We start from the raw sequence: 136,546 nt of genomic DNA, 5'->3' as shown, positions 1-136,546 counted from the left end.
CTTTTAAATAACTTACTGAAACTAATAATTGTATACTGAAAACATAATATACCTTATTCAAAACAATATAGGACAACAACTTAATTTATCGAGATTATTAAATCTTATGCTATCCTTCTCGTTTCCATACACATTGTTGAGACAGAACTATAAGCAATATATAGAATTTCGGACATATGCCAAATATGTTGAAAAAAACCTGCCTTATTATAAGTACAAAATATTACAACGATGTTTTCCCTATTGGAAATACAAAACTGCCTTTATAATTGGAAAATTATGTTTACGGTACTTTTCCACTCATATTTATGAATTGACAAAATAATATGTATGATAACAGAAAATATAGACTAAATATTTCACGATTTTTTAATCGATATTTATGATTTCTTTTTGTGCTTTAGTTAACAAAGCTCTTGGTTCCTTATGACGTGAATGATTCAAATGTTTTTCGAAGTAAATTTGAAGAAATTGTAATTATAACTAACACTTGGGGTTAATTGTGCTTTCGATATTTCATTTTACTTTATATTTAATGGCATGGATGAATTTAAATGCGTATTAATGAAAATTGAACTCTTTTTTGATTAGTTCAACTTAATTTATAAAAGGATTCATTTACTACAATATGGCATGTCTAAAGATTTTACACTCTGTAAAAGTAGTTGTGTTATTTTAAAAAATACGCAGATCTTTCTTGAGTGACATCGAAAATACAGAGTTTAGAAAGTTTAGACATTCCCAAAAATACTACTTATGGAATTTTTTTTTCTTTTTTCATTAATACGCATTGTCTCCAAACTTCAAATAGTATACGGAATAAAGGCCCTATAAGTGAAATTATCTTAGGTAATTTTTCGTATGGAAGGTGATTGTAGTTTTAAGACATGGCTGCCTCTCAGCAAGTGTAAATAGATATGAATTAAATATTTATTAGTTTAATTGTTTCACTTCATTATTTTTCTTACTTTGTTAATGCTTCGTGGGGCGTGGAAGTACGCGTACTTTTTCATTTAGTTATTAGTTTATTGCATTAAACATTTTTAGTTCATCAATCGCTTTTTATTTTTACCTGGATTACCCTTTTTTGTGTTCTAATTAATGTGTGTGATAGATATTTTACTTGATAAACTTTTTATATAGGTGTAAAATAGCTTGAAAGTGAAAGATGTAGACATCAGAGTAAATCTATACTAAGCTGAAGAGTTTGTTTGTTTGTTGGTTTGAACGCGCTAATCTCAGGAACTTCTGGTTCAATTTGAAAAATTCTTTTTAAAAGTGAACTGATTCAATAATTCAATAGTTATTTCCTAAAAATATGTGTAAGTATAATTACTGCAAAATTTAATTTGGTAATCACAATATACCTATATACTAGTAAATCTATATTATACCTATTATAGAGAAGTATTAGTGTAATGATAATATTAAAACTGTCTTGATATTAATGATTAATTTCTGTTGATATAAATTATAATGTATTTTAAAAAATTATTCTTGTAGTAAGTACTTAAGCAGGAACAGTAAATAAAAGAGTTTTCGTTTCGTACAATATATTTTATTCATCACTTTCAGGTTTAACATGATCATAGGAAAATAGTAGTAAAATTTAACTTGACAATCAAAAGATATATTTTGTGAGATACTGGAAAAACATTTTTGTCGATCAGGTTTCTTAAAATTAGTACATATTGATATATTGTGTCTTCATATTCTTTTCTTCGTGTTCTTTGGTATGAAGTGTGGTTGGCACCTGGGAAGAAATAAAATTTTAATTAAAAACAGTGAGAAATATAAAAATACAGGTAAGTACCTAATGAAAATATTAGTAAACATGGAAACAATATTAATCACAATATCAACAGTACATATGCAGGTCACATAGCCCAAGATTCCACTGCTTGATACTGCCTGTATCTGTTTTTATGATAAAATTAATTTTTCATAAATGTTGAGGGAGGATGTATTGAATAAACGATAGGTTTCTTGAAAAAAATTGTCAGCAAGTACTTGCTGCCAATTTTTCTACAAAATGGTCATTGATTACAGAAACCTATCGCTATCCTGAACCTATCCTACAACATTCATTTCAAAACAATTTCATCAAAAAAACAGATACACGAAAAATCGAGCAGTTGGATATAGGCTAATAACATTTGTATCTATTAGGGAAATTCTTTCAGGACCATGACGCATCAATCTTCATTATGAGTCTTCCAACGGCGCATCTTCAATTGATGAATATCTCCTTGTCAGCTACGTGTATTCTCAAGCAATAACATCTCACAATGTGTGTTAATTCCCCAAGAATACGCGTGACCTTCAAGTCTGATTTATTTTCTTCCAATTCCTCTCCAACCGCTTACCTACCTAAGTTCTTAAAGCTACTATAAATAACAGCTATTAATCTGGTGATCTAAGAAAACTTTGCTGAAATACACACCATGTTTAACACTATGTAGGTAGACTATTTACAAAAATATTTGGAACTACATATTATTTCAAATATCATAATGAATATCTACACTCCATTAAAAACAACATAGTAGTACGTGTTGATTACCAACAGTAGGTACACCATGGAGACAGTCGAATAATAGCCTAAATGTCGTGGCACAAATCAATATTTGTTTCTACTTATCCATAAATTCCCATCCGAGCATGACCCGGTGTGATCGACGCAAGCAGGGCAGCGGGGCTAATCGCTCCGGCGCGTGCCGCGTCACGAACCGACCCATCGGCACAACCGGCCGGCCGGTAATCCGGTCCACAGTCCGCACATCCGTGTGTATCCGCCTTCAGCTCGGTATTGCACTGCCCAGATTTAACTGTGAAAGAAACAGACACGGCTGATTGTCGAGATTAAGCGGTAAGTCTACGGTGTTTTAGCGGGCTTTGTCATTGTTTGGCGCACTTTACTCGCCTCTAGTTTTGTTTTATCTGTGGGATTAGCGAGTGTACGCTTCTTCAAGTCGTACTTTAGATGGATTTTTATGTATTACAAAATTAAAATTTATTAATGGAAATTATAATAGAACACTACATGAAATGGAACCTATAATTTCACTGTAATACTGTGATAATTTTCTGATGTTATTTTTAGCACGATACCAAGTAGCATAAATAGAATTACTTAATATTTAAGTAGCAAAGATTCCACGAAAGATACGCTTTTAGCGATTTGTTAAAACGTACCATCTTCAATCTATTTGTGGGGCTCGATCCCGCTAATAATCGGATATCAAACGCTCTCGGAGGTTTTATTCAAGGCGGTTTATCTGCATCGTTTGATGTTCGCCGCAAGCTTTGAAGTCGCTGCCTCGCTTTGTGACGTCGGATCCCAGCAACCTGTACAGATTAAGATACTGTTAGGGTACTTTTAACTGCCAAATAGTTAACATGAGCTACAGCTATAATCCTGAGGGTGTAGAAAATTAACAATGATAAATATAAGTATATATATACAATTATAGCTAAGGATACACCAAGATACAATTTACATAAATATTAATTAAGAATTATAAGTATCCAATAAAATTTATTGTGTTTTATTTAAAATTAGTAAATTTTTCTATTATAATGTTGATTCTCACTTAGGGATATGTACCTAGCATTAATGCTTTCTGCTTATCTCATCTCATATTTTATAGTAACAGTTACCTACGCGTCCATACATACGATTATCTACTTATTATATGCAATCATTAAAAAGTAATACCTATTTCAAGTCTTTTATTGTGTCAGGTATACCGCTATGTCTACTATTTACCGCCAAACCCATCAAACAGATTTGCCAAGGATTTCCTAATCCATACAAGATGTGTAGGTAAGTACGTTAACATTAAAATTAAAATCATATTCTCCAAGGAGCAAGCATATTGTATTCTGTACATCGGTTGTACCTATTCGCTCAGTATTCACAATCAGCTTTGTGTGACCTGTGGGACACCTTAAATCCCAACTGTACGATATGTGACTACGCGTATCGCATGCAATGATTTCTACTGAAACGCTTATATACCTACTAACTTACCTAGGTCTGTAGTATAAGCACTGGATTTATAAGAGAACAGTTTCATAAACAAATCTGCAGTCAAAGTAAGAAGTTCTGCAGTAGGTAGGTATAGCCTAAATGTTTTGTAGTTAAAACTCAAAATATAATAATTAGGAAATAAATTCACTATATTATCAAATTATCTTGCTACCTTAGATGTTCATTGTAGGAATTTTAGTAACTAATTAAGTGCTTTTATTTCAAAACCATACCCTGTTGAAAAACCAAAGAGACAATGAAAGTAAATATAAAGTTACACCTCAAAATATATCGTTGTAACCACTATTGTTCAAACTTCAAATCTGCAAAAGTTTCATTGAGTAGCTTCATTCATACTTATTACTTATTGGAAATAAGGAAAATAAATGAATTTATTGAAAAGGACTTAGTGAAACATTTTTATGTAAGTAGATAAAAAAATTTAACTTTCTGAAAAAAATAATTTCCAATACAATTTGATCATCTATTTCACTAAAATCATAACTCAATTCTGACATCTAGTAACAAAGATGTAAAACACTGGAATTGACAATTTTATAACACTATTGTGTGTCGCACGTGTAGATAATTGTATAAAACCGAAATTACACCCACCTGCTGTATATTTCACAGCTAGACTTTTTGGTATTAATTGTAGTTTGATTTTCGGAATAGTCCCTTTAGGTATATAAAAAATCTGTCCTAGTTTAGTTCAGCGCAGCGCAACTCGTAGCGTCTATATCACAGAACAGTAAAAACACTATATAGAGTCAAAAATAACGCATGCATTGAATAATTATAATTATTTAAGATATCATATTCTGTAAAACAAACCCGGTTAAAATACCACTGGATATTTAGAAACTGAAGGAACATTTGGTTCTAATAACTAAAAGCTTTTGTCATTCTTCCGCTAACAATTCGTCCTGGCATGCGGTCGGACAAAGCAAAATTAATTTCAAAATACACGGAAAGAAATTACCTTTCATCCCGCAAATGGGGGAAAGGTGAAAGTTTCAAACAAGGGAACACTCGGAAAGACTTAAAAATAATAAAGAGGACGTAAATGTTGGTCGCGTCGGGGACAATCCCTCGCTTCGTATAAATCTAAATGTTTTGCCGGAGCATGAAACTGGCATTGCTTTTATAAACCGCACGATTCTCATTTTTTTTCTTTTACACTCGAGACTACTATTTGCAACTGTTAAGAAATAGGTACCTACTATATATTAATTTGATACTAAAACTCAAATAATTTAACATTTAAATTACTTTTATTAAAATATTGTTTGTTTACCGAGTCTTTGTTTCCAACAATGAATCCGGTAATATCTCAAAAGTAAATCTCAATTATTAAAAGTTCGCTATCTGCTAGACAATATCCTAAATCGTGGAAACAAACTTAATTAAGTTTGAATGTAGTAATAAGCGATCATTTTTCTTGGGCGCTAAGCAGACTCGTATTTCTGACATTTTAATTTTCCAAGACGCTCCGCCTCCCCACGGAGCGCTTAAGTAGTCTGCGACATTACAGACTAATTTTTATATGCCTTTTTACAAGATCCACGGATAATCGAACTGCCAATCTGGATATTGAACAAAAGAGCTTCTTTGAAACGAGGTAGAACTAATAGAAAACTTTCATATAGCGTTCTACCGAAGCTGCTTGTGATGTAAAACGAACAAACCTTCCGGGGTTGGGGTAATTTTAAATATTATCTAAAGCAAGGGTTTCTTACTATATAAAATACGAAAATATTGTTTTAAGAACACACTTGTGCTCCTACTTTGTTTAACTTGAACTTCAGTTTGTATGAATTTATTTGATCCTATGAAATGCTTTTGTGTGTTCTATTGACTGATATGTTTCATAGAATTCATACTTCACCTGTATAAGAGAAGAAGAGATGCAGTTATTTATCATAATATTAGGTACTCCTACTCCTTGGAATGCTTTAATGATAGTTATATTTATTCATAAATAGTGCATTTAGGTATTTGCCTTCCAAGATATAAAATAACGTATGCACTATTTTCAAAGACACACAAAAGCTTTTAAATTTTCCTATCGTACGCTAAACGTTCCGTTGTCTCGCGGTTGATTAGCATTTTAATTAGCTGTCGCAAGCCAGCCCCGACCACCTGCAGCCCTTTGCCCGGTCTTTGTCAATAATATGCATATTTCTTCATAAAATAATGTCTCCTTAGCACCGCAGTCTTTTGTAAAGTTAGTGATAGATTTATGAGCTTGAAGATTGATGAATGTATTAGGTTTTTTTTTAGAAAAGATAATTGTTGGAAGATTTATTTTCTGTTAGTAAAGATAATTGTATAATGGGATGGAATTCAGAGAGACAATTATGTGTTATAATATGCAACTTTAACATCACTTAATATTTTACTCTACCATTGAAAAATAGAATCTAACATTCATAAAACAAAGACGAATTCCTGCTAGATTACCGAAACACTCTTACGGATCATTAATCCGACTAAACTCGATTTAAATTAGTCCACCGTGTGGGGAAACTCGAGTCATCCGTCGCCGTCACCGCAACATCAAAGGGTGCCGACAGGCTCGCCCGAAATGATCCCACGACAACCATAAATGAATTCGTTAATTACACTAGTGTTGATTTTCTAAGGAACACCCCAGGGAACGCCTCTCAATTACTTATCAACAAATTAAACTTGCTACGGCATCGTATCGACTTACCTTCTGTCGTGTTAAAATCATTATTTGTTCGCAATGAAGCCCATAAGTGATTAAGCGATTCCCTAGATATGATATTAACCTAATTCGGGATTGTTTAGCTATTAGAGTTTAATTTACGTAATGTCGGTTAGATTTGCTATTAATTCTTAATCGTGACCTTACGTTGGTAATTAGGGTTTAGATTTATGTTTTGGTTAATTATTAATCATATCGATCGAATGGTGAATTGATAACATATTATAAAGCTTATCAAAAAATATAAAACAGGTAGACATAAAACAAGGTCTGTTTAGAATAGAACAATGAAAGAACTGTGTAAGAGTTTATCGGTCTGTCTGTCGTGTATTTATTTACTCAGATATTTTGGTGTATAGCCATTTAGATATAGGTATTGTAATAATTTATATCAAACTATGTGAGTTATCTCCAGTCCGCAGACGCTCACACCGAAGCGTCAAGCCTGTCCCAGCTTATTGTATGTTGATTCTACTCGATAACTAACTTCAAATATAATTATCTCCCTCGATTTACCCTAAAATTGGCGATTCCCTCGGCGGGCTTCCCCGATATAACTCCGGCAAATTTCTTGTGCCAACATGACTATCGATATTATGAGGGGTCATTGTTTGCTCATCTCATTATGTCCAGATTGATTCCATCGACGTTCGTTAAGACGAACGATACGAATATTGAAGAATTTCATAAGGAAATAATATCGATAAAATGTGATAATAATGTTGATTATTAACGCTTTGGATATTAATCGCTCTTTTATTGGGTATGTTTAAGGGGCGGAACAGACTGTCTTTTTTCATTTGAGTTCCTTCTTCATTTAATTTTCGGAATACAAAATGAGGATATTGTAAATTAGATAAAGGTAACTATCCTCATATTAATGATTAAACAGAAAATATAGCATGAAAACTAAACACCTCATTCGAATTCGTGAAGACATCCATATGATTATCATATAATCCACCATTCCATTCGCGCTAACATGGATGCATATTAAAGGCAAATGCAATTGAACGTCAACGTTAACGGTAATAAATATAAAATATGCCCGTCGCAGAGCCCACACCAGCTGAATACAAAGTGGGCAGACTTAACTACAAATGATTTTTAAAACTGCGCCCCTTCCCCGCTCTAAGTACGTAAAATAATGGGTACTATGAACTTTCATGGTTATGATTATTATGTTACAATGATTCTTTACAATCTTTATTTATTTCTATGATAAAGACAGGTAAAGACGAAATTAAATAAATATAGAGGGATAATTGCTAGATTCATTTATAACATACATTATACACATACTCTGCTATAAGCTTAAACATTGTTTTATGTTTATTTTATCCCAGTTCATTTGACTTTATGACATACTTTGTAATCAAACTGCTGAGTCCAATCTCGGCAACAAATTACATGTTTAGTTTGACGTGAAGTTATATGAACAAATAATTTATTTTGTTAATGCCAAAGTTCAGGAAGAATGATCGCAATAACATACAAGTAATTTCTTTTATAATACGTAATTTAATTAAACACAATAGAAGTTAGCTAATAAATGTTCTACATCAACGTCAGTACGTTTGATATGATTTAAATTAGTTTTATGTTGACGGTAAAAATGACACAGCGTAATTTCGAGAGGCGTAAGATGAAATTAGACAACAGAATGGCGAAATTCGTAATCCATCAGCCGTCACTCGAGAGATCAGCCGGCAAATTTTAATTCGGAATGAAGCTCTTAAGGGCGCGGTTTATTGGTGGGGCAAAGTTAATGTATCGCGTGACTCGACTACCGAGATATGATTTTAATTTTAGCCCCTTCAACAAGGAGGTGTCTCAGCGCCTTTCGTTTGACGAAAAAGAATTTCCCTGTAAACAGAGCCGGTTAATGGAAAACTGCTTTTTGTCAGTGGATTTAAATTAGAGGGTTGATAATCTACACAATACGTTGATGTTTTCTTATTAATAACAAGTTTAGGCAGTTTATTTGCATAAAAATAACGCAGCTATCGTTAGATATAATTTATATAGAACTGCAAAACATTGTAGTGTTTTGTAAATAAAATAAGTAAGTGTATTACAACAATTTTAATTTATATTAAATAATTTTAAGTTCATTTAGATACATAATGCCTTAATATGAATCCTAAATTACCCAAAATAAACGCGGTGAGCGTGTAAGCGTACTAGTGCCTTATTAAATTTAGTCAGTGAAACTTCAGGACAAGTTTGTATGCAGGTGCGCGTAATCTTAACTTATCCCATGTATAACTGCTGCGGTGATCTCTGGCGAACACATAATTCCTTGTCTCGACTCAATCTAGTAATTAGCGAAGGAGAAACATGTTTTTGTATATTAATTAAATTGATTAGAGTTAAAATTAATACAATCGAGCTTTATGCTTTCGTAACAACGTGAGGGCAATCTCGGTATAGATATTATAATATGCAAGTTATTCCATTTTAATTTGCTTTATAATATTTAATAGTGTTATTAAATATCTCCTAATAAACACAAGACTTCTCATAAATGCAAAACTAATTTCTTACAGCATTAAGAAACGGAATTTACAGAAAATATATGTAGATTTAAAAGGACATCTGTATCCTTGCGTCGAATGGTTGTCGATAAAGTGATGAGTTCAGTGGAAACAGCCATTACGGCGGCACACAGGGAATGCTCAGTATTTCTAGTTTTAGTGGTTAGATTGCGATCACCTACTTGCCGGTTTGCCGCGTGCTAAGTGGATTGGAGTGGGACCTCATCTGTTCGCAGTCAGGGGGCGGGCGGTTGCCTCCCGGCAGAATTGCGTTAAATAAAGTCAAATTGAGCAATAAAAGCTGGCTTCCCGCTGTAATGCAATAGAATCGCGGACACTGGAACTATAGCCAGTCATTTGCACTAGCCTTCACTTTAAACCGCAATTAGATCACGTGGTCCAGCTTTGAGGTGCCTTTTGTGAAGTTTGACGATTATGATTATTAATTTTAAAAATTTATAATTTAGGTTTTTCTTACTTCTTAGCACTTATATGATAATGCATGAATATATATTTAAATCTTTAGAGTATTTAAATCCTATATTGTATTGTATATTGTAGATACATATTTTTGTAACTCATCTTGAATTGTTTTCCAATTGAATTATTCTCTTACTTATTCGAATCTTGTCTACGAAAACTTCAAAGTTTCGTAATGCATATTTCACATCTTAATTAATTTGCAGGCAAATTATAATTATAGTAAGATAAAAGAAGCTGTAAATAATATTTAGAGAGTTTAGTACAAACAAATTTAACTCGAAGTGACGAGGGTAGCTGAAAGTTGGTTGTTATGAAACGGTCGCTTTAAGCCAAGAAATCATCGCTCCTATTACTCCGCCAGGGCTGCCACCGATGAGAACTGCGATAAATATAACAATTAAAATGTATACAGTTGGAATAAGCACTACCAGGAGTGAGCATAAGTTCAAGTGTGTTTTAGTTTCAAAAGTACTTTCGAAAGAAGGTTTAAATCATTAATGGTCGTTTTATTCATATTTTAAATTAAAATTTACTAATTTATCAAAATACTGTAATTCCCTAAATCTCATGTTAATTTAATTTATAACCAATTATATTAATTATACCACTAGTATTAGAATTCAAGCTTTATTATTTTAATTATCTGTATGTATGAATTTACTTTTATCATTTCAAATTCTTCCAAAGTAACCATTTCACTTATAAAATAACTAGCTTTCCGCCCGCGGCTTCGCCCGCGTTTTCAAAGAAAAACCTGTTCCCATAGGATTTCCGGGATAAAACCTATCCTATATCCTTTCTCGGGTATCAAAGTGTCTCTATGCCAAGTTTCATGCAAATTGGTTCAGTAGTTGAGGCGTGATTGAGTAACAGACAGACAGACAGAGTTACTTTCGCATTTATAATATTAGTATGGATTGAAAGTAAATATCCACATACATTGTCTCATATTGCACTATAACTTGTACCATAAAAGAAAACTCGTAAATCACAGCCCTACAGACAAATAACCCTTCCACAGTTTTCCGGTACATCTTGTATTCACTCGGGCCGCACAGACCGCGAGGCGGTAGGCGGTTGGCTTCAAAATTCAATTTATATCAATTTGTGTGTAATAAGCGAGAGGGGACTTAACACAAAAATACGTAAGCCGCGCATATTACTGCATTTATGATGCTGGAAATGGTAATGAGACTTCACGATTGATGCTAAGCGGTAATGGAGCTATGTTATAAATTCTTATTCGAAAGCATATAACTACATAATAAACGAAGATAATGTAAGTGAGTTTTTTTAACCTGTAGAATAGTGAATAACCCTACTCAAATAATATTATGTACAATGTACATATTAACTTCTACATTGCTAAATACCTATATTTTACTTTAATGCCTTAATTCCAAATGAAAAATCTCTGTTTCACAAGTTAGTTATTATGTTTCTACTCAAAATGTCTATCCATTATAATTATATTACAGTTCCATGCAATCGTCTGGTGAACGCAAACTGAAGTTCAGCATTAATATTAGTCACAATCCGAGCTTATTGTGATTAATACGAAACGCGAATTCGACTGGAGCCGCTCACACCGTCGCCTGTCACAATAAAAATTCAAATAACTTGCACTCCCGCTCTTTGTTGTCTTTTTAAAAAGGTTTTTAATATTCCCCGACCGTCTTTGCCCGCTCTATGGCAATTTCGCCTTGTTTTAAAGCGGACAAATTGAGCTTTTTTGTTTATACAAGTTGAGAACAGTTGGAGCGTAGGTAATCTCTTTTACGTTTGTTGGATTTGAGACTCCTCAGTGTTCCTTTTCACTTGTTCCATCATCGCCTCTTGTTTGTTCTCGCTGTCCTATCGCTTTGGAGACGCGAACTCTTCACGAATGAGCAAGCGTTCACTATGCGTGTAAATTTTTAAGCTTAGTAATGTTTCTTGCATCTTTTTACTTATTGCGTCTGCTTTCTTCATTCGGGATCGTTTGTAGCTGTCAGTTCGGATTCGTATTCTTGTTATTCCTTACGACGCAACTGCGCGTTGAATTCTTGCGATTTACGAGCGGAAAACTATGAACTTGCGTTTACAAAGCTCTGTAGTTATGTATTTATGAAATGTTAGCGATGCGATGTAAACTGTTGTGTTATCTAGAAACTCTATACCCTTTGATATGATGCATTCTGAATATGAAATACTAAAAAAATAGTTTACAAAGAATATATCTATAATACTCCTTAATGAAAGGACATGACTACAAGTCTTCGCGTTTAACGAGCAATTTATCAACGTTATAATATTTTATTACAGCCGTTAAAACATGTTTACTTTAATGATAGTAGCGTCTAATATTGTCTGTTAATCCTTGGTGTTTTAAGCTTACTTTGTATCATTGCATCAAATTATGTTTAACTGCGCTCATGCAAATGTAAACTTTTCTTTAAAAATTAAATAAAAAATACACAAATGGATTCCAGATATTTAATTTAGCCTTATTATATGCTACAAAGTCAGTACAAACGTTGCGAGAAATGATTTCACTAAAGAGTTTGTTTGAGCACAAAATTTTCAACTACCGCCCGCAAGAGTTCGCTCAGAGCGTCCATTTAAATTTACCGGTGATAAAAACAAGTGAAAATAATTCTTAAAAGTGAATGAAATAAAAGTTCACAATAGCAAAGACAAACGCGGGCCCCGGGCGAACTGAAAAATTATCTTTTTTCAGCGTCTTCGCTCTTTAAGAATTCTCTCAAATTGTGTTTAGGTTTTGCTCTTTTTGGTGCGCGTGTCTTTTATAATATTATGCATAATAAAACGGGTTCAAGGATTCTATCTATTGTTTGCACAATGAATTAATATGATGTGGATGTAGTCTTGTCAAGTAATTTAAAACGAAATTATTTAAGATAAAATAATTTCGTGTCGTTTCGTGTCTTGCTATTTTTATTGGTATAAAACATGAATAAATGTGTAATTTTAGTTGATAATTTAAACTAAATATGTATATGAATCATCCTTCGAATACAATATTTGTTTGAAGTTTTATCATTTACTTCACTATTTGTTTCAGTGTATTTTTAGCTTATTTTATTATAATCATCAGAAAGTGGCAGGCTGAGACAGCACCCATTTCATTCCCAAGAGAGCATTTTGTCTTATCAAGCGCTAACACTCGCTTTCCACCCATTGCCTTTGTATCAAGTATCCTTTTATTTTAACACTTATCAAAGCTATAGATTTTCTGACAAACCGTTATCGTAAATAAATAATGTTATTGCTAGTTATTTTAACGTTTGTTTTGCGAAAAATAAATTAAAGATATAAAGTAAATCATGTATTGCATCTTGTCATAGTAATAAATAATGTATTGCATTTTGTCTGAACTTTCTGCAACCGTTTTTATAATAACTAGAAACATCTCTGAATCACAAAATCATCCATTTACTTCAATATTAAAAGGGCTTTATCACCAGTGACATACGCATGTAGTACATAAATTTGCATATCCATAAAAACTTCATTAGGAAGTAATAGAAAAATTTTAGCACCATTTTTGTGACATCCAACGTAGAAGCTAGATCGTAACAGCCTACACATTCTCCTTGAGCCCGTAAAAAAGTAATAAAAACCAAATAAATACCTTCACTACACTCCCCATGTCGCTTCTATTATTATGAACCAAAATATTACTGAGTTTCCCAACCGCATGTGCTCCTCCATGTGCAAAACTAATTTAAGATAGTCTCCCTCCTATCATCTTAAAAGTATTAGATACGAAAGCATATTGTCTGTGCTTTCACATTATGTCTACTAATTTTTGTATTTGTGCTATGAAAGTTTCAGAAAAAATATGATTGTTTTTGAATATTGTAAAAACAAAGCTTATATTTCTTTCATGTTCAAAAATATTTTTTTATGAACATGAAAGAAATTTCGAATTTAAGTATAACTTCTACTCTTCCATAATGTTAAATAAACCATTATAATTTAAAATAATATTAGAACATTCTTTCAGCGCCCTGCAATAAAAAACAAGTGATTAGAAAAGCAATACGAGCTTACGCGTATGTAGTTTCCCCTGCGACAAGATTTCAGTAACTATTTTAATTTGTTCATAAATAGATAATAAAGAGTATCTAATGGAGTTTAGTAGCGGCTTCCTAAACTGTTTTATTTCATAAAGATTGCGGAGATGCCGCGACGGGAAAGTTTACAACCACCAATAAACTACTATATCCTAAAAGACCTAAGCCAGAACACGTACAATACAATTTAGTGTTTATTCCCAAAACGTAGAGACCCTTTTTAGTAAGCAGTTTAGGATATTTGAATCTCGTTGTAATAATATTTCAAATATTTGTTCGGCATTCCAAGGACAACTGACTGGAATAATATTTTTCTATCGTAACTATTCGGTTTTATCAAGAGAGCTCGGAATAAAATATTATATTTCGCTACGTTGTTGTCGCATTATTAAAATAATCAACATGAGAAAAGAATTTCAAAGTAGTACCTTTGTATGTTATATTGTAATACTCCGCTGGACATTTTGGTATACGTACAACAAACAATAATAATATTCTGGAACTCATAACCAAGAATAAACCAATATACATGATTTATTTATAAAAATATTATTGAATGATAGTTAATAATCTCTCAACCGATTTTAATCTTCTAAAGAAGTTTCAATAATAACTATTTCACGTAAGTATCCATCGACCGCAGCATTGTTCGCAAGCCTCAAGGTACAATTTTATTTTCCGCTTTTTGGGTAATCAATAGGGGAAATCCAGTCCCTTTAACAACCGAACGAGATTTCAAAAGGAATGGAGAGGCATTTAAATGTATTGTATATGTTATTCATTTTAATATTACCTACACGCGCTTTTACATTATCTATTTATATTACGATGTATTCATTTTTATAGGACTTGTGTATGATATTGATAAATTTCCATGAATAATAGATACAATAATCTAATTCAGTCTAAAACTTATTAAATTTAAAGTAATTATTTATATTTTGCTGATCGGTATTTTATCATCTACAAAGATTGTAAAATAATATGTGCAGCTTTATGAATGCAAATATTTACGAAAAATTTCACCCGGAAAGAAAAACAAAAATAAAGTCTGAATCGGCTCCAAAGTTTTTCCTATTCAGATAGTAAAATCTAATATTCATTCCAATGATAGGTATTTATATTGAACAGCTTTTCAAGGGATTCGCCGAGAAATCTGGTATCATGTGTTTTTGTCTTATTTTTCCGATCTTTGGTTTTTAAAAGTTTGTTTTTAATAATTTCTATTGATGTTGAATCCTTTTATATACCTTTATCGAGAGATTAGTTCATAATTAAAGCATCATTGCTTTTATATGAAGTTTTTTACATGTAAGTAATTACTGGATATCTTAACTTATTGAGTCCAGCGAAAAGTAGCGAAAGCTCATGTGCAATAATTTTTAATATGGAGTAACTAGTTTGTATCTCCCAATGAACACTAACTATAAACAGATAAAAAACAACAAAAAGCATCGACGATTCATTTTAATAGTGGGCAGTATTTTTCGCTGTGTTTCCCTTTAATCCCACATAGTTTGTGTGAATGAATCCACGGGGATAGCTCTGTTAAACCTGCGCTCGTTTCAAAGTTACGGCTGAGCATTTAGCGCTTTGCCTTGTTGGAAGATGTAACTGTTATAATTGATAATCTAAAGTCTGGTAAATTGAATGAACTTACATAATGAAATAATGCTTTTAAACAAATACACACACTATGGAATATGTCTAAACTTTTAAAACAAGACGAGTATGTAATACGCAATGTAGAAACTAAAACACACAAGAAAATTCAACATATATAACTTCAAACTATATTGCCTCCAAATCCACAAATACCAGTTCAAATTTCGAACCCAAAAAAAGCTGCAAGGAGATCACAGAGCAAACAGAATCGAAGCAGAAATCGTGCTTGGAGGCCAGTCGTTGACAGCGTAAGCCTCCACAAATATAAGGTGAAGTTGCAGCGGGGACCTATTTTCCGACTCAATCATCCACTCGAGACGGTTGTCTGCGTTTTCATCGGATTGTAATCGACGTAGCCGCAAGTCTATGAGGCAGGCAACCATAAATCTTCGATGGAAATTATTTATCAGCTGTGGCTTTAATGTCTGTGGAACACGCATTTCGTTGTTTAATCAAGAATGGGCTGTATTCAAATTTGAGGACGAAATTATACGTTTGTATTACATGATTGGTGATAAATATTCACTACACCCGAAAAATGTGAACACGTCAATAAAATTGCGCATAAAACATACCTACATTCTTGTGTGCATTAAATCGAAACATGTTAATTTAGATAACATTAACGAACCCTAACATGATACTAGAATAAACGAACACGTAATGCCAGACTGTTTGATATAAAACGCGGAAAACACGGCGGGGAACTTCAATAAAAGTAATGAGCAATCAAGTAATTAGAACAAAGAGAGCTATAGTGTATTGTCAGTGTTCTTGTTCACCCATTAACACATTAGTGAAGTGACGTGTCCGTTAGCTGGCATTGTTACGGCAATACGAGTTCATAGCGAGGCCAATAGGGTGCAGATTACAGGTGGCTAATGTATCAAATGGTTGTGGTATGATAAATGGGGTGCGGTCGGTAGTGGATTAGGTGTACTAGAACTGTTTAGTTGAACTAATTACTGTATGAATGAAATATTGAGTTATGTTAGGATGTTATTGAATATGTGAGAGTCAACTTTAGCACTAATTTAATAATTACCATCCAAATAACGTTTAATTGAATTCGAAAAGCAGTACATTACGTATATATCCGTAATTATCATATAACTTATAAACGTGCAACGATTACGAGTATGTCCCATTAATCCAATATGTCACCAATAACTATAAAGGCTCTAGGTACCTTTAAAAGGAACTTCCACCTCATCACGTAAAACTGCATATCTTCATAACATACACATGTATTTAAGCATCAACACCAGAACACATGACCCATAAAGAACGTTAAAACATATATTAGTTTATTAAAAGCCCGCAACATTCCGGCAATTAATTTACGGTTACGTTTAAAGTGCTAATTCAATTAATGACTACGTTTGCCTGCATATCGTGTGTCGTACCCACCGCCGCACCGCGCCTAACCGCCGACAATATTTTTCACTTACGTAGGTATATACCCAACAAATTGGTTACGTTATTACTGAGCTCAACCTGCCATATCTAACAATATACGCAAGAATTTGCAAGCTCAACACTATTATGGCGTGATATATAAAGAAATTCAAAGTAACTATCTTGTTTAAGAAATTTTAAGATACAAGGAAAATATAAAAATATACTTAAAACATCTTTTTGTATTCTTAGTATGAATGTGTATAACTTACAACAATTTGAGCGCCCCATTTTTCATCAGGCATAAATAAAATGTACTCAAAAGTAATGGAAGTCGCTTTTACCTGCACCTCAAAACAACTTTATCAATTTAACTTTATTTGTGTCGAGCCAATATTTGGGACTTAAATAACTTTTTTAAGTACTTAAAGGGTCCTTAGATATTGTGCGGGAAATGAAAAAACAAGTTAACTGATTACGTAAGGATGTTATCGGATTCATCTTGAGAGGTGCCGCGAGGGGGGCGACGTAAAGCGAACTGCCTCGGGACAGGATTATTGAATTATCAACAAAACATCGTACGCTTGAGAGCCTACCCGCTCTAATTACTTTTCAATCCGCCCGGTAGTATCACTTCCAAATCTGTTCAGACTTGATGAGTTTTAATTGATCCGGCTGCATGAAAAATAAAGGTATAACGGAGCTCTAATAAACCGGTGATAGCTACGAACGTTACTACAAAACTTAACCCATCAAAGCATCACGAGACAGCACTTCTCGAATGTCGACTTTCCTATCTTACGAAGTCCCAAACTCCCGCTAAATTTACACACGCCATAAAAGCGGTAATACGAGCATGCCTTAAATAGAAGTTTGGCAGACGGGGATTTTCCGGGAAGTGTTTTTAAGCGATCTGCGACCGAGCGCACGATCCGATATACGTTGGGCAAATTAAAAGCAGGCCATGCGTGCGGGCATTGTGAGGAGGACCCGCGTTTTATTGTTACCGATTTGTCTGCCTGGGGAAACACAAATGGCGCGGAGCCGGGTTAAGCTCTTTGTTAATCGAACACGCCGATGTAAATGATATCTCAGCGGTCTCCGGACACATCAGCATGCTTGTTGGCTAATTGAGAAAATTGATCAATTAATTAAAGTGCATAATGGCAAGCATTTCCTTTTGAATTTTGTGAAATTATGTACAATACTGAATGTAATTTTAGTTCGTAAAAGCTATTAAAGAATTATACCTAGTATGGTCTCGTTTTAATAATAGATCATTTACTTTGAAAAAGGAAATCACTTTTATCCACGTGTTTACGTAATAATTACGTAAACACGCAAAGATTATTACCACTTATATGTTTTACGCTTTAAGAAGCGTAGAAATCATTCGTGGACATAATACAGGAAAATTTTGGGAACAATTTTACAATTCAAAGAACAACACAATATACTTAAGACGCTATTAGAGAGATATGTGACATAGCATTAGCTAACAAGGTAACACGTTTTTACTTTCTAAGCGATGAAATATTAAAACGTAACCATTTTTGCGAGGTAGGCGTTCGTGTGAGGAATGGCTCCGAATATCTGGCGACTATCCAAGGGATTTCTGCCCCTATTTCGCCGGGATCGCGTCGCAATGACAACAGATTTAGGGAAAGCGTGAAGCGAGGTGTGAAATGTATCCGAGCGTTCTACGCCTTATATGACATTCTTTTGCACCTACTATAATGTAAGCGATGAGGCGATTTCGTAATCTGTCTTTTATTAAAAACACGCTGCTTCATACGGGATTTCATGCTCGATACATTTATTTTCGAATAGGATTAGGTATGTATGGAAGAATTTATAACAAAGATAAACTGACTTTAGATATTATTATCACACTTAGAATTAGTGAACAAGATGGTAAGTATGCATACCTAACTATCAAAAATCTATCTGTAGATACACATTATACAATCTAACCAGGGCCGGGTTAGACTCAATACAAAAATTCACAAACAAGGAGCACATTTACCAAAAAGAATTCAAATATTGTCGTGTGTACTAAAAAGAATTCAAAAAATCTGTAAGCAGGGCCGAAAGGGCTCTTATATTGGTATTGTAAAGTTATTCATTGTGAACGAGGTTGGAGCGATTTGCATTCAATTCCACTTGTTCCGCTCGAAAGCTTGACATTTGTTTGAATATGTGATTTCTTCTTCCGCTCTTTGATTTAATTCTTTTTACATTAATCGTTTACGGTTTCGAGTTAAATCGAATGAGTGAGTTTTATATAATATTTGGTGCTTTAAAAATAGATTTACAATTACATACATTTTTACTATAAACAATATACATATACCGACAGATATTTTATTATCACGTAATATTTTGCAACCGTCTCCTCGTCAAAAGACATAACCAAAAAATTAAAAATTAGATAATTCGTACTTCAAAAGTGAATCCCCCAAACTTATTCAAAAGTTATCAGCGTAGAAGTCGAACGTAACAAACACGGAGGGGTACGACGCGACGACACCAGTAATTAGCTTTGTAATCCGAAGTGCTCCCAACTTCGGTTATACAAAACCCTAATTAAAAATTTGCGGCTCCAAAGTTACCGCGATACGCCTTAATAAAGACCTGTTAATTTTATAATAACCCTAAAAGCTCCAATTTCGTTAGTATTATTTCAAGCGTCCAATCTTTGGTTACAGAAATATTTTATTGATGAAACGTTATATTTATATTTTATACATAAGTTCTATATTTAATTTTATTTTATTTATGTATCGTAATTCAGTAAATATTCATTTACCAAACTCTTATTAGTATTCATAAGAAAACTATATTATTAAATATATTTTAAATAATCTGTGCTTAATGCTCGTATCATTCTAAGATAAATATATGAGTTTAGATTAACTAAATACTTGCAGATTATTGGAAACATAATATGTAATCGTAACTATTGTTAATGTACTATTATAGCATGTTGCTGATATTTATTAAATAAAAGATTTTTTTTAATTTATGTGTGTCGATGGGACCCCTGGCCCCTATGCCTGGCCCATAGGTGAATGGCTACAATCAGGCATCGACCCTCATTTAAATATGAAAACAGCCTCTTTATGGACCGTTTCACTCAGTCTATCTCCCACCGAGCCCGCAACATAACACAAACAAATTAATTCAAATAATATACCCTAATAAATAGGGATCTGTTTACCCCGCAAAGAATAAACGTTATAATAATTGGGCCAATCTACAATTTACAGCTCGAGTTTTGAAAGGGTGAATTAATTTTGAATTTCAAGAACAACGTAGCAATAACAATACAGTGAAATACTTCTGGTTACCTTTACGAAGCTAAAGATATGAATATGCATAATTTATTCAATTATGAACGGAGCCGATGCCTTTTCGAATTTTCAGTTAATATTGTAGAAATAAGGTAGAATAACACGTAAATTGCTTTAAAAAGATAAAATCCTGAAACCCCAGTTTTTGTTTTAATATTTTAAACTTAAGATCTCATTAGATTATTCAGAAAATTAATTAATTTTTGTCATAAAATTAATAATAAATTGTGAAAGTTCCCCGTATCATCGATTAAGCGGAAAGCACAGATAAGACGCGCCGCATGAAAAATAGTTAAAAGTTGTTCACAAACTGTAAAACTGTATAGTATTTTTCAATTAAAAGTTTCAATGGCGTCCGTGCTAATTATAGCTTGGCCTACGGAGGACATCTATTAGTATAAAATAAAGTGGTTACCGCGGCGTAGACAGGCAAGCCAGCCGACGCGCGGCCCCTCTCCTAAGTGAATTCCGTTAATTAAACCATAAAAACTTCGATAAATTAAGATCCAGCCAATTCCCCCTCTAATATAGTCCTGCTTGGAAAGATTTCAGATGCAAACGACATCGATACAGGCGACCGGTGGAGCTCGCCGATATAAATTGTTTCCTTGCCCCTCTTTACGTTTGTGGCCGTAAATTTACTTATTGTTGTAATAGATGCAATCATTCTGTTACTTCATAAAGATTCAGCGATAATTCCTGTAATGAAATCGTTTTGTTCGCGGTCCCTCATTTTGAAATATGTTTTATAAATTAGCCCGTCATAAAACTGGGGTGGATTTACTGCGGCTACATGGTATTGCGTTTTTCCAGGAATTCAATATCAAGAATTGTGTAATTGGATACAAAGTGTAAGAACTGGATAAAGTGAAGTAAATAACGTGTTAAATAAATATGTTTCAGAGCGATAAACTTCTGAGCTTGCACCAATAAAGTTCCCGCAAAGCATACATTGGAAGCTAGTAAATTAGAGCGAGGTGAGGTCGAACACGGGAACACCATACGTTAATTACAAACGGACAAAAGCAATAAGCCACAGATAGGCGATAAGGCGCGCCCTTATGGTGTACTTGTATGGAAATTTTCATTAGTGAAATTCGAGGTTAAATGTTTGTATACCCGGTAATTGGTCCGTGCGTCGCGCACGCCAGCCCCGGCTCACTCGCCGTACTTTTTGTTTGAATTTTAGCATTAGATATGATCGTAATTTAATTACTTTGCAATATTTTGAGAGTGTGGTATATATAAGTATATATTTGTGACGTTTATTACGGTATGATGAATTGAAGATAATGACACATTTTAATGAAAACAACATTAAATAAAATAATAATTTTCGTTGAGATGATAATGAATATAATAAGGATTTTGAAACAATACATTGCTTTAAAATGTTATAAATGTTATGTTAATTTGTTTGTTTGACATATTTTATTAAATTTATTTTACATGATACGTTTTTTTTATTTACCCTCCATTAACTTATAAAAAATACTAAATATTTTTTTTTACTTTCAATGAAGTTTTTGGGATAAGATTTAAGGGTAATTTTGTTTGTGTATGTTAATAAAAATGATTTTCAGTAAAAAAGCGATTAAACCAAGTAAATTGTCAACCTAGTAAATTGTCCAAAAATATCAAAATATGATATTTCATTCATAGAATCATTCACAGATTCATTATGGAATAAACTGCAAAGTACGTAAAGATAAAAAGGAATAAATTGCCCAAATAGAAATATCCTACAAGTCAAATACGCCACAAAACAGGTGTTGCCAACATTTTCTCTCAATAAAATCTTTTAACGTTATTCGCTTTGAAAGAGTCAACAGGTGGTTCTTTTTATCAGTTTCAGAGAGATCGTTTTACTGTGATTCGAATGTGTCTATTGATACAGTTAAATGTTTTGGCAAAACATTTATTCGTAATGTTTTAGAACCTGGTATTTACGCTTCCATGAAGATTCATAACATCAGTTTTTTGTAGAGAAATGAATATAATAGAGTTGTAATAATTACAAAATGAAAAACAAACGAATTTTTTTTTTAAAACTTGATTTAGTGTATAATATGTCGTCATAGAATGTGATAATAAGAAGTTTAAAACTATTTTAAAGTGCTTCATTAGAAGGCCCTCTTAAAATATTACCTAAGATTTAAACAATTTAACTATTGTTGAAACTGTGGCCCAGTAACCCTGCAGGTACATATTCCCTTTGAAGCAGTATAGTAAGTCCACTTAGACTGTAACAAGCGCCGTCACAAGCGACAAACGGTGCGCTAAACCTGTGTCAATCAACATGAAAGCTCACCGTTTATCTCCGAAAGGTGACAGGATACTGTTTGACCCACTACCAGAATAAATGAACATGCGAACTGATGTGTATAAAACAGTCAGTAGGTACCTAGGTTTTTTGTAGACACATTCATTTTGTTTATTTTTTACTATTACCTATATATTATCTTTAAATTTTACCTGTTTTCACATTATCTAAAGAACTAGCTGTGCCCCGCGGTTTTACACGCATTGTTCCACGTACTCCTGTTGGTCATGATATATTAGCCTTAGCCTTCTTCAATAAATGGGCTATCTAAAACCGAAAGAATATTTCAAATCGGACCAGTGATTCCTGAGCTTAGCGCGTTCAAACAAACAAACTTTTTAGCTTTATATAATATTAGTATACCTACATTAAAAATAAATGTTCAGTGCAGTAGGTAACCAAGGAAGATACCACGACACTTTTAGTCACAGTTATTTAAAGTTCCTAGCCAATTCCGAACCTCCATTAAAGAAACGCAGGTGAACAATGCATCAAAGTCTATAAATCTATACCGTAGCATAACGTCTGTAAACCTTAAATCCAGTTGAGCGACAAAGTTGATTCAAGAGTCCAGTTCCAAGATTTAAGTGGTTGCCGTCGAAAATCCGTAGGTACTGTTTGGTTTGCCGCTAACTCGGTATCCCGCGTTCACTTGCTCAACTTTAATGTCACGTTCCAGAATCTTATTCTCGAGAGAAACATTTATTAGTTTTCTCTCAAGTGCAACAAGTTGCTCTTTTGTTTTCGGTTGGCTGGAAAGTTGACTGGATTTCGTTGTTCATTGTTCTCAGTTAGATATGAGTTGAGCAAAAATGGATTTATTCGTTTTGTTCTATTTTAATTAAACATAAGTTAGAGTTGTGTTGAAATAGACATCTAAATTATAACAACGTAGCTATATATTTAGGGCTGAAGTAAATAATAATGTGTATTAACTAAACATATGGGAGCAGCGCTAAACAATTCCATTCAGGATCTATTTAAGAGCCTTGAAGACATTAACTATACACTCAAGAATAGCACCCGCCGTATTTACACGGTCATTAAGTATAAAGCGAACGTCTCTATTAAAGCAGAATTGATGAGTGTAAAGCGATCCCGTTTAAATGGCGGACGGGAGGATTCAATCTGGTACACGACATAAAAAGGCATTAAACTGGGCTTCAGACTGCTGCGCCTTCAATGTGCGCTACGGGTACACCACCGCGTTCATTGCTCATATGGATTTAGTGCGAATAAAATTGGGTATTTGATATTAGAAATCAAATCGATGTTAGTGATTTTCCAGTCTTTGCTACATGATGAAACATATGTAGAGCTTTTTATATGCCTATTTCTATGCATGCATGATAGTCGCTAAATAATTTGAATTGATATTAATATTTCTAAATTTATAGTTGAATCAATAAAATAAAATTGTGACTAACTAGTAGCTACTCGTTAACGCACAAAAGATAACAAGATAAGAACTACAATCAATTTCATAATAAAATTTAAACTTTAATAAGTTTACGTAGCTCCATAACAAAACGGTTATGAAGCAATAATAATACAATCTGATGCGAGCTACAGTTTGCATAATGCCGTCATAAAAGCGAACAATCCGCCGCAAATATTTAAAAGCTGTAAAGTGAACGTGCAAGGTGTAATGAGCTTACTCAAACTTCGGCTCAACTATGTCCTAAATATGAGCGCAAAATACTTCGACGTATTGTGAACTAGTTGTGGTGTCGCTCCGTGAAATTTTCACAGATTATGTTGTTATTTTGTGTTTTAATTTTCGTGTTTATATTGTTTAAAAATTTTGTTGGATTATAAATGTTGAACGGAATTGATGTCTTTTTTATTGGTAATTTTTTTTTCAAGGCTTTAATTTCCCTAATATTAGTATTAGTTAATGTCCTATCAGTGCTTATTGTAAATAATATGTATGCTAATCATTGTATATTATAAAACTAATGATGCTAATGGTTCGTACATGTCAGTTAAAAACAATTTCAAGCCTTATTGTCCATAAAAGTTCATCGAAATAAAAATTAATCTAATTGATATTGAATCTGGTTCAGTGTTATTTTTAATCGCCAATCTTTTTTACCGGTTTTTGAAATTTATATCTAATATTTAGTATAGTTTACTTATTCAGTATACATACTATTTATTTATTATTTATTGTACATAATATAACAAATAAAAATAAGCTATACTATAATTAAATACAATGAAAACACACGGCATACGTACTAAAAGGCGGCCTTATTACTCAAAAGCAATCTCTTCTCTTCTTCTCTAGAAGGCGACTATTGTATTATTAAAGCGGACCTGGATAATTTCAGGTTTCCACTTTCACTGCAATGGAATATTTCATTTTAAAACAACACAAATTACAAAATTATATTTAAAAACGAACAATACTATTGTTTTTATACACGAGTAGAGGATATCGAATATTTTAAACTCAATATTTTAAACTAGTATTTTGATTTCATAAATTGAATTATTTAATATTAAATATTTCAATTTAATAATAAATAATTATTAAATTGAACTATAACTATATATCTATCGTACTTATAGGTACGATGTTTAAAAATATCGAAGTATGAAAGTACATTATAACAGACAGTTGACAGTTAATAAATCGTGCCTGGTCTTAGTGAGCAAAGTTTACAATGGCCATGTCGGTCTCTGCCAGACAAATATTTTTCCATTTCCAACCCCTCCTGGCTCCCTCTAGGATTAAGCGTATTGTTTCCGTGCACTAAAATGTTTATGTGACACATTGAGATAATATTACTACGTATGGAGGAGACACCACGAACAAAATCTGTGCGCCATTTTTTTGCTCTAACTAAGTTTTAAAAATTATTATCTAGTTAGGTACTTAACGATGAAAGTTATTCCTTTGCACTTTTCCGTATTATTTGTATTATTTGTGCAATATCGTAACACACACGAAGGCATGTTTGATGCGTTTCACTTTAAAACTATTAAAAAATACCGCTCAACATACGTCACATGACGTATGTTGAGTGGAACATAAGTGATGTAGGCGGTGTCGTCTCCATATTAATATTATCTCAATGATGTGACAGTGTTTTTGAAAACCAATAGTAACTTCACTATTTTGAGGCTTTACGGCTAATTTTTATAGCCGGGAATACCTTTCTTTATGACAGACCTGTTTATAATCGTTGAAAATGATATCTTATATATAAAAATGAATCGCAAAATGTGTTGGTAAGCGCATAACTCGAGAACGGCTGAACCGATTTCGATAATTCTTTTTTATTATATTCCTTGAAGTACCAGGATGGTTTTTATGCAGAGAAAACGTAAATATGTACCACGGGCGAAGCCGGGGCGGACCGCTAGTTGTTTATAAAAACTGACACTTATTTTTATTTTTCTATTAACTTTTTCTTTAAAAGCATACCACAGTCTAATAAATGCAGGAAAATTTTAACATATTATGTATTAAAATCTATCCTCGTACTTTACTGAAAGTATCTAAGTATATTTAATACTAGCTGTGCTCCACGGTTTCACCCGCATTGCTCCGCTCCTGTTGGTCTTAGCGTGATGATAATATATAGCCTTCCTCGATAAATGGGCTATCTAACACCGAAAGAATTTTTCAAATCGGACCAGTAGTTCCTGAGATTAGCGCGTTCAAACAAACATACAAAGATTTATTTACAAAAAGCATGAAATTTTAAATTATTAAAAATATATACAAATTCTCTACATAGAGTTTATTACAAACAAACCCACCATAACAAATCCGTTAAAGTACGTAAAAAAACCGTATTTGTATAAAAATATAGTGTTACTATATTCCACATTTCCCTACATCTTGAATCCTGAAGTGGTTTGAAGAGTTTCACGAGTGGCTTCGTTTCATCGCAGTGCATTAGCGCGTGAGACTGCCACAATGCGAAAGATATCGATCTACACAGTCCCGGAAGCATAGGGTTGGCGATTTGAACAAATATTCCTGGATATTATTATATATTGCTATTTGAAAACTACATATTTAAGTAGGATTTAGATTGAAGTTTATCTTTGAAAGAAATTGGTAAAGACTGATTTTCATTAGTCGTTAAATTGTTTTTAATTTACAAGGATACTTTTAACAATTCTTTTCTGTTTTAAGTTGACTGTAATTATAAATTAGGGGCAGCCCTACGTAGAGGCCAGGTGTCCCCCGCGCAAACACGGCCCACTCCCGCGCCGCCCCGGGCCCTACATCAAACTGACGGAAATCCCATATTGCCCACATCGAAGACGGAAGCACAATTTTATAAGTTAAGGGATTTGTGTCAATATTTTACTAGGATAGCTCGCAATCCCACGTAACGTTTTGTCGACCATCACGGGAGGACATTGTATTGCCAAAGCCGAGACGCGACGGCGGAACTTTATTAATTTCCGACTCTGAAAGCTAACAGCGGTACATTTGTTAATCGTTTTCAAGTTCTCCGACAAATTGTTAAGTAAGTATTTTTGTTAGGCCTCGTTGAAAATTCACAAGTATATCGAGATTTATGGAATACATTTTAACGCTTCACGTCACAACCAAGAAAAATACAAAAATATGATCGCGAAGAAGGATAAAGTTTCACAGGGGAAGTTTGGATAGCTTTGTGATACGTAGCGACTCGAGTATTGTTATGTTATATAGTAAAGTCAAACATGTGTAATGTGTTCTTTGTAAACGAAGCATGTTTTTATTACTCGTATAACTTTTTGGTTTTTGTGAAATTAAGAACACACTTTAACCGACGTTACTTTGCTTTACATAATAAATTAATTATGAGAATTATATAATCTTATGGTAACTTTTTTTTATATAGTGTAAGAACATGCCTTAAAAAAGGTATAATAGCAACCCGACGAAGGGATGGCTGAATATATTTTGGTATCGTGATAATTACCATTTATAAAAACCGATAAAGACACCCCCAACGACACGTCAATCTTGTTTACACCCGAACACATAATTACACGTAAAAACATATGATAATTAAAATGTTCGCGGCTAATATAAATTAACAACGCCGTTGCGTCTATAAATTAAAGAGCAGTGCCGAGTGCGGCAATCTTTGATCGTCCGCTGCCTCCCTGCGGAGACGGGAAACAAAGTTAACTCCGTAACCGCGGCGGGCTTACTTCTTAAATTATTCTCCAAAAGATTTTCTAATTTGCTCCTCTCGCACTCCTTTACGAGCGGCGCAAGCACGAACGAGACCCTTCACGTAAGGACCTATTATAGGCCTAACGTCATTCCCCGAGAGTGCTTTATGGATCGTCTGTTACATGCTCATCTTTCGGCGACACCTTAACGGGCGAAAATGAACTTTAACACTCATTTATATGATTCAAAACGCGTAAACGTAAGTTGACACATGTTTATGCTTCCTGTATTCGCCCCGCGTGCGTCCTTTGGGTAATGTTACGTAATAGGCAGAGAGAAGCTGTGATTTTGTCAAAGGTAAGAAAATTGGTTACGTTACTGAGTAATTTCGGGTACCGACAGATATGTGAATTATGTTCGTGCGAATTACACGTCGTTTCGCTTTACTTTATGTTTGGCACTCACTGCATAGTTGCTTTATTAAAACATTATTGCTAAACAGTTGATAGTTCGATCACTAGAGTTCCATTAATAACTAGCAAATATTGTTCATAATCCTATAAAATATCAATATAGTTGCAAAACAATCATAGCATTTTTGCAGATGAAGTTTTTTTATAGCAACATCAAGAACCCTCAAAAGTCGCACTCCGGTGCGTGACCTAATTTAAGGGGACCTTATTTTGCTCACTTAATTTGCCGTATCCTTGTTTACATTGTGAATGAGGAACGTTTGTGGGGAAATTTTTATTTTTCTTACGCGAAACTTAATTGAGTCGGAGGAGCGACGTCGCGATTCAGCGATAGCTACCTCAATAAACGTTTAATGTCGCTCTACGTCTTAGTAACTTTTCAGAGTTTTATGTCCGAAAAATTTACGCGAAGAACATTGTTCTGCGGCCTTTATTGCGGAGGAAGAATGCGCCCGCAGACTCCCGTAATTGAATGTAATTTCGTTAGCTTCTTTCGTTTACCGCTGTAAAATAAAATTTTACGTCTTATTTATTGTCACGAGCAACAATACCTGCGACCGGGCTCGCACGCACGCCGCTCAAAGCCGTCGTAAAACGACACGAACTGAAATAATACGTAATAAATTAATTGTAATTTCGTATACGTCTATAGGCATAATGCGAAAGAGTGATGGTTATGTGGAGTATTTTCCCGTAAATTTTATCAGCTATAAAAACAGAACGATCCTCGTATACCCTGAAGTAGCTCGCACTTAAAAGTTTAATTAATTTGATCGAAGCGTATGACAGTGCACAAACTCAATTCAATTAGTAGGGCCGAAAGAGTAAATAGAGTTTTATTGATTTCAGCGTTATCGAAAAATAATAATAAACATTACTGAATTCCATTTAAATATTTATTGCATCGCATTTGCATGGAAGCGTTAAATCATTTTGGATAACTTTGAATAATATTTATCTGAGACTGGCTCTACGAAAATAATAATAAAGGTAATTTATGCTTTAATATTGTGTAAGTACACCTTTTTTCAATACAGTTCTAGATACTTTTTATTATATGTCCATCATTAAGTTGCTGCTAAACGATATAGGAGTGAGCTTTCTTAAATAAAGAACCTAGCATATAACATATGACATAATTAAGTTTTTGTCAGATCACCAATAGTGGAAATGGCTTATTATCATCAGCAGGATGACGTGACACTCGCACTCGTTTATCACAAGTCATGGCGTGTTGTAAATAAGGCTTTTAAAATGCATTCGTTATGAAAATATAAATGGATGCCGGATATTTAAATTTAATCCAGAAAGCTGATCGGCTCGTCGTTCTTGGGAACTCACGAAATATAGCTCTACATCGTAATTGAGTAATAACTACAGGTAATGTAATTTTCATATGAACGTGTATTATAGGGATTATACTTATATAAGCAAGGGCAAACCAAAGCCTTGTTTGACGGACGGACAATAAACCTTCACGAATCACGACTATTATGAATTTGTCAGGACGTATTGCTCACATGGTAAGTATTGATTAGGATTTGAAATAGAGGAGACTTCTAATTTAGAAAAAGATATTTTAGTCACTTAACTTTCCTGAGGATTGTTTTAAAAGTCTGTTGTGGATATAATTGTATTTCAGTAAAAACGCTCTTTTAAAAATTTATAACAGCTCTAAACCCTCGGGCATAGCATGATAACATAATGAATACCATATACCTCGGTGGCGAAACACGCTGAGTAATTTCTTTAAAACATAATATAAGTAATTTAAAACTAACCCGAGTGTAGGTAACTAGAAATTGTATTTTAACGAATATTGTATTACTAGGTTTCCGCCCGCGGCTTTGCCCGCGCAGTCAAAGAAAAATCCGCATAGTTCCCGTTCCCGTGGGATTTCCAGGATTGCGTCATTTTCCTGGGATAAAAAGTAGCCTATGATGTCCTTTCTCGGGTATCAAAATATCTCCATACCAAATTTCATGCAAATTGATTCAGTAGTTTAGGCGTGATTGAGTAACAGACAGACAGACAGAGTTACTTTCGCGTTTATAATATTAGTATGGATTATAATCACATTGAATTACAATTCTGTTCGATTGCATAACCTAAACGAGCTAATCTAACTCTGAAATGTACAAATGAACATGAAATAAGGAATGTTTAGAATTAATTTCCATCGATAAAAGCAATTGCTTTAATAGCTCTCACATTTAGCTAATTATTGCATACCATTCTAACGCATACATATGTACTCCACTATTCAATTGTGGATAAACACAACATATGTACACGCAGCAGATTGCAGGGCACTAATACTCAGTTTAATTTCCGTAGTACATACACAGTTATACATTTGTGTTGAACAGGAATGCGTGGCAGTCGCAACGCTATGCGAACGCTTAACAAAATTACATCTGCGTACATGACCGGAATTATTTGATATTATTTAGGACTAATTGTAATTAGGTATTGATATTTGATCCTAAATCGCTGTTATGATTCCACACTGACTCTCCCTACATTTATCAGGATGACTTTGTTTTTCAATATCGTTGTATGCCTACCAGATATCGTATTTAGAATTTCCCTCAGGGATGATACCATATAATGAGCCGGGAAAGAAACATTTTTCTCTAACAAATATCATTTGAATTCAGAAAAAACGTAGCATATTTTATTAAAAATAAGCCGCAAATAGAAGCTAAATTTAAATGTTATAAAATTGTAATAATTTGAAGATACAAGGATTCAGAAAAATTTGTTGGGAAGTTTACTTTGTGAATTGTTTATTAAAGAAACGAAATCTTCAGAACGTGTGAGAGGCTCTGTAAATTTTCCAACTTAAAAAGGGATGTGAGAAGTCCTATTGTATGACAGTCACATTCGGCTGCCATATTTCATGCCGTCATTATTTCGCCTCACGCTTTGACTCTGGGGCTCTGAGCCGTTGTCATAGAAACAAGCGGATTTGGGGAAAATACGACAGACGTACAGATTATATCGCATAACACTGTATTAATAGTTTGTTTATTTTTATAATAACATCGAAACAATTTTTATTGTTTAGTTAGAAAAAATACAATTATTGGAGTTTTAGGAAATCATTAAAAAAGTCAAAGAGAGCTTTTATTCATTTTTAATGTTTTAATACCTAATTTCAATTATATGTAATGGTAATCTTGGCAGAACTGCATCTTAAAAGCATTAACTAATTAGAAAAATCCCATTTCCATTTTTGTAGAGTCGAGTTGTAGAGTAACGTTTTTACAACCTATTCCTTATAAAAGCATTACTCTTATTATTGTTTAATATAAAAAGCTCAAGTAAAACTTCAATTCTACAGATACTTTCAAATAAAACAGAGAACAAATCCACCTCATCACATTACAAACCAATTCCATTCGGAGCACTAAATAAATTAACACGCTATCCACTAAAACATTTAACCTGTGGCTAGAAAAAAAGCAATTAATTCAGGTGAAGTCAGTACAGTTGCAATATGTGTAGTCATTAATTTAATTCAAGGTACGTGCGGGTCTGAGACGAGGTTGTGCCTTAATTGAGATTTAAGAAGCCTGAGGGTGGGTTTTTGTTTGGGTGCAGCCCGCGGCGGGATCCTTAGCCTGTAAATGTACAAAGATTACCTTCGTCTTGTTCGCCTATACATGTTCTTATATTTCGTATTACGGGCAAACAGTTGTAACTTGTGTTCCCGGAGCCTGAACAAACGTTAATTGTGATGAGAAGTTAATTATTAATATATCATTGGTTCTAACATAACCTTAAATACATATTTCAATATTGTAAGTTAAATTTTTAGGCTAAATTATACTCGTATATTCACAAAAAATATATTATACTATATTTCACTCTACATCAAACCTCACATTCCAAATTTAAAGCATAAAATATCTCTCAAACGATTTGCGAACATTCATCGTTAAATAATAAACACAAGTTAAAACATTATCTTCTATCGCATTAAGATCATAATGCTCACTTAAGAGGTTTTTGTAAAACAAACCTAATATTTCATTCTCAAAGCGAACGGTATGACTTCATACAAAATTCGTTGTATCTAATTCGTAGCTTATCCTGCCATCTATAATCTCCCTCGCTTACCATCGAGATACCTTGGATACCTCCCTCCCCTCGGAGCCTCTTGCAGCCCTTGGGTGTAAGCTTGACTTCATAATACCCTATTTGGTTTCTTTAGAAATACGTGCTCGTAATTTTATGCATAATAATTAAGTTATTGATATATTTTCGATCAAGTAACATACATGTTTATAAATATTTATTTATACATGTCTACAAATATTTGTCGAATGTGAGAATGTCAAAAAGTTAATATAGGCAGAATATAGGTAAGGTCTAAGAATTAAAGCTCTATTTTTTATAAACTACACCAGACCGAACAAATTCATTTATTGAAACAAACCCAATACTAGAACTTATTAATCTAAAATAACAAATAGACAAATAAGTTATACATATAACGCTCTGATATAATACCCAATAACCGTAGAATTGGTTTTTGATATAAGTGTTGATCAGGTTATAATGTAGACGACTTGTTAATTACATCTAGATAAGTTTGAGCAAACACTTGGAGGTGGATATAATTACGATCGACTCCCCCGAGACGGTGTCGAATTCACTGGAGCGAGTAATAAATCTGTTGACAACCTTTAATTTGTTCCTCGAAAAATGCGTTAAAATATTGTGTTTCTTGCATGAATGGGATGTAGGAATGTCGGTTTATTGGATAAGTCGAAAACGGTTGCTAATTTGAATTATCAAATCATATTTTATTTTTGTAATGGTATATTTAAACGAACTTTTTAACCTGAAAAAGAATATGGATGCTACAAGAAACAAGATACGATGTTTCGATTTAAAGTTTCAATATAGTGCTCTTTATTCCAAAAATAATTTCTGTATTCTTCTAGGTGTTTATTTTTGCATCATACATCAGATCATACGAGTCGGGCAGGAGATAAAAATCGTTGAAATGTAAAGGAAATAAAGTGGGCATGTACAGAAGAGCCACCGTTTAATACAGCCTGCAGTAAAATACACGTGCATAGCGACCGGCGTCCGGTGCAAATTGTAGCCCTCCCTACGACATTAGGGTTGCCATGTCATACCCATTGAAGTACAGATTCCTAATTAGCATACCGTGTCTAGAGTGATATTTTTAAAATAAAAACTATTAATTGCACTTAATGAGCGATATCTAAAATTTTATTTGGGCTTTTTTTAGAAACCTATGGATGTACTTTCAATTTACAATTAGATATATAAATCCCGTATTACATACAAACTTAAATCGGATATTAAAATTAGATTTCATACTTCATAGCTAAATAAAAGATCACACAAAGATCATAGCACGTCAAATTATTACCCACAAAGTGACAGCCCTGTCGTCGAGACAGTGACCCCAAATTGTATATGGGACGATGTAATTTGTGCCCCACTGCCGGGACTGAGAGGAATTGCTTTTATTAACCCATTTACACCGTTATGTGTGGATCTACCAACAATGTTAAAGAATAAAGACTATTTTATGTGTTCCGTTTTTCATTCCTTAGACATACACTTTGGTATTGACTCTGTGTCTAATGCGGGAACTTATGCTACGGGATGTGTAGAGAAACTTTTAAGATTGATATATATCATCTACTTATACAATTGTACCAATCTTGGAAGTAATTTCTAAGTCTTTGTCTAGATTTGGCACAATGAAAGCTCGTGAAAATCTTATTTTTTTACTTACTTTAACTATTTATCAAAATAGCAATACCTTTATTATTATCAATAGTAAAACAACAATTTACCAATTCAAGCATATAAGCCGATTGTAACTCACAAATGGAAAGCATCCAACAGTTTCAAACACCCAACTACTTACTTATATTAATATATTATCCGTAGTAATTGACCTAATTGCGGGTACACTAATTAAATGAATCGCTTTGCACGTCAGCTGACTAATATACAGCTTCATTAAGCGGTCGTATTCCAGTGAAAACGATATCTAAGCTCAAAAGCGGACCATTAGCTTGGATTTCGTGGATTTAGCTCTCAAAGGTCGAATGAACAACTTATTTGACTAGCCATTAAAATATGACCAGTTATATCGCTTGCTATTAGTAATTTCTTGGAAGGTCTTATAAACTGTACCGTTAGAATGTTAAATGATAACTGCATAAACGGGAAAGATAGTATCCATATTATAACGAATGCATTCACACATGAGATAGGTAGGTATACCTATAAAATAAAAAGTTTAATTGAACCGTATTGATTTAACTTTTCAAAGATAAATATGATGATGATATTGATTGTTTTCTTCCATAACTCACTGGAAATAAAGTTCTTATAGGTAGCTACACCTAGATTAAAAATAGTTACTAGATTAAAAAATATATCATATATCTATTTTTTAATATAAATGCTAAAAACGAAATTCAATTCATATCTCAAGAGGGGCTGGTGGAAACTAAATAATGTCTTAAAATGTGAAAGTTTCTTACAGAAGGCTGAATTCCCAGAAGATTTAATGGTTGGACCCTTGTATAAAGTTATTTTAAGCTATGACATGTCATACTACTTATTATATTTGGAACTGTGGTATTATTTGTTTTAGTTTTTTTGCGCTTGAGTGAAAAATTTAAGCTTTTGTACAGGTTTTATATTTTTTAAATAGTTGCTATCATTATGTTCCTGTAAAAAAAATTAATGAAAACGCAGACCTTCATCAAAAATCGAAAAAAATAGAGTTATGAATTCATGCATTTTGTTGTAAAATGTAAAAATTATAGTATAAGGTATTTTAGGTTTCATACATTGCATTTTTCATACAAACAATGTAAGACATATTTTTTTTTGCTATCAGATAAATATTTATTGCTATAGCTAAATATATTGCTCTCCCGATCTGAAGGAATTACAAAAAAAATTTACCTAAATGTAATATGGACAATTGGCAAACTGAATGTAAAATTCAAAACACTCACGAATTTTCATATGTTGATATATTTATTATTTATTTGGGAATACGGCATCAGGCATCTCACACAGAGTAGTAGAAAAATAACTCATCTCCGTCGACATATTGACTTTGCACGGGAAATGGACGAATCCTTTGGGGAATTGCACCAATAAATGTTCAACGGTGGATATTTTTTGACGTGTGTATGGAGGAAACTTTCTAAATTAATTTTGGTTAGAAGATGTTTTTTAATATGTAGGAATATTATATTGAAAAATTGAAGTTCATTCGGAAACCGAATATTTTTGAAAATTATTCTTGGAATATACGTCGCTCTACATATGAAAATTAATAATTTTTGTTAGAATGTTGTAATATTAACAACATTTTTTACTTTTCGCATTAAGTTATATTTTAAATTTAAAACCTTTATTAAAATGAAAATGAAATATGTACATGAACAATAACGACATCTAAGCTATAAATAGGATTTTCCTCCTAAATTTAACGTGAACCCCATCTAAATATGATATTCGTAAGGCTCCGTTATCGCAATGCATTGTTTCGGTGGAAATCATCATAAAAGCAATCAGAGTAGCAACAATGGCTCGATACAAGCCCGTTTATTGTGGCTCGTTCACAAGAAATACTACTTTAACCGAAACGCAGATTTCAATAACAGTAGGGTTCATTGAATAGAGTTACCTCATAACATTTTTATTGAACAATAAGAGTTTTTCCGACAGGGGAGCGTAAACGGCTCGATATTGCCTATACTGAACGTTTATTTCATCTCTGATATACGATTAACTCGAATATTTTTGAATATTTAGATTTAGAAGGTTTTAGCTCATACTCGTACTTTAATAAAATTTCAAAATGAATAAGTTAGATGATATACTTATGTAGAGTCGAGACATTTTATAAAGATCGTATTTAATAACATAGTTAGTTATTTTTCTTATTTCGTTAAATGTTTATATAGCCTTCCTACATTTAGGTACAATGCAAACAAACCAGCAAGGTTTGAACATGTAAAAGAATACACAAACACTTTGCAAAACGATTTCGTCTCGCCCCAGCTCGTTCATGTTAAGTCACTTAGAAACTACGATTATTGAGTTTCCATAAACTCATATCTTATTCGATTGTATCAGTATTGTGTTATTGCGAAATATTATTGTGAACATTTTTATTCCATTGATAATGTTAATGTATTTAAATATTCGTAATGTAACCTAATCATAGACGATTTTAACTTTAAAAGTTAAGACACAAAGAAAACCTCCGTTTGAACGGGGATATTTAATTGGGAATTTGCCCAACCTCTTGCAAACAGATCGTAAGACGTTCAAAAACATCTAAAAACTTTTTAATCGCATCGCTCGCAAACAACCATTTAGGGTTTAATTCAGTTTACAAAGTGTTAACCGTAAAACCTTCTAAAAATGACGTATAAACTTTTATTCGTCTGATTAGGAGTGTCGCGCTATCGCTGCAGGGGGGAGATAAGTCAGTCGGCTTGTAAACTATTTCTATGTCAGCAGAAGTGCGCCGGCAAGTTTATGGTACGCCAGCCATAAAGCTGCTTCAGGTGATAAACCTCGTCTCGCGGTTTGTAAATTCAAGCTGCATTTTAACGAGTACTCTTTTGAATTATTTCACGGCTTTTAAACTTGCATTGCGAGCACCAGATTGCCGGTTGCTTTTACGACTTGCGAGCTCTTAATAAAATTGTGATGTTGCTTAGAATTTTTAAGTTACAACGTGATGAAGTGCTTCTGTTTTAATTCTTTAAAACTTTGTTCGTTTGTAAATGAAGTGGATACCAATCTGCTATATAAAATTTTCCAATAAATAAACTAGAGTTGCATCAATACACTCGTCAACCCCACAGACCGCCTTCACGACTGTATTACGAAATAGATTTTTATGCTTGTTGACTTTGTTTTCGAGTAGTTCATATTTCATTGTGAGCGGAGTACGGAAGGGTCCACGAAAATATAAGTAGTAAGTTTTGTCCTACTTCGCGGAGAAAAAATGAATTGTTCAGCTATAAGGGCATCTTATTGAGACGATGGATATTCTCAGCATTTTATTAAAAGGATTTAGTTAAGGGATGGCATTTTCATTATTTACGTAATGTAATTGGGTAGGCCTGTGGCGTAGTGGATGGACACTTCAGTCTATTTGATGAAAAGTATAGAGCCAATTTTAAAAAATATAGGCATTATTACATCCTATGAAAGTGTACTCTTTACATTGTTTCCTTTTGAGGTTGAAAATTTCCAAACTTAAATCGTAATCATTCCCTCTACACTATAACCTTACAATTCAGTTGAATTATCACTTGAAAATGAAACGCAACCGCACGATTGTTGTCACACGAAACCAAATGACTAAGTAATTTATTGCTCTCATCGCGCTCAGGAAACATATCATGTCACAACTCAAATAAACACTCGACATAAGTGAATAAATGGGTAATTCGACACGACTTCCAATATACATCTTACCCTACTTCATTCCACTTGGAGAAAGTGGGGTAACTTCGGGATCCGATCAATCATTGACGATCTGAGCGATCGCGAACTCTTTCTTACATTTATTTAATGAGTTAGCAATAACTGATTGGCTTGATAAATTAATATAGATGAAATGAAATTGTACAACGATCACTTTTTCAAGTTTCTACTCTCTGTTCAGCAATATTTGTGCTGCATAATTAGGTCCAGTAATATTACAATAATTATATTTGAAAATTTGAAATAAAAGTAACTACAATATAATCGCCAAACTGAATAAATCAAAATTGATTTATTATAAAAAAAACCTAGAGTCCTGGAGTAAAAAACAAGTAAATGATATTAAAAAAATAAGAGATAAAAATTTAGAACGCCTACTCTCTGCGTAAAAACTTATTTTGATAATTTCTTGTAGGAGCTTCTATTTTGTAAACAATATTTTCTAAATATTTAAGTTTACACTTATCCACATAATTAATTACGAAAACATTTATCTAACAATGTTATTTTTTAGTTGCCTCTTCGTGATTTTGTAACCTATCTTTCCGAGGACTCATTATAAACGAGTCAGAGTTAATTAGTTCTTATGTATAAATAATAAATGTGAAATTAAATTAAAGCTAAGTATTCTTAAAAATCTATGTGAATATAATATTTAATCTGAAGAAGAAATACCTGCTCCTCAATTTTTTACATAGTACCTATATCTACAAGCGAACATATACAGATAAATTATTACAGTTTTTACGCTGTTAACTGACCATAATTACTTTAATATTTTTACAACATACAACATACAACCTTTACATTCAATTTGCACTAGGTATTGGCTATACCATACCACCAATAAATAAATTTTAAACAATTTTTGTATTTTTGATTCCATTACGTATCAAAATAATATAACAATAAACAATTGTATTTTTTAAATAATCGATATTTAATCGTTAATAACACAAGTCCAAAACAATAAACAAAATTTATAAATTTGGGATCTCTAAATGCACACAATAAGCTTTCAGTCAGACTTAATGTTCCAAGCTTAACCAGACCTGAAATGCGTTGGCCTTAATCCACTTAGAATAACAACAGGGCTAATGTCTACCGCGGAATCTCCCGTTTCTTATTGTCTCGTGCCCCGAGGATTTGTTACCAATTTATTGTTCTGGCTTGTAGCGACTAGAGACTCAAAAATATTTTATTGTACCGTCTGAACGTCTTGGAAATATTGTGGCTGAAATTAATCCAGTGTCTCTGAGCTTACGTGCAAAAATTCTGATTTAAATTGAGCTTTAAAGTACCTACCTACTTTGTTAGACTTATATGCATTGTTAATAGTTAATACCAATTTTACCGTCACTACATACTGTGAAGTAATGAGAATAATACAATATAATCTACATAATGTGTGATATTAAAATGAATTTTATCCTCCATACAAACTTTCTCATTAGCTTCTTAAATCGGTATGCGGAGGAACTTAGATAACGTTAATTTTGTAAAACAAAGCGTTCGGCATTTTGCGGCATTCCTCACAAAAAGTCCAGTGTGAGCGATCGCTACATCCGACCAACTTCGCCGACTGGTGTTCATTAGAACTTAGACTTGTATGAATTTTCATCAACTTTCCGACGTAATGAACACTAAAAGGAGGCAAGTTTGAGCGCTTCAAATTTTAATACCGGGGCGCCTCTTGCCGCGGACACGCTTACAAATTGGACGCGTGGAATCCGTAACAGAACCGAAAGTTAGAAATTCAATATCCGCTCCGGAGTTCGTTTTAAGCGAACTTTGTATACTGTTTGTCTGGCTTTTGAACTGTCTTCATAATTATCGCCCTCGGATAGCATCGATATTAACTCCATATGACAAACTAATGTTCTGCCGAAGTTTGCAGATAAACACACGCAGATATACGAATGAATAAACGATTTTCCAGAAACGAATGTTAATCTAGAAGCTTGGATAGAGAACACGAAACGATTTGGAAAATTGAGAGTGAATATTATAATTCGTTTTTTAATTGTTATCATCGTAACCAAAATTGTAAAAAAATTGAACTTGAATAAAGTCTTTAAATAAAGCTATTTTTATCTTAAAATTTCATTTTCTTCTTCTGACTGACTTCGAAGGCACGAAAAATCAAAAGTGTAAATCTTAAAGGCCACTTTTGATTTTTCATTGTGTAGTATTTTTGTAATAAGTATTAGGTATCTGTTTTTCTCTAATCCTCACTTTGAAAGGAATCAATCAAAAGTTCCGTCTTATAGTTTTCGTTTTTCAGCATATATATATATGTATATATATGCTGAAAATTTTTGTGAATAAATTTATACGGACCTCACATTTTAAACTCTCATGGTTTCAGGAATAACTTGGCATAAACTCTACTGTTGAAATGTATGAATGTATGAATTGAAACAATTAATATAATTTAACATATTTTGTTTGATTTTTCGACACACAAATATTTCATTAAGTTAAACAAACATGTCGAGACTTTTGTGATATCAAGTATATGAAATGAAACGACACCCACCCATCGCAATAAGCAACACCTACGCCCGCAAACTTTTTATTTAAATGTGGCATTTATTAATATTTGCGTCGACGTAGTTTAGAGTAAGTTTATATAACTTACTAGATTTCCGCCCGCGGCTTCGCCCGCGTTTTCAAAGGAAAACCCGCATAGTTCCCGTTCCCGTGGGATTTCCGGGATAAAACCTATCCTATGTGTTAATCCAAGTTACCCTCTATATGTGTGCTAAATTTCATTGTAATCGGTTCAGTAGTTTTTACGTGAAAGAGTAACAAACATCCATACATCCATACATCCATACATCCTTACAAACTTTCGCCTTTATAATAGTATTAACATTAAGATTAAGATTAAAATCATTAATGAAGTAACCAATTAGCCCATATTGTTTCTTTTTTCATACTTTAACTAGGAAGTTTAAAATTACTATTTAAGACTATTCTCTGCTCTACTCCATTGTTATAGTGAATATTCCCATGTCGTTAACGTTCAATATTCCAAATATCATTATATTAACTCCTAACAGCTATTCAATCAGAAATTTATCAGATAGTTGGTTCTATTTCAAACAAAGGGAGACTTCCGTTTGTTTTAAAAAAATCACCTTTCGCCACCAAATATCGGTCTTCTAGCCAAGCATAGCCCTACTACTCTACTCTACTCTCCTACATCAAAAATTGGGATATGCTCATATTCTTTGAAATGACGTTAAATACATTTCTATGGCGTTAATATTATTTCACCGTATACATAGCATGTGGGACAGTGTATAGCAAGTACCCGCATCGCCTTATCAGCGCGTGAGCCGACTCTCTAATGCGATCGATTCTCTTATCACCACTCAAAACTTTATGAAACTGCTGCCCCCTCTGATTATCTACCGGTGTAACGATTAATATATACAATGTACTCGATTCTTGTAGTTTTGTTTCATTTAAGTCGGGTCATTTTATTTTGCTTTTATGTGAGATTGTTTTGTAGATGAATATGTTGAGGACAAATATATCTCTACTATTTTAATTTATGGATTTTTCTTTGTTTGTTTTTAATATGTAAATAATACTTAATGAAAAAAGAAATAGCCCGGTTCAAATATTATATGTATTCAAATTTCAATAAATTTAAGCCTTAATCATCCGAATCTTATTTTGAACTAAGTACTCCTATAATTTGAAATCGTCATAGGTACCGAAGATTCAATAAAAATATGTATATTTAAAGATACACAAGGAAATAGAAACATTTGATAATTTAATTTGTACTACCTATATAAGTTTCGTTATAATTGTTAATTTCAAATTTTATATGTACCTATCCTTACTCTACATTAAAATTTTATACACAATTTTATAAAGAACCTAAATAATTTATTTCAGATCGCTAAGATAAGTAGTATAACAGTTTTAAACTTTCAGAATTTTCCTACTAACATTGTTTCGCCAAAATTATTCGCTATTAATAACCATTTAAAATAAGTTATAAATGACTTCCCCTATACAAAGAGTGTCAATTTGTAGCGCATTTTTACACTTATAATAACCGGTATTGCTTTAGCCGTATTTCTATACTTCTTTCTATTAAATTAAAAAATATGGTTTGTAATGTATAAGTCATAGTTAGTACAAATTTAAAACGAATTAAAAACCTGATTTAATGTTGTTTAAATAGCTTGAGACGTGAAGGCCATATAAATTAAGAACAGAGAAACAACATTATTTACCCTACGCTATATATTATATTATATTAAATTTGCCGATTTTTGGTCAAATTTTTGCAGCGTACCTAATATCTTTTTATAAAACAGATAAAACCTAACCAAAAACCTACAACTCATTCAATAAAAATTCTATTAAGTTCCTACCACAAAAGATAAATTAGAATAATTTAAACCTTCTTTTTCCTCAATAAAATGAAATTTTCAGCGAGGAAAGCGAGAAAATTAATACAATAAGTCTCTCTAGGGTAATTAGTACAGAACGTTGGTATCAGCAGTATTTATTAACTCTTAATAAAATTGTGGAGAGAAGCAGGCGGCGACTGTACCCGACGCCCGTAAAGCCTTGCAACCTGTTGCCGTCGGCACCGCCTTCCGCCCATTCCTACAAGTACTTACCGGTTTCGACGAATTTCCCACTTTTCCGCCTCACTCCGCTGAACTCTGCTGAAACTTACTAATAATTCTTACCTCGGAACCGGGAAGCTCGCATCTTTGACAGCAACTTTTTTAACACAAAAAATAATTACAGCAAAACAATGATAAAATTATTTTATTCTTCAATCTGATTATTTAGTAAAATAAACTCAAAATACAAAATCACACAAAATAAACGCTACGAAAAAACCAAATGCGAATGGAAAGAAACGAACGAAGAGTAAATGTATTTTAGCGCGTGCGGCGGCAGAGTTATCGCGGGTAGAGTGTTACTGTTGGGAGAGGGAAGTCGGGGAAGCCGGCTGCCGCCGCCGCGGCTGACTACAGAATGGTAGCGGGCTGAACGGCCACGGGCCCCACCCCTAACGCAGGCGCGCTCGGCACCCACCACCGCGCATGACCGACATCCTACCCGGAGTGGAAAAGTGACTCCTACATCGTAGATATACTAATATGTACTAAATAAATATTGCATTATATAACAATCGCTCATAATTTTTACACCGTTAGTTATTGTACCTCCTTTTTATGCCGTTCGTTACTAGACTCCTAACATTTTCTCTTCGTACACTCGTTTCTATTCATATTCTGCTGAAGTTACGCAATGCGAAATCACTATTTTATTAGATTGCGCCGCGTTGTTTTTCGCTAACCACTGTGTTATAGAGCTCTCTGATTCCAGTAAAATAGCCGTTACGTAAAGAGGCGTCGTACCCTTTCGGTAGTGATTGAAACTTGGACATTATGGTATTATCGGATTCCGGGAAAACTCGCATCTCAAAAGAGTAGGCAATCCCGTGTTTATTGTATGCGTAATCAACGCTGTGGCCACACCACGGTTTCCCATTCATCTCGTAAATACTCATATTGGAAAACCATTGAAGACTGCCAGACCTTTGATTAACTTTTGCAGCAATTTCACCCGCTTTAGTTTGAACATGACTTGCGGGTGAGCTGCTTATACTTGCAAATGGGTACAATATTGAATGGCCATCGCGCCTAATTGACAAATAGGCTTTTAAATTTGGTTTGTACTTTGCGATGATACTGCTAATGAACATTGTTTCATTTTCTGATGCTGGTCCAGGGCCAGGATATTCAGAAGAAAATATATTGTCGGTGGACCGGCAACTGCTCCAAGAGTCGACAAAATTTCTACTGATATCCACCCCGAAAGTGAGGGCTTCTTGTAATGGAAACATATTCTTATTCCAAGGTTCTCGTTTCTGAAAGATAATAGATATGAGACTTAATTTTTTATTACTGTGTGTTATATAAAGTACAGGTAAATAAATGATCCAAAAATTTATGAAAAATTATTGCAATAATACTTGATTGTCACAGAAAAAGATAGCACATGAAAAATTTGTCTTAATAACATACACATCTAACGTATTCCTGTCCATCTGGATTAGTACTGGGCAGGATGACCCAGGTCACCTTCTCCAACATATCCTCGTATTCTTCACAAGCAACTAGCTGTTCTATGACGTATAGAGCCAACATAACAGACTGGGAACCGGCTCTTTGTCCTGCGTCTATCATTATTATGGGCTTTGTTTCTGGCGAATCTACCTCGTTTGTACTATTCAATACAACCTATGGAGGATTATTTTATATTATATTGATAATCCTATAAAACTTACTACAAATTTACTTAGAGCATACCTATTATTATAGTTTACTTTTTTAATTTTAAAGGAAGTGAGGAAAATATTCTTACCTCATAAAGTATTCTACTTTCATACGTTAAAGCGTCACCGCGTACATCAATAACATCACCACAAAACTGTTTAAGAGCTTTTAAGAAAATAGTCACCTAAAGAAAGAAAGTTAAGTTTATAATAGCGCACAATTTACTCAAAATTAAGTAGCACACATCCTTTGCTATAGACACTAAAGAGTACATATTAAATCTATACAAATCTTTACTGCCTCGGCACTGAAGAAAAAAATTGAAATTCGAGCCTTCCAACCACTATAAAACTACTTATTATAAAAAAAGAACTTTGCACCAAGATTCTCACCGTACTTGGTCCTATAGCTACGTTTTCAACACATGCATCTTCTTCTACATCAAGCAATTTGTCCAGCATTTCCGCATAGCATGAGCGTAATGACTTGCACCTAATATAATTCAAGTATTTTTTCATTTTTCTTTCTTTTTTAATTTGCTAGTATTTGTCTCTAACTTTTTTGAATGTGTACTTACCCGCACTGAGCTGCTTTTATTAGATAAATTTTTCCTACAATAGAGAAACAATTATTAAAATGCGGATAAAACAATTCCATTAAGCTTAAGATAATAGAAGTAGACCTGTCAAGATAATAATTACTAAAACATTTTTCATGCTATTTGCTTTTATTCTCATTTCAGTAAATGTAAGTGTAACTTTTACTGCCTGTAGAATATTATTGCGAATTGAATAAACGACCAGTAATAAAATACATGTGGAATATCAATAAAACAACAATAAAGTTTTTCGATTTTTCTTTTTATTTAGTTTAGCATATAGAGTCAATGGGCTGGGCCGGTTATTCTCTTTTTATGCCTGGTTGGCGCGAATTCATTCTTTATTTGTGTGGCGAAGACCTTGAAACCTTCATAATACTGAGGGAAAACTGTATGCAGGAGTCGTTCTGGGAATAAGAATTCATAACCATCTGTTAGTTCCATGGTATATGAATATGGGACACCGATAGCTCCAAACGCGAAGTCATCACTACCACCCGCAGCAGGATACCATTTACCAGCGCTCATGACCCTAAAAGGTTGTCCACCAGCATTTTCCACAGCATTCGAGACCATTCGTGCTAAAGAATCTAACTTCTGCCATTCCTTAGGCAGGAAATCTCCGGTGTATCCCCAAGGATACACAAGATATTGTCCATAGCTGTGTAAGGACACGTATAGCTTTATCCTTTTCCCGTATTCCATCATAACGTTACGGACCATTTGTGTCTCTGGCTCGGAAAAGGGTTTGGGTCCGGCGTATGTTTCCTGGTCGCAAGGGTTCTTAGAGACCCCGCTGACCGCCCACTTGTAACCATAGTTGCGGTTGCCATCGACACCGAAACAGCCGTATACCGTGTTTTTGGAACGCGTTTTTCTCCAGAGACGATTCTGGAAAAAATATTTCTGTTATGTAACCATTTTGTATAGATACGAGATTTTATCCTTATACCTTATTTTTTCAACTTCAATGCGGCAGTAGAATGGCCATATATTTTATCCAAATAATCTCCTATTCTTTAATTTCTATACTAGTTGGCTGTATGTCGCAGCCAACTACTCTTATCATACATTGAATCAAAAGCCTGAATATCATGCAGGGAGTTCATTAAGCACCACTGCTTAATAACAAGCCTAGGCACTTAATGAAATAGCTATTTTACTATCATCCCAACACATAGACCACTTTCCCGAACTTACCACTTTATTAGCGCGCGTATACTCATAGCCATCAGGGTTGACCACGGGCAGTATGTACCAGTCGACGCCCGCGAGGTCCCGCCGCGCGTCCGGGTCGTTGACCAGCCGGTGCACGAGGTACATCGCCATCGCGGGCGCCACCCACTCGCGGGCGTGGATACCTGAAGTATTTGTAGGGAACATCAAGAATTTATAGCAAATTTAACGGATTCTAAACAAGTTTTTTTATGTATGTAGAGTGCCTTAAATCATTTTTTTAAACTTAAAAAAAGAGACTATTATTTCTGACCCTAGAATTCATAGATCGCGCTTCTTTCTTGAAATTACAAGTAATATCTTAGTGTTATAACAATTAGGTAACTGACTTCATTTTTTACAAGCAAGTTTAATTTTTTAGTTATTATAATAATTGAATATAATATGTCTAAATAAATAAGATTAATTCATAGCAGAATGTCTTAATAAAATAGTGTTATGTTAGAAGTTATTAGAAATATAATAAAGTATGAAATTACCAGCATCAATAAAAATAATGGGATTTCCTGCTTTCGGATTTGAGGAAATTTTGACGAGTCTCACTCTCCGCCTTTGGTAGCTCTCTCCCAGTGTTTGCATGCTTATTAATTCTGGGTGTCGTTTTGTTAACATATCTAAATGTTCTTGCATCTGAGAAAAAATGAATAAAATTAATTAACTATTTGAACCGGTGAAGGTATATGGAAAAAGAAGGGCCTATGCCTTAGATAATAAGGAACTATACTATAGTAAGGACTTACAAACCCTAATCACTATTCGACGTTATACCTAGGTATATTTTACGAGCTAAGTAATAAATAGAGGCATTTTTATAATAACCGTGCATAGAGTACAAGTATGATCATAGAATTTCTATGTGCATAGTTTCAAATGACCTAGCTTACTTGGTCTATGATACATATTACTTCCAGTACTTAGGTATATTTTAAATACATAATATTTTTATTTTATCAACAGACATATCTACTAACTACAATGATTTAGGCGTACTCGTGTACGTAATGAATTTTTTGCCATTATCACAAAGGAGTAATTTTAAAATTGGATAAGCGTGACAACAAATTCAATAGGCTTATTGAATTCATTTATAAATGAAGACCGTTACTGAGAAGTATAATAATAACTTACAGCGGCATATGAGTGATATTCAAATACATCGAAGCCTCGCAAGATTCTTCTCCTTGGAGTTCTTTCTGCTGGGTCGAATGTCCTTAAATATAAGTTTCATTAACACTTATAATATAAAACTAATTAAAATATAATATATATATAATTAACTCATGTAAAAATATTTCGATATTCAGTGAATTAGGAAGTATTTAAAAATGGTTTTATGTAATAATAATTTGTGTGTATTAATTTTCTATCAAGAAGACCAAAGATATTATGCAAATCCATAGTCATCACATTCTTTCTTTGTATTCATCTCTACCTCTATTTATAATGTTTAAAATATATATACCTGCCATAATTTTCCTTCACGTCAAATGTTATACCATTTTCATGGGCTATATCTCGTATAAATGCCAACTGATTTGGAGGCACCAAAATATCGGTGGTATCATTGAAGCTCCTACTTTTTTTGAGAATTTCTATGCCCTCTATACTCTTCTCTAAGTTATTTAATATGTCAATTTCTTTACTGGCTGTAGGGTATAGTCGTAAGAGTAAGTAACTGTAAGGAAAAATGATTATTATTGCATACGTGTATATTATGTAGTAGGTACCTAAATATATTTTTACACATATTAGAAATTATGATAATTATGTTTCTAAAATGTTGTATAATTTTCCACTAACGAGAGAACAGTTACATTAATAGGACAATCATAAAAGCAAAAAAACTTAAAACTTACTCGTCGTATTTGTTATTTTCATTGCCGTCGGCTTGCCAGCATAATAAATAAATACCTAAAACAAATAACACACATTTTCATTTCACACATATTACGAGCTATCATTGATATTTTTTTGTTGGACCACATTATACATTTCGATCACTTTTCGCTTTTTAAATTCTCATAGTATTAAATAATCGATGGCGGAATTAAATGCGGATGGTCTATACAGTACCTAGACAGCTTTTAAAAAACGTCTCCCGAACCAATTGTGAGCGGGGAAAATTACTTAGAAATTGTCTATTTAAATAGAAAGAGCCACGCAACCATTAAGAAAGGCTACAGAATGCTTGACTTAAACTCCTCCTCCAAGGGCAGATTATTTCCGTGGAACAATTCTTTAATTTGTGGTGACATTTATCGTGTTTCCTTGGCATCGAGTAATTGATCTCGGCTCACAACGGCCAGATTTCCTATCTGGCTTCATGTACCAATTTTGTAGCAATTGATATCATTAGAGTCGCTCTTTGATCGCAACTTGAATGCTCGATAATTTGATTTTAATAAAGTTGGAATTTTTCGATTGAAATTAGCTGCAGCAGGCGAGGAAGCCCAGCCGGTTATGCTTTGATGAGATATTACGATGTTGGCTTATTTGATTGCGTTCGGAATTGTATTTACAGCAATAAATTTATATTAGAGTCTTAATTATCTGTAGCATTTGAGCTTCTTCTAATTCTCTGTAATTAAATCGTGAACTTAAGTGTATAAATGAGTACAAATTTGTTTCTATATCTTTGTTCATTTGACTGGCTAAAACTTTGATTTTTTTTTCACGATTGTGTAATTTCACATAAACTTAGAGTCGGAGTTAGTACCTCCATACCTCATGCCTCTACTTGTTTTTCTCTATTTGTTTTGGTCTTACACGCAACGCCTTTTGATTCAAGAAACGTGGAAATTTAAAGACAATAGAAGAATCATGGACACGTGTACTTGAACTTCCTTGTATTAGGAGCTGGCACACATTTTAGCCAACGCTCTATGTTCACAACAAGGTAACGTGGCTGTGCCTTATCAGTCTTGCAGCATTAATTTGTGCTCTTGTTTTTTTTTAATTCTTAAATTATGATTTTGTAAATAAAATATTTAGCTTTAAGTTTATGTTTGCACGAGTACGTTATCAGCTTGTTATCTGTACTTGCGGGCAGCGGAGCGTCATAAGACGCATTGGATACAATGCGATTTGCGATACCATGTGCAAGACGTAAAAAATGCATGTTTCTTTATTTTTTAATGCAATAACGTTTCTTTCCTAAATATTTTTACCTATTACCTTTCTGACCTCTCGTTATGGGAATTGTAAAGCTAGGTTTTTTTGAAAATCGTACTTTACTTACCTATTTACCTACTTACTTACATTTATTATTACTTACAGTATTAAATAATTTTTAGTTGTGAAATACATAATAATGTTTCAGCTTTATTTATTGTAGAGCCTGTACAGTGAACTAAAAATACTTCCGTTTGGAATTATTTCATACATAATTAGTTAAATTGTGTATGAAATAATCAGAACCAAATATATTAAATTAAATGCATATTATTTAGAATTGCAAAGGATAATACATTATGTTGCACTTGAAATTAAAAAATACTGCTGATAATTACATAAGCGCGCAGTAAAATATAATTGGGTGTACGAAGTTTTCTGCACGATTGATTGAGACGCTCATGCAAATCACAATAATTAACATGAACACAATCATTTTCAGGAAATATTTTTTACAATTTCCTTTATGTTCCGGATTTTGTTTAAAATAGTCGCAATTAAAACTCAAACATTATTCTTTTCAATAATCTGGATCAAGTCACTACTTATTCTTAGTTTATTCTTATCATGAAATGTTATAACTCGTTTATTTGTACGGCTGTAAATATATATTTTCATAAATATAGCACCACAAACTAAATAACTAACCCAGGTTCTATTTCTATCATATTAACATTAGATTAAATTCGATTTACCTAAAGATTAGGTTTTACAATACCAAGCCCGATTCAATCTTCTAGAATAGATAGATATATAGAGATATTTTGAATATTCAATTTCAATATGTAATTTAGTTTGTGCAACTACGAGTACATTTAGGACGTAGGACGCAGTGATAGGTATTCACAAAATATGCATAACGGACTGTAGTCGGAGTCGCAATAACATGCAGCTCAATCTCGCTGGAAGAAATTTCATAAAGTGAAAATCGTATCTGGAACTTGTTCGAATGGAAAATTAAAAGGTGAAGCCGGATATCTGAAATACATTTGCATTGCTATGAATATCGTATTTGGTGATATAACAATGGACTTGCTCGATATCTTCTGTTGAGATTGCGTTATTGAGTCGGGATACGAGTTTATTTGTTTGTAAGTAATATTTGTCAATACTTAAGTATATTTGTTTGAATTCAATTTTGAATTAAGCAAAAAATATACGAAATTTTGTTATAGGAAAAAGAAGCTATCGTGCTATGTTGAAAATATATTTATATGCAACGGTTTGCAAAAAATCGGACATAGGTTTTGAAAGTACTGAAAAAAACATCAAAACATATTATATGTATATTTTTTACACCTAATTTATATAGGATATATTTTGAAAATCTTATGATCCCCTTAAATTTATTAAGAGAAACTTTAAAGTAACAAAGAAAGTAAATAAGGCTTAAATGTAGGCTTTAATATATTTGATTCGCACGTGATCAGCGAAACCAGTGCGGCCAGTGATAGCGAGTGGTTCCGATTTCACGACCATTTCTATATTATATAGGTTTATGTTAAACATGTCCGCATCATCTTGAATTAAAAATTAGGCCATTGTTAAAAAAAATCTGCAAAATCTCACGCTTATGATTGCCTTTTTGCTTTGTTAATTAAAAATTAATTGCAAAAAAAAAATTAATCGAAACTTACCAAATATGAAAAGTATCCCTCGTGCCATTTTGAGATTATTAAACTTCACGAGCACTATATTTTGTTATTAATTTAAATTATTATAGAGTATAGACTATTAAATTTTCCATTTAGAGCGCTCCGTGCGCTCTCACCACCGTTTGGGCGCGAACTGCGTCCTGCGCATACGCAGCGCGGATTAATCGGAGAAAGATTTAGGCCTGATACACAATGGGCTTAGGATAGCTGACACAATGAACCTTGCTTAGAAAGCTCTCTGTAAAAGCTTAAGAGAAGAGCTTCTATTTCATATGATGGTGTTAAATAAAATGCAGCTATTTTTAAGAAAGTTATCGTTGAATTTTGTAGGATAATGTTTATTTTGTGAAAATAGTATGACTTATACAGAGACAATATTATTTTCCGTAGAAAATTGTTGTGACTAATACTTTTTATATCGTGATCATTAAGCAACTATGCGCAGCTAATATAAATTATTTCGTCTTTAAAATACGTTTAAGTAAATAGTGTTTAAGTAAATAGGTAGAGAAAAAGAAATAACTTAAATGCTAAATACATGCCTTGAAAAATATTAAACACATGTAAATAAGTATGTGTAAAATTATAAGATATTAATAAAAATAAGTTAAAAAGATGTTAGTCGTGAAGTTGCATCGCGATCGTCAAGCAAACATAAACATGGGGAAGAGGGTAAAGGACTCGGACCTTTTTTTTGTTCCAAATGAATATCAGAAGAATTAAAAATGTATATTTAATTAATATTTGAAGTTACTGCTCCTTTGTGTTAGATATTATTTCCCTTATGTCTAAGATTTTCCTTTTGAGGAAAATTACAATTTTATCACCATTCTTAATACTGTTTAAAAATGCACTTTAAATTACAAAAACAAATGAAACCTTTTATATAAGGCTAAGATCATTAAATGTTGCGGTAACTACTTGGTAAGTTCGATATCGAAAATGCACAAGACCTATAGTAAAACCACCATGCAATAAGGGACACGTATACACATAGAATACAAATATTCTTTAAGTGCCTTCACTTGATTAAAACCATACAAATCTATAAGTAGATGGTGCATGACTCTCGCCGGCTTACAATACGGTACTTCTAAAACTCCTATGAGAACTAGGACAAACTGCTAATCAGATGTAGAGCAACGAACGTTGTTTATTCTCATAACAGCTATTCTATAAGCGAGGCATTAATCACCGAAGAACCTGAATGCTTGGTAATGATCGCATCTTTTAGAAAATAATGAATTGAACTGACGCAGCCACCCACACCTGTAATGTTACTTGACTCAAATTGTTAATGGCTTTAAGTTCCGTAGGTATTAACATTTATATAATTGCGTACAAGAATTTATACTGTAAAATTACTTTATTAAGTTAGCCCACACACACGCAGAATCTTTTCGGTTAGATTAACTACGTGTAAATGTGTTGATAAAGAAAAATAATAAAATGCAATACATACTTGTTCTAATGCAAATCGATTAGAAGGATCCTAATGACACAATGTTTAGGACATATGTGTAATACCATTGTAATACAGATACAAGGTACACAAAAATATTCCTAAAAGTTATACAGTTCTGATTTCTATACAAGATGAAAATGTAAATATATTTCAAAGGGATCTCTAATAACGGCGCCTCATTGTTAGGTCTCCGAGAGAGGGCAGGTCCCGCTACATCCTTACATTTTAAAATTAAATTAGCTCCGAAGAAACCAGTTCCAACAACCTTTATGATATCGATGCGGGTCAGAAACCTGATGTTGTTGCAGAAAGCATTTGAATTGCTGCGTATAATGTCTTATACTTATATACTGTTTGCAATTACTTTATGCTACTTCCATATACCTTTTCCTTGTACTAATTACTAATCTTGCTATCCATATACCGTTACCAAATGCAATGTATTATACTGATGCATCAAAATTAAAACAAACACTGCTCTTAATGGAATCACCTCATGTAATATATCCTTAAGTGTAACCCAGATCCTCACGTGATATGTTTGAGAATGACGAAATAATATTTAGAGACCTCACAACGTTTACTTTCTTCATTTCTCTTAACTTTGTTTATATGCACAACCAGTCGCTGACAACAATAAATCTGACACACTTCTAGGACGTACAAAATGTCATATATAATATACATTGATACTCACATATGATTTGCACTAGAACTCTATATATAAAAACCAGTATTGGATAACAATCAGCAGTAGTTTGCCGAGTTTAAACGGTGACTCAAACAAATAGAGAAAGTGCCATAATATTCGCCAAATGTGAATGCTTTTGTTTTCATCTTTACGACGTAATGCAAAACAAATATATTTCAAAACATAATTTTAAAACTAGTTTTTCTCTCTATATTTATTTATTTAGACGTATACGCCCACTCAAATAATGAACATCTTTCATATTTTAAGCTCCTTACAGAATCAAACGATATTATTGAAATCCGCAAAGCGAATCATCAATAATTAAAATCGTACAAGTGACAGAGAATATAGAGTTCAATAATATTTAACGAAAATAAAAGAACTGCTCCCACTGAGTCATCGTTTGATCGCTGGCAATTGCTGTCTCCAATTAAGTATCCTACATTCAATTCACATTTTATTGGCTTCGATACATTCGTATTACACTTGATTGAATTTCTCAGTTATATCAACCAATTACACAAATTTAATTAATTCACTTGCCTCTTTTTACGTTTGTAATCAGAAAAATAAGTATTTCTCTTTGGAACGTATAAAAATGTTTGATTAAATCTTCTCTTGAAGTCGTATTACTTTACAGGGCCCGAAATCAATTCAAATACTTATTGGATGGAAAACAAGTGAGTGGGTGATCAACCCAAAAATCTCTACATAAAAAGGTATTTTATATAGAAGCATTAGGTATTATATGAAGGTATTTGGGATTTTTTTTTAGCTTATATAGCTTTACTTGAATAATTATTTTATTATAATAAAGATCCTATTCTGCTAAACCTATGAATGTTAAACTTTATTTCACGCAAAAACAGCTGATTGAGTCTGCTTGAAATTTGGGACGGTGTAGATTGTGGTCTAGATACCATATCACTTAGTATATCACGCGAGTGGAGCCGTAGTATCAAGTTAGTGCGAAATAAAAACAAATTTACCGTTAGATAATTATGATAACGCGCAAATGCGTTACGGTAAACTGGAGGTTACTAGAATGCATATATGAACTGTGTATCTATAGGTACTATTTCTAATTCGATTTCTTAGTTATTCCGTGTACATAGATGTAATAATTTCCGTTCCATACACAAGAATGAAAAAAAGCATAATATAATAAGACAAAAAATTCGGAAACTTAAAACATTGCTTTTGGATTTCTCTACATAAATTTAAATATATAGGTATAATCAAAATACCTGTTACAGAAAACAGTTTATTTCTTATCATTTTCACTGGTATGTGAATACTTCCATATACTCTTGAATATGACATCTATGACTCGACTCCATACTTCGTTGAGAGATGAAAGGCTGTATGTTTCATCTGTGTCCATATAATAATCGTCGTATATTTGCATCACTAGCTCTAAAGCGTATGGGATACCATATACCTGGAAAATATTTTTTTTTATTGGAAGTAACTATAACCGTATATGTATGTTGAAGATTATAATAGTAAGGTTTCAAAAAAGGTTTTTGTAAAGTATAAATCAGCAATTTCGATTCGAATTCAAAACAATGATAATTACTACTGTTATAGTTAAAAAGGTGTCAATTGTTAATTTTATTATGTGGCTAAATACACAAATTATAGGACAAGTGCAGTCGAACTGTTGAATTTTCGACATGTCGGTTTCATCACGATGTTTTCCTTCCCCCTTGCGAACTTGTGGTGATTTCAGATTTGTACAAGTGCAGATAAATAAATAAAAAATATTTTTTGCACCCTCAACCGGTATAGAATCTCTAAATCCGAGGACCTAACCACTGAACCACTGTGCTCACACATGCATGAATATCGCATACCTATTATTAAACTAATTACCGTGGAAGCGTAATCGACACTTGTCCCAAACACCTTCCCGTACCAACTATGCAACGTGTCCACTGTAACTGACAGTGTTTGAAAGCTCGCGTTCCGCATGGCTTCGTCTATTTCACCTCGCAAATCTATGTATTTGTCATCATCTGTCTGTACTTCGGTATAGCCTTTGGGATAGAGGACAGCTTCACCCTGAATATATTTATGTTTTACTAGAAATTTACCCGCTGCTAATTTAAATGTTACTTGATGAGTCTTTTTCAAGAAGCTTTTAAATTTTTTAGATATAGGCCAACATTTTTCAAACAGACAAAATATAATTAATCAGTTTTGAGGTGGAATGGTGAATTTTTTTCACTGATCAAAGTGTTGTTATTGTAGACGAAGAAGCTAAAGACACTCATAGCATAATATAGTTGATATTGTTGCCTCTTTATTTTAATTATATTCTAACCATTTTAGTCTCTATAGATGATTGTTTTAAAATATTAAGATTTACGTAAATATACCATGTATGATGTGATATCTTTTGCATAATAAACGCATGCGTTTCCATCAGAATGACGCACTGGACAAAAGCCTTATTATATCCATACCATTGCATCTAATAGAAAACTACATACATAAACAACAAATAAACAATACAAACAGAGAAATACAAACTTTATAGCTTTTAGCATTATACGATCCAGCGTGCACGTTGATATAGGCGATTATTTTGTGACTATATTTATGAAGGACATCTCTAATAGCTTTGGATTCTGCTTCTGTAAAGGGAGCAGTGCCAGGGTACTGTTGGCTACATGATGATATTGTGTTAGAAGCGTTCCAGGCAACGTTGAAATTGCGATCTACATTCACTCCTGGACAAGCACTTTGGGGGGACATGTTTTTGGTCCACAGTTGATCCTAAAATTAATTTATGATTTTGATTATCGAATATTAATCTTAACACTAATAAAAAATAGTGTAGGTGTATTATAATCTATATTATAAAAAATAACTACGATACACCTGTATCACTGCGATACGTGAAGACGATAGATAATATTATAGTTGACGATTCTCTGCGTTATACCAACTTATAGATTAAAAATACTAACATTATTGCTATCATTATAAAATAAAATAAAACACATACACGTAGAGCGGTATCAAAACCATCTGGATTAGCCAGGGGAATGACATATATATCGAAGTATTCCATGTGTTTCAGATAATACGATAGCAGTTTAAAAAATTCCGAGTCCACTGACAAACACTGTATATGTGATATCCCCATAACATTTAATCCGTGTACGATAAATACGATTTTCTTTTGCGGAGGTTCGTCTGCATATTTATCATCTTCCGCACGGAAATGTCTAGAGTAATCTGGGTGCTCAGCTATTTTCATCATTACTATATCATTGTATTCAACTGTGCGCCCTATTACTTCAATGGTTACGTTTGCGTTTGGAAATCTTGATGCGACTCGTAATAATTGTTCTTTTATCTGTTAAATAATAATTATTGAATATAACGTATTGTTAATATTTTCGAATGTTATATTATAATTTTATGAGTATTAAGACGTACTAAAATATTAGTCTCTTACAAAATGATTTAGGTTAGTAATTAATTGTTTCATCAGAACACAAAATGCCTATGGTTTGTGGAGGGCATGTAAACATTTGACACTTGCACCTGATACATTGTAATAATTTATTTAAAAGTAAAGTACAATGATCGATGTTACTTACCGCATAAGGACTTAATTTGCCAGTAAAATCTTCATCGCTCAATGGCGTGTAAGGGCTGAAGAAATATGTTAATTAATAAGTTTGCCTACTTGACAAGTTTATCAAAATAGTAAATATAAATACCTTGTTGTTTCCTCTAATTCTTGGTACATCATATGCGTCATACGTGTTGATCTGAAATATTTTAATAAAAACCGGGCTAAGCAACGGTAAATCTACCTATCTATTAAAGTAATCAAAACTTCGATTATTATTAATAACAAATTTGCTGTTAATGACAATCAGTTAAAGTTTAGATGGAGGATTTGAGCCAGTTTCACCGATAGATATGTACATATTTACATAACACCATTTGGAAAAATATTTTATTACATAAATAATTGTCATATAATATATTATTATACTTATTATATTGACAGAAAAACTTAACAGAGACTTACAACCTGAGAAACCATTATTTAATTAATTATTATTAATCTTTTGTTTCCAAAGAGATTTTTTTTCTATAAAATGTTCTTATTAGTTTTTAAATAACCGAGAAGATATAAATAGATGAATATGAACCCGACGACGTACATAATTACCTACAATATAACCTAAATTAAACTCTTCGCCAGATATTATGTAAAAATTGAAAACAAAAGTCGGTACGTACGCTTTCCTTGCTCTCATATGTGGGGCCACTTTAGGCCATGAAACATTAAACACTGACCACCGCGGGGCCTTGGATTGTTCCCTCTGAGCGGTGTGCGAATGAGGCTCCGATACATTATTTTTTTCAACTCTGTTATAAAATAAACGAGAAATTCAGTAGTTTTCAACAATAGTTTCTTTCATAACATTTGTACAATTAAGCACATTTTTTTAAAGATACAAAGACAATAGAACAAAATTCGCGCCGTTCTTCTTTTCTTTTTTCGAATTTCAAACAGCTGTATGGCCAGTGACATCATGACATTTTTCCCATTTTTCGTACACAACACGTAGATAATATAAAATCTTTTTCTTCACCATCCATATCCTAATTAAAAAAGGTAGATAGGTACTGTGGGTAGATATCTATTCAAATAAAATAAGTGACAATTAAAAACATGTAAATACCTGACCTTTTCATATTTTTATTTTGGATAAAATTTTTCCTGACGGTTTTTACATTGTTGTTGGAGCGACGCTTATTCATCTTTGAAGAATCAAGTCTTGAATCTTTCCTAAAATCAAATAGAAATTCAGGTTTTATTGATGAAAAATTCTATCGTAACGCGTTTTCTATTACGTACCAAAAATCTAATTCTTCAAACCGGTTTACTGAAATAATGATTAAAGATAAAATAAAAAAAATTTGTTTAATAAATGGACAGCGACGGTAATATTATTTTTTATTAAAAAAAATAATAAATAACATAAAATTAGGCGTATCTACCATTCTTTACTTCACTCCTTACATTGCATGTAATAAAAAATAACACAATAATGCCAACAAGAGTATACACCGACATATTTGTTTTTCTATAAATCAATAATACAATACTTTTATGGCCGAAATAAATTTATCGTAAAACAATATTTTTTACTAGCTAGTGACCATTCCTTATACAGAGAAAAACTATTCATATGAGAAATAAATACAAATTATAATGCTAATATAAACAGGATTAAAAAAATAATAATTATTAAGTAAACTAAATAATAAAGTTAGTGCCTGCACTCTATAAGCGTTCTCCTAAATCTTGACCGAGCGGACATTAAAATTTCACGATCCCCTTAAAAGTGTTGTTTTACTGTTCATGGCTGCTATAGTGAGTAAAAGATTGTTTGTGCACAATATATAAGCGTACACTATTTTAGTTTTATTTATTATGAACGTTTCAATTACCAAATTAAATATAACTCTTAAATATCTTCAAAAATGTAGAGCTGGACGTTCTATCTTCTTCTTCTTCTTTATATATAAAAATGAATCGCAAAATGTGTTGGTAAGCGCATAACTCGAGAACGGCTGAACCGATTTCGATAATTCTTTTTTTATTATATTCCTTGAAGTACGAGGATGGTTTTTATGTAGAGAAAACGCAAATATGTACCACGGGCGAAGCCGGGGCGGACCGCTAGTATTTTAATAAAACGATTTAAAATAATTTTTGCAATGAAAATATTTAATTATTTGTTATAATGTAAGTAGATAATTTTTACCTTATTATCCTACTAGAGGAGAAAACTACGAAATCTCAGGAGGCGGTATTATTTTCTTACATAGATATATTAAATCGAATTTAATACAGACATAAAAAGAAAGTACGTTTAAATGATTATGATTTCATATTATGTTGCTCAACTCTAAATTATCGTTACGACGACTAAGAACGAGCGACATATCGCTCGCCGCGGTCAGCAACTTACACCAAAAAGAAAGGCCTCGTAAACGCATGTTAAGATTTACACCTACACAAAAAAACTGTTAGGAGTCTGAGCTCAATCTTCGTCTAAAGGCCGAGCTGTAAATCCGGCCTTTAGGTGTTAAACTGACCTATTAAATACATTATATACTTAGTTATTTTATAGCTATTATTCCGTTGATACTCATTCTTATGATATTGTTTTATGTTATGGCAAAAATAGTACCTAATATTCCATTCATGTGTACTGAGCTTATAGGAACAGGCTTAGGTACTAAGTGATATAATCTTCCTCCTCAGTGATTCAATTCTTCTTAGTTCTATCCCCATTACAGCTTAGCCTACATAACATTATAAATAAAGTTATATACCTGAAAATAAAGGTTCTATTCTTCTTCGAAACTTATAGTCGTATTATTATGCTCATGGTGCAAACTGCATGCTTTGCAACACCTTCACACACTCCTTCTTTCTTTTCTTCTGCAATTCCTTTCCTCTTCTTCGGGCTTGATCCTAGAATGTTCCAGACAAATGTTAAGACAGTTGTAACGAAATTAGTACAAATAAAAATACATCCTCCTAGCTACTGCAATCTTAAACAGAATTAGACGTAGCCACAACATTGTATTTTATAACGAAATTTAAACTAAGCCACACCAGTACAAATCAGTCACGGAACAAAGCTATGAGATTTAAGAATTATTACCTACCCACAATTCTGACAAATTGTTTTCTGTGTCGTAAGTAAACTTCATAAGTAGATAGCAATTCACTGTGAAATGTAAATTATAACACAAAACATAATAATTGACAGTCAATGTTGTTCATTATATCAATCAAAATGATTTTATGGAATAGGAGCACTTGCACCACTTGTACTATTTCCAATTTGCTATAAAAATGTCATATTATCTAACCTAAAATACCTACGTGGCAAATAAAACCTACATCTACATATACCTACAGTGTATTAATTTTAATTTATTACAATATAAACGGTATTTTTAATTTAGGATACAAATTATGGATCATGTTATTAAACTCAAAACCGAAAAATCGTTAAAGCAAAAAACAAGCAATATTTTTAATCAAATGATGATAACATTATCCTGTTAATAACATCCGGAACAAACATCCCTTATTCAAAATATATGGCACAATTAAGCACTAAATGGGTACACTTCGCAGTCAACTGAGCTTAATTCATTTTTCCTTTTTTTACGGAGAATTTATTTTCATATCTGATAATAAACGTCAAGTCATTGTTGTAATAAAGTAAGTGGGGATCTCTCACCCTTTGTGTTATAATAATAAAAATGTAGCGACTGCAATAACACTTTTTTTTAAATTAATTTCTTATAATTGTAGTTTAAAATGTAGTGTTCATTCACAATTCAAATTAACATCAATGGAAATTAAATACTTAGGCACAAGAATAATATATTTGTCTGGTTTAACCTAACTTTACTTTATAAAATAGAGTACCTGTAGTTGAAGTATACAATCTCGTTTTGCTGTCAATTACATTAGAAATCTCACTCCTTCGGGGCAAGGATGTTTGCAATTTACATACCGTAAATGTTGGTGCACTCGGCCTGATTACTTTGAAGGGATGATGTAGTGGAAATATACACTTTTCGACTCATTTAAATAGGATGAGTGAAGAAAAATACCTTCCCATCGTATAGGATATTGATAATTTCCTATATGAAGCCTGAAACACCGTAAAATAATGATAAAAGCTAATGGGTATAACTGATTAACTTTAAAAAAATCAATAATAAAACTAACATAAGTAATATAATACCTACTATCTAACAAGTACATATTATATATCTTCATAAATTTGATACGTTATATTTTAAGTGTTACGTTTAATTAAGTTAAATACCTTATCTATTAATTAATTTTATTGAATTTCTAGTTGTACTTTTATGTTAATGAGCTTAAAGCTGATCGCTAGTTTCGTTCTTACAAAATCACATTGTACTTCATCACTGAAATAATATTAATGCAATAAAAACCCACTAAAAACCTATACATAAACCATAACGTTTCCATCATTTTCATTACAAATTTCTCATTAATTAAACACAGAATGGAATATTTAGACAATGGCGGATACGTCATTTTAGTATCCCTGTAAAATAATAGCCATGTCAAAAGCACTGCTTAGCCGAGGCGAAATGCGAATACTTTCCGACTGCTTGGCTTTATTTTATTGCGCATGTTTTAATATTAATTGTTAGTTTTCAGCCTCGATGAACCCTTGACAATATAATGCAAATTTATATGAGCTGTCAAATCGTTAAATTATTCACCGTCGTATCAAGCGCGATTTAATTTCTTACGCTTGGACAAACATGTAACATCATAGATTCTGTACGAATATCTTGTGACACCATTGTGTAGTAAAATAATAAATACATACTTACCTTTATAGACATTCAGACACAAATCAAAATCAATTCAAAAAATATTTCATGCATAAAAAATAAATAAATCTTTATATATAATTGCATTATGTACCTACCTTTTAGTAATGAAACAAACTGTTATACATAGATATAAACTGCTTTATTAAAGCTACATTTTCCGAAAGATTTCTTGTATTTACATTTATCTACAATTTTTTGAATAAACTATATATAGACACTTGACCGTAAAATTACAATATTATTTGCAAAAGTAATTTATAACAAGAATACGAAATCTGATGATATTCGTTCATAATAATAATCAATAGTGCCATATTATATCTGTTTTACTAGGTATTATGAAATTAGGCTCTACATAAAAATATATTATTTTCACTAGCTTTCAACCCGCGGCATCGCCCGCGCAGAAGAAAGAAAAACCGGCATAGTTCCCGTTCCCTTGGGATTTCCGGGATAAAATCTATCCTATGTCCTTTCTCGGGTATCAAAATATCTCTATACCAAATGTCATGCAAATTGGTTCGATAGTTAAGGCGTGATTGAGTAACAGACAGACAGACAGAGTTACTTTCGCATTTATAATATTACTAGCTTTCCGCCCCGGCTTCGCCCGTGGTACATATGAAAAATTTTGGCCGATTCTCAGACTTACCCGATATGCACAGAAAATTTCATGAGAATCGGTCCACCCGTTTCGGAGGAGTATGCAGACTAACATTGTGACACGAGAATTTTATATATAAGAAGTATGGATTATAATCAAAAGTTAATTCTTAAACGAGACTGCACACGCCATCTATTGCTGAGTAGTGCAACGTGTTAATGTAACACATTTATATATCATTCAGCTATTCAAATATAGATGGCGTTTGTACCAATTAATCCGATATGAGGGCATTTTCACAAAAATGTACCCCCTCCTTGAAAAATATATTTTTTTTATAGTATTATATTTTAAACTTTTTTTGGTCTCTTTAAAACGGAAATTCAATATACTTCAAGAAAAAATATACTATGATGGGTTTAAAATGAGAAAACTGTAAAAATAATAGGACACAATGGAAAGTCTCGCAATTTTATATCAGTTGTGTGACTATATTCAGTAGCTGGAAAAACAGTGCAAAATATAAGAATTTTTAGATATTGTTTATTTATTAACTTAAAATCGTTATTTTGTATATTTTAAACACTCACTATTCCCAACTTTTGGATCTAAGCTAATTAAAAAAAACAATAGTACATTCAGTATTGTGACTCTGGTACTTTAACTGTCATTATTATCTTTACATTTAAAATGTTAGATACTTTTTTAGAGAAAAGGCAACAAATATAACACTTATGTATTATTCTCCATTAAAGGGACTGATTTGAAGGGCATTAAATGTAAAATCTACTCAAATATTTAAAAAATTCAGCTCCGTAATATAGGGACAGTCACACAACCGAATACCTAAAAAGGGAAAGGGTGCGTTTACATGGCGAAAAAAAAGTACGCAGGCACACATAATAAATATAATTATTATAAACTTAACTTAACTTCAAACTAAATTATCACAATCAGTTCGGGCTTAAGCCATCACATTATTATTATTTATCTAAAGGGTTAATTACTATCAAGATTCAAGAATAAGAAGTCTTTTTTATGTTTTATATTGGCACTAATCAAATTAATCAGTCGATAATCAGTCTTCGTGATTCGTTTATTATTAACCTTAAATAATCTCAATCACCATATTGGATAAAAAAATCTTGTTTCAGTGGACGCTGCAAACACGAAGGTTAATCTGTAAATAAAAAAAAAAACCAATGAAAAATATCGTGAAAAAAATTAATTTTTGTTCCATTATTATCTTTCGTTGTTATACAAGGCACATTGTCTAGATTCTTAGTTCTGCTGGCTTATTTTGTTTCTTTTTCTGCATAATGCTTCTTTTTTTTTCCTCAAAAAAAAATTTTACTTCCTCATGCAAAATGATCAATCAGCTGTTGCGATTTGTATGGGGAAATAATTTTTATTTTTGAAATCTACTTTTTGCCGTAGTTTCCTACTCAGTCAAAAATGTCTTAGAAAAATATTTTTATAGCTCAAGAAAATCGCCATGTAAACATTGCTTTATGTGTTCAGGCATGTTGTGACTTTTCGTTCAGCGTATATGTGACCGCTCAAATAGTCACACAGCGGAAGTCACATTTGATAATCCTCTAGTAATAAAAACGGTTTAAAATATAACCACAACACTTATATTCATCAAAACTTTTGATCAACTTACATATAAAAACATTTAAAACAAAATTAACTAAATACTACAAGATAAATAGATAGAAATAAGCCAAAATATGGTCACATACCTGAATGAAGAATTTGGTCCCTGCGGCTTGCAAACACGCGTGCACTCCTTCTAAGCAGTTTTTTGACCCTGACGGCTTCTAACCTGATAAGTTGCATAGCAGTAGCTATGGTGTTGACAGTAATGCAAAATTAATTGAACCACAGTAATTTTCTTTTTAGAAAATCGGTGACACAACTGAATGTTCCGGGAAGGACAATTTTTTTGATTTTCTTTTTTATTTTTTTATCTTTTATTTTGTTATATAAGGTTATTATATTTTAACTATTATCACAGTAACTGATTATCCTGGACCAAATAAAACCTTAAAAGATGGTACCTTTCTTACAAAAAAGTTAAGAAATAATGTAATAAACGCGTAAGAGTAAGCAGGGGACAGCGTAAAATTACCCATTTTTCGATTGTTATTTATAATTAACTTAACTTTATTTCAGATATTGTCATAGTTTTTGTTAAAAAAACAAAATATTGTATACGTATAATCACTTTGATAACATATATAAATAATTCTGGCAACTACTTCATTATATAGAATTTAATGAATTCGAGGGACAGTTGAAAATCAGGGGGGTATACATTTTTGTGAAAATGCCCATGAAAATGATTGCCTAAGTAGATAATAATAAAAGCGCCATCTATAATTTTCTTCATTATTTTTCTCATATTGTAAGAGCTAGCGCGCACGAGCAACTTTGTCTCCGCAACTATTTTGTCTCCGCAACTATTTTGTCTCTCCACCCATGGGCTAGTATGAAAGTGCGCGCACGTAGCGACGCAACTCCCCATACAAATTGATGGTATATAGAGACAAAATAGTTGCGGAGACAAAGTTGCTCGTGCGCGCTCGCTCTTAAACTACATTTGGCTAAAATTCATACAGTTTTTTTTTTATATTTATGGTGGAAATAATACACAAATTATTACAAAAAGATTTTATATCCAAAAAACAATATTTCAACTTTCTTAAACCAGTCTCACTAAGTATTATCAATAGGTATACCGTATTGTAGCTTTTCGTCATATTACATTATTTAATACCGTGTTAAAAATGTAATTTTCTGTAAATAGTTAGATAGTTTTATAAAAACATGTATATTTTCACACTTAATATATTATATATATAAAAATCTGAATAGGACGAAGATAAATAAGCCATCTAGCGTGTTCACTGCGAAGGTATTATTTAGAAGAGTCCTTCCGGCTTCCACTTGTCACTTCATAGAGTACGCGCGGCGAGAGTTTGGCTTTTTTGTTTTGGTTTTATTTCGAGAGTTTTGGTTTTTTGGCTTTTTTTGAGACCTTCGGGTGGAGAGGATTACTGCGCATGGGTACTGTCATGCACACAATACTTTTCCTTTTTAATGTACCAGGTTGGATATTAGAGTGGGTCAAAATTCATGTACAGTAGTAATAATGCTAGAAAATAATACGAAATAGATAAACTTCATTTATTAAAACTATTGATAGTTATTTTACTTATATAAAATGTTTATTTCCTATACGATATTTTTTACAGTTCCAATTGAAGTCTTACCCCTCGTTTTCACCAAGAAACAAGTTAAAACTTGTAGAATACTTTTCAAAACATAATTAATTGTTTTATGAGACTGTCTCAAACATTCTTTCGTTCACACTTTGTAGTCAACAAGTATTTATACAAGTATAAAACACATTTGCGTTTACACTGAAGTCTGTGACATGTTAGAACTTGTCTGATCCAGAAGTTTTTTTTATTAATAGAAATTATAAAAGTAGGTAAGACTGAATTTGTCTCGAATTCTACAAGTATTGCTACAACAAGAACAAGAGATCATAAACATGTTGGCAACTAGAAGTTTTCAACCAACAAGTTTCATATAAGTTATCCTATATGTATCAAATTTTGTATACAACATGTTTTACACATGTCTATGAGAAACGAAAACATTGCATCAAATTTGTAAAATACATTGTATTATACTTTGGTGAAAACGAGGGGTTAGTGGCCTCCGATGTCCGTTTTTGAATTTTAGCTAATTTACTGACTACACAATTTTTTTACGCATTTTCAAATCACTTTTTAATATTTAACAAAAAAAACTAAACTGACAAACTTAAACAAACAAACTCGACAAATAATAACAATCGACAAAAATAAAAAATTAACGAAAATAGCTATTCACTTGTGAACGTGATTGTACAACAGGAGTGCGCGGTACGACGTATCGATGCGAGAGGCAGGGAACGACTGGAGCGCCAATCAGAGCACCGCGTGCGCCTACACACCCACCCCGCACCCCGCTAATTGCCCGTTGATACCCAATTTCTGATTTCTGCGCAATAACGGTCAAAGCCAAACTCTCGCCGCGCGATCTGTACCTATTTTTTCAACGCACCCAAGCTTTCAAGCTCGGTGTGTACGGGACTTCTTTCGTGGCGTATTCTCTGCGTTATCATTAAGGTTATCATTCTTTCATAATATAAGTTTAATTCTCATCTCAATCTTCTCTGGTGCAAAAGTACACTTAATCCGATTAAAGTATTGATTGAAATTATCAATCATTTCATGAAATGAGCAAATCTACGATCGCGATATGGCCACGACATGATATTTTAAACTGCCATTTCCAAACATAGACTAAACTAGAAATCATACTATTTTTCTGTATTATCTGTACTTTGAAGTGAATCTGTATCTGGCTCCTGACATACTTTATCTGTGGCTTGCATTATGGTTTAGGCAGCTGGGTTGGACAGTGATTGAATTTATATATTTTTTAATTAGTTTTAGTGTAAGTGATTGTTAGAGCGTTTTGTGTTGTGTTTTGTTTTTTTTAATTTCTCCTCTACTTAAAAAGAAGAAGTTCACACATAGGTAAGTAAATTTAAAGTTCCTTCTGATTTTCTTACATCAAAAGAAATAAAGGCGCTCATTTTATCTCATAAATCATAAGATTTAACTGTATCAATATCCGTAGTACAAGTATTCTAATGTTAATCAACTTTGAGTATGAGTTTAAGTGAAAAATATAGTAAATACATGTAGTTAACCTCAACGCAAACTGTTTATTTTATTTATATTATATACTTTTTAGATACTAAGAAAGTAAGAAGGTTGGTACCTAACTATTTTATATTCATATTCAATATAATTCAATTTAATATTCCAATACTAGATTTCCGCCCGCGGCTTCGCCCGCGTTTTCAAAGGAAAACCCGCATAGTTCCCGTTCCCGTGGGATTTCCGGGATAAAACCTATCCTATGTGTTAATCCAAGTTACCCTCTATATGTGTGCTAAATTTCATTGTAATCGGTTCAGTAGTTTTTACGTGAAAGAGTAACAAACATCCATACATCCATACATCCATACATCCATACATCCATACATCCATACAAACTTTCGCCTTTATATTTAATATTCCAATATTATTGTATTTATATCATAATATACACACATTTAAATAGTATATAAAAGTCTTATAGTATTTTTTTTCTAATAAGTAATAAATATAGAATTATCTTATCAGTACAAACACAATAACACTCACACATTATTTATGAGAACCAGACTTATTATTATATATTTAAAATTAAATAATGTAACTTGCATATTAACCCATTGACCACCGAGCGGCCCGATCGGGCCGAGACACAATAGATTTTCTATTGTGTCTGTGATCCGAGGACTGACGGATTAATAAGACACTGACGTCTACTCAGGGAAATCATTATCTGTAAATGGTGTTTAAATACCACCATCGTTAAGAACTTTGAGGTTCAAAGGTAAGAATCTTAGGGACTTGATACAGATAAGTTTTGCGTTTAAATATTTACATTCAAAATAATAATAGAATGAATTTAATAAATGAGAAGATAATTTGAAGATAATCTGACTGTTGTGAACACAATATGTACATTTTTCATATAAGCATTCTGCTCGATTAAATATTCAAAGGACGTCTCTTAAGAGAATCAAGAGCATCCTTTATGATAATAAGTATTAAGAATTAACCAAGCCGTGTAACGGCAGATATTTAATGCCAAGGAGAAGCTTAAAAAGCTGATTATGCTTTCTTTGCAAAATGTAAAAATGCACTTTAATATTTATATTTAACTTACAGCTTGCTTCGCTGTTAGGTAAAAAAATTGAAATAAATCCATAGATTACCCATACAAAATTTAATTTCGTACCTCTCTATAATATAAGTATAGTTATTTTATAGATAGACATAATAATTCTAGCAGCGACCATTGATTACATACTCAAAATGGTTGATTTTATTGTAATACCACAAAATATAAATTTTCTCATGCCTATGGTACATTTAAGTGTTTAAAGTTAGTAGTCATATACCTTAGATATATTATGTACCTAGTGTGGTAAATCTAAAATTTAACAAAACTGTGTTTATACTGTATATAGGTAAGCATTTATATTCATCTTCATTTTGGAGTCTTATTAGACAGATTTCTACAATACAAAAATAATTTGTATGTTCTAAGGCATCTAAGCAAAGTTGTGTTGTTAAAATAGACAAAAAAGACTCAAGAATAAAAAAAATATCTGACACTTTGTAACACAGGAAACAAAGCTTTCGTAATTGGTGATCTTGAAAAAAACATTTGTCACTGAATTTGTCAAAAAAAAACATCGACAAAACTTTCGTCCCAAATCGATCCACTTAAATGGTTTCAATATCATATACCTACCTACCACAGAACCTCACCTTCATATTCACTTACCACTATAAAACTTATGATCCAATACATTAGCATAATAACAGTTTGACTATAAAAGGCTTAATTACAACCATTATTGTAATGAAAACCGATCCCATCCGTCTGATTCTCGTCTCACTTGAGAACGAATTGACCTACTTTTGACTCATTTGCGTTTAGAACGAACATTCAATTGAAAAGTCCTTTAAACTTGTTAATTAATATCTGTTTATTTTATATTTAGAGTGGTAGAATTAAGAAATGTATTGATTTTTACGCTAAATTTTCTTTGTAATGAATAGGTAGTTAATTAATTTGAATGTCTCTAATAGATTTTTTATTAAGAAGTAATGATAGTAGAAAGTAGCTGTATCAATTGGAAAATATTGAAAAGAGATTAAATATAATGATAGAGTATTTAATGCATCTGTGAAATAAGCGAGTCTAAATAGTGGAAGGCATTCATTAACGAGCGATTAATTAAAGTCGAGCGGAAAGTAGAAAAACATTAGAAAATAATAGATCATTTCTAGTAAAAAAAACGTAATAATAGTAAATTTAGTTTCCGTTGGTAAAATCTACATCGCGTGTGATATTTTTCCCAAGTTCTTGGTATGTTCCGTTTAGCTTATCTATCAGTTCATATACTTTTAACTGAAAAGTGTTAAAAAAGCTATCAGGGACATTTAAGGAAGCAGTGAAATGACACAAGACAATACAAGGGTTTTAACCAAAACAAAACTCTATAGAAAACTATCTTAAATCGTTGTCTAATCGGTAGAAAATTAAATTCGGTACATCTTTTTATCTAATTTATAAAGAAATTAGTGTGTTATGTACCTACCTTACGAATAAATTGTGCGAAATGACATACTCATAAGTAGATAGGTCATGTCTTGAATAAATAATATAAAATCTGACTCAAACGATGACTTGAAAGCATGTTTGGCTCGATTGTAATTATTCATCATACAAAGCAAATAATCGATATGCTTGTTTCGTCAAGACTATAACTGGGAATATATAAAATATTATTATCCATTAATAATTTACTAAGGAATTACACAATCTTCAACTTTCTTCTAAGACTATTTATAAGACAGAAACGTCTCTATTATTGTATTGTTAATTTATAGTTATTTATCACAGTAAAATAACAGGGGTGTTTCCCAAACCGTAACAAGCCAGGTTATTACACGTACACTGTACATACATTTACTTAGTGACTTTAAAAAGATTTCTTAAAAGTATTTTCCGTAAAGAAGTACGTCAGCGTCTGGTATCTATCGGAATTCTAAGTAATTTCTGTTACGTTCATACAAAAATCTTAAAGGAAATGACTGCTAACACATCCTCAAATATGGTCTGGTTAGTCCGTTTTCTTATGGGCATGCTTGTATGGAAAGGTATACATTTTTGAGTAAAGCAATGCCATTTGGTACGAATGTTGTACTCGACCACCTAAGCCCAAATAGCCCGGTAGCCAGTCTTTACTCCCCTGCAGAAAGGAGGGAGGGGGGGTTATAGAAAAGAGCGCCCGGCGCTCCGAAAATAAATTCTGGCGCAGCCATTTGAACCTTTGAGTCAAGTTTGGTATCGTTTTCAGGTAACTAGATGATGCCTAATTCATTCCCCATACCAGTTTTTTAGATTTCCCTAGCAAAATATGTCACAATCCTTAAAATAATGAACTTTTGGCAGTGACAAAATCCAAACAAACCAGTATATTTTTATATTTTTGTATTAAACCTGGTTTATAAAAAAATACTATCTGAAAGGCCATTTAATGCAGATTATAAAAACATTAACATGTAATATATATTTTACCATTTTCAATGTAAAATAAATTATAGGAAGTATAGTAACGCTCGTTAGCGCAGCATAGGGGACGGCTAATAGACCCGAAAAATAAGCGATACTAACAAACAAAAACCAGCCAAGTGCGAGTCTGACTTGTTCATCGAGTGTTTCGTACTTATTTGTCCCATATTATGTTAACTTGTCTGGTAGAACCTCGTTAACTGATACACACACACTTTCGTCTTTATAATATTAGTGTGATTTTAAATCATCTTTAAATTATAAATGAAGTCAGGTAACATTGTTAAAAATAAAGATATATAATAATAGAACGTTTTTTTATTAATAATAATGACAACCACCTCCACAATTACATAATTCGGTACATTTGAGCTGGCATATTCAATCCGGAACTACAAGATTTCACCAACAACTTATCAATTCAAAGCCTCTCTTTTCTTTTTATTACAGATGGGCAAGGAATATTTTAATTTTTTTTAAGGCCCCCAAATATATACACTATACAGCCTGTAAAACTGCCCTTGAGGTGTGTTGTTTAAGGGCAGCTTCTGTGGGAGGCAAATTTTCGATCTGCCTATCTGTGTTTGTTTAAAATTTGTTTGCAACTCTCATTTACTGTCACAGCGGGGTAAGATGTGAAAAACAAACATGTACTTATAATACTTATAAAAAAATATAAGTTCTGATAAGAGATAAGAGCATCTTTAAAATATTGTGACCGTCCTTACGCTATCATGCATTGTAATAACAAACTTTTCAATTTCACTGTCTGTATATTTGCCACTGTAAAGTGTTTCAAATCCTCGTGTGACATTCGGATATGTCTTCCATACCTTAAATGCATGTGTACCTATAGTTCTTTTAGACCTTCTAGCTTTGGAACACATGATATTTTGTACTAGCCATATCTTTCGACTGTTCTTATAAACAATAATTCTTATTTACACTATTTTGGCTACTACTACTATATCGTGTGTTCCAAAGCTAGAAGGTCTAAAAGAACTATAGGTACACATGCATTTAAGGTATGGAAGACATATCCGAATGTCACACGACGATTTGAAACACTTTACAGTGGCAAATATACAGACAGTGAAATTGAAAAGTTTGTTATTACAATGCATGATAGCGTAAGGACGGTCACAATATTTTAAAGATGCTCTTATCTCTTATCAGAACTTATATTTTTTTATAAGTATTATAAGTACATGTTTGTTTTTCACATCTTACCCCGCTGTGACAGTAAATGAGAGTTGCAAACAAATTTTAAACAAACACAGATAGGCAGATCGAAAATTTGCCTCCCACAGAAGCTGCCCTTAAACAACACACCTCAAGGGCAGTTTTACAGGCTGTATAGTGTATATATTTGGGGGCCTTAAAAAAAATTAAAATATTCCTTGCCCATCTGTAATAAAAAGAAAAGAGAGGCTTTGAATTGATAAGTTGTTGGTGAAATCTTGTAGTTCCGGATTGAATATGCCAGCTCAAATGTACCGAATTATGTAATTGTGGAGGTGGTTGTCATTATTATTAATAAAAAAACGTTCTATTATTATATATCTTTATTTTTAACAATGTTACCTGACTTCATTTATAATTTAAAGATGATTTAAAATCATACTAATATTATAAAGACTAAAGTGTGTGTGTATCAGTTAACGAGGTTCTACCGGACAAGTTAACATGATATGGGACAAATAAGTACGAAACACTCGATGAACAAGTCAGACTCGCACTTGGCTGGTTTTTGTTTGTTAGTAAGTATCGCTTATTTTTCGGGTCTATTAGCCGTCCCCTGTGCTGCGCTAACGAGCGTTACTATACTTTCTATAATTAATTTTACATTGACAATGGTAAAATATATATTACATGTTAATGTTTTTATAATCTGCATTAAATGGCCTTTCAGATAGTATTTTTTTATAAACCAGGTTTAATACAAAAATATGAAAATATACTGGTTTGTTTGGATTTTGCCACTACCAAAAGTTCATTATTTTAAGGATTGTGACATATTTTGCTACGGAAATCTAAAAAATTGGTATGGGGAATGAATCAGGCTTCATCTAGTTACCTAAAAACGATACCAAACTCGACTTAAAGGTCCAAATGGCTCCACCAGAATTTATTTTCGGAGCGCCGGGCGCTCTGTTCTATAACCCCCCCTCCCTCCTTTCTGCAGGGGAGTAAAGACTGGCTACCGGGCGATTTGGGCTTAGGTGGACGAGTACAACATTCGTACCAAATGGCATTGCTTTACTCAAAAATGTATACCTTTTCCCATAAGAAAACGGACTAGGTAATCTCCGGTTTATATGATTTAGTTAGAAAAATTATTTAATTTATTGAGACTTGCCTTATCCAAGAGAGTAAGTACCTAGTTATAAGCTACGTATATTTAAATGATGAAGCTAGTGCTTTATTTAGATAGAAAAGTTAATGATACAAATTACTAGCCTAACAATGTATTATTACATTTATTCATAAAGTTCTAAAGTTAATGACTAAGTTTCATTTGTATCTGTGCGCGCATGGCGCCAAAGATTAATTTATCTGCTATTTATGCAATAGTCGCATAAATTAAACGTTAACATGTTCTGAATGACTAATCAGGTAAGTTATAAGGGCTGGTATGTTTAGATAATGTTGTAGCTTTGGTTTTATACAATGACTTTTGCATCTACTCCGTCTTTAAATTAAGCAACATTCATAATATCCATATCGGAATAATATTTTTCGTTATACGTTCAAGTAAACAAACATTCAAAGATAGATCGGTGAAAAACATCACACAGAATTAGCGGTGGAAATTCAAAACGATAGTCATTCCACGTCAATTATGTGCGTCCAACCTCCATCCGATGTGATGTCATCGATCAAAGGAAATAGACCGTTAACTGTAGATGGCTTTGCTTCCTAAACTTTTATAAAACTATTTGTATTTGTGAACGTTTCTCACACGGAAATCCTCTTCTGTTCAATAATTGCACGCACGTTTGGTACGTGTACAAAATGTTAATTTGAAAATATTTCTGAATTGATTAATGGAATGGTGTGATATCTTTCTATTATGTAGTAGTTTACTTTTATGCTTATCACGCTATGTAGGTAATTTAAACGTATATTCCAACGTTTAAACTTTAATTACAATTTTATTTTTATGCTTTTTAGATACTATTTGATATTTCTAATTTCATAACAATCAAAAATGTTATTTTCATGCGATTGGAAAAAATGAAAATATGAACTTTTCAGTCTCGACGAGTACGTGCCATAAACAATATGCAAAACCTATCTACCTATCCTATATACATCGTAAAAAATAACATACCGAAGCATACCGAATATTTTTTGTGCTCACAAATAGGTACTAAATTTAAAAGCGGCCTGTTAGCCTAGCTCGGAAAATTCTGTTTATAGTATATTACAGATACAGTCTATAAAACATCTAAATTGGTGTTTGTTCTATTTTAAAAACTATTTTTGCTCCGTTAATTGCTTTAAGCAAGCATTTGGCAGGTCGTTGGTCATTGACACCATTGTTTATATCAAACAATACACCACTTTAATGGCCGTTCCTCTCGAAGTGGTTGTGGGTTATAAAGTGATTAATTCAGCCTAGAAATGTGGCCGACGATCCATTTAGAATTAGGGTCAATACAGCCACCCGCGATTGCATCAGACATTTTACAATTGCTATCAGGACTGGATAATTTATGGTTTACCAGCCACAGTGACCAGCTGGGCTCCACGCTCGATAAAAATGACACCATCTGCCTGTGACTAATTATTTCTAATTGTACGACAAGGTAAAGTTTGAAATAGTTTTACGTGAGTTTAAACCAATTCCCGCAATGCATAACTGAAAGTTGGATTTGAAGTAACTACGATTTATTATTTATTAAAAAATAGACATATTCTATGACCAAAATAGAAATTTAAATATAATCCAACCTCGCTATGAATATGATAGATCTTAAATCGATATTTATTTTACGACTTGGAATAACACAGTTCAACGGCGGTTAAAATAGATCGTCTAATATTATGGATATTAAATATCTGTAATCCCTAGTGATCGTCTCTTGCTTTACCATAAAATATTCATTATCGGGAATAACTGTCATAACAGTTACCGTCTAATGTTTTCTCACATTATCTTAAGTGCATTGAACCATAGTGGTTGACATGCATATGCGACTATCAAAGCATGTTGGGTTATCATTCGTCACTACACGAGTTAAAAATTTACCACTGAGTACATGATTCGGCATCTTCCAAGGTATTTTTCAATATTTAACTTTCAATCGACAGTAGGAACGAGATTCGTTTTGATTTAATTACAAAGTGTTACTTCAAAAATAGTTTGTATTTTATAAATAGAGTTGTGACATATCAGCAGTAAATTAAACCTTTCAGCACCGCTCAACTTTAATAGTCCTCAAGAATTGACATTCTCAAGATGCAATTAAAAAGCCAATCTGCTTGTAACTTCATCATAACGTGTAAGTTTCGTCGCTCGTAAGTACTATATCATTGTCGAGCAGTTTTACGAACAAATCAAGCCTGATTGCATGTCAGTAAACCCTTAGGTGTAGTTACTCTCCTACGCGCCTCCCACTCGAACCAGATTTCCGCAGATTAAAACCGCTCTGTTTAACTGGATACTTTGTTGATCTTGTAATACCACTTTCCGGTGGGACAATTTGTTTCATTGATTATAGGAATGCAATACAGTCGAATGTAATAAACGAGTAATTTAGAGAATTGTAGTTTGGGCAAAGTGAATTAAATCTATCGACATCATAATCACTCGTCAAACACCACCATCAATACCGTTACTTGCCTTAGGGCTTACAATAATGTTTAAGACGTATTTTTATAGCTATTGCGGTCCCAGAAGTGATTTGACATGAAGATAGTTTAACCTGATAAAAATTAAAACTAATTATTATTAATCATGTGTCTAATGTCAAAAATGTAATCCTCCTTCAGTTTATTTTAGCCCGCTCTCAACGTCTGGCATTTTAATCATCGTCACTAATTAATAAGATTTAAAAAACTTGACAACATAAACCACCCTCTGTCGTGACATACAAATGAATTAGTTAAGCTCCTGCATGTTTAGAAGGCGGTCATAAATTTGTCAACAGAAGTAATGTTACACTTAAAACTTATAGTAATTTGTCAAAAGACATTGTAGACGTCCTGAATTCCAATGCTATTATTCATGTCGTTTCAGATGTGGGAACTTTTTAACTTTTTAAAACGTATTTGCCATATTTTTGACATGCAGGAAAGGAACAGCTCCTTTGAGATTGCTTTATTTTGATTGGACTTTTAAGTTCTAAACAAATTAAAAAAAGACGTGTGGCACTCGGGACTGCCGCGGTAAAGCTATTGCATAGCATGCCTTCAAGCCACACCTCCGTGTCCGTCGGAGTGAGGAGCGTGAGGTTTTTTCGTTACGCAATTTCTCGATTCGGTCCCCGCGCCCAAGGCCCGCGATAGAAGCTATGCAATAGCTTAAAGACAATAGTATAGTTCTGAACAAATAATGTAGCACTTTGCAATTATTTTAAGACAGAATAGATAGTATAGGCTTTACTAAGAAAGTAAAGGAATATCTTACAAATCTTTATCAAATAACGCGTAATATAAGTTTTAAGGTTTCACCTAGACAATTGTACCCTTTTATCCTCTAAAGAATTGTATTTCAAACCCCTTCCTAAGCTGCTTAGAAAGTCAAGCTGGTCTGTTATTTTAACGCCTTAGCATAAAAAGACGTTAATATAAAATTACGCTGAACATATTATGTTAAACATGTTTATGACGAGGTGGAAATATTTTTTCTTTAACAAAGTAAAATTTTATCTATGTAAGTAAATATTTTGCTTAAAACCGAGATTAAAAATAGTTTTCTATTTATTAAGAGCATTGGAAATGGATAAAAGTTATTGGTGCATGTTAACGTAAACCGGATCGTAATTATGATTCATATTATACTTTTTCCAATATTTCAGAAATATCTCTCGACCCCCAAAGAAATGGATTAATCAGGTCAAATTCTCTCGACCTGTTAATAATTTTAGTTCAATGTTCTAACATTTATTATTTATTTTTTTTTTATTCGAAAGTAGGCAACCTTGGATCATAATAATCTCTGATAATAAATAAGATACGGGTAAATTTAGGTGATATTTCTAATGTTCATCATTTAGAATTATAATATATAGGTAGATATTGCACGCCTCATAAGCGAAGCGTTGAGGTGGGTACTACTGTCACTTCGCGCAAAACATCTGATTTTTCAAACTTAAAATGTCTGATATCCAACCCTCAATTCCACGTAAGCCCTGGTTCTTCCGTTTCCCTAATATAGACAAGCCTACTGTTTCCACCATTTGCCGCCTCCGTTTGGGTCACAATACCACTCCTAATCATTTATTTAAAATTCATGTTCGTGACCATTCTCTCTGTGAGTGTGGTATAGACGAAGGAAGTTATGACCATTTATTCTTTGTTTGCCCTAAGCTCCGTATCTCACTTCTGGATATCCTTCCCCCAGATGTTCCCCTCCCTACTAATTTTAAGTGTTTACTTTGCCTTGTCCCTACCTCATTTGTGAATATCCTATCAAAATTTATCAATTTTAACAATCTAAAATTTTGAACTCCCACTGACTACCTATACCTATTTTATGTTATGCTTTTGTGATGTGTTGTGTTGTCTATAACTAATATTTGTTCTTTGTCAGGTTATACAGCTCCATGTAAGAAGTCTTTCAGTAAATAAAAAGTAAATCATCTCAACCGTGATTTTTCCTCAGCACAGAGCACGCTTAACATAAGCATTAACTTAAACTGACCATCCGTTCAAAACTTGACATTGGCAGAATCCGTCCTCACTGGGATCGGGAGTTGCCATTTGAAAAAGAAGAAGAAGAAGAAGAAGAAGTCTTTATGTATCATACATTGCACTTGGAAGATAATACATACACACACATATTAAGAAAAAACACTATTTTTAACATTCATGATATTTTTGATGTCATTTTTGTTATTTAAACTAGTTAAAAAACAGTTTAAAAAAGTTCTGTCTTGGACGTCCGTGTGTCTGTATGTGCGGATCCTTTTTCTTGTTAACACGATAGCGACCGAAATACTTTACTAATCGAGTCTTTTTTTTTCTCTTACGCTTGAGTATGCTCAGGAATAGAACCCTTTCATTTTTCAGGGTCTGATTCGATGTGGTTTAATTGTTATTAAATAAACAAAAATATCACCAAAACTGAAGATCCAATTCAATATTATTTTAAACGAGTAACTGCTCATCCTACGTACAATAAATTAAACCATAACTTACCTAACATAAGATACATTTTGAAATACACTTCGCACTTATCTTGGAACATACAAACAATATGTGCTTGTGAGGATTGTTTGAGTACGGTATCATAGGAACAGCAAGGCAGGAAGCGATTACATCACTGCACACTGCACAGCCATCCTATACATAATAGTTTTACCTAGATACATAGTTCTGTTACCATATTCAGTACGTAATAATTTTTAAAACGTCGCATAGAATATGAATATGAAAATGTTAACGGTGATTGCATATTAACGTGTTTATTATAATGTATAGGCGTATGCCTTATAGGCAGATACATATAAAATGTTCTATCTGTATTCCTAAATATCGATGAATGTACTAGTAACTGGATAATAGGTATACCCTATAGGCTATAACTTATATTTTTTCTCACATGTTTGTTAGGTTTATTTTTTGAAAATACAATTTAATGTGGTAATAACCATAAAATTCCCGCTTAAGGCTCTTCGATAGCATGTTGTAAATTAGTTATAAAATAATAGAAGAGTCAAGCTGTAGACCACCCACTCAGTGTTGTGGGTCACTGCCAAATGATAGCAAAAAGATACGATGAACATGATAAAAAACGTAAACAAATGTTTTTAGTTGCGGACGCCAGTTTGGCATTGATACAGCGAGCCTTTGATAAGACACGTATTAGCTCAAGTTTTTATAAATTCGAAATGAATGCATCACTTGTTCAAGATGTTTAAATTTATTCTGACGTATGTTTTCTTCAAGTTTATATATATACATAATGAATTAAAAGAAAATTGATACTCTCACACGCTACAAACAATGAGAGTTGGCTACAAAATAATTGTTTAATTTTTGCAAAACCAATGCTTCTACAGCAAATAGTAGCATCTGTAATTACGAACTAAACTGATAAAGGTGAATTTCGTTATCGCGTAAGTGTATGGATTATGGGTTCGCGTGTTCAACAGGATCGGTGAGAACGTAGCCTTAATTACTGGCTTACGTTTAGCGATAAGCCAACCTAAAGACTACATTAATCGTGCACGTTATAATATTATAGCAATTAGCAAGCAATATTCAGGATCCAACCAATAGAGCGATTAATTTTGAAATTTATGCTATGTTAAAACAATTCAATTCAAAGTTTACGTAATCGTCGCTTTGTCTAAATCTAAGAATACAAAAGTGTTATAATAAATTTTGTTCTGTCCCTCAGATTGATCATTGAACCATGTCGCAAATTATTTGTAAACCACGGTACTTATATATCTAATTAGTTTAAAATACAACGTATGGTGGGTTATCGTGGCAAAAATAAGAAACATAAAAGCCAAGGGCACTCGCGATGGCTGCAACCCGCTGAATCATTTACAATGATAACTCCAATGAACACTGGGTTTGCACCTCTCATTCCATGCAAAAATGCTGAGGGAATATACTTCTAAAAAGCTTTTGTGCGTAGTTTCTTTGAATTCCAACTTCAGGTCACCTCCGGGAGATGGGTGACCTTTTTCACAATGGCCAATTTCATTTCAACACATGTGCTTTGAAATCCCGACGTGTGTGGGGTCTTAAAGAATTTAATAAGATTTGAATACGGGGCGCACGTAACGTCTTTTCAACCCTTTCCCTGTGATAATAATAACATTATGTGTTTCAATATTTAGCCAAATGTTTGCACCGACATTTTATTACCTCGATAACCTCGTTTGGAAATCATTAGGCGCCGAGTTCACCCTCATACAAATTTATTCATATTATTCAGTGCTTCTGAATTATATAATTTTATGGGAACTATTCATAGTTAATTAATTCATTAATTTTTTTAAGCAAATTATGTTTAATAAAATTAATACTACGTTTTTGTTTCAGGTCAATTACAATAAGTAGAGAAACCATTTTTACACGGTAAGTAATTAAGTTACTTAAGTTATTACTTGCATAAAAATAATACTGCAATCGTCGTAAATGTCGCCCCTAAGTGTAGTTATTTATTGGTTTGTAAAGTTCTAAGAGATAATGCTGTTGCAAAAATTACTATAATTTGTAATTGTTCTTATGGAAAAGTATGTCTGGTAGGGTAAGTAAGACTGCATTTTTAATCTTTTCGCTAATTTTAGTTACACTGCTATTTCAAACAGTAAAATATTTTTAGGAGCACAAATTTAATTCAGCTGAATAAACAGAATAACGAATTATTTAAAACAACAGAGTAAAAATTTAATTTAGGACAAAAGGAGAGTGCTCAGCATCACAAAATCAGCACTGAATTCTTTAATGTTTTACGTAACTTACTAAATTACTTCCCTAGTGTTCAGTTAAATGTAGCACAGCTTTTACTCGTTTCATAAAAGATACGGCCCGGTTTCTTTACATCTGCTTTTTGCTTCACTATCTTTTCATCTCGTCTTCGTAATGAAGATTATATTAAGTTTTCCACAGCTTATTCTTTATGTCACTCAACTAAAATACGGATAATTTTACGCTGAAATCCGTTGAAAGTTTACAAGTTTAGGGGTTAAAGTTGTTCCCGGTAAGCCTTCGTTGTTCTTTATCGCGGTCTAACTTCGAGATTACCCTCGTTCGCGTGTCTAATGGACGGCGAAAAACGTGTCTGCGATGTCCCTTTTAATCAGCGATTTAATGGAGTCGAGCGGCTTTGTGCTGTGAGTACAAATAAGTTGGTAAAGCAATTACAATTGACGTGATTGAAGACTTATAAATTTTTATTGCGGCACGGAATGTTAGATGAAACAACTAAATGGATTAATTAATCAGTGTTTGCGCATGATCCGATCGAATGTGTTTGTAAAACTGACTGAAGCATAATAGTTGACTAGTGCGCCACCGGTTTGCATGCGATTGCGTTTTTGATACACGTTCAAATAGATTATTCTTCATCAATAACTTACAGAAACGAGATGTAAATAAACGTGTCAATACTCATCGTTCAGTTCATTATCACCAAGTAGGTAACTATTAATCACGCAATTATATTATATAAAAACTCCTAATTTATTTTTATACAGTAAATAAATAATCCATGTATTTTGCAATCTATTTAAAAGAATTGTATTAACATTTTTAGTGTTAAAAGGTCAAAATGCGGTCAAGTAACTTTTAAAATATACGAATGAATACAATTTTTATCAAAATTGTACTTCGTAGCTAATTTGACTTTCATAGTGCTCGAACATTTGCTTATCTTTAAATCAGCATCCGCTGATACGATAAGAAATGTTACATTCGCATTATAAATAACTAAAACATCCGGTCAAATGTAAATATGTACAGGCAAATTAAAACGCTGCTCTTGGCAAGAAAAGTTTTACTACAACCTTATCACTCGATGTCTGAACAGCCATAAAACTTATTAAACTTCGTAAGACACAAGGAATAAATAATGACTTTGTGTTCTTTTATTCCAATTTTCACGGCTATAAAATATTCCCTACTGACGTTCATGGTCGAAAGAGTCGTTGAAATTTTTAATATTTTGATTTCTCTATACATACAGTGGCATAATATAAATGAGTGTATTGTCACGCTATGTATATTAATTATTATTTGCAACTTAGTTGTAGAGTCAAGGAAATAATCCGTAACGAATAAAGTAGCTTTGTGCGAGGCCAAATTAACAATTGTTGGATCGTGTGCTTCAGAAATTACATTGAATATACCCAAGGGTTTAAGAACTCACAAGGTTACGGTATATAAAAGGAAAGACGAGTATATCGTTGAGGGCAAATACATGAGTCTAGATCGGAAAGCCGAGCCATGATCGTATTTGCGCAAACCAAATACAATCCTTACATTAAAGTGAGTGCTGTCGAGATGGTATACATAAGACGGGATAGCAAAAGCATTATAATGCTGGAGTAATAGGAAAAGATAAAATACGGAAAGATATTTAAAAGAAATATAAGCGGATATAAAAAGATACAAAGAACTAAGAAATATTATTATAAAACCAGGATAAAGATTATTTTAACAGCAAACATCTAAACTTACGTAATACGTGTTATATATACGCATTGATATGTTCCTACTTGTATAACACAGAGAGGCTATTAAAACAAATTCCAAGTATAGTTTTCTCTAATCTAGTTTTAATTGCACATGTGAACGAATATTGCATTCCACCAAATTAATTGTCTGATAACCGCTTTCGATTGTTTCTCGCCTAGAAGTAACAATATGTTTGGACACTCGCCAAAGATAAGAGCTGTGACCTAGAGGTAGATAAACAGTAACTGTGGCTGCGAGTGATAAGGCAGATTTGTAACGTTATATCACTTCTTATGTCCGTATCGATTTCGGAGAGTAAAATTTAAGATTCTTTATAATAATTATGAACGCGCGTACTTTAAACAAGAAGATATTTAAGAATAGATCATGTGTATGATTTAAACGTAATCTACATCGTAAATTAAATGCTGTCACTTATTTCTTTTAGACTTACATGTATACGTCTTTAACCCGACCCCCTAGATGCTGTCAACTAGCATGGTAAAGACAGTCAGTCAAGTTATTTTAAATTGGAAATTCCTTCCTCTTAACGAACTTCGCTCACTGCACTCGCTTCCTGATGTTTTTACGCGGCTTGAACAATTAAACACTAAACTGGCTCTTGAAGATAAAAAAGATTTATGTTCCGACTGACGAAGTTAATTGCTATCTCACTTTTTCCTATCTGTTAACGTCCAATTAGAGAAGGATAGATTCATATTAGTATAGTTTAAAAAATGTTAGGTCCTTAGAAGCAAGTTTTCTAAGAACTTCCATTTTAGACGCTACCGGCTTTACTGACATGTCTGTGGCTAAATATGGCATCAAGTTCTTCGATTCAGTTATGTGGTATTAAATATTTTAAGCACCTTGTTAAAAACTGCATTCCGATAGATCCAAAAATATCAATTCTTATTCTTTATCTGTAACATTTACCTACTCATTAATTTCAATATTGTATTTTTAATTTTTAATTAAATCTTATTTAAAAATTCAATTCATTCCATCCCATTTCATGCCGTGACCTTGGCAATATAACTTCCATCCATCATATTTTTGTCATTCTGAAACATTTTCAAACAGTAGTTTCAACAATACTTACTCAATGGGTCGCAACTCGCACCACAATGCTCGACGAAGTTTACAAATAGAGCAAATCAAGGATTGTTTTGCCTCCACAGAGCTTTAGGTCGCCTGAGTCATCGGCTATTTTGAGATCTTTGATGTGTAAACGATGATTTATACAAACCATGTGCAAATGAATTTTCATTGATATACGAATAATGTACACAATCTTTCTTTTATACATATTTCATGTTTCCTCAATAAATTGGCACGTGCAGGCATTTGATTAATGATGGATGTTCTATGAAATCCTCCAAACTTCGATACTGCACAACTACACGCTAAAGTAAATTCATGTTCGATGATGGATATTTCGCTAATGATAGTAGTTATAGACCTCCCGAAGAAACAAGCCCTTGATACATCGTTCCGTACCCACTTGAACTAATTACCGTCGACCAGACCTACATAGTTAGCCCGCTTTATTTCTACAGTGGCTCTTCGCTGGAACTCCAGTGAATGCTTTTGAGCGTGTGTTGTACATCCTGCTCATTCAAATTATGCGTGTAACATCCATGTGTTTTACGGTGTGACATACCTATTTATAGCTGTTAAGTCTACTTCATATACTGTGTAAACTGTAAACATAGGCACCTGCATAAGGAATGCATATTGTAATATCTTTTTATCGTTGTTAAAACAGCGACCAACGACCACATTACCATAAGTATATAATATATCGTGCAAAAGCAATAAAGAATCATTATAATATCAATTGTGACATAGAAGTTCGAACACTGCAATAAAAAAATGCCAAGTAATAATTACTTGTAAATGTATAATGTATCTAGGAAGCACAATTAGGGCGTCAACATATTAGCATCGTTGTGACAATTCAGTGCATCGCCGTTTAGAAATTAGAACCAATTAAAAGGCGGGTATCTATGAACGTTATATCGTTTAATCAATTCGATCGCAAGTGAGCTGAGGTCAATGACACTCTAGATACGTAAGTATTCTAGCTCCAGTTAATGAATACGTTAGCTTTGAACTAATTAGGTAGCGTTTTGACGATCATGTCTAAGTTATGTAAGAGCAAATAATTTTATACAAATTTCATGTTAATTAATACAGTATTTCAAATGTTGATTTTTATTCTACTAAACTTGAATTTTAATGAGTTTTCTTTATTCAATTTCTTCTTTCTTTTATTATTCAATATTCAATTACGTGGTAATAATAACTTTATAATTTATTTAATTAGGTTATTGGTGTTTTACGAATATAAATTTGAACTTTATTTACGAATACTATATTTATAGCATAATATGATCTCTCTATAATAAAATCGATGATTGAAACAATTATGAAAATAAAACACGTTCACAACTCATTCCATTAAATCCAACAATGAAATATTAAAGAGCAACTCTATTAGCTTAAATTAATGTGTATGAAACTCATGGCAGTGTTTACATGAGCTATTCAAATATCTGGGTCGCGATGATTGGTGCAACGCCTGAATTGCCACCAACAATGGTTAAGCTCAGTCATCAGTGGGCCTTTGTCTTATCCATTACTGGCTAATCCTGACTTTGATGGATTCCTGGACGGATTCGTTGTTTTATTCAGAAGTAAAGTGTGGTAATTGTAATGTTTGTTGGCAAAATCTGTATTTGTAAAAGTGAAAATGCAACCTACATTTCTTGATTTACGAGAAGAAATGTATATTTCATATCTATAAAAAGCAAAACACAAGAAACAGCGTACAGATGGACAGGAAACCCAAAAAAGAAATAAAATCCATTAACAAGCGTGATTTATGCGCGGCTTAATCGCAGTTCAGCCGGGCTGAAACGCAATATTAGCGTATAACCGGGCGTTATCGTTCAGACCTACACGATTCGGAATAACGCAAAACAGCGCCTACTAATATCACTAATCCGGCAGTCAGCTTGAAAAATGTCCCGGCATTCGTTTGCATACAATAACCGGTTGTGAATAGCATGGGCGGAACGTGCCTCGCTCGAGCCACGCTTAGGGTATTACACACATTTTACTTAGCGCTCACGTGACCATTTTCCACACAGCATATGCAGGTGCACGTATATTTAGGTGAGGCAGGAAACGTTTTCTCAACAGTTTTAATTTCGTCGCGTCGCTACGTCCTGTTTTTTACCGAGAAGCCGTGGAAGGAGCGCCGCGAGCGACCCAGTACGCTTGCATTATTACAGATTCATATCTGCAACATTTGCAAACGTGTCACGTTAGCATAAAAGAACCGACTACTAAAAGCACGCAACAATATTTTACATTTGAACATTTACAAGTATTTTCTGACAGCCCTTGTACAATCCTATTTCGGATTTCCTGTCGTAGAAATTTACTTAAAATATTTGCTCGATCTTGAGCTCATTTGCAGAGAAATACCTCTGCGTAAATGCACAGAAAAACAGAGTACATGTTTGTAAAGCTGATGTCTCGAGAGCCCGGGAATCCGCATTCATGAGCACCTCGCTAAACCATTCGCGTACGACGAATCTAGTTTCCTTAAATGCAAAGAAAGGTCGCCGCCCTGATAAGGACGTACGTAATTCGCATGCACAATCTTAACTTCCCTGTTAAATATGCGATTTTGTAACCGTTGTGCTATTTTGCGTAGAACAAACGAAGTCAGATTACTTTTTGTTGTAACGTAGATTACAATGAACGTAAGGAATAATAGTATGTATATTCAAAGTTGGACAATGCGGCGACCGCTATTCTGCGGCTGCAGCATATGGACGTTTCTCGTGTTTCGTTGTCGCTCGCAAACCAGCCGGCGTTCGGGAAACCAATAAAACAATTGTGTATTTTGTTTTCGTCTCTCTTCACGCAGCCTTCTCTTATGTGCAAGAATTTAAAAATTACAACAGCTGGTTAGTTCATAAATAATGCGTTTTAATTTGTTTAAATTTTAAACAATAGGTTTTGAGACTCAGTTATTTTAGAATGATTTATGTGCTGCGCTCTATTTTTAATTTATTTGTAGCACACTAGCAACGCGTTCTCTTTTAGTTTTGGTTTCCCATCTGAAAAAAAACCCTTGAATAAAACATAAACGTGCAATTTACAAAACAGGCACTGACTTCATCACGAATTGAAGGGCCCAAAGATGAAACTAAATTTTAATTGTACATAGAACAGGCACTTTACTATAAATTTGAATTTAATAAGTACCTAGTCTTCAACGTTAAGTCGTTTGACGAAGACTAATGCAACTGCAAATAATTTAAAGCACATACAGAGAAGTTGCAACTGACAAATAGCAAGGAGCGTAAACTGTTGCCAAACTGAAAGTTTACTTACGAAATTGGTACGCAACGTAACATCGCTTAAAGCTCGGCTCAATTTGGCACAACTTGCACCGCTGCATATGGCCCCAAGTTTAATGGATAGGGTGGTGTAATTTGCAAAAACACATCGCAATTCGCAATGAAATCAATTCACTTCCACTAATACATAAGCGACCGGCAGACGACTAGACAGTGATGGATTCACGCCATATAAACAGTAGATAAGATTGCCTTATAGCCGCTGTGCACATTCAATTTATGTTAATTTTAAAAGCATTGTCATAGTGTGTCAGGGTGAACGTTAGGACGTACTTATTACTCTAGAACAGCTTAAGATAGTATGTATTTGAATTTATTAGCGTTATAATGATTGAAATTGGTCAGAAATTTCTATAAAACACTTCACAAAATTAATATTTTTAAGTCATTCATCATCATCCCTTGTATTATGATCCCACTGTAGGGACACGGGCCTCCTATGAGGGTTCAGGCCCTTTTTATCATAAGATCTCGCTAAACCTTTTGTTGGCGCATTCTTAAATGATTGAAAATGTATTTTAATGTAACATCACCCTAATCCTAAATTGAGTCTAAATGACTTCCTTCTTTAATTGCTCTGTAAATTGGCGAAAAAGTTTCGATTTCAACATCTAAATTCTTGAATTGTACCCGTCGCCCGAATGTTCAAAAGAATTGTCTCCTAAAAGCTTATTCAGAAATGGAAGAAAGAATGTAAACGTAACATTGTTAGGAGAAAATGGCCGGCTTGATGGTTATCACCTATTTATTGTGTTAAAATGGGTCAGCGGTCGGCGACCTGCGACTCCGTAATGAAGCGCTGTGGGACCTGTTAGTTCTAAGGTGAGGTTTAATCTATGTGACAAATTACAGTACTGAACTTTTTACTAGAACCCAGTTTTAGTAAGTTCTACTTCTACGAATAAAAGACGCCGTGACAATTATTTATGACGTCCGTAACGTATTTAAGTTTCCTTTCGTGAAATGGGTTCAACAATACATATATTTTATAATAATCAATATTTACCTTACGAGCTTATTGCGTGCGTTTTTATATGCGTCAATATTCTTCGATGCTTTGATTTTTAAGAAATCTTACACTATTTAGGTTACGGTTGATCGTGGAATCTATTACACGTGTTTTTCTTATAACTGTACGAATCTTTTATGCCTTAGATTTATGTAATTCTAATCAAAAAGCTCACTGTCTTGCCCTGCAATTTAACATGAAGGTGATGAAACACAGTCTCTTTCATGTTTCAAAACACGCGATCTAACGTCCAAACACCTTACTTGTGTCAATTAAACTGCATCTTTTTTAAAACATGGCCCATCTAGCGAGAAATAGGACAAGCTCCGTATAAATCTGGTAGACATGTGTGAACTTGGTATATTGATGGTTGACATATTAATGAGATTTCAGAAGGGATTGCTAGTTGAGCGCGACGAGTGATGCAAACCAGGAGCACGAACTTAGCTATTTCTGGCAGAAGCCGTTGACCTGTTACTATACGCATCGCCTGAGATGATTCACTGATACTCGGATATACAACTGACGGATCAGATAAGCATTATTTTTATGGGTTACTGTAAGAGACTATTAATATAAATAACAACTATCTCACAACTTAATAATACGGGGAATAAAATAAAATTCTTTCCTTACACGTTTATGATTGACTAGCAAATTACTTTTTTTTTTAATTTATAGTACCTACCTAGTAGTTACCTACACTTCAATTAAATCTTTATTTTTGATATTTTCCTGCTTTATAATATCTACAAAATAATATGTGTGTTATGAGGTTGCCATTCAACAAAAATGTTTTTGGAATAACAGGAACAGAACAATACATTTGGAACATACACTCAGTACACATAGGCATACAATTTAACTTCAGTTATTAAAAAATGGTACGCTATTTTTGTCAGGATTATAATTAGGATGGCTATTCATAAGCCATGTTTGTGTTAGAACATTGTTAATCTTATATCCTGTAAAAACAAACGGGTGCTTTATTTCTGTACTCTTTAAATTTCCACCTACCCAGTTCCACACATCCCTATTAATTAACATAACGCTATGTATTTTTATTTCTGAATAGAACGCGGTAACAAAGGAAATGTTGGCTGCTTGTCGTCGAGGGTCGCCAGTCGGAACCATGTTATCTTTTGTAAATGTACGCTTTATTACTGAAACATTTTTATTACGTATCACGTTTATACGTCGTCATTACTAGTAATATGAAATCATATATTCACAAAATGTATACCGCAGGGCACAAATCGTGGCGTACCGACATCTTTATTGAATACGGAATATGAAATATGTTACGTAACTGATATGAGTACATTTTTAATATACTTTGTAGGAGATATGCACAATTTTATCGAGGTTAAGTTTTTTCGATATAAAGAAAGGTCATCTTGACCTACGTATCTGATAAAAATACTTGATGTTCAAGTGTGGATACTGCAGCTGCTATAAAATGTGATCGAAAATACTTTAACTAGCTTTAAATAGCTTTTAAGTATGTACTTAAAAAGAACCAACCTGCAATGGGAGAGTATTGATAGGTAATAATTTGAATTTGCTGACTGAAAAGTTTTTGGACTTGGAAATGTTATGCAGATAGTAATAAAGTATTCATTTCCCACCTTAAGTCTTCGAGACATTATTTTGCTTTTAAAAACAATATTCCTACTGGAATTTCATTTAAAAAATAACTTTAGTCAACTACGTGAAATTGAATACCGAACGCTCAAGCAGTTCACATTTCTGCTCACTCAAATTATGTTGGTAGGATATTTATTCACTGACATCAACAAAGCAAAGTTGCAAATGCTGTTTAAAAATTGATGGATAATTCCAAGACAAAGTAGCCTGAGAACAATCAGAATACAGAAGTAATCCTCGTAATAATACATAGTTCTACTAAACTAATTTATAAAACAGACACTTCATTCTCTTGTTATGCCTACGCAATTATCCGCTTGTTTTAAAACTAAGAAGTATATGCCGGGTTTGAAACACGAAAGCGGTCTGTTTTTCCTTACCCCAGATATATTGATTTACGCGGCGCAAAAGTTATATAATGGAGGCTTCTATTTCAATTTGTAACGTGAATATCGAATATAATGTTTCCTATTTCTATTACATTACTTGGAAACTCGTCAAATATAAAGCGGTGAAATATTTAAAACATTTCGTTAATTACCTATACTTATTTTGGTACTTTCTAAGCTTTCTATATAATTATAGTTTCTGAAATAATCGATATAATATGAAGTTAAATTATACCAACCGTAATGTGCCTCATTAGTAGTAGTCAACCATCTCATAAAATGTAAGCTATATGTAACAATATGAACGAATATTATATAGAGTTGAATGTTCTGAATAAGGAAAATTTGCAAAAACGTAGGACAATGTTTATTGAAATAGAGAAAAGGTGTTGCGTAATAGTAGCCAGCTTAGGTAAGCTGGCACTTACTTCATTTTCTATGTCGGTTAGGTAACCGACATAGAAAATGAAGAGGAGCGCTTGCAATCTCGATTTTGTAAAGGAAATTAAAGCGATGTAACATACGCGTACGTTATATCCCGGCTCGGCTCGAACTACACGCAAAATATTTGGATATATTTAGTTTAAAATTTCTAAATGTATTAACTGATCGCAATTTATTGTATGGGTAAATCACTGTATTATATTATTAGTCATAAAATTTAAAGTTCGAGTTATTTTATTCGAGTCGTATAGACACTTCCTAAATTTAATAGTGTACGAGGCAAATGGATTTGGTTTTTTTATACCAACCGTTTAAGATTCATATTATAATTTATTCTTATATATGCTTCATTTTACTGAATCCTTTTATCAAAATGTTGAAGATGTTGAAGAACTCTTGGCATTGTAAGACTGTTGTTGGTTGGCGAATTTCGTACAATATTCCAACTTTCTTCCATTGGTGCTGGAATTCGTACTTGGTCTCCAGAACTTGTTTAATTTTCACATAATTAAAAAACTTTCAACCAGGAAAGTTTCTCGAATACCTACAGACCATTATTTTAAAATTCTATTTCTAATTAGCTTGTTAACAAGAACTCATGTGATATCTTGGAAAACAGAAATACTTTAATCACGCTGCTCTTTTGATCTTTAATGCTTTATCTGTATTTAATTAGAAGTACTTCCCTCTTATGCAAAAATATTTGTAATATAACAATAATGTTTCAATATTTCCTTATTAAATGTTATAAATTCAAGTTACCAGCATTTTACAAGACTATAGTTTACTCGCTTAGTCGTAGATACGTAGGTCGATCTAATAAAATTTAATAGTAAGGTTTTGTTCTTTCCTTAATATTATATAGGTTCGAAGCTGTCTTATTCGATTGCTAGAAAAGTCACATTTAGGTCCATTCATTTATTTAGAGGTCCTCGCTTTGACAGGCATTCATAAAGTGCCATAGTTATTTATTTATAGAGGAAGTCCTCCAGGAAAGCTTTAATATCATTTATATCTAGACATTTTCTTTTTCATAGGACCCGGACAGTAGACTAATGAAGTCATTAACCAAATGATTAATTTGCGAATAAATTTAATAATTTCACAAACATTTGCGCACATAATGGATCATTTAGGAACTACTTTATGAGATCACGTTACATTCAGTAATAACCATACTTTGTTTATATTACAATCTTTAAGTAAAACGGGTTCTTGTTCGACCAACGCTATGAAAAATTGGAATAATCAACTTATTAACGAATATGTCGTACTTTGTACAGTCTGACTACTTCGCTTGAATGTTTGCTTTATTTGAGCAAAGTACATCTAATTGTAACAATGTTGCACACTATTCGACTTCTAACCGAATACTATTGGGTTACGTATTAAGAAAACAAAGCTATGTAATTACAGTTGACGTGTTAGTGACCACAACATTTACGACCTGTTGCACCTTAAAGCTAGTCTATCCATTGTTTCCAAGGATATTGTATCGCATTTCTAATCTATACTCTCTAATCTAAAATTAAGTTTTGTTCATTATAAATTTCACGTAAGAGTTAACTATTAATTTCGTTATTGAAAACATAATGAGGTAGGTAATTAATACATCACGTTATGTCTTATGACAATTACACCTTATGACTTTCGAAGTATTTCCTATCTCCATTTCGAAAGATTCTGTTTATATGGGCTTGTCACAAAAGATAAACAAAGAAGAAACGTAAATATGCAATTAAAACCATTCCGTTTGCGTAACCAAATTCATTCTTTCTTTTCCTCATACACAATTTCGTCAAGACTCACGTAGTACCTTGGATCTTGTTTGCTCTGCGATGTCTGACCTAAATTGCAGAGTTGATAATGAAAAGCTCCGTCGCCTCAGCTTCGTAATTTCACGCGGCCCGTCCCAGCTTGCTAGTTACTTTCTGTAATCACTGTCTCCGAATATATTATATCTCATATATTTCGAACATTCACCTGGGCACGCAGTTAGCAACTTAACTCCCTAAGGACAAGTTTAGCAATATAGCAGATATATGGCGTGCTTGATGCTCGTGATTAATACCACTAATGTTGCGTTTTGTGATAATATTTTTGTTTGTATTTTTAGAACACAACCTGTTTCGTGTGTTGTCTAGACTCACGATATATGTTAGTAAGCCAAGTGTTCGTAATACTATTTGACAAGTTATTCGTAATTGCAATCGTTCACACTTTACGCGTTGCGACATTTCTTTGCCTGGACGAGTATAATTGCGTGACTGTCTCTAATGCTCACTTCCTTTACAAGAATTTCTTTTGAGATACCGATGTCTCGTAAATCATCGTTTCTTTGTTGTATTTATATTTGAGTCGCGCGGTTGATATTTTTAACACATTCTATAATATGGAATATTTGAAAATATTTAGAAGCGCTTTCTTCACATATTAATCGTTAAATGTGATGTGCTTGATGCTTGCTCTCGTGATCACTCAAGAATTTATTCGTAAGCAAAAATGTAAAAATTAAAATTAAAAAATAGGTTAAAGAACCTTTTTTAAATTTAATCTTTAGGAGATAATATCAAACGAAATAAGTTAACAGGGAAGAGACATTATTAAAAAGGTAACAGGTATCAACTATCTCAACCTACTTTTCAATTAACGCATAATAACATTTCGCAGAAAAGCAACATATAAACCGCGATGACAACCAACATAATTTCATAGAAAAAGCAAAATATTCCTTCCGTATTTATCAACATTAATTAACCATTGAAGACACTTAGCATATAATTAATGTCATAATGTTTGGTGAAATAATATAGGATACTCAGCTGATCTCAAGGGGGCTATACTGTACAAGTGCGTAAGACGCGGGGGGAGGGGATACTCTGGCGAGTGCAGTCGCCTCCCTTTCGTCAGCGACGGTGGACGTATCGGTCTGTGTCCCTTTTAACTGCGGTGAAGTGACTATTTGTGAACTTGCCACTACTAAGTGTTCTCAGTGCATTTGGAACTAATTTCCCGTCTATTCCTGCTCATTTCCAGGTACCCTTATCTAATTTTTGTAAAAGATTCACCGTAATTTGTAATTTTTCAATTTAAATGCGGTCAAATAATGCATTATGGTAATGTAATCATCATCGTAATAATTTGAGAGGGTTGATAGCGAGGTCGGCTATTGATTCGCACCCCTAATAAAATTCACGCCGAGAACTGCTCCCAGTTTCTCATAAATTGAGAGGGAATCACACTTGGGGTTCGGTGCAGTCAATCTTAGAATTATTTTTACGTGACATAAACTAGCTTGATTTCTAAACATAATAAAGATCATATCAGGATTTTTAGTTAATGTCCTTTTATTTCTATGAATATTAAATTCTATTTAGAATTACACGATAGAATTTATTAAATGTTATATTTATGTTTATGCTATCAGAGTTTATGTCACTGATTGTACATCAGGTAGACGGCCGGTCAATGCCCATTCTTCCGTTGTTGCCGGGTGTATCATGATTTATGAGATTCCACATTATGGAACACACTAGACACTAATAGGTGCAAAAGATCGATTTCCATCGAGTTAGATTAACACCTTATATGAGCAAGCATTACCCAATTGTCCTCATTTTGCCATTACGATGCTATTAAAGGCTTTAATAAGAGGCTCTTAAGTCCTTTAATAGGCCGGTGATTATGAAAATTATGACGCCGTGTTAAATTAACGTCCTTCTTTTAATTAAAGTATATTAAAAATTATAAACCTTGGCCAGGTTCTCACTTAGCACTCGACTCATTACCAATCAGAAACTCTTTTGTTTTTATACCAAGCTTAACGACATTGAGCTATTCATGTTGTATAATGGCTGTTTTAGGTAATTACAAGCCTCTTAAGTCGACGTCATCATTTACATGTTTAGAAGTAGTTTGAACTTAGGACGTGAAATATATTCTGAGCCATAAAAAGTTGGTTAATTTATCGAATGTCATCTCACACGCAACATTCAGCACGGGTTAATGTTGTTACTTGTTTTATTTGTATTGTTGAAACAAAAACTGCACGCACAATGCACTATTTATCTATTAAACTGAAGAAGGTGTATTAGTTTGCGTGATATAATTTTAACAGTTCCTACTTAGGTTACCTATCGCCAGAAATAAATGTCTGTTTCACAGTTGATTTACTATTTAACTGAAAGAAAAAAGTGATCAGTTATATGGATGACCAGGGCAGACGAATAAAAGGATTTCTTGATGCCATTTCTTAGGAATAAGGTAAAATATACTTATCTAGTAGACTAGTAATTATTCACTATATTGAGAACATTATTACTCAGAAAATATGCAGAAAGCTTTAGATTTAGGCGCAAATAAAAACCAACAGAGTGTCTTTAAACAATTACTTATTTCTGAGTAGGCACGATGATTCAACTTAAAAGTGAAATCAACACAAAACCACATTTATTACTGAACATTTATTTTTATTTAGGTCGTCATGATGATCCAATGAGTATTTAAAATAATAAATATTTAATATTATAATATCTTTTTTTAATATTTAACGTTGTTGGTCTCTTGAAAATTTGTCTCTTATTCATAAAATGATACCAATTTATAACAGCCGTCTATCTACTCGAATGTAGATTATATATACTAAATTACCGAATTACCATATATATTAAACTTCAATTAGATTGATAGTTTAATTTTACAGAATAAATTTTACTCCAGATATTGTGAGCCTGTAAATACGGGCTATAATTTCATCCATCTAATTGTTAGAATATTACGTAGAATTTGTAACTAGAAACTAACTAATATTTAGTTCTAATTTTTTATATGATTAAGGGCCGGTTTTACCGCTTGATTATGCCTATGTATTTCAAACTGAAACTGAAAAACAACTTCATGGGTTGGTAAGGGAATATTAGATTCAGTTGAATATCACATTTTTGTTTTCACCGCTACTCTACTTTATCCTTCATAATAAAACCTGTTAAAAAATAATATTTTAACACAATTTTTTTCGGGAACAACTTTAACCGACTGAAATCGACTCATCTGAGTAAATTGTTCCAATTATTACATCGTCGAAAATTAAAGCTTCGGAAAAAATAACATCTATATTTTCCTTACTTTTGAATTGTTATTTTAAATTAAAATAAAAAGCTTTCCCAGAATTCATAATGGAACTTTCTATTTTCAACCTAGAAATGTAACAAACAGAGTTATTAAAGTTTGTGTTAGTACTACAAATATTTACTTCACTACTACGTCGCGACCAATGTTAAATGTTATATACTATTTCACATTAAAGTCACATAAAATTAAGACTTAACTTAAAAAGGATGCCGAAAACGATTCATTAATTTGGCTTTCACATTCCAAAAGTACAAATAAATGAATTTCATTTTAATATCGTACATTGCACTTCTGCCGGTGGTCAGTCAACGGTAGTTTATATACGGTGGTCGCAAGTGACGCAACGATGCATGTCAAATGCAGTTTCATGGCACTATAACATTAACCTCTACTTAAATAAAAGAATATAAAAACTTTTATTTATTAAAAGTACGTACTATAAATCACATTTAGGTTAAGTGGTAATAGAGCCTAAATCAACAAATACATTTCATAAAAATATGTTTATACTAAAACGTCCCGCTTCTCAATAAGTAGTGGGACTTTCTAAAGTAATATCGTTGAACGTTTGAGGTTCGATATTTGTAACAAAACGGTTATTATTATATGAGCGAATTTTCACAAGAGTCATAGGGCTAAGTAGGAATCATTATACCCTTAGCACGATTTTATTGGCGAGATCATTGCTCCTACAATTTCACAAAAACTAGATGATACGGGATAGCTGTTGTAACCATTTCAGCCCTAATGCCTCCAATAAAATAAAAGCAGGTTACCTAGAGCCATACGGCGATAACGAATATAGAAAATGTAATATGATATAAAGAAAAGTTGTTCGTAAACGATACTGTTATTGTTCTGTAAAATATATATTTTCGCTAACAAAAAAGACATAGGTGTTCGTCTCAAAGTTGTTTTTATATTGCAAACGCTACTTTGTATTTCACTTTTGATCTTTCGCAACTACTCAATCAATAAGACATTTAATTAAATGTCTGTATCTTAATCACGTCTTAATAAATAGGCTTACCAAAATAAGCGAAAAAGCCACGAACAAACATTCACATAACATTGACATCATTAACTTATTCCTTTATGCCGTAAGAATGGATATAGAAATAGATTTTTGTTATCCTTAGCATGAAAGGGCTTTGTTATATTTGAACAAATCCGAGCATTCTGCCTTCGCAAGCATGTGTCGAAAATGTGTTTCATTTGTTCTGACATCTTGTATTTTAGAAACGGGAATTTTGTTTATTTATTATGGTATTTACTTGTGTTCGCTTTCAGTTGTTTTTATTAAAATTTTCAAGACAATGTGTAAAACAACGCAACGTTATGAATTATTAACGTAACTCGATAAGTTACGTACGAACTGAATTTACGTAATTCATTTATTTATAAAAAAAAATAATAGGGTCATATTATGGTCATTGATAATATTTTATTACATTCTATATTGCATTCTTAAATTCCGTTTAATTCAAAAACAATTTCACGGCTTCAAAATATAACGTCACATTCGTCGCACCCAATCTCAGAACTACTAATTGGTTTTTCTTTCACCCCTTTAAAATTCAGCACCCATAACAATTGCCCCAAATGGAGGCGGAACTACTCAATCCTCTTAGCTGAGAGTGGGAAGGAATAAATCGAATCTTTCCCCAATTCTCATCGTGTCAAGCTGACGAAGCATAAAATCGATAGCAACTCGACGAAGAGATCTCCGGGCCTCACGCATCCGCTATATCGATTGTTCCCGGCATCTATTTTACTCAGAACAGGTGCTCCTGTTTATACGATTTAGTGTTACACTAAAAATGCCAACCGTGAAGATTAATACAATTTATGTCTATCAACAGTGTCGATTTTGGCTTTACTTTGCCGCTCAAACGGGTTTTTATTTTTACCATTTAGATAAATATTATGAAAAACATTACTTTAAACATATAAATAAATTTTAACACCTAGTTAGATAAAGCTTTTTTGATGTAAGCCAACTAAAATGCCGTCCTTATTTGTATTTGCTACTTAGCGGTAATGAATATAATTACCTCGCAACAATTAGCTTGAAATGTCTAACAGGGAAATCGTATTATCCCAAAGAGAGAGCAGACGGAAAGCGTATTACCTCAGCAAACAAGAACTCGTACAATTTTACCTTAGACATGATCTCAAGTCTCAACAGCTACAAATTTGCTATTAATAAACAACACTATTTTCTTCACACAAAATAATTGTTAGCAATCAAGTCAATCAAGAATGAAAAGTTTGTCGATATAATACATATTTAGAGATATACAGAACTGATTGCAATGATTGCTATCGTATATATTACGTTGATGAGTAAACATACGATGTCACATTTACACAGCTTAATTAGGTACACGAAAAGTATAATGAATATAGTTTAAAATTCAACGGTAATTACACAATGTGCGACCACGCTATCTATACCTACATATACCTATCAATTTTATCGATCTCTACAATTAGCTGAAAATGTAAAAGCGTCTGCAGTCTAGTGGGTACGTGTATGTAATTAAATACATCCGTCGTCTAGTCCAAATGTGTGACAAAATATTTAATCCAACTAAATATTACGACAACTTATATACTAAGATTTCTTCCAATACGACCACTGAGTTTGAACTTATATTTTATAATATAGTATATCAATCACAAGCAAAAAAGCTACATAAATTTGGCACAAAACATTTTGTATTTCTATTTACCTAGTTTTCTTCTTCATGTTAACTAAAACTGTAAATTTTCCTCAATCCAATTCCGTAAATAAACAACAGGAAATTGATTTAAAATTCGTTACGCAGTACTGAATCAAATCAAAGTGAATCTCGCGTAGTGACCAAAACTCGATCGTTTCAGACCGCTTTCAATACCTATGTCTATTTCAACTGCATTTCAGTTATATGTATAGTTGAATTTATTAAATTGATTCAAGCTCAAAAAAAGGAATAGGTATGTTAAATGTTTGATATTGAATGTTTCATTTTACCGTGTGTACGTGTAATTTAACGAGATAAAATTTTGTTGAGCTATTGAACAATGAAATCCTTTATAAAATATATTTTAACAATACGAAAATGTACGATCAAATTACATACAAGCAGAACACTGGTGTTTTAAAAGCTATTAGCTTCAACTTCATAAAAGTAATAAACCGGGCAAATATTTGAAAACGTTCATGTTGCGAAGGCTTCGAATTCAAATGCAGAAAAATGTGTGCCCAGTGGGTTGGGTAGTTCTGACTCCACGCTAAGCTAATATTTGGCAGTTATGCAAAATGGTTGCCAGCCAGCTGCTCTGCCAACGCCTGCAATAACTGCGAGAACGAAGCCTATTTTTATTTATGGGGTACGAGATTTTGTATCTGTCGAATATGCGAATTGTAAAGGGGTTGAAATTAACTTGTGATTTCGTTTGTATTGCTTGATATTATTTGATTAATGTGACAACAATCCGCGCCTCAATGCTGAAATAATATTTTTAGTTTTTAAATATACGAACAACTTGACTACCTACTTCGCTCTACCAACAAATCGAACTAGCAAACTAGCTTTTAGAAAACAACCGTATTCAATATAATTATAGTGTAGACCTACACTTGAAGAAAGAACAACTGAACTCTCTTATTTTCTACACTAAACAATCCATACTCTGATCGAGTGTAAACACACTACTAGTTTTATCTCAACCCCTATAACTACTCGTAAACTAATGATGCTCTTATTTCTAGTGCTGAAGACAATTAAGTTCGCAACGACGCTGAATCCAAAACCTTGACTCGTTGATCACGAACTTTTTCTATCAAAACATTAAAAATGACGCGACGTGTGCACAGACTAATTGCTTTTATATTGAATAATGCAAACTGCAGCAATTATGCTATACGAGTAAAAACATAAGATCGTCTTGTATCTCTTGAATGTCGGTAAAAGTGATCTTGAATATTTCCTAATATTCCGTTGTGATGTTTCTAATTTATTTCTTCGCTATTATTGTTATACTCTTACTTGATTTTCTTCTGTTTCTTAGTATCGATCAAACGATCTTACAATTCTTACATAACTTGAAGTAGTTTCCACATACCGAAACAATCGCGTGACCACCTAACCCTTTAACCTACGAACCTTATGGAACCTTAGTGCATTAGTAGCGTATAAATTAGATTAGTATATCTAACTCGATTAACCCGTTTTACACACGAACCTTAGTCCAAGTTTAATAACGAAATATTCCATTTAATCAAGCGATAAGCATCAATGATTTTCTAGTTTGATCTTGCCGACATTTGAGAGGCTGAACTGTATATTTACAGTTAACAGATCATATTAGATTGTATTGTGTATAAATCTACAAATTTCATATAAAACAATTGTTTATAAATCCCAAAAAGAATTCAATTTGAGGGCGACATCGAATAATGATTTGAACAATGTCGAGTTTGCTCTAGATACAGTATTGCTGCGTCAGAAAATAATAAGAGTTAATTGGCTTCTTATAAATGCAGTAGTCGTCAATAATTTATAAGGAATTGTGTTCATGTATTTGAATTAAGCGTGCGGTCCATAATACGCGTCATTGAATGCTTATTACAGCTATTTATTAGATACATTAGACTATTTATCTTTTATATAAACTATTTACTTGTCGTTTTATTTTCCTCGTCACCAGCATGTGCTTCAGTGATTTGTTTAGTATTTATATGTATTTAAATGATGCAATATTTTATGGGACTAGTTTCAAATAACTAATATAAAATGTATAACCATTGCCACCACTGTATCTAAAGGTATGTTAGTACTATTAAGTATTCTGTGCTAAAGGTGAAACTACGATTTGATTTATAGGTAACTTCAATATTTAATTCTCACTATGTTACTCGGTAAGGTATTCGTTTCTAACGGTGAGAGAATTTTTAAAACTATCGTGTAGTATTTGGATTAAATCGGAATATAAAAAACAAATGCTCTCTTTAATATTAGTTCAGATTACATCTGCCTTCCATCACAAATTTAATCACAAAATAATTATACTCGTTTTACTCGTAACATAACACCAAGTCGATATCAGCAATACGTGTCATTTGTAATAGTTGTAAAAAGTTTGAATTACACGCAAAGACCTTCAATAATATGATCGTAAAATGTAATACCTACCAAATGCGAAACTTGAGAACTCGGTATTTAATATACTTTGGTTATCTTATTAGTTATTATAAATCAGATGAGATATTACTGTGATAAAAAGATAGCGATTGCACATTATTAATCAACTTTGCTCTCATGCTGTTGCATTATTATACAATTAGGTTTATTTCAGATATTGCAAAATACATTTATTTTGATACATTTCTATCAAGTGCAATATTTTAAGTTCCCCGCCGCTGCAGTAATAATATGTAATGCAAGATATCTAACAAGACCACACTATAAGAACCTCGCATAATTTCAGCCATGCATTGCATTTACAGAGCCGACTTTGTATTTATTATTCCGATAGCGATAACACGTACGTTCGTCTGACGTTCAGTTTTTGCTTCATTTAAACTATTTAATCTATAAATGATTTCTAATATATTTATCCATGCAATATGTGAACAGTAATGGATTGAATAGCATTAGAGTGAACATGCAAATGTATTTTAACTAGCAGTTCGTTTAAGTGAATGAAAGCAAGTCAAAATATTGGAATAGTTACGCAATGTGACACGGCTGCGACAATTGACCGACACGGATGACATCATGTAACCGGCCCGGCCTCCACACTCCATAAGTCACTATGTACATTAATCGGTGGTGTCGAAACATAGGGCTCTTGACTAGTTTGACTGCGCCCATTTAGTTCGTTTCGATCTATTTAACACATCATATTTATTATTATTTATTACGTCACCTGTATTTGAGAAACATGAACTTCCATTTAATTTATTAAGAAATCATTGATAGGTACAATTTTCATATACCTATAGGTAGGTATAACGTCGTGTAGGGTTCTCTTCTTTATATTTTATCCCTAATTAAAATTGTCTGAATAGTCAACACGGGTAAAAACACATTCAAAGAAGTTCTTAATGGACGTAAAGATATGTAAGTTATTGTTTGTTCAATGAATGAGACCGTCTAGTGTCGGTGAACCTGTTCTTAATGAAAGACAGGTGAAATATGAATAAATGAAGCGTTTCCAAGACGTCAAGTGGATATAATGCAGTTTTTATTCTTGGTAGTTGGTACGATATTCCGTATAAGTATTCTCTGTTAACAGTCTCGTTTACAAATTGCTTCACATTGCGTTGGATTTATTTTAATAACAATGTTGTTTACTGAATAATATAGGTATAGGAATTAAGGTAATGTTACACAATCTTAGTAATAAGAACGGCTCCGAATTCCCAGTCTTTTTAAGCTGTCACAACTAAGCTTCTTAAGTGAAGCTTTCAACGGACGAAAAAGTCCGCGTTAGGGTTTCAGCTTTCCCGTAAGCCTTATTCGTAAGCTCCCCTACATTAATTGTTTAACAAGTTAACAACCAATAGATATTTGTACAATACCACTGACATGCTCCATTACATCCCCTTTTTCAATTTCTGTATAATTGTTCCCTAAATTAATTACTGTAACAGCTGCTATCGATTTACGAGCCAATTAAAAGGCAATAAGAAAAATTGATCGCCGTGTTATTTTAACTGCCATAGGATAAAATATAATGGATTGAACAATTTGGTGGTCTGAGTTTTTTCTGGTTTATTGGCTCTTTTATACTTTCTCTACAAAACGGCCAAGGGGCATCTCATTTTGTAACGAGAAGTGATGCGAGAATGTTTAAAAAGCTATAGATGCATGTGATATACTTTTTTATAAATGTTAGGTGTATTAGAAATAATGTAAAAGTTAGCAATTCCTATGTACCATATGCATTGATACAAAAATTTTGAATCAACTATTAAATACGATATTTCAATAAAATCACAATTAAGTATACAATGGTACAAACCACATATTACAAGACTATCATGAATAATTTAAAAACGACCTTTAAACCACACTTATTTTAATTCATAAACGTTAATTCGTTAAGATCAATAAAAATCGAACAAGCGAACATTTTTCACAAGTTAACACATGAGATTAGTTATTTTTAGCTTTTGCTTACATTCAGCCAACGTGAAGGATGCATGAACTTGCTAAGTGTATTGGTACATAGTGATTCATCAGTGAACTCATGTAGACACTGGGTTGAATCAAACCAACGCATGTGTGCAATACGTAAATCATTTTATGACTGCAATTTATTTTTTAAAGTGAAACTTCTTAAGCGCGTTGAGAGTAAAATTTCAAGATCGCATTATGCCAATACCGTCACGTCATGGAGTAAGGCGACGATTTTGGTATAGCTTTTGAATCTTGCCAAAGAAGTTTTATTTCTGACACTTGTGCTCGGCAGACACGCTCGAAGAAGAAGTTAAAGTATTGTATATTAAAGGGATTTTTAAACGTAGTCATTATTGAGGAATAGTAAAATAATGAAACGTATGTATAAAACCACTACTAATAAATGTAGTTCAAATATAATTAACCGTATACCTGGTATAAAGCTACAAAAAACTACAAGAACATATGTTTACAAGTAGATACTACTACACTTTAAAATCTATTATAAATGTAAAATGTCCCAGAAAGATTTTCCGCATAGCAGCTTACAACTTCCTTATTAATCTCTTGAGATATTCACGATTCTTAAAATATTTAACCGTTTAGAAGCGAAAGTAATTGGGAAAGTTTTAATGAATAATAAATTGAAAACAGCAAAGGTGGTGTTGGATTTTTCTTGTTTTTATTATATTGGAGAGATTCTTGTGTGTATCAACAATGTTTTTAGTGACCATACTGATACATAATAAATGATATTTTGACGATTAACTATGTTTCGTTTTGGGTACTCAAACATGCGCGTGAAAATAGTACAAAATTATTAATGTTTAGAACCGTTATAAAATATCATACTAAGTATTTAATAATTATTTTAATGAGTTATGCTCTAAAAAAAGCAATCACTTAATTGCCTGGATATGACTATTTGAGCTATATCGTTTACAGACGTTATAAAACCATAAACAGTAAAAATTTTAAAGTATACCTACCATCTAAGTGAAAATGCGAACACATTGTTCAAATAAAAATGTTCACATTATGCTCATTGTGAGTTACTACAGCAAAGCCTTAAGAAAATTCCAAACGTTTTTTCCGCCCGTATAACGCAATATTCTCAAATAGAATTCCGCTCGATAAAATATTTTAAATCCAGCAGCCGTTGTAAAAGCCAACTCTATCCTCTGTAGAGTCCACGAAGTTCATTGAATGAACCTTTTCAACCACTTTGTTTCAAACTGTGCCAGGACTCGGGACAGAACCTACACGCTTGAGTTTGTGGCGGCGGAAATGTTGTTTGCTACTAGTTGTCTGTGTATGATGTGCTTAACGAACATAATAATACTTTATAGTATACATTTTGCGTATAGTAAAATGGTTTCGCACATATATTACAATTTCTTTATAATTTATGTGAGAAAAACGCCAGAATTCCAAGTAAAATGCGTATTCATAATTTATTGCAAAATGAGCAAAGCTGTGCCGCGGTCATGAAATCATATAAACCATCATACAGCGGTACGACGGATGTTATACCCTGTGTACGTTCCGCGAAGTTTTAATAGCCTCTCAGATATCCAACGAAATTATGTCTAACAGTTCTATAGAGCGGTGAGCGGTTCTTTGCGCGAAATAATTGGAACTTATTAAGTTAATAGTTAATTCCGCTCGCTCTTCGTGCTGTGGTTGTTGGCGTCGTAGTACAAAGACGGTTACTTAAGTTTTGAATTACTCTGAAATTGTCACGATTGCGACTGTATTTCTTCGTACTACGTTATAAATTTTTCTATAAAACGACTCACTGCACACGCAATCCGTCAGCTATTTTCCCTTTTATAATATGCCACGTTACGTTGAAACTTTATAGCTATATTCCAGGTTTAATCCTAAGCTCTACTTAGAAATTTTAATACTTTTTTTATTATTTTCGTACAAGCAATAATGAATCTAACTGATTCGTATTTGATTACAGATTTGCGTGATGACAACGACTTGAATGTCGCCAAATCACGCCAAGTCAATCGAGGTCAACTCTTGTAATAATTTATTGCTATTGTTGTTTCAGGTTTTAAAGTTCCTGCAACGCCGTCCATCGCGGCATAAATATACACAAGTAAGCTATTTTGCTTTAAAAACTAGTTCATAACTGATGAATATAATGAATACTGAATGAAATAAAGAATAATGTTTACCAGCCTTTTTACCATCTCAATTGCGATTACAATAATGGTAAAAAAATGTATGTTATAGGAACTGAATTGTGGCAATGTTTCATTATGTTTTGCGTGCTTAAAAAAGGAAATTATTTCCTGATCATATCGACACGATTTTCAATACATTAGCGTTATTGAAGCGTGTATGACATGGGGCTAAAATCGAAGTGTCTGTTTGTACCACGTTTGTATTGTAGTGGGTACAAATGACTGTCAAGTGTTACAACTTACAGGCACTATGTTGTGGGTCTAACCAGCGTGGGTTAGTGCACTGTCTAGACGGGGTGTTCGTAACGCGTAAATCACTCCTTCCGACATCTCCTGAATACAAGTCTGGGTACTGCTGGAACATTTGCGCGATTAGCAAGGAATCTACAATATCGTAGACGTTGAACGTGTCTATAAGAAATAGTCGTTAAGATTAGCGTATAGACTAGAAAAACTTTTAAAGCTTTAATTGCAAGTTGCTTAGTAATCGTGTAGTGACAAAGTAATCGTAAAAAAATACAATACTTATATGTATTTGCAAATTTTGCTGAATGTTATTGTTGTGTACAATAAAATTTTTAAAAATGTGGGTCAGTCTTGAGAAACTGGTTGAACAAATATCATAAGCCTTAACCTCCATTAATTTCTCGTTTTACGGATTTATTATTTTATAATTGCATATTAAATGCATCTATACAGTGTTGCACTAAACCTGCATTAATTTACGATACTTATACTTGTACCAAGCAATTATAAGATAAGAACGACCTGGTAAAAAACCCAAGGAAATCTTTCAATTCTCTACCCTTGTACGAGTATAGTATACATATATACACACACATGCAAACCACGTTCAGTCTGGAGAGAGACAAATAAATCCCAGTTCCGATGCGTCCACAATAAAGGACTATATAGGTCTGGTGCGGTGTAAATCACGGCTCCGTGCAGCGAAATGGCTGACGATCACATTATGTAGTGAGCTCTTCGAATTGCCAGCGAATTCATTTTAAAATGGACTCACAAAAAATGCTGCTTTTATCGTGTTTTTTACGCCACGGTTTATTGCTCTTTCGAACTGAGTTTGAGATTTATGGTGAATGGAGAGAATTGGTTACATTTGAGTATAATAGAATGTATTCTTTTTAGCTTTTATGTCTTACACATGCTCGTAGTTTAGAAATTTCTATGATAGTTATAAGATAACATTTTGTACAAAAGTTCTGGTGTTGAAAGAGAATGAAATGATGTTAAGCTCTAAATTTTTTGAGAAATAGACACCCATTAACACATGGATATAAATATTAAAGAACCACCTAATAATACATTAACATAATTAGGATCAAAACGTTATGAAAGGAAACAACTAATGATGTCCACGTAACGCATCTATTCGATCTGGTAGCTTGGAAACGCATGGCCCTTCATAAATTTTAAAAGAAACAGTTGTTTAGTTCCGCTATTTATAGGTAGGTACCTACAGTATCTTGGGAATTCTCGTCGCATCTTTTATAGTTACCAGAAACATTCCTATTATAATAAAACAAAAGTTTCATAGGCGTTTAAAAAATAAATATAGAAATTAGGGAAATTGAAATTGGAATAGGGAAATATGTTATCGTGTTTCGATCTTTGATGAAAAGCGCAATCATAATAATTCGACTTGGTAGGTATATATATATATATAAGGTAGGTACTCGATAAGAATTACATACAAATTTTCATCCAGATCTCAAACGTGGGCAAAAGACATAAAAAATGTGCAATAATCGTTTATTTATTTATTTGAGAACATTTGCCCCACATAAACCTACACCACGAAATAAATATAACTAAGACACATAATTTAACGTTTGAAACGTTGCAATACATTATAATAATTAAGTATAACATACTTAGTCCGGGATACATCGCCCATTTTTGCAAGTGATTACTATCAAGCTAATTTTTCGTGAGTAGCTTTATTTTGATGAGATGCCCAATAATTTCATGTACAAAACTCTCGATTGTGGTAGCTACCAGAGGAAACAAGGATAAAATATTTTGATTTGATGGTTCTCAAATATTAATTACTAACTGAATGTTTTTTTTTTTGTTCAATCTCAAGATAATTATCTAAATTATTCGAAAAAATATTTGTCCTACAAAATCTATGGTTTGATCAAAGAGTCCCCCTTTCCAATGTGTATCGATAACGAAGTCATCATAAATGATTACTAACCAGCTGATTTTTTTATTTTCACGTATTTAATACTTATATAATTCAACAGACATATTGTCCTACAAATTGCGTAATAAATATTTGAGAACCGTCAAATCAAAAATTTTTATCCTTGTTACCTCTGTTAGCTACCACAATCGAGAGTTTCGTACATGCAATTATTGGGCATCTCATCAAAATAAAGCTACTCACGAAAAATTAGCTTGATAGTAATCACTTGCAAAAATGGGCGATGTATCCCGGACTAACTCATATCAACTGCTGACAAATTATTATAAACTAGTGGACCTAACTAGGTCTCCCAAATCAACGCGTATATGTTTCTACTTATTTATAAAAAAATCCGAAGAATGTCCAGTAAAAGCTTCCTGCAAAATACATTTACTACTAATTAAATTTCTAACAACTGCGTTGACCTTACCAGATCATAAAACTAGGCCTCATAGAGCAGTTTAGTGCGTGTAATAATAGTGTTACGACTTGGCACGAGCTAGGCCTATCACCTGATTTCGGCTGCCAATTCATTAAGATACTGAGTCATTGACTGTTATATAGAAGTTGCATAATCTCCTGAAATATCACACACGTAACAATATATTTATGCATGATTTGCCGAGCATACAGCTAATACCTTATTACCTAAAGTAATGACAGTTTTACTTGTGTAGTTGTATATAAATACGAATTTGAATTGCATGAACACTAATAAACACTAAACCTATTTAATGCTAACAAATGTCTCTCATCAATAAAACCTATTTTTCTTCATCGAAAATAACTTAGCGCAAAATCTGAATGAAGCTTATCGTAGGTGCCTACTCATCTGAAAATAAACTACGTCTATGGCGAGTGTAGATTTTATTTATAGTAAGTATAGCAATAATGAACTTGTTCTGTTAACAGTTTTATTCGAGCAATGATATATATGAATGGTGTAATTCTGAAAACTAAAACACGCTTTCATTTAAAATGCGTTCATTTAAGAGCTCTGAGAAGATTCCTTTGTAAAAGAACCAAAGCATACATGATTATCGAAGCTGGCTCATTAGCATCTAGTTCTTTAATTAGTTCCATTAGTTAGGAACTCTTGAAATATAATTTCCTGTAGAAATATGGCATTTCCGCGTTATTACAGGCGGAAAAGGAGAATTTTTAACAAACGACGACGGAGTTTGCATCGTATTACCTCACTAACTTTATACATTTAAGAGCTTCATTAAAAAGTTATACGGTATATTTACATAGTAACAGGTTATCCTGTTAAGTCTCTGAAAGTAAACAGACTCTTGAATATGTTTACTTTAAATGCCTTTTCATGCGATGTAAAAATCGTCTACAAAAACATCGTCTATTGCATTTTGAAAAATGAACGTTCAAAGTATAATTTCACTTTTAAACAATTCAAGTGGAAATGTACTCGACATAAATGGAAAAGTAAATACCACATCAAAGCCCAGTCAAGTTTCTAATCCACAATGCGCACGTGTATGGAGGATGGAATTTCATATTTATCTCTCGTGTCTCTATCATAACGTAGCGCAGCGAAAACTGTGTCATATCCAGGCTAAAACAAACATTTACACGGCTCGATAAAATATTAATTCCATCATAAAGCAGACGGCGATAATTCACCAGTAACAATAAAGCATGGGCAGAAAATAGACGTGCCATTTTGACGGCCCCATAAAAAATATCCGTTAACACGTGGTCGATTTTAAAGGGCAGTGCGTACACCAAAAGAATCAGTCCCTTTTCCTTGAATCAGATATGACTTTATTCAACTTGTAAGATCTTTTAAGCGTAGCTTCGTTAGTATATATCTGGCTGAATATTTATTTTCATTTAATATTTAAAAGAAAGTTACTTCAAAAATACTTTATGATTTTAGATCCTTGCTCGATGATAAATACGTATCGTCGTAAACGCAAAGTATTCCATGAACTGCCCTCGCTAACAATTTAAACCTTTACCCCTATCCATCTATTGGGAAAAAGGCTCCAACCTTTAAGCTTCATTTTTATCTCGAACGTCACCTGCGGTGCTCGTCTGTCGCCCAAGGGTGAAACAAAGGCTTTTTTGCCCTTTACGTAACAATAGCGACATGGGTGGGCTAGGCTACCGCCTCACAGATATAAACACAACAGGAGAGTAAGTCACATACATATTTATAGCACCTCAATACTGGGAATGACAACGGTGCACATGCAGCCAGCACGTGACTTCCGCTGTCGAAACGGTAGCATTTAAAAATATCTCATTTGGAATGAGTGAAATCATGGCAAGTGAAATAAGCTCCTAGAAATGTCATACTTTTTTTAATTGAAGTTACGCTTGTAATGTAAAGCAGAAGTATACTGATATAATTTATACTTCTTAATCGAGTCGTATGTGATTTATCTTGCATAAAAAGGCTTTCAAAATATGCTCAATTAAAATTTATAGTATCCCCATTTCTCTTTATCGTAGTTTCCACAGGTTTCATAAATGCCGCTTGAATTTCGCAGTCCTTAACAGATTTTGTCAAAGTATTCAAAGGAAAGGTCTCCATTTTCGCCCAAATCCCGGTTGGACTGCTCAAAAGCTCCTAATTTAAAAATAAGCAGCTATTTTGGGTATCAAAATTTACTGTGGGACAAAATATTTTATATTTATCATATAAATTATACTTCATTTACCAACCCATATTAAAACTATAGGTTTTATAGCTTTATATGGCTTCAAATGTTAATCAAAGGTCGCTTTCGGTTATGTTAAGGTAATTGTTATAACAAGGAAAAAGGGTGCACAATATCCCAATCCCTATGAAGCCACTGCACCGTTTTATGTATTTAGGTTAGCAGGGATAGCTGGTAATCAGGTTTGATACAGCTTGAATAATTCAAGAGACAGCTGATTGAATATTAACGATGAAACTTCGGACATAAACATGAAGCTATCTACTAGTCGCCTGTCTTGTTATAACGTGGGTATGGAGGTGAATATCATAACTAGTCTTCTTGTTTAAAAAAGCTTGTGGCTTGATGTCATTCTAATATAACAACGAGACTGACACCCAATCGTAGGATATTTTTAATTGCTTTTAGTAACAAGTTAAGAGTAAAATTAAACGACTGTCTTAATTTTATGAATAAGAACTAGACTTTCCTTTCACTTTGTATAAAATGTTCATTAAATCATGACCCTATGAATTGTTTGTTTTAAAAGATTTTAATTAATTGTTTTTGTCTTGATACAATACAACCAAAGTTAAATAAACCACGTTATTATGTTTGCCCAACAAATGCAGGGGACCAAATTGCTTTTATGAACCGTTTTTCGATTACAGCCGTCCCTATTTCTTTGCGATTTATTTTTGTTCCTTCCTTATTTTACTTTGTAATAGCCGTACGTCGGTGAAAAGTTGATAAGTAAATATAAATTTCATTTTGCAATATTACTTCTCCCTGCGTTCATTGTAACCGCAACATTTCATGACTATAAAGGTCACAGAAACTCATTTTGTAAGAAGATATTATTACACACATACATGTTGATTATACGAACTGATATAAATTTTGACGCATTTATCTCTTATAATTGAGCTGGAAGCAATCTTACAGCGCAAATAAAACCATTCAAAATCTCCAACATCGCTAAAAATGCATTAAATTGCCACTCGAATCCAATCAGTAGTGGAATGTTTATGGTTCGTCTTGTTGTTAGTACTAAGGTAGTGATAACATGATTTTTTGAGCCTTTCGAAAATACCAGCAACCCTATTACGTAGGGCCCTATTGTTAGTAAAAAATTTTAAGAAATTTCCTTCCTACTTCATATAAACCGTAAGTTAGTACATTGCACAGCAAAATGTTAAATTCGGTAAGCTCTCATAGCGGGGGAAACTTAAGATTTCGTCGAGGGAAGAGATCCATTGTACCAACCCTCTAACTCACCCCTCATTGGGGCTGCCATACTCAAAGGGACCCGGAGCTGCGAATACGAGTACCTAAATACATTTGTAATATAACTTGTAGTTTAGTTTGACGCACGTTGGTCTAAAATTTACAGTGGCAAATTCAAATACGGGTTACACTGCCCGTCAAACGTGACGTGCTCAATCCTTTGCTAAGCCATAGTTACCAGTTAAATGATGGAGCTATGGAAATAGCTAGTAGGCGATTTGAGTAATCAATGATAATACCTAACGGTAATATGTACAAGCCATGATAAAATCAAACATCATAAATATAGAGAGAAAAAACAAAAGTATCCGAGTGCCTGAGGGCGGGATTGTTAACTTACGGACTTCCTGCCCGTTTGCTTGTTCAGAGATAAAAGTAATACATCTAACTTTCTGATAGGACACAAATGATAAAACTGCCTGTCTCGTGGCCGTTAGCACATGGCAGATGTCTTTTGTATATATTGGCAGATAGATTTTTACTGCGCAAGCAGGTAATCTTAACCTATGTGGCAGATGACTTTTTTACCTCTGAAATGTGTATTATTTATTGTTACGGCATCAGTATTATTATCAAATCTTAATAGCCTTTAAGCGTGTAATATTATAATCCCATTTATAAAATAAAGACCCGTAACAATTAATTAATCGCTACAACAACAATCCTAATTTAGGTATTCACTAACAGGAAACTATTAAGAGAAGCAAGCTAGGCAAACTACTTGCACATAATAAAGTTCATCGCTTCTGGGAAAACTAACAGTTTATCGATAACAGTGATTTATGAAGCTGGGCTTAGTCGTATAGGAGCTACCAACGTTGACAAGTGAGAATTTTAGTATAGTTGGTTTTTTGATATATTGTTCCTCTAGCTATTTCGGTTAGAGTCCGCGCAGTCTGGCTGGCCGGAGTGGTTGCGTTCAGTAGTGCGCATCTTATCTGCACAGGAAATTATCCTTAATTTAAAGTCATTTTTTAACGCGTAATTTTTAAACTTTTGCCTTTAGATAGATCCATCAATCATAATTTTTTTATTGCAAGACGTTTTTTTCGTTGTTAAATAGGTGCCAGACGCAATTTTTAATTTCGTTTTTATAAAAAATTCAAATTATTTTAGAATGTCTGTAAATTTCATATTATGTTCTTCAAACATAATATAATCTAAAATTAATTAGCCAGACGCTAATTCGATTGTTAAGTATTAAATATGTACAAATAAAAACGTAGTGAAAGTAGGTAAGTATAACAATTTGATGATTGTGTATATGGAGAGATAGTTTAAAGTGCAAGACAGATAGAAAGGGTCGGCCGCGAAAATTAAATAACAATAAACAATAACTTTTTTTTTTCGAAAATATAAGATGCATAGAAATTGAATTGTTCCTACTCTAGGATTCCCTGTGTTGTGGGAATAAGTACCTTCCATTGGTACATTTTATTCCTTAAGTTAAAAATAAACTATAAGGGTACATCAACAATCTTTGAAATCATCTTTGAAAATCTGGATGGATATGGGTGTAGGAAATCATCAGCGATATATAAACGTTAATGAAATATACCGAATACTTGGAGTATCTTTATGTAAATCTTTGCCATGCTTCCACGCGATCACCGGGTGTGATTACACACCAGCATTTTTTAGAAAAGGCAAAGTCAGACCTTTTAAAATATTGGAAAAATCGAACGAATATCAACTAGCTTTTCAAAATATAATTACCGATGATGAAGAAATAGTGAAAAGTACCTTTATAACCCTTGAGAAATTTATTTGTCAAATGTACGGTGTCCAAAATTGTTGTAATATTAATGATGTTCGATTTCATCTGTTTTCAAGTACTTTCAAGTGTAAAAAATCTGAAGAAAACTTTGCAAAAAAATTTCGATACTTCGACTCTTCCAGTTTACCACCCTGTAAGGCTGAATTGTTTCAACATTTATTAAGGGTTCGCTATGTGACTAAGCTATGGAGAAATGCACACCAAAAACAACCGACAGCTTTATCTCCAGTTGCTTCTGGTTGGACCATCAACAAAGATAAATACGATTTTGTTTGGTTTGAGGGAGAGCAATCACCTTCCACAGTTGTAGATGTTATTATTCAAAGTAAGTATTGAATAGAACATTAATCAAGAAAAACTAAATTATTATATCATAACGAACAAATCTTTTTACTTTGAATAAATGAATTATTATTTTTTTTGTTACAGATAATGGAATATTGGAAAACAATAACAATTCCTTAGACGGCTTAGACGATAACATAAATAATTCTGACAGTGAGAGGGAAGATGATGATGATGATGATTATGAAGATGGCTTTTTAAATTTAACAATGTAATTGTTTAACCTTCATTGATATAGTTTTTATTCCATTCTTTTTAATGTATGGTAACTTTAATTTATTTTTCACTTTTATGTTTTTTTTTCATTTTAACTTTTTAATTTATAAGAACAAGTGTAAATAATATTGTATTCTTGCAATTATTTCCTGTCGCATAGTTAAAATACACTAGCTGATGAGCTGCATGCTTCATTACTTTTTTTTATTTATACTCATTTTTTAATACTTAACAATCGAATTAGCGTCTGGCTAATTAATTTTAGGTTATATTATGTTTGAAGAACATAATATGAAATTTACAGACATTCTAAAATAATTTGAATTTTTTATAAAAACGAAATTAAAAAATGCGTCTGGCACCTATTTAACAACGAAAAAAACGTCTTGCAATAAAAAAATTATGATTGATGGATCTATCTAAAGGCAAAAGTTTAAAAATTACGCGTTAAAAAATGACTTTAAATTAAGGATAATTTCCTGTGCAGATAAGATGCGCACTACTGAACGCAACCACTCCGGCCAGCCAGACTGCGCGGACTCTAACCGAAATAGCTAGAGGAACAATATATCAAAAAACCAGCTATACTAAAATGACTTCTTTTTCAACGTTAATAGCTCCCGTACCATAGTATGAACGAGCTGTGTACACAATACACGCTTAACTGATTTTAGTAGAATCGCTTGTGGCGCTAATTTACATAAATATGTACTCCTATAGTTTTGGCTTTACGTGACACTATTTATGCTTTGTCTTTCTACTCACATAACTACTAAGTATATACCGTGTACTTATGAATATTTTACCGGACACTAATTTGATTTCCTAACTGTTTCTTCATACAGACACGATATCCTGAAATTCGTTTTGTACGTGATTCTTATATTTTTGTTCCATGTAATTTTTATTGTACGTTATTACATTTTCAATCTACAATCTCTCAGCACATCTTAAAATAATTGGAGTGGATTTGTGTTTACATTTAGCAAATCGTTGCGATATTAAACATCTGTGAGAGACTACAGCGCTTACACAAATTGCTTGATTTACGATAATAGTATCTACCTTAGTAATGAATTTATCCCTTTGCGCGTTTGGAATTCGTGTTCATATACATCATATAAATATGTTTTGTTTGGTTTATTTTGCAATGCATCGTTCTGTATTTCAGAAATAATAGGTTGAACTCTTGGTTTTGAATTTAACGTTACACAATTTATTTTAAAGTATTCGATATCTTATTTTCTACATTATTAATCTCGTTCTCATCGATTCGTATACAATTTGCATATTTTGGCATGCCGTCGGTTGAGCAACCTAAGTTGCTGTGGTTGCGGTTAGACTTATTGGATACTTTAGGTTGGCTTGCCGTATCGATACTGAAATAACAAAGTTTACCCGTTATTTCGGGAAATTATGTCAGTGATTTTTACAATAGCTTGATCAGGTAATCCTTATGGTTTTATTTGTATGTAATAAAGTGGTTATTTAGCCGATCTGTCGTCAGAAGCTGAAGGAACAAGAATACATATTCTTTTATCTTGGTTACTTGTATCTACTCTATCCAATAAAACGGCCACTTATTTTATTAATACATATATTCAATAAAAACCCCCTTCCTCAAGACGACATCTATGTAGAGCAATTTATTGCAAGGCTAAGTTAAGCCCTCTTTGTATCATTGCGCTATTGTCTACGAATAAACATGTAAGAACGTATGGCCATCTAAAATAATAAAGCTTATATAGGTCATCAAACGAATGCCCCAGTATATCCACAAATCCATTAGCCGTACTTGAATAAGTTCGCAACAGCTAAAGGAAGGCGATCAAAAGCTTCTATTTATGTATAATTATGCGCCAGCACGCGCCTTTTACTGTGTAACAGTATCAGTCGTTTCCGTTCTGTTCCACCCCACTTTAGCTGTATTTATTACTCATTTGTAAGCGATATTTTAAAACGCTCCTCGTGTAAACAAGCACATGGAGTTATTAACAATTTCATAATAACGTTTGATCCTTTTTTGGCTCTTATTACTGATGAAACACTGGCCGTTGTAACTGGACCTTATGTTGTTTAATATAGGTATTTTATTATGAGAATGAATTGAACAGTGATCAAAAATTTGCTTTTAGATTTTCTCATCTTCATACTAAACATAACTTAACTTCTAATGAAACCCAGAAGTCTATCGATGCATTCAACAAAGTATACTCTAAAGATCGGAATGCGTACGCTCTCAATCTCGTAGCTTATTCATACAGAAACAATATTATTTACACTAACAATTAGTTAAACAAACAAACCACTCAACAGCGAATCATTGTAAACGTTTGTCAACAGATCGAAATGAGTTTATGAGAGCGACGCGACCCGGGACGTCGCCTGGTTCGTGATGGGGCACACGAGATATGTGGCCTGTGCTATACTCCTGCTCTGTCCGTGGGCACTGAGTCGGCACGATGATGACTTCGCGTTTGATAACAATGAGGAGTTTCAGGTATGATTTTGGATGTTCTATCACGTGTGATAACGATAAATTGTGGTTATGTAGATGTTTGTAGAGGTAAAATTAAAAAGACCTAAAAATTCTAGTTTATTTATAGAAAAATTTACATTTAACCATCCTATAGTTCTGGATATAAAACATTCTTAAATTTACACTGTTTTTGTAAAATAACAAAGCAGACTGTACGTTCATAACAATATTAACTAGGCACTCTTACTATAACCCATTTTTTGTATTCCAACCCTTTTAATATTAATGAGTAGGTAATCTAGATTTTTTTCCGTTGAAACACACTGAATTATTCACATATACCTGTTCCAGCTGCATGACCTTTTTTAATTATTCAGTAGTATCAAATACGTGAAATAAAAATACATAAATGCCAGGTACGGGCATAAAATTACTGTCCTACATAAAATATTATGGTTCTATTTACATAATCTATACCAAGGAAACGTTACACAGGTGGAGCTGACAGCAAATCATTCAGAAATAGCAAAAAATGGCCTAAAAAGGTTATGGGGTGTTCCTGACACATCGGCCTATGTGGGACACCTATTCAGGATGGAAATCCCTAAAGAAGCGTTTTCCGGAGAAGTTTTAGCATATAAGGTACTGCTTTTTTATATATTTGAATATTTTACCTCACTTGATTTCTCTATCAGATCATTAAATGAACGAAATTGATTGCCTAAGGCAAAAGACATTATTGTTTAAAAACATCCTTTTCTAAGAAATTATTATTTTAAAGTCATAATTTTATAGCTCTCTCTCAGTTTAAGGGTGCGTATAAAGCAAAATTACCAATCTTCTATTAGATGATACGTGTAATATTCAAGACCAAATCTAAAAAATAAAATATATATCAAACTAGATGATATGTTCAACGATTCTGTTCAATCAAAAACATAAAATATTAAAATTGACTCGATAAAAAAAAATCACCAAGTTAGCTCTAATTTTCACACTTTTACGTTTTCTACTTGACATGGTAATACTTACTTACTTGGCGCTCTTTTTTTCTCGAGATAAACGTTTGGTTTTGTCACGATAAAAGTGGTTTATCGCAGATAAAACCAAAACTAAAAGTAATTACACAAAATGCTCTGACAAATATCTTGCAAATGTTTTAATATAATTGTTTATGAAAAAAAAAATCATAATAAGTATTACCACAGTATTACAATACTATTTCCTACAGTAAGGAATCGCCTTTGATGTCGCGCGATGCCGCCGCCAGCGTAGGTACTTACGCTGCCACACGAAAATACGCTAGGGTTGCAACAAATGGGAAATAAAACAATTGTGATTATTAATATTATGATGAAATCATTTATTCATATTTCATATGTACATTCAAAATAATTGCGATTATTAAATCTGATGTAATTATTTGTTCATAAATATATAATTACAGATATTGCACTGCTAAATATTATTTACGTGGACACTTTATTTTTGGATGTTCTTAATTGTATATTATAACATTTAACTAAGTAATGCATTCGCATTGGGATGTACAATCTGATTAGGAAATAATGAGGACAACATATACATATCTTTGATTTTAATTCAACAGATACAATTAATACAATCTTTCTGAAATATTGTTTCCTTCTGGGATTTCAATGTAGATTTACATCCGTAAACGGAACAGTTTGTGCGCGCCATAATAGAATATGTAAGTACCTATGTATAATAAAATTATTACACAAAAAATACGACTGCGTCGTCCTTTCGCGATAGGTAAAGCAATCTCAGCGTGATTGCTTTACGCGTCCCGCGTCGCCCGACCCCCGCCAGTTCCCCTCCGTTTCTCTGCACAAGTACATTCGTCGCACTACTGTAGGATGGTAATACTGTGGTATTACCATGTCAAGTAGAAAACGTAAAAGTGTGAAAATTAGAGCTAACTTGGTGATTTTTTTTTATCGAGTCAATTTTAATATTTTATGTTTTTGATTAAACAGAATCGTTGAACATATCATCTAGTTTGATATATATTATTTTTATTTTTTAGATTTGGTCTTGAATATTACACGTATCATCTAATAGAAGATTGGTAATTTTGCTTTATACGCACCCTTAATTAGATTCTGATCCGTGGTCCCTTTCTTTTGTTTGAATTTCAGCGAACTGAAGTTGCTCTGCCCAAATAACCTGTTTGATGTTTATGTTTACATTGTATTGCTCATATTTACCTCCATTATACGTATAACTGTATAAGGTTTTGTTCTCCATTTGAGGTGAGGGCCTACGCTGTTTGCCTTAGATCATGTAGATAAACTGAAATGAAATTGTTTGTATTAATAACGAAACAGAGTCAAATACAATTTACTAGAATATTTGCAGACGTTATTTAAGTAAACGTTTTGTTTGAGTTATCATTTTTATATTAAGATTCGGATATTATTATCACTTCACGTATCTCGAAATGTTAGCCTTAAGCTCCATGTCTTGACTTAGCAACTCCTTTATTAAATTTAGTTGAGTTGGTCAATAAACCGAACGTATTTATATAAGCAATTGGGATCTAAGGTATATTGATTTACTTCTATTGTTCTAGCATGCACTGTTTTGTAAGTAAAGATAATCAATCCTAGCAATGCGTAACGTTTTTAAATAACTAATACGTTATTGGAGCATATTCAGCATTATGCGCCAAACACTAAAGTATTAATGATCATACTGATTATGATGCGATCAACGTATTGCCTAGACTTATTTCAAGGTTCGAAGTGAAGAAGGTCATCAGCTTTTGATCCAACTACTGTTAATTAAGTATACAGTTGTTAGGACCATAATGAAGGAATCATGAAGAATATTCCCGACACCATCAACGTACCTCTACAAACGTTTCTAATACGACCATGATACCAACAACTATTTTCCCTTATTATATACTAGAGGTCCGCCCCGGCTTCGCCCGTGGTACATATTTCGCAATAAAAGGTAGCCTATGTCCTTTCTCGGGTATCAAAATATCTCCATACCAAATTTCATGCAAATTGGTTCAGTAGTTATGGCGTGATTGAGTAACAGACAGACAGACAGAGTTACTTTCGCATTTATAATATTAGTATGGATTTTCTAGGTTCGAAGTGAAGGTGGTCGTCGGTTACCCAGCTGGCTGGCCGTGGACACGAAGCACGGCCTGATCAGCGGGGTGCCGCAGAAGCAGGACGTCGGTTCGCACGCGTTCACCGTCACCGCGCACGGACGGACGCACGGGCTCACCGCTACTGATACGTTTACTGTTGAAGTTAGTTTGTTATTTATATTATTATGAGTTTTATCATTATCAACGTTGTTTTTATCATCATTATGATCATTGTTTTCATCATCATCATTAAAATCATTACTGTCGTCACTAGCTGTAAACTGACTGGGTGCGAGTTGTACAATCGATTTGTAGGTCTCATATGATTTAAAAGGATGTCATAAATCAGGTCCTCCGTCCAAAGCAGAGCATTTTCAATTTAAGTTTTTGCGAAAAAGAGACAACTTACAATTTACAATTTAAGTTTTTGCGAAAAAAAAGACCTCTGAAAAAAAAAGTTCCATTTATGTATACGCCAAAGATCATACAAGTCTATTTAATGGTACTTAGATGCATAAAACGTAACATATAGACAATTGTTTGGAAAGTAAACAATTCCATCATCCTGAATGGTATATTAACAAATATTAATTTTTAATTTAAAATTAACGCCAACTCAGTAATATTAATAATTTTTCCTCCAAAATCGCAGGTAAAGAAGGCAGAAGAGAAGCCGCAGTCAAAGTATGGCACATGTATCCACAACGAAAATAGACTAGTGTTAGTTATACTGATCGACGCGGCCTTCCACAAGATACTGCCGAGGCACAGGATACGCGCGCTCATGGAACTGGCCAGCTTCATGGCGCTTGATGGGGTGAGATTATAGTTCTTAGCTCTTTGTGATAAAGGTGTTTTTCGTGTGTATGGTTATTTGTTAGGAACGTAACGATTGGTTGATTTTAGCTTTTGACCTCTGAAGTTACAATCATAGTTCTTGATTTGGACTTAATTCTGTGACTGTTACTCCGAACTTAAATATGAAGTTATAATAAATTAAAACACTTTTTCTTCTACAGTTTTTATGTCTTCATGAAAATTCGCGCTCTTTTTTGCGTTATTATTTTTTCAATAATATCTTATTCTTTTATTGCCTTATGTGTCGACACAAATTGAGAATTGAGATCGATCTCTGATATATGTGACAGCGTTCCCAAAAGTGTGACAAACAAAGAATTTTCAAAGAATACTTAGGTATGCAAAAGGGGATGCACGCTCCATAAAGTAGATTGAAAGTACATTAAAACGCATCAACCATATTTGTTGTTTGTATTTAGAAAAGTTCAAAAAACATGGGAATTCCCATAAAGGAAAATGAAAGGGGTGCATTTGCTTTCTAAAAGCCGAAAAAGAATCATTTGTGCCAAATGTCAAGTTCAGCTCACAGCTTCTTTGTTTCGAGTTGTGTATGCTATTGAATAGTTTTCGCTTTTATTATTCGCCGTATGTCACCAATTGTTCGAAATCTGAATGAGCCAGTCCGATGACAATGTCGCAATACTTATTAAAACGTAAGATGGAATCATGATGGAATGTAAAAGGGCTATTGATAATTTATTGTAACATCGGTCCGCCATGCTTCAATCGACTTTAATTAGTTCGGTTAAAGCTCTACGAGGGCGCTCCTTAATTAACGACGTAATTGAAATACCGCGTCAATAAGAAACCTTTGCCAACTATATATTACAATTTACAACACGTAAATTTTCACTGAATAAATAATTTAAAAGTTTCAGTTAATATATAGGATTTAGTACATTTGCCCGAGCGCTTCCCTTGGCGCTTCCTAATCATATTAGCGTTGGTAAATTCGAAAGGAAACGTGCATTCCGTGATTTGACTTCTAATAGATATTTACAGAGAGCAATCACGTCTGTCTCTCTCCTTTACAATGTGAATGACAGTGACACACGATATTCGTTTAGTCAACGTATTGTGCGTATATGCACGCACTCGTTTGCATGCGTAATGCTTACCCTTTATTAAAAAAATAACTCAAACAGTTCAATGGCCCATCTAACGATGCGATTTTATTTAACGTTCCATTGTCATTGACGTTTATTTGCCCGTGGTGATTTATTGCGTTGAGTCTTAACTGTTTTGTGCGTTCAACTTATGACCATATTATAATACGGATGTTGAATATTATATTGATTTTAACTAATGGTTTATTTGCATTAAAATGTAATTTTTTTAAACGTATCCTGTATGACGAATGGTAGTTGTAGTCGACTCGGTTTTAGATACAAACATTTTTATTGAAAAGTATTGCCATTAATAAATAAACCCTGCCAAGTCCGAGTCGGATTCGCGCATTAACTTTAAACTTTTCACAATTTTTACTTTATCTGTGCTATATAACGTTACTTCGTACCGAATTTCAAGATTCTGTGTTCACGGGAAGTACCCTGTAGGTTTTGATTCCTTTGCGAATGTCGAAATTTGTAAAAAAATGCAGAATTTGATTCTATAAAATAAAACATGATAATAATTTAATTAAATATGTTTCCAGGACGAATTCTGGATGGAGCCATACAAATCAGAGCACTCGCACGGCCACTCAGTGCTACTGAGCGGGCCGGGAACGACGAAACGCAGGCACAGTGAAGCTACTACTGCGATTTTCTTGAATGTAAGTGATTTTCAGTGGTATTGAGTTAGTTTTAAGAGCAGGATTCATTTTCTGATAAAAACTTGCACTACAACTAAAAATCATCAATCATAAAAATCTTTCTGGATTTTAAATTACAATAACATCCGTTGTTTAAATTAATAATTCATTGATTCATTATTTTATTTTATTCTAGCAGCAGGCTCTGGCTTCCTCTGGGTTGATCCGGAAAAACCAAAAAATAACTTATGTCACCTAGTAATAAAATAGTTTTCAGGTGAATTTTTTTTCAAAGAACCTGTTAAGCAGTTATGCATTTATTCACTAGAAATAAAATCACACAGCGTTTCCCAAGTATTATGCATATATCTGTTTCACTGATCGATTTTCTTTAGGGACAAGTAGGTGATCAGCCTTCTGTATCCTACCAGACCGAGACATTTTTTTTTTCTTCGTCTCCACCGGGAATCGAACCCAGGACCCCCGGTTCTACGCTCACGCGTCAACCACTGTGCCAAGTCTGTCAAAATAATGCATCTGCCCCTTACCCCACTACGGGTACACGGGACTTCACTTTTCTCAAGTAAATACCAATGCTTTTCCCTGTCGGTGTATCTAATAAATAAATAAATTTATTCCAGGTGGGTTGCGGTGAAAAGCTTTGGAGTAGGCACAAAGTACTAGTAGCTGGTCTTCGAGAACAATCTCGAGATGGGACTTTGCATCAGCTCTTGCAATTACCAGTACTGGGCTGGAGGCTGTTAGGTATCAAACCAACGTACAGGCTTAAGAGACAGGTAAATATTAATATTAAATAAAAAAAAAAAAAAAATTTGCTTCCTAAATATATTTGTTATTTGGAGTGAAGGAAACGTGTTATTAGGACAGGAGTCTTATAAAAATAATGTTCATGAATAATAATTGGAAAGCCAATTTATAAGCTATTCAATATACTAATCTGGGGCCGTATTATGACCTCTTATTTCCAGACAGATTACGCCGTGAATTGAACTGACTGGCAAATTCATATTATCGCAATAACCAGCCATGAATATTGCAATCATAATCTCTTGATGGTGAAAATTTAAAAAATAATATTTTTTAAGTTTGAAAGAACTATAATGTGCTAACAATATTTTTAATTATTCATACTATTTCTGACTTAATTGAACGGAAATGTCTGAGAGTAACATTATAATTTTTTGCTTTCTTTTTTAATAATAAACCTCGGACACAAGTAATCAATCAAATTTTTCTATTTTCTTATTATTACATTCCAGTCGCCGCTCGAAGGTTCGGGTGACTACGACAACTACGACGGTGAAGATGATCCAGCGGAGTACAGCGGGTATGATGATGACGATGATGACTTCGATAACATTGATCTCGGACCTGTACCTGACTTGGTGAGTAATTGTAGAAATTTGTTTGAAAATGGGTGATTTTTTTTAAGTTAGCAAAAAATGGGTCTGAATTCATATGTGTGGTTGGAATAATCGAGTAATTTTAGAACAAGAACAATAAAAGGGTGATTTTTTTTCTAAAGCGTGTGAAAAAATGGTCTGAATTCATATGTGTGTGTAGGTTGGAATTAAAAGTTCTGAAATTTTATAAAGACTAGTATTTGTGGACAGATCGTTTGATTAATAATTGAGAATTTAACATTTTTTTTATATTTAGAACAAAGACCATATGAAAGGTTTTAATGCTATACATATAATGAAAGTTTCATTATAATAACTTTAAAATATTTAATGTGATACGTGTGTCCATTCTTAAATAGAATTTATACCTAGTATGATTACAATATATTGTGTCACAATATCCAAATAGTACAATACCTAGAAATTATGTAATACGGAGAAAGATCCTATATAGTCCTACAGCATCCGCTATAGTCTATAGATAAACATACTTTTTAGATTAGAATTGGGTGGAAAATATACAAAAAAAATAAATTGAAAATTTTATAGAAAGGATAGAATATGCCTAATTGATTATCAAATTCGATATAATATATATTATTATGTATAATCAGCATAAGAACAAAAACGGCCAGCAACAATGCCACCTTTCAAACACAATTCATTCCATCCAAGAACCACCCTTACATATTCCATCAACATTCGCTTACATCTGCATATACATTTACAGTACCCACTATTTATTTACGGCATTATTTAAAACAGACCTACAGCCAAATAATCCTGGTTTTTAAGTACAATTATTGTATGCATCATGTACATTAAGTGTTCTGTAGTATTCCCACAGCATGGAATGTTGAATGACTTAGCGTCATCAGATCATACCTATCACTTAAATACAATTTAAATGCTTTTTATCCGTCGCTCAAAATGTTTTGTTGCTTACGAAAGTCAGACATCTTTCATTCATTTCATTTGCACTCGTGTTAAGGTCTATAAACGTGTTCCAAGTGTCTATTTAATCTGTGAGCTTGTGTGTGGTTGATTTAATGTGTCGTGATAAATACTAACTTTAATAAGGCCTCGCTTTAAAACATTATAATTATTAGTAAAATTTTGATGATGTAATTTATTTCTAAAAACTTATCGCTGATTGAAAATGACCTAATGCCGCTTTATACGAGTAAAAGGGACTAGTATAAACAATGGTGTCGCTTTTCAAATAAAAGAAAAACAAACCAGTATCAAACACTTAATTAAAATAAAAAAATGATCTTTAATTATATCAGATGCTATTATCTCCTCATGAAAATTATGAAATGTTCGAGGCCTTATTAGCTTAAAATCAAAACCACATATCGACAAATTAATTAACATCGGAACGCTTTAAATATCCACAAACAAAATTTGCCACTAACTAACTACAGTAACCTACACGCTATTTAATGTTTGGGTTGTTGTGGTAATACATACCTCCATGTACTATCGGACAGATAATTTATTTTGAGGCCGTTTATTATTTACTAAATGTGGTAATAGAACAATATCGACCAAAATTAGTTTAAACGTAAATAAATTAAAGAGTTATTTCACATTATAAATTAATATAAAAGCCGTTTTACTTCGCAAACATTGATTAAATGAAGTAATGTGACTTGCTATGGTACAAATAAACGATCCACATGTACGTAATCCACGGTCGCAAAGCATATTGTCACACGTGGCAGTACTAACGTAGTGTCGCGCGGGCAGGTGGACCCCCCCACTCCCCCGCACCCACACCGCCACCACCACGGCGACGACTTCGCGGCACACACCACCACCGACACGTTTCAGACCGAGCCCGCGACGGAGGCCACGGAACCCCTAACCCCCCTCACCTCACTCACGCAACCCCCCGACCCCTCCCCCTCGCCAACCCCTGACCCGACCCCCAACACCCAAACTGACCCACAAACCCACAATACGTCCCCCCTGACGCCGGCCACGGCCACCACAGAGGACGCCGTCTCTAACTCGTATACAACAGAGGTTTGTCGTCCGCATGTCTGCGTGTTTATGCACGATGTAGGAATGTCATGTGGCGTTTTGTTTGTTCATCCCGAATTGTTTTTAACACGTATGTACCAGTAGCTAGTTTAGATTTTTTCTCCGTCGCTATATATTTTATTTTGTTACGGTTGTGTGAGTTTTGGTTATGATTCTAATGGTTATGTTATGTAGTATTAGTTAATAGATGTGTGTTGAATATTAATATTGCATCGATATCATCATTAGAATGAATGTTCACTGTTGATAACATTTTTAAGCTCTTTTTCTCTTTTTTAGATATATTTCGTTTAATATTTTCTTATTGAAATGTTTTATCTCCAATAGGATCACAAAGTGAAAATCACTCCATATTCGGAGACTGCTTCAGAAGCAAGCAGCGTTAGCTTCTCGAAGGAACCAGCTCCCGTTAATAGAAACCTTGATGAACATTCACCAATAGTTATCGTCCCAGAAGACATTACAACGTCAACTGAACCCGAATTGGTATGCAATTTTCCTATAGAAGTTTGTTTTTCACAAACCCTAACTCACGTGTGTAGAATTTTGAACACTAATCTATCTTGAATGGGATTGGAATTTCTTAACATGGGTTACTTTAGTTCAGGATGCCCATCAACTTCACAATGTAGATTAATTTGTACATACATCGACTAATCTATCACGTAAGGACAACGCATTAAAATTAATAAAAAAAGATAATTAAAATGTGTAGATGAATTTTATCATATTTTGGATAGGTACATAACTAATATTCCAAAAAATATGTTAAATAAAATTAATTTACAATATTCAGGAAACTGTCTTTTTAAATTCACTCTTTTGCTTATTGCAAGCACAAGATTTAATTTTTTTTCATTAATTATTATCAAATCAAAAAGCGTTGTCGTTACGTAATCACAATCACATGTGTGAGCGTCCGCATGGCACTTTCAGCAAACAGTAATAATCCGCGCATCCAACGAACTACCACCGGTGTCCTCCTCCGAACCCCCCACGTCGCCAGCAACCACGGAAATTGAGACGCCAGCAACGACGTCCACGTTAACGACATCAACGACATCAACGACGTCGACAACGTCAACGACGACGACGACAACAACGCAAGCGCCGACCACGTTGCCAACTGTCACTTTGACCACGCCCACTACGGTTCCGACAACACAGGAAACGGTCACGGAAGAGGTCACGCAACAGGTTTGTCACGGACTTCCTGAATTCGATCCACACTCGATACATTATAGTCAAATAGTTAACAAGTCATTTATCATTGTTTAACGTCATATCATTAATGGTGAGGGACATTGTATAGTTTGGATCGAAAGATACAAGTGGAGGTATAACCTAGCTAGAACTCTTAACCTTTGAATGGTTTGGGAATAATTTGGCCTGTGACTTTTCAAAATTCAAAATTTAATACCTACTTAGTGTTAAGAGTCGAGTTTAATGTGCAAATGCGTATTTTCTTTCAATACCACAAGCAAGCACTTTTTGCTTTTTGCAAGGGTGTGAATTTTTCTTGAATCAGACATTATTTATTTATTTTAAAAATCTTTGCGTAAAAAAATATAAACATACATAAATAACAACGAAATAAAAAAAATCAAGTACTTGTACAGCTTTAAAAATGGTAATATAAAAAACAAATAAACTAACCTACAAAATAAAATGTACTAGGAGACCATGACATCATCGGAGAGGACAAGCACAATAATAGGCAGGACTACGGAGACGGTGACATTCGCGATGCCGATCAACCAGCCGCCAACACTCAAGCATCATATGAAGAAACTTGCTATCACCGCTGGAAAGGCATTTAGGTATAAACTTCGAAAATTAATTATATAGTTTACAAACTTATCTTTCTTGTGGATTTTTTGAAATGATGTAAAAACTATTTCTTTCCATACATCAGAAATAACTCAAAATGAATAATAGATGATTTCGATATTCTTCATTCATGGTTCAATAAATTTGTTTGTACGCAAAATTTAATTATCAAATTTAAATTTGCGGTTTTGACTCCTGTATTACCATTCTCATTGAACAATAAAAATGCCATAATTAAGCCAATCATTCTTTTTTGTATTGTAAAAGAGGTAAATAATATGAATTATGAATTACAGATACATCATCCCCGCCGACCTGTTCACGGATCCGGAAGAAGGCAGCAATCTAACATTTACAATGTATGAAGCTGAAAATGTGCCACTAAGCAAGAACTCTTGGATACAATTTATTCCGTCGGAAAGGGAGGTTTATGGCCTGTAAGTATAATATAATTCATAGTACATTTAAAAGTTAAAATTATTGCATATATTATTACATAATTTGATCAAGAAAATCTTTTAATAATTATTGTTCTACCTATGAGTGTGTTAAATGTTCCTGCAATTTTAGTGCAATGTTTAATGTTTATATTATATTGTAAGTTGTAACATGTATCACAAAAAAATGATTATAACTAACTAATTTATTATTAACTTGCTGCGCTCCGCGGTTGCATCCGCGTGGCTCCGCTCCTTTTGGTCGTAGCGTGATGATATAATATAACCTTCCTCGATGAATGGGCTATCTAACACCGAAATAATTTTTCAAATCGGACCATTAGTTATTGAGATTAACGCGTTCAAACAAACAAGCGAATTCTTCAGCTTTATAATATTAGTATAGATTTATTAAATATCATTTCATGTACCAAAAAGAATTCTCTTATAACATAGATTGTACGACTTTTATTCAAACATATTTTTAAAACCCAATTAAAACAATTTATTACAGGCCGCTCGAAGCGCATGTGTCCCGTTGGAACTTCATAGTGGAAGCGCAAGACAGCGAAGGCCTCGTAGCAAGAGGGCCCCTCGACATTACAGTACAACAACACAAGAGCGCTCGAACAATCAACCACCAATTTACTATGGAATTCAAACTAATGAAACAGTACACGAATACGATAGATTGGCAAATACGAGCTCTGGAAGGGATAGTTAATCTCTTTAGAGATACGGATATGGATCATTTGACGGTTCTAAATGCAACGGTTAATGGCGATATGTGCGAGTTTGTCTGGACCAATGACACGCTTCCGAAAGATCCAGCGTGTCCCATGGATGATATACGTCGGTTGATGAAGGTGGGTTTGGTTTTTAGATTTTTTTAAAAGTGGATATAATTAAAAATTGCAAATAAATTTTATACGGTAATGAAATGTACATGGAGCCAATACGCATATACATATACGCATTGATTGGAAAAATAGTTGAGTTGAATGTATATTGAAACAACATAAGTGTAACGAGGCAGTCTGTAAATGTACGCAAGCGCTGACTCGCCAGTTAACGTTTATAACCTTAGTTATTTATGAAGATTAAAAAAAAAAGAATTTTCTTCTCGAGTTACATATATATTATCGACGATAAGAAAAAATCTTGGTGTTATTCATTAAATTCTCATCGGCTTTTACAAATCGATTTTAAAAAATGAAAACTATATTTTGTTTAGTAACGCATAAACGGATAGCAACGGTACAGTGTTGGACGCAGGTACAACGCCTGACGATCGAATGCTTTCTATGCTTTTTTTGAAGTGAAAACTTCTTTAGCGGCGTTGAGCACTTTTTCTGTAATGGGTATAAAATCTTAAACTCGCGTCAGGACACGTTACCTGATCGAAAAAGCGTAAGACGGATGGAGAGTAGACAGCTATCCCCTCTCTACTACGCGCGTTTTCACTTCTGCCGGCACTCTCGGAGTGCAACCCGTCTTTGTTTCATCAAAAAACATTTTTACAGATAATGGAATCAGACACAGAAGCGGGCAGCCCGTCCGCCGGTCTCTCCCGGGCGATGTCCCCCGAGCTCAAAGTGTCTAGTGTGGGGAGTCGCGGGCTGGGCCGGTGCGCCTTGCCCCCCGCGCCCCCCGCGCCGCCCGCCGACACCTACCCGCCCGTCACGCGCAACCAGGTCGACCATCTCACCGCCACCGTGGGACACCTGCTGGTGTACAGGGTGCCCGAGGTGAGTGTGTACATACACATGCATACATACATGCATACATACATACATGCATACGTACATGCATACGTACATGCATGCATACGTACATACATGCATACGTACATACATGCATACGTACATACATGCATACGTACATACATGCATACGTACATACATGCATACGTACATGCATGCATACGTACATGCATACGTACATTCATGCATACGTACATGCATGCATACGTACATGCATGCATATGTACATACATGCATACGTACATGCATGCATACGTACATGCATGCATACGTACATGCATGCATACGTACATGCATGCATACGTACATGCATGCATACGTACATGCATACGTACATACATGCATATGTACATGCATACGTACATACATGCATACGTACATGCATCATACATACATGCATTCGTACAAACATACGTTATACATGCATACGTACATAGATGCATACGTACATACATGCATACGTACATACATGCATACGTACATTCATCATACATACATGCATACGTACATACATGCATACGTACATGCATGCATACGTACATACATGCATACGTACATGCATGCATACGTACATACATGCATACGTACATGCATGCATACGTACATGCATCATACATACATGCATACGTACATGCATGCTTACGTACATACATGCATATGTACATGCATGCATACGTACATACATGCATACATACATGCATGCATGTATGTACATGCATGCATACGTACATACATGCATACATACATGCATGCATACGTACATGCATCATACATACATGCATACGTACATACATGCATACGTACATGCATACGTACATACATGCATACGTACATGCATGCATACGTACATGCATGCATACGTACATGCATGCATACGTACATGCATACGTACATACATGCATACGTACATGCATGCATACGTACATGCATCATACATACATGCATACGTACATGCATGCATACGTACATACATGCATACGTACGTGCATGCATACGTACATGCATGCATACGTACATGCATACGTACATGCATGCATACGTACATACATGCATACGTACATGCATACGTACATACATGCATACGTACATGCATACGTACATACATGCATACGTACATGCATGCATACGTACATGCATACGTACATACATGCATACGTACATACATGCATACGTACATGCATGCATACGTACATGCATACGTACATACATGCATACGTACGTACATACATAAACCCACCCAGGCAAATACATAAAGTATTCAAGTGATCGTCTAAAAATGTTTGAACCACACACTCGTCTGCGCCTCTACGCCCGCTACGGGCATGTAAATTTTACATACATGTGCGTCACAAAGAGCCAGAAATCTATAGCATCTACACATCACACTCATGCTTGTTATTGACAAAAATGTACGACATAGCTCACACACACATGTATGTGTGACACACATGCGTATGATGTATACATCATACGCATGTATCTTATAAATTAACAATTTTTAATTAATAATAATTAATAATATATTAACAATTTTTTTTACTATGTTAAAGATAAATACACTCATAGAAATACACACCACACGTCTCCAGTGCAACATCTATGTGCTAGAAACAAAAACGATAAAATATTAAACATATACTGCCAGTCACTGCTTATTTTACCTTAAAAATTATTAAAACTTATTAAATTTTCAGGATACATTCTTCGACCCAGAAGACGGTGGTACCCGCAACCTACACCTGTCGCTGCGATTCAGCGACCGCTCTGAACTACAAACATCACATTGGCTGCAATTCGACGCTAACAACCAGGAGTTCTATGGTCTACCGTCCAGTAATGATGAAGGAAGTGTGCATTATCAACTGGTAAGATATCATTTAACTTTGTAAACCATCAAAATATACCATTTTGAAAACTTTGAATATCATATATTCTAACATACCTTTTAACAACATCGTTTATAAATTAGTTAGAATGTAAAACTTCAAAAAGTAGGGTATATCTATCTATATAAAACTCAAAGGTGACTGATATAGTGATCTATCAACGCACAGCCCAAACCACTGGACGTATCGGGCTGAAATTTGGCATGTTAGGTAGATGTTAGGACGTAGGCATCCGCTAAGAAAGGATTTCCCGAAATTCTTGCGGGAACGGGGAAAAACGGGGATGCACGTACAAAGTCGTGGGCGGAAGCTAGTACAAAATAAATAAATTACGTCATTTTCTCAACTATAACTTTTGTTGCGATTATACCTTATTTGAGCTAAATAGATGATATGTGTACAATTTAATGTCTTGTTATGTAAATCTGAATGACGAGATCTGAAAGTATTAAATCTCAATTAAATTCCAGATCGCTGAAGACTCAAGCAAAAAGAGCGCATACGACAGTCTCATAGTAGAAGTAGCGAAAGCCCCAACCATCCGACCCACAGTCGAGTTCCAAATGACAATGGACCCATCTCCCAATCTCATGCAAACTGCGGCCAATAAGCGCAAAATTGTTGAGAAATTGGCAGCTTTGTTCGATCAGAAGGAGACAGATAATATCAGGATACAGAGCATTAGTGATAACCCGCCGACTATTATATGGTGAGTGAACTAATTGGTGTTATGGTAGCGGTTGTAGTGAACTGTATCATCAAGTTTACGTAGACTTTAATTTACGCTTGTTCAATGTGAAAAATAAGTTTTTATTTGTCATGTGGGGATAACTTTTCCTATTTGAATTTGAATTTATGATTTGCACAAGGAGACCATTTCTAATTTAATAGTGAGAAAAATATATGAAAAAATTTCATGTTCATAATTAATCACTGTATGAAATCTCAAATCTGACTCTATTCTTTAAGCTACTCTTAGCTTAAAGAATATCTGTTTACTAAGTATTATTTGGAGAAATTCGTCATGGTATTTAATTAATTGCATAGTTTGAAATGTTACTCCGTTTACGAATATTAACATCACATATCCGTTTATAGGTACAACACAAGTCTACCAATGGACAGATGTCCGAAACGAGAAATCGAAGAACTACGCAACATGATTATCGTCGACGAAAGAGGCGCAATGGGGGGCAACCTTAAAGAAAAAGTCGACCAGATCTTCGACAAAGACCTAAAAGTCATGTCCATACGACTCATACCGCTTGGTTTATGTGCGGAACAAAACACAAAGACACCAAAAGCTATGGTGCCGCCACTTTCGAGTGGTGCGGTGAATAATAAGACGCCCAACGCTAGTCCTGAGTACTCGGACTATTTGGTGACATTCGTTATACCGGCCGTCGTGATTGTTTGTATGATTCTGCTGGCTGGGATTATTGCATGCGTGCTGTATCGAAGGAGGCGTACTGGTATGTTTTTATGTGATAAATATTACAAATTACACTTATGATTATGTAAGAATTGTCTGTAAGGGAAAATTTCTTATAATGTTACTCAGTTTTTTAGTATTGTTGTAAATATTGTTTTAAAATTTCGAATTTCTAACGATCTTAAGAGTAGAGACAAATCGATAAACATACATAATAATATTAATTTTTACATAGATTTCATATTTGTAGATAATAACCTTAAAACCATAGGTAACAAACAATTTAACCAAAACAAATTTTAATCTTAGGTCATGCGAATTCTTGACAAGAAAAAGGTGACAACTGCTTAACTATCATGCACCTTTCATTTATAGCACTAGACAAATTGTGTCTTTAAAAAGTACGCTTACGCTTCTATATACGAAGCTTGTTCAAATATACTGCGCACTGATGTAACATGCTGAACTCAATAACGTAGTAAACGTCAAATATTTAAAATCATTGCTTTAAATGTTGTATCTATTTCCTACACAATAAGAACTATATTGCAATAAATAATTACAGGTAAAATGAGCGTCGGCGACGAAGAAGAGCGTCAAGCGTTCCGTTCGAAAGGTATTCCAGTTATCTTCCAAGACGAGTTAGAAGAGAGGACTGATACGGAACCGGTGGATAAAAGCCCAGTGATCATGCGCGAAGAAAAGCCCCCCCTCCTACCCCCCGCGCCCGACTATAGAACGGGGGAAGACGCCCCCTACCGCCCCCCGCCCCCCTTCGCCGCCTCCCGCACTCCCCCCCGACCCAAAGCCACCCCCACATACAGGAAACCCCCGCCATACGTCCCCCCATAAAACTACCCCCCTCCTCCCAAACTAGCTCGTAACACCCGTCCCGACGCGACGGGTCGACAAATTATTTCATAAAATATTTTTTTGTAAGAAAACTAGTCGATTAACTGATTAAACAACATTTGCAACTCGATCGTTTCACTATTTATTTTCTCGGCGAAAGCATTTACGATTGTACGGTATCGATTGAATCGCATTTATTTTCAAATTTTAGATAGACCGTCGAATGACCTCATGGACGTAAAAGGAATTGTGCACAATTTTATGTGACTACGAATTTCTTATATTAAGTAATGTCACGATTTGTGAGTAGTTGATATATTGTGTAAGGTGTTTACGGCGTTGAGAATGTATCAATTATGTGTAAAAATTGAAGACTTCACGTAAAAATTAGTGGGTTGTTATAGGTGGCGTTTATAGTCTCTAGATATTGTACTAACACGAAATTTTATTATGGCGATACGCTTCTTAATCTATTCGCCTTTTAATACGACGTTGGCTGAATGTGCCATTGTGTGCAAACTTGGTTTAAAAGTAATTTAAATAAAACATATCGAAAATGTAACGTTTTAGCCATTAGCATAGTTCTTCCAACACTGAATAGATAATGTGTGTACGTGCAAATAGTTATAGAAGAATGTATCGGAACGTGTTCGTATGGATAAATGACGGCAGCGCTTCTAGACATAATTTATTCAATAATTATTTGAATTTTTAAACAAATGCATCGATTTTGTATAGCGTATGTTGAATGCATGATTATCTGGCATGTGGTTTGTAACGAGTCGTGAATTATACAACTGACCCTAGTTTTAGGTTACGAATATATATTTTTAAGAATGAAAATATCATTTTGTACTTGTCTAATTACCATAGAAGTAAGATTAACAAATGTAACTATATGAAATGAGCTATAAAATAACTTTTTTCTTTGGATGTATTTTTTTCGACCGTATACTCATTTAGGATTTTTGCATTTATAGATCTTTTTAGTATTATACAATTTTATAGGACAGCTATTCTATTCTTCATTTTATTTTTTATTAATATATTATGTTATTAAATTGTAGTTGTACTTAATTGATGTCCACAAAGAAGCCGTACCATTTTGATTATTTCATAGACTTGTGTATGACAGCTATTTTGTTTAATTATTCACTTTTAATGAACGCACATAATTTGTCATTAATGAGTTTTTTTCTAATTTAATAAAATGGTCTAGTGATGAATTTGTTTTATTCTCCTTAATACCTAGTTTATTATACGAAAATCTTTAAAATAATATATATTGGTACCTTTTTAAGTTGAAGTTACTTTTTTTCTTTTGAAAGTTTCTTGGATCACACTACAAGCTTCACACATCTAGTTTTCACATAAATAATTTTTAAAAAAGTATCTCAAAGGGCTAATGAACAAATGAGGCCACAAAAAAATGAACTACATTACAAGGAAACAATGATAACAAATCCAACTCGAAACATTTAAGAGTATCGTGAGTAAATGAGTGGACCATGGGCGTAGCCACGGTGGGGCAGGGTGGGGCGCTTGCCCCACCCTGGCTCTGACCTGGAAGGTACCTAACCAAATCTAAAAAACTTAATTATCTAGGTACCGACTACAAAACTTACTATCCGTTAAAAAATTCACACTCGAAAGTTGTCAGTCGACACAAAAAGCTTCTGCTCCTATGTTGCATGATTTAAACCATGACCTTTGATGACAGAAAAAGTAGTGTAGTACTGTTACCTCATTAATTAATATACCTAACTGTTTTTATTTAGCCAAATTCGCACTAAATTTCCCATCCAATTTCAATTTTGCTTTAGGTTAAGGGTCACTTACTGACCATAAAAGCACAAAAAGTTGACAGATCCAAGTGGAGCTTCGCTCGCAATCTTAAATAAAAATTTTTGGCCGATATCTCGGAAACTATCCACTTTAAGGCAAAAAATATTTGGATTTTTTTGAAGATATTAATCGTTTTTGGCAAGTAACTCTTTAAATGTTGGATTAATCAATGATACATCCATTTTTTAAGATTACTTTATTTGCAACTTTTTTTTCTAATGCTTTTTGAGTTATTTAACATTTGATGTTGGATTACCGGGCGAAAAATAGAAAATTTCAAGGTATGTTTCGTAAATATTTCGTACAACTAAATAATATTGAGTAGTTATTTTATATTCAGATGCAAGAATAAAATAATAAGAAATAAAAATATTAAAAAAAATGTATTAAAAAATTTCTATAAGTAAAAAAAAATCTAAAATTTTGCCGTTTCGAAAACGGCGAAAATCCACTTGCATTGGAAATTTCTTCTTTATTTTCATTACATCCGTAAAAAAACTTTTGGCCTGCCACGTCACCCGCCGAGCGGCGGCATTTCTACATGGAACGTACAACAACTCAAAAAATATGGGCACTAGAAAAAATTTTAAACATAAGTTGCAGAGAATAAAGTTATCTAAAAACTACATACATGCATTTTATTGATTAATCCAATATTTTACGAGTTATTAACCAAAAAGGATAAACCGGTTCATTAAATAGTCCATAAACTGTAAGCAGTAAGTTTAACAAAAAAGTTTACAGAATATAAAAGATGCGAAATTTGACTTTCTACAAAAAAGTCTATGTAACTTTTGCCCTAAAGTGGATAGTTTTCGAGATATCGGTCAAAAACTATAAGATTGCGAGCAAAGCTCCACCTGGATCTATCAGCAACTTGTGTTTTTATGGTCAATAAGTGACCCAGAATCTAAAACAAAAATGAAATTGAATCGGAAGTGCGAGGTTAAATGCTTTACAGTTTACTTACTGAGTTATGTCTAGCATTTGAAACTTAGAGCATTCCCATTTACATAGACATGTTTAGGATAAAAAGGAATCATATTATTGTATTAGAAAGGTAAACTATATAATATAGTGATGGCAACATAAACGGCTGTATCTTTTGTTTGTGTTGATTTTTTTTCTCAGGAACGCATGGAGGTATCAAGCTGTTTATATATCGAATACTCAAGTCTACGGTCTCTTAAAGCTGTGAAAAAATCAAAATCAAAAGATACAGCCGTTTTATGCTGCAAATTATTGCAAATTTCGACATTCGCAAGGGAATCAAAACCTACATTGTACTTCCCGTGAACACAAAGTCTTGAAATTTGGTTAAAAGCACGGAACTATATAGTCATACTATACAGGATGTCCCACTATTAGTATACTAAGCGCGAAAGAACTTGTATTTTTGCATCCATGTTTTTTTCTCTAGCTTCGCGCAGCCGATATATACCGCTTCGCTAATATGAGCATTTTGTCTATGAAAACATAATCTTAAACGATAGCTCACGTGCCTGGTGGCAAAGTTGGGCGGGTTGCTTGCTATGGGTGTACACTGTACACATAGAGTTTTAAGAATTCATCTATTTGAAAAAAAATGCGTCTGGAATTTTATAAGTAGGTATTTTTTACGAACTCAGCGTATGCAAAACTATAACCTCCTTTGAGCTTAGTATACCAACAGTGGGACACCCTGTATATATTTCCATGGTTAAAAGCAATGTCTTATAGCACAGATAAAGGAAAAATTGCCAAAACTTACATTTTAGAGTTACAACATAATAAGTAGGTTTGTTCGGAGCACTCGGTGTGCGACTCCGACTCACACTTGGCCGGTTTTTTTTTGCCCCACCCTGTGCCCATGGCTAGCTACGCCCATGGAGTGGACTATTTCTTGTCAGATGTGTTTTAGCTTGCATTATAAATAAAATAATATCGAATATTACAAACTCATACATATTTTTAACATTTACAACAAACAGAATCTTATGATAGGTATATGAAATTATCGAGTCCTCCAAAACAGCTTGACATGAAATTATTTATGCATATTGGGTAGGGGAAGGACTGTACAATATGTGTAGGGTGGGTAGGAGTCACTCAGGCTGTTTTCCAATTAAAGAGCATAATGCGACTCCGTGCCGCACAATGCCGAATTATGCTGATGCTTAATTGGAACATGAAACGCACCAGCAGGTTGCGCTAAGTTCAGTGTTGAAAAAAAAAATATTCATAGAGTTAGCAATAACCTCATTAATGTGTAAATAAAGTGGTATACATAATAATTTTGAAAAATATTTACGGTTATTTTAAGTAATTTGGATTTTGATTATTT

General features: G+C 33.3%; 4 protein-coding genes across 7 annotated transcripts; 1 reads left to right on the top strand and 3 right to left on the bottom strand.

The window, feature by feature from the left end:
- Positions 1 to 43,051: 43,051 nt before the first annotated feature.
- On the bottom strand, positions 43,052 to 44,720 carry LOC149901738 (zinc carboxypeptidase A 1-like). Its single transcript, XM_090111159.1, has 5 exons — positions 44,641 to 44,720; positions 44,456 to 44,555; positions 44,152 to 44,247; positions 43,812 to 44,027; positions 43,052 to 43,654 (listed from the first exon to the last, which is right to left on the bottom strand). The coding sequence occupies exons 1-5, from the start codon at positions 44,718 to 44,720 to the stop codon at positions 43,052 to 43,054; spliced, it is 1,095 nt and encodes a 364-aa protein (XP_089967285.1).
- A 182-nt stretch (positions 44,721 to 44,902) lies between these two features.
- LOC149901737 (carboxypeptidase B-like) lies at positions 44,903 to 50,873 on the bottom strand. The gene is made up of 7 exons (XM_090111054.1): positions 50,706 to 50,873; positions 47,754 to 47,808; positions 47,360 to 47,572; positions 47,026 to 47,107; positions 46,377 to 46,527; positions 45,862 to 46,022; positions 44,903 to 45,552 (listed from the first exon to the last, which is right to left on the bottom strand). The coding sequence occupies exons 1-7, from the start codon at positions 50,731 to 50,733 to the stop codon at positions 44,947 to 44,949; spliced, it is 1,296 nt and encodes a 431-aa protein (XP_089967180.1). The 5' UTR covers positions 50,734 to 50,873; the 3' UTR covers positions 44,903 to 44,946.
- Positions 50,874 to 54,146: 3,273 nt separating this feature from the next.
- Positions 54,147 to 57,981, bottom strand: LOC149901736 (uncharacterized). Its single transcript, XM_090111158.1, has 8 exons — positions 57,603 to 57,981; positions 57,152 to 57,280; positions 56,620 to 56,670; positions 56,497 to 56,551; positions 55,896 to 56,249; positions 55,418 to 55,663; positions 54,758 to 54,946; positions 54,147 to 54,323 (listed from the first exon to the last, which is right to left on the bottom strand). The coding sequence occupies exons 1-8, from the start codon at positions 57,674 to 57,676 to the stop codon at positions 54,147 to 54,149; spliced, it is 1,275 nt and encodes a 424-aa protein (XP_089967284.1). The 5' UTR covers positions 57,677 to 57,981.
- Positions 57,982 to 66,372: 8,391 nt separating this feature from the next.
- Dg (Dystroglycan) lies at positions 66,373 to 133,600 on the top strand. Of its 4 annotated transcripts, XM_090110594.1 has the most exons (20): positions 66,373 to 66,529; positions 79,425 to 79,460; positions 103,853 to 103,900; positions 114,829 to 114,985; positions 115,460 to 115,606; positions 118,089 to 118,256; positions 118,747 to 118,911; positions 120,607 to 120,726; positions 121,347 to 121,502; positions 121,986 to 122,111; positions 124,506 to 124,664; positions 125,115 to 125,375; positions 125,856 to 125,998; positions 126,305 to 126,445; positions 126,960 to 127,311; positions 127,969 to 128,193; positions 129,903 to 130,073; positions 130,565 to 130,803; positions 131,193 to 131,566; positions 132,092 to 133,600. In XM_090110594.1, the coding sequence occupies exons 4-20, from the start codon at positions 114,881 to 114,883 to the stop codon at positions 132,376 to 132,378; spliced, it is 3,339 nt and encodes a 1,112-aa protein (XP_089966720.1). In that variant the 5' UTR covers positions 66,373 to 66,529; positions 79,425 to 79,460; positions 103,853 to 103,900; positions 114,829 to 114,880; the 3' UTR covers positions 132,379 to 133,600. The 4 variants fall into 4 exon arrangements, with proteins under 4 accessions (XP_089966720.1, XP_089966724.1, XP_089966722.1 ...); XM_090110598.1 differs by lacking the exon at positions 125,115 to 125,375; XM_090110596.1 differs by lacking the exon at positions 79,425 to 79,460 and having other exon boundaries at positions 66,385 to 66,529.
- Positions 133,601 to 136,546: the final 2,946 nt, after the last annotated feature.

Source organism: Colias eurytheme, chromosome 16, assembly GCF_061535395.1.
Source record: "Colias eurytheme isolate Ceu_HAF_F1 chromosome 16, ilColEury1 Martin Lab GWU primary, whole genome shotgun sequence".
Lineage (NCBI taxonomy): Eukaryota > Metazoa > Arthropoda > Insecta > Lepidoptera > Pieridae > Colias > Colias eurytheme.
This window is presented reverse-complemented; position numbering and strand designations above follow the sequence as displayed.

Coding starts and splice junctions, on each gene's coding strand:
- LOC149901738 (XM_090111159.1), bottom strand. CDS start 44,720: ATGGAATTGTTTTATCCGCATTTTAATAATTGTTTCTCTATTGTAGGA. Junction 44,248..44,455: donor TAGCTATAGGACCAAGTACG/GTGAGAATCTTG, acceptor TTCTTTCTTTAG/GTGACTATTTTCTTAAAAGC. Junction 43,655..43,811: donor GACAGGAATACGTTAGATGT/GTATGTTATTAA, acceptor ATTATCTTTCAG/AAACGAGAACCTTGGAATAA.
- LOC149901736 (XM_090111158.1), bottom strand. CDS start 57,676: ATGAATAAGCGTCGCTCCAACAACAATGTAAAAACCGTCAGGAAAAAT. Junction 57,281..57,602: donor CAAAATAAAAATATGAAAAG/GTCAGGTATTTA, acceptor ATTTTATAACAG/AGTTGAAAAAAATAATGTAT. Junction 54,947..55,417: donor ATAATGCTAAAAGCTATAAA/GTTTGTATTTCT, acceptor AAATATATTCAG/GGTGAAGCTGTCCTCTATCC.
- LOC149901737 (XM_090111054.1), bottom strand. CDS start 50,733: ATGGCACGAGGGATACTTTTCATATTTG. Junction 47,809..50,705: donor AGGGATACTTTTCATATTTG/GTAAGTTTCGAT, acceptor TATTTGTTTTAG/GTATTTATTTATTATGCTGG. Junction 46,023..46,376: donor CATTATTTTTATTGATGCTG/GTAATTTCATAC, acceptor CAAATACTTCAG/GTATCCACGCCCGCGAGTGG.
- Dg (XM_090110594.1), top strand. CDS start 114,881: ATGGGGCACACGAGATATGTGGCCTGTGCTATACTCCTGCTCTGTCCG. Junction 122,112..124,505: donor TCGGACCTGTACCTGACTTG/GTGAGTAATTGT, acceptor TATCTCCAATAG/GATCACAAAGTGAAAATCAC. Junction 126,446..126,959: donor GAAAGGGAGGTTTATGGCCT/GTAAGTATAATA, acceptor AATTTATTACAG/GCCGCTCGAAGCGCATGTGT.